The 103,089-nt window shown below is 40.7% G+C and overlaps 2 protein-coding genes, 1 long non-coding RNA gene and 4 pseudogenes across 3 annotated transcripts; 3 read left to right on the plus strand and 4 right to left on the minus strand.

Annotated features, from left to right (window-relative positions):
- Nucleotides 1–866: 866 nt before the first annotated feature.
- On the minus strand, nt 867–65,998 carry LOC100409352 (uncharacterized). Its single transcript, XM_078359597.1, is given in 7 exon segments — nt 867–3,225; nt 3,257–4,250; nt 21,888–21,898; nt 38,918–40,929; nt 56,097–56,192; nt 57,002–57,128; nt 65,853–65,998. Coding segments are annotated over 7 exon segments (3,510 nt in total). The 5' UTR covers nt 65,883–65,998; the 3' UTR covers nt 867–2,985.
- LOC144580950 (uncharacterized) lies at nt 26,500–35,379 on the plus strand. Its single transcript, XR_013531344.1, has 2 exons — nt 26,500–26,667; nt 35,023–35,379. It is a non-coding gene; the product is annotated as an uncharacterized LOC144580950 (long non-coding RNA).
- On the plus strand, nt 45,928–47,014 carry LOC128930471 (heterogeneous nuclear ribonucleoprotein A1 pseudogene; annotated as a pseudogene).
- On the minus strand, nt 48,358–51,522 carry LOC128930472 (H/ACA ribonucleoprotein complex subunit 3 pseudogene; annotated as a pseudogene).
- LOC118150191 (large ribosomal subunit protein eL34 pseudogene) lies at nt 60,626–61,095 on the plus strand (annotated as a pseudogene).
- Nucleotides 65,999–67,515: 1,517 nt separating the features above from the next.
- Nucleotides 67,516–70,366, minus strand: LOC108589448 (small ribosomal subunit protein eS12 pseudogene; annotated as a pseudogene).
- Nucleotides 70,367–81,482: 11,116 nt separating this feature from the next.
- LOC144580943 (uncharacterized) lies at nt 81,483–102,052 on the minus strand. Its single transcript, XM_078362029.1, is given in 5 exon segments — nt 81,483–84,480; nt 84,482–86,003; nt 95,401–95,499; nt 95,995–96,121; nt 101,849–102,052. Coding segments are annotated over 5 exon segments (1,869 nt in total). The 5' UTR covers nt 101,882–102,052; the 3' UTR covers nt 81,483–84,392.
- Between the last annotated feature and the right edge of the window lie 1,037 nt (nt 102,053–103,089).

Below are 103,089 nucleotides of genomic sequence, written 5' to 3' on the forward strand. Positions count from 1 at the left end.
CTTGGCAAAGCGCATGTTCCTCAGGAACTTGGGGTCCACCCCCTTAAGAGACTCGTATCTTTGTGATCGGGGTTTCTTGATACCATTTCTGTGCCATTTTCGGGACTGGTGGTGTGTGGTGTGGTTCTTGGACTTGGCCATGTCTGCACCCAAGCTGCGGTTCCCCAAGAATGAAGTTTTTTTTGATTTTCTTTTTCTTTTCAAATCTTTGTTATCAATTTGGTTAAATAACTTATTTTAAAATGACCTGTGGTATCAAGTGTTTTCAATCTTTGATATTTTACTGAGATTGTCTGTGAAACAAAGTTTCATCAAACTTTCCAAAATCAAATTATAAGTTATGTATTTTTCTGATTAGTTCTTTAAAAAGCTTCCTAAAGTTTAAAAATAACATAATTTTGCTTATTTCTAATGAAAAACTTACACAGAAAACATTGTCGAATATGAAATGGTGTTTGGTTTTCTTTGGGCTGCATTTGTATAAATAAGTGTTCCAAAATTTGGGGGAACTCAAAACTCTTACATGGCTCAGCGAACGTTATCAACAATAATTAAAATTATGTTAAATTTTGTGCGCCACAGAGGTAACAAATTTCCGCGTCTATTGTGTCTTTGACTATGGCTGTCCTAAAACTTTTGGTCATTCACAAACAACTGTTAAATTGTTTTGATCCTCTTTAGAAGGTGGTTTTACAATCAGCTATAAAATTCTAAAGGTGCTCTTGAATGCAAATTTCTGATAACTTCAGAGATTGTGACATCACAGAAAAAAACTCCAGGACTCATGGAGAGCTGAAAAGTTCGTGAATATCAAGCAGAACAAGGATTAACTGCATGCACTGAACTAATAGAAGACTGAAGTAATCTTTTTCTTTCTTTTTTTTTTTTTTTTTTGAGACTGTCTTGCTCTGTCAACAGGCTGGAGTGCAGTGGCATGATGTCAGCTCACTGCAACCTCTGCCTTCCAGGTTCAAGCCATTCTCCTGCCTTGGCCTGCTAAGTACCTGGGACAACAGGTGATTGCCACCATGCCCAGCTAATTTTATGTATTTTTAGTAGAAATAGGGTTTCACCATGTTGGCCAGGATGATCTCAATCTATTGAACTCATGATCCGCCCACCTTAGCCTCCCAAAGTGTAGGGATTACAGGTGTGAGGCACTGCGCCTGGCTATGAATCTGTTTTTTATAAGTAACAGGGCACAATTGGAGAAACTGGTTATTTTACCAGGGGTTTGACTGGCATGGGTTGTTTTTTTTTTTAAAAATCACACTTAATTTATGGAACCACTAATAGCCCCTTGGGAAAACTGAAATCTTGTCTACGCAGTCCCTGTACTCTGACATTTTGTACTTACCCCAGAACTTCTGACCTGTGGTAAGTAAAAATATATCACTTTTAGGCCAGGCGCAGTGGCTCAAGTCTGTAATCCCAGCACTTTGGGAGACCAAGGCGGTGGATCATGAGGTCAAGAGATCGAGATCATCCTGGTCAACAGGGTGAAACCCCGTCTCTATTAAAAATACAAAAAATTACCTGGGCATGGTGGTGCGTGCCTGTAATCCCAGCTACTCAGGAGGCTGAGGCAGGAGAATTGCCTGAACCCAGGTGGCGGAGGTTGCCGTGAGCCGAGATCGCGCCATTGCACTCCAGCCTGGGTAACAAGAGCTAAACTCCGTCTCGGAAAAAAAAAAAAAGTCTTTTTTTTCCTAAGGCAACATTTTGCTCTTGTTTTTTAGGCTGGAGTGCAATGGCACAATCTTGGCTCACTGGAACCTCTGCCTCCTGGATTCAGGCAATTCTCCTGCCTCAGCCTCCTGAGTAGCTGGGATTGCAGGCATGCACCACCATGCCCAGCTGATTTTTTTGTAGAGACAGGGTTTCTCCATGTTAGGCTGCTCTCAAACTCCCAACTTCAGGTAATGACTGCCTCAGTTTCCCAAAGGGTGGGGATTACAGGTGTGAGCCAGTGCTTCTGGCAAGAGATTTTTTTTATTAGGTGGGCATTATTTATGATATTTTCTATAGAAAACTAAAGATATTAAAATGTAAGGTGCATAATGAAAATCTAAGTTGAGTGGCTTTTGGGGTTAAGTTATAATATTGAGTGATGCATGAGGTAGGTGTTCAAACTAATCTTCTGTATTATTAGAAGAAAACATTTTGAATTTTTTTAGAAATTAAATTTGTAGTGTATTTTTGTACTAATTGTACTTTTATATAATAAAATACAGTACATGTTTTAAATTTTAAATTGTGAGGTTAATAGTTTAACTCAACATTTTTAACATGTGAGATACTATAGTACATTCAGTGAAGTGTTATCATACCACAACCTTTAACCTCTCCCACCTTACCAAAGGGTATAGGTAAAAGATGGTAGCAATATGCTATTTAATAACATGATGGATTAACATCTCTAGTGACTTTTTGTGCCAGTGGCTTTCAACTGCAAATAAGTTAAAGAATATTGTTTCTGTAGGTTAAATTTGTATTCTATTTTCAATTATTTAAATGTATTTTAATTTTGACATACTTTAAAAAAATTTATGTGAAGCATGTCACTGGTAATATCATGAATGTTGCATTATATCTGTAGATCATTTTGTGTGATACAAACATTTAATTATTTAAAAAAATTTTTTTAAAGATGGGGTTTCACCATGATGGCCAGGCTGGTCTTTAACTCCTGACCTCAGGTGATACACCCACCTCGGCCTCCCAAAGTGCTAGGATTACAGGTATGAGCCACTGCGCCTGGCAAACATTTAACTATTAATAATGCCAGTCCATGAATGAGTAATATTATTTTATTATGTATTACTTAAGTTCTATCATGACCTTTAGAGTAGAATAGAGAAATTTGAGGTGTTGTCAAAAGCATTGTCACATCTTTCTGTTTTGTAGAGTTTCTGTCCAGTATAAACTATCTCATGTCTTTTAAGAACTGAAGACTAGTTAAAGGCTTTGCCATATTTTTCACACTCAGGATTTCTCTACAGTGTGAGTTTTTTCATGTTTAGTAAGATATGAGTATTGGTTAAAGGCTTTGTCACATTCTTCACATTTGTAGACTTTCTCTCCTATATGAATACTCTTACGTCTAGTAAGGTATGAGGATAGGGTAAAGCTTTTGCCACATTCTTCATATTTGTAGGGTTTCTCTCCAGTATTAATTATTTTATGATTAGTAACATGTGAGGAGTATTTAAAGTCTCTATCCAGTATAAATCATCTTATGTTAACTAAGGGTGGAAAATACATTAAAGGCTTCATCACATTCTTCACATTTGTAGGGTTTTTCTCCAGTACAAATTTTCTTATATATAGTAAGGTGTGAGAACAGGGTAAAGGCTTTGCCACATTCTTCACATTTCTAGGGTTTCTCCCTAGTATGAATTCTCTGATGTGTACTAAGAGTTGAGGACTGGTTAAAGGCTTTGCCACATTCTTTACATTTGTAGGGTTTCTCTCCTGTATGAATTCTCTTATGTCTAGTAAGGTGTGAGGGTACAGTAAAGGCTTTGCCACATTCTTCACATTTGTAGGATTTCTCTCCTGTATGAATTATCTTATGTCTAGTAAGGTGTTCGTGCCGGTTAAACACTTTGCCACATTCTTCACATTTGTAGGGTTTCTCTCCAGTATGAATTCTTTTATGTGTAATAAGGTATGAAGATAGAGTAAAGGCTTTGCCACATTCTTCACATTTGTAGGGTTTCTCTCCAGTATGAATTTTCTTATGATTAGTAAGGTTTAAGGACTGTTTAAAAGCTTTGCCACATTCTTCACATTTGTAAGGTTTCTCTTCAGTATGAATTATCTTATGTTTAGTAAGATATGAGGACCGGTTAAAAGCTTTTTCACATTCTTCACATTTGTAGGGTTTCTCTTCAGTATGAATTTTTTTATGTCTACTAAGAGTTGATGAATGCTTAAAAGCTTTTCCACATTCTTTACATTTGTAAAATTTCTCTGCAGTATGAACTCTCCTGTGTGTATGAAGGGTTGAGACCCGCCAAAAGGCTTTGCCACATTCTTCACATCTGTAGGGTTTCTCTCTTCTATGAATTCTCTTATGTTGAGTAAGGTATGAGGATAGGGTAAAGCCTCTGCCACATTCTTTACATTTGTAGGGTTTCTCTCCAGTATGAAATTTCTTATGATTAGTAAGGTTTGAGGACCGTTTAAAAGCTCTGCCACATTCTTCACATTTGTAGGGTTTGTCTCCAGTATGAATTACCTTATGTCTAAGAGTTGAGGAATCCTTAAAAGCTTTTCCACTTTCTTCACATTGGTAAGGATTTGCTCTTAAATGAATTGGTTTATGTTGACTTAGATGTAAAAGCATACAAAATGATTTACCACATTTTTTACATTTGAAAGGTTTCTTTCCAGTATGTCTTGTCTTATGTCTATTTGAATTTAGCAATTTAAGACAGACTTTCACATATTCATCACATTGAAGTAATTTGCTTCTGTTAGCTGTCAAACACTGGTTTAGTTCATTATAACCTGCTTTGTGCACATTAAACTTCTTCACACTTTTACAGCCTTTTCTTAACTGTAAATCCTTATGTCCACATTTTCCATATTCTCTCAGTACCACTTTTTGAAAAGAATCTTTTATTCCTGGTCTTGGCCAAAGGTCTTGGCCAAAATGAGAACATAGAACAGAAAGAAATATAAATAATAAATTACTCCAGTTACTAGACTCAGATAAATAGACATTATAAATCTAACCTGTAACATCATACACACTACATATGCAAGATAGCGTAGCAAAATACTAACGGCCCTAATTTTTAAGACATATATATGTTACAAAAACATACTAACCAAAATACATCTGAGAATAAATTATAAATGAGTTAAGTGCCCCGTGTCCCACGACGCAAAAAGGAACAAAGAAGAAAAAATAATGTTTGTTACATTTACCCAGCACAGCTCTTTAATTTTCTTTAAGTAAAAAATAAATACAAAATTTCAGACAAGACACATTCTAAGAACATGTTTGAGAGACTTGCAGAATCTCTGACCCAGACAATTGTTCAAAGTATGCCAAGAGAAAGCCATATTATAAAGATTGGGACTGGTAACTTTAATGTTCTAATTTTAATAAAAGACAAAATGTATATAAAATAGGGCAATGTGGTTTCAAGAAAAATATGATTTTCAGAAAAAAATGAAAATTGATGTACATGTTGACTTTAAAAATTGAAAATAAATTGAACAATACTCAATGAGTGAACTGTGAACACAGAGAACCATAAAAAAATCAGAAAACTGGAAATAACAAATATATTTAAAATATTAGAAAAACAGGGTGTGGTGGCTCAAGCCTGTAATCCCAGCACTTTGGGATGCCGAGGCGGGTGGATCATGAGGTCAAGAGATGGAGACCATCCTGGTCAACATGGTAAAACCCCGTCTCTACTAAAAATACAAAACTTAGCTGGGCATGGTGGCGCAGCCTGTAGTCCCAGCTACTCGGGAGGCTGAGGCAGGAGAATTGCCTGAACCCAGGAGGCGGAGGTTGCGGTGAGCCGAGATCGCGCCATTGCACTCCAGCCTGGGTAATAAGAGCGAAACTCCGTCTCAAAAAAAGAAAGAAAAAGAAAAACAGGCCTTGTGTGGTGGCTCACAATTGTAATACCAGCACTTTGGGAGGTCGAGGCGGGCAGATCACGAGGTCAGGGGACAGATCATTCTGGCCAAAATGGTAAAACCCTGTCTCTACTAAAAATACAATAATTAGCCATGTATTGTGGCTGTAATCCCAGCTACTTGGGAGGCTGAGGTAGGAGAGTTGCTTAAACTGGAGAGGCAAAAAGACTGCAGTGAGTCAAGATCATGCCACTGCGCTCCACCCTGGTGTTAGAGCGAGACTTCATCTAAATAAATAAATAAATGAAAAATAAAAACAGAAATTATAGAGGTAAAAATATAAAAAGGAATAACTGAAAAATCTTTTTAAAATGATGCAAAAATGAAGAAGCTCAACAAACAAACTGGGATACAGACAAAAATATTTATATCCAACAGATATGTAAGCACAATTTTAAAAGTCACAGAAAAGAGAATCTCAGGAGCTGCAAGATAAAAGTGATGTGCTGGCTGGGCATGTACCGCATGCATGTAAACCCAGCACAATGGGAGGCCTAGGTGGAAAATCACCTGAGGTCAGTAGTTCAAGGTCAGCCTAACCAAAATGGAGAAGCTCTGTACCTACTAAAAATGCAAACTTAGTTAGATGTGGTGATGTATCCCTGTAATCTTGCAACTCAGGAGGCTGAGGCAGGAAAAAAGCTTGAACCCAAGATGTAGAGGTTGCAGTGAGCCGAAATAGTTCATTGCACTTCAGCCTGGGCAAAAAGAGTAAAACCCTAGCCCTTCCAAAAAATAAAAATAAAAAAATAACTGAAAATCTACAGATACATAGAAAGAAAACAACACACTCATCAGTATGCTCCTGTTCAAAAATTGAAATAATATTTTGAAGATGTTCATAATGCCCAATGTAATGTTTAGATTTAATGCAATGTTTTTTGAAATTTCTCATTCCATATTTGAGGAAATTCAAATAGCAACCTCAAAAGTATATGAAATCTCAAGAGACAATGAAGTACCCAACAGTCTTCAAAAAAAGAAACAATGATAAAGGCATTACAGTTTCTGATTTGAAAACACCTGGCCTGTAATCCCAGCACTTTGGGAGGCTGAGTTGGTGGATCACCTGAGATCGGAAGTTCCAGATGAGCCTGGTGAACATGGTGAAACCCCATCTCTACTAAAAATTCAAAAAAAAAAGTTGGGTGTAGTGGTGGGCACCTGTAATCACAGCTACTCAAGAAGCTTAGGTGCTAAAAACTCTTGAACCTGGGAGGCAGAGATTGCCATAAGCCAGGATCACACCACTGCACTCCAGTTTGGGCAACAGAGCAAGACTCTGTCTTAAAAAATAAATAAATAAACAATTACAAAGCTACAGAATTAAAACAATTTGGGGGCAGTAGACATACAGCTAATTCATAGTTGATTTTGCTCAACACTGTTTTATGTACAGAGCTAAACATTATCATACACAATTATAATATAAACCAAAACAAGAAAACACAATTAACTGGTTTGAGGTGGCATACTCTGAAATATATAACACAAAAATAAAATATTGCAGAACAAAATTAAAGTATGGAATGTAAAACTGACTGGACGGGCACCACCAAGTAAATCAATATATTCATGAAATATTCTTAGAAGCAGAATATAGAGAAATAGTAATACACAGGTAACATGAAGAAAAAAAGACTAAGAACTTCCCAAATTTTGATATAATAAAAAAATTCTAACCAATCATACCTAATTCAAAATTATTTTACTTCAAAAACAAGATAAAAATAAGACCTTCCAAAATAAAAGCTCAGCATATTTATTACAACTAGAACAGTCATAGATTCTCCATATTAAAAAGAGAAATAATAAAATAGTCCACTATGTTGAAAAATAAGTGGTACTAGACAGCATCATAAAACCATATATTTAGCTCTCCATTAAATGTAAATATACAGCCACACATAGAACGTTGTAGTTCATAACGGTGGGTGCACAAAACCTTTAAAGTACAAGGACTAATGACACTATGAAACAACAATGTCAAGTCTGCAAAATAACCAGCTAGCACCCTGAAGACAGGATCAAATTCACACAAACAATATTAACCTGAAATGTAAATGGACTAAATGCCCAGTTAAAAGACACAGAATGGCAAGCTAAATAAAGAGTCAAGACTCATTGCTGTGCTTTATTCAAGAGACCCATCTCACGTGCAAAGACACACATAGGCTCAAACCAAATAGGAGGAAATTTACCAAGCAAATAAAAGCAGAAAAAAAAGCAAGTGTTGTAATCACTGACAAAACAGACTTTAAACCAACAAAGAAAAAAAGAGCTTTATAGGCCAGGTGCAGTGGCTCACGCCTATAATCCCAGCACTTTGGGAGGCCGAGGCGGGTGGATCACTAGGTCAAGAGATCGAGACCATCCTGGTCAACATGGTAAAACGCCGTCTGTACTAAAAATACAAAAATTAGCTGGGCATGGTGGTGCACACCTGTAATCCCAGCTACTTGGGAGGCTGAGGTAGGAGAATTGCTTGAACCCAGGAGGCGGAGGTTGTGGTGAGCCGAGATCCTGCCATTGCACTCCAGCCTGGGTAATAAGAGCGAAACTCTGTCTCAAAAAAAAAAAAAAAAAAAAAAAAGAGCATTATATAATGCTGAAAGAACTAATTCAAGGAGCATCCAAATTACAAAACACATTCTTAGAGACCTACAAAAAGACTTAGACTCCCACACACTAACAGTGAGAGACGTTAACACCTCACTGTCAATAATAGATTATTGAGAAATAAAAGTAACAAGGATATTCAGGACTTCAACTCAGCTCTGGGTCAAGTAGACCTGATAGATATCTGCAGGACTGACTCATCAGCCAAAAACAACACAGTATGTATTCTTCTAAGTGCAACGTGGCACTTACTCTTAAATTGGTTACATAACTGGCAGTAAAACTCTTCTCAGCAAATGCAAAAGAAATGAAGTCCCAACAATCTCTCACAGCACAGTGCAATCAAATTAGAACTCGTGGCTGAGGCTGGGTGTGTGGCTCACGCCTTTAATTCTAGCACTTTGGGAGGCTGAGACAGGTGGATCCTATGGACAGATGATCAAGACCATCCTGGCTAACAAGGTGAAACCAGTGAAAACCCGTTTCTACTAAAAATGCAAAAAATTAGCCAGATGTGGTGGCACATGACTGCAGTCAGCTACTTGGGAGACAGTTCAATTGCCTGAACCCGGGAGGCAGAGGTTGCACTGAGCCATGATCACACCACTGCACTCAGCCTGAATGACAGAGACTCCATCACACACACACATACACACAAAAACTCAAAAAATGGTGCCTCTCACTTGTAGTCTCAGCACTTTGGGAAGCCAAGGGGAGCAGATCATGAGGTCAGGAATTTGAGGACCAGCCCGGCCAACATGATGAAATCCCATCTCTACTAAAAATACATAAATTACCCTGGGCTGGTGGCAGGTGCCTGTAATCCCAGCTATGTGGGAGGCTGAGGCAAAAGAATCATTTGAAACTGGAAGGCAGAGATTGCAATGAGCATAGATCAAGCCACTGCACTCCAGCCTAGGTGAAAGAGCAAAAATTTGTCTCGGAAAACAAACAAACAAACAAAAAACCCCACTCACAACCTAAATGACTTCTAGGTAAATAATAAAGTTAAATCAGAAATCAAGAAAGTCTTTGAAACCAATGAGAATGATAGAAAAGGAGGGACTTCTTAATTCATTCTATGAGGCCATCATCATTCTGATACCAAAACCTAGCAGAGATATTACCAAAAAAAAAAAAAAAAATTAAAGCCAATAGCTCTGATAAACCTAACTTAAGATGGATTATAGACTTAAATATGAAACCCAAAAGTATAAGAACCCTAGAAGAAAATCTAGGCAATATCATTTAAAACACAGGCAAGATCCAAGATTTTATGACGAAAACTTCAAAAGCAATTACAACAAAAGTAAACATTGATAGATGGGGTCTAATTAAACTAAAGAGCTTCTGCACAGTAAAAGAAACTGTCATCAGAGTGAACAAACAACCTACAGGATGAGATAACATTTGTGCAATCTAACCAGCTATCAAAGGTTAATATCCAGAGTTTACAGGAAACTTGAACGCATTTACAAAAATGTAAAGACAATACGACGGTTCCTCAAAGACCTAACACCAGACATACCATTTGATCCAGCAATCTCATTACTAGGTATAAACCCAAAAAATATAAATTATTCCATTATAAAGATACGTGGATGTGTATGTTCACTGCAGCACTATTCACAACAGCAAAGACATAGAATTAATCCAAATGCCCATCAATGATAGACTGGATAAAGAAAATGTGGAACATATCTATGATAAAATACCATGCAGCCATAAAAAAAAATAAAGCTCATGTACTTTGCAGGGACATGGATAAAGCTGGAAATCATTATCCTTAGCAAACTAATGCAGAAACAGAAAACCAAACACCAAATATTCTCACTTATCAGTGGAAGCTGAACAATAAGAACACATGGACATATGAAGGGGAACAACACACACTGGGGCCTGTCGGGAAAGAAGGAGAAAGCATCAGGATAAATTGATAATGCATGCAAGCTTAATACCTAGGTGATGGGTTGATAGGTGCAGTAAACCACCATGGCACACGTTTACCTATAACAAACCTGCATGTCCTGCATGTATACCCCAGAATTTAAAATAAAATAGAATAAAAAATAAACCAATAATTACAATACTGGTAACAGTAACTTCATCTCTTTAAGCAACCATTTTTAAAATGTTAATTAGGCCTGGCGCGGTGGCTCACGCCTATAATCCCAGCACTTTGGGAAGCCGAGGTGGGCGGATCACGAGGTCAAGAGATCAAGACCTCCTGGTCAACATGGTGAAACCCCGTCTCTACTAAAAATACAAAAATTTGCTGGGCATGGTGGCACATGCCTGTAATCCTAGCTACTCAGGAAGCTGAGGCAGGAGAATTGCCTGAACCCAGGAGGCGGAGGTTGCAGTGAGCCGAGATCACGCCATTGTACTCTAGCCTGGGTAACAAGAGCAAAACTCTGTCTCAAAACAAAAAACAAAACATGTTAATGAAACTACTTAATAAAAAAATGTAATCTCAGGACTTTGAGAGGTCAAGGAGGGCTGAACACTTTAACTCAGGAGTTTAAGACCAGACTAGACAACATGGCAAAACCCTGTCTCTACCAAAACAACAACAACAACAAAAACTCGATGGGTGTGATGGCACTTTGTTTTTTTGAGATGCAATCTCATCCTGGTCACTCAGGCTAAAGTGCATTGATATGATCTCAGCTCACTGCAACCTCTGTTTCCTGGGTTCAAGTTATTTTTCTGCCTCATCCTCCCAAGTAGCTGGTAATACAGGTACACGCACTACACCTGGCTAATTTTTGTATTCTTTTTTTTATTTTAATTATTTTTATTTTTTGTTAATCAATGAGAGCTTATAACGTTGCTCAGGTTGGCCTTGAACTCATGGCCTCGCCTCCTCAAGTGCCAGGACAACTGGCCGGAGCCACCTCGGCCCCCAATTTTTGTATTCTTAGTAGAGATGAGGTCTCATCATTTGGCCATCTAGTTTTGAACGTCTGGACCTCAGGGTGATCTGCCCGCCGTAGCCTCCCAAACTGCTGAGGTGACAGGCCTGAGCCACTGTGCCCAGCCCTGGATGACACATATTTGCAACCCAGACACTCAAGAAGCTGAAATGAGATCATGTGAGTTTGGGAGGTTGAGGCTGCAGTGAGCTGTAATCATTCCACTGCAAACCAGCCTGGTTGACACAGTGAGGTCTTTTTTCTTATTTTTAAATGAAGTCTCACCCTGTCACCTAGGCTAGAGTGCAATAGCGCAATCTCAAGTAATGGCAACCTCTGCCTGCTGGGTTCAAGCAACTGTCCTGCCTCAGCCTCTCGAGCAAGTGGAATTACAGAGGTGCATGCCACCATGCCGGCTTATTTTTTGTATCTTTAGTAGAGACAGGGTTTCACCATGTTGGCTAGGCTGCTTTCAAACTCCTGACATCATGATCCACTCACCTCGGCCTCCTAAAGTGCTGGGATTACAGCAAGTGTGAGGTAAAGAAGCCAGGTTCTTTTAATGAACCAGCTCCCATTTGAATTAATGGAGGAAAAACTTTTTAATTACTAAAAAGATGGTGCCAAGGCATTTATACAAAACTTGCCTCCATGACCTAAACACTTCCGACCAGGTTCCACATCCAGCACTGATTTAGGATTACATTGTAGCATCAGGTTTGCAGAACACAGACTTCCAAACCATACCATAGACCAACCAGGCTTCACAGACATGTACAAAACTTTCCACTCAAAAGCCAAAGAATACGCAATATTCTTAGTTGCACCTGATGTATTCTGTTAGGAAATACAGCAAGTCTTATTAAAGAATACCAGCTGGGGGCAGTGGCTAATACCTATAAACATAACAATTTGGAATATGAAAGTGAGGGAATCACTTGGCACCAGAAGTTAGAGTCCAACCTGGATAAGATAGTGAGACCCTGTTGCTACAAATAATTGGAAAATTAGCCAGGCATGGTTGGCCCATGTCTGTAATCTCAGCTACCTAGGAGGCTTAGGTAAAAAGATCATTTGAATCAAGGAGGCTGAGGTTGCAGTGAGCCAAAATGATGCCACTATAGGCCACCCTGAGTGACAAGTTTGATCCTGTCTCAAAATGAAAGCAACATTTGCTACCAAAATCATACACTGTGTGTTTTCTTACCAAAACTGAATAAAACTAAGAATTAAAATAAAAAATAAAAGTGGTAAATCCAACAATAAATAAAACACACAGGCTGAATGTGGTAGCTCACACTTGTAATACTGGCATTTTGGGAGGCTGAGGCAGGAGGACTGCTTGTGCCCAGGAGTTTGAAATTAGCCTGGGCAACATAAAAAAAAACCCTGTGTCAAAAGAAGAGAAAAGAGAAGAGACGAGAAGGAAGGAAAGAAGGGAGGGAGGGAAGGAAGGAAAGGAAGACAGGAGGGAAGGAGGGAAGAAAGGAAAGAAAAAGAAAAAGAAAGGAAGGAAGGAAAAGAAAAGAAAAAACTGAAACACACTCTTCACTTCATCATATTCTTGGTCAGGGGTAAAAAAATTTCATTGTGTTAAAATGTCAGTACAACATACAGTGGTGAACAACTAAAATATCGTCTATAAAAATCACAATAGCATGAAAGGCAGTGGTTCCTGCCTGTAATCCCAGCACATTGGGAGGCTGGGGCAGGCAGATCAGGAGGTCAGAAGTTTGAGACTAGCCTGGTTAACATCTAGAAACCCTGTCTTTAATAATACAAAACTTAGCTGGGTGTGGCGGCAGGAGCCTGTAATCCCAGCTACTTTGGAGGCTGAGAAAGAAGAATCACTTGAAACTGGAAGGTGAAGGTTGCAGTGAGCTGATATCACACCACTGCACTCCAACCTGGGAAAAAGAACAAAACTCCATCTCAAGAAAAAACAAAAACAAAAAACACAGTTTTAATACAGAAATATTGTTTAACCTTTTAAAATTTGATTGTAAGCTATATGTAGCAAAAATCTGTGAAAAAGAACAAAGATACATTATAATTTCTGATTTTAAAACATTAGAAGCTATAGTAACCAAAACAGTGTGATACTGATACAAACTAGAATAAAAGGATAAAAGAACAGAATAGCCCAGAAATGAAGCCTTCTGTAAATCATTACATCTTTCCTAAAGTTGCCATGAGCACACATAGAGAAAAGATAATTTTCTCAAAAAATGTTAAAAACTGTAGTCAACATGAATAAAATAAAGTTGGATCACATCCTTGAACCACATACAAATAATTTTTAAAATACTTAGACATTTAAGAAAACTCTATAAAAAAGACATGATATGAATCTAGGCACCATTTTTTTTTCTTTGAGACAGGGTTTTTCTCTGTCACTCAGGCTGGAGTCCAGTGTCGAGATCTCGGCTTATTGCAACCTCCACCTCCCGGGTTTAAATCATTCCCCTGCCTCAGCCTCCTGAGTAGCTGGGATTATAGGTACCCACCCAGCACCATGCCCGGCTAATTTTTGTATTTCTTATAAAGATGAGGTTTTGCCATGTTGGTCAGGCTGCTCTCAAACTCCTGACCTCAGGTGATCCGCCCGCCTTGGCCTCCCAAAGTTCTCAGATCACAGGTGTGAGCCACCGCGCCCAGCTTCTAGGCACCATTTTCTTAGATATGACATTCAATGCATTAAGAACAAAATAAATAAATAAATATATATACATATATAAAACTACACTATACTTCAAAATTTCTGGACATAAAAAAACTACATTCAATTGAGTGAAAATGCCTTTTAGGAAATAGGTGAAAATATTTGCAAATCACATGTGATATTAGTTAATATTTCCAATATATAAACTTTTAAAACTGAACAATAAAGCTAAATAAATTGATTTAGAAATGAGCAATGCATTGAACAATATTTTATCAAAATAATACAAATAGGCCGGGTATGGTGTCTCACACCTGTAATCCCAGCACTTTGAGAGGCCAAGACAGGCAGATCACAAGGTCAGGAGTTTGAGACCAGCCTGTCCAACATGGTGAAATCTAGTATCTACCTAAAAATACAAAAATTAGCCAGGTAGGCCGGGCACAGTGGCTCACGCCTATAATCCCAGCACTTTGGGAGGCCGAGGCAGGTGGATCACGAGGTCAAGAGATCGAGACCATCCTGGTCAACAACGTAAAACCCTGTCTCTACTAAAAATACAAAAATTAGCTGGGCATGGTGGTACGCACCTGTAGTCCCAGCTACTCGAGAGGCTGAGGCAGGAGAGTTGCTTGAACCCAGGAGCAAAACTCCGTCTCAAAAAAATAAATGAGTGGGCAGGCATAGTGGCTCATGTCTATAAGCCTAGCACTTTGGGAAGCCAAGACAGGTGGATCACCTGAGTTCAAGAGTTCGAGACCAGCCCGGCCAACATGGTGAAATCCCATCTCTGGTAAAAATGCAAAAAACTTAGCTGGTATGATGGTGGGTGCCCGTTATTAGCAAGTTGGGAGGCTAAGGCAGAACAATTGCTTGAACTTGGGAAGTGGAAGGTTAGCCTGTGTAACAAGAGTGAAATTCCAACTTAAAAAAAAGATAACTTTTGTGTTTTAAATATAAGCTATTTGTACACAAAATAAAATGGCTATAACCCAGCTTTAGAAGAAAAGAATAGCCTTATATTGTTAAATTTTTTTTTTTTTTTTGAGACGGAGTTTCGCTGTTGTTACCCAGACTGGAGTGCAATGGCACGATCTCAGCTCACTGCAAACTCCGCCTTCTGGGTTTAAGCAATTTTCCTACCTCAGTATCCTGAGTAGCTGGGACTACAGGCGCACACCACCACACCCAGCTAATTTTTTTGTATTTTTAATAGAGATGGGGTTTCACCTTGTTGACCAGGATGGTCTCAATCTCTCGACCTCGTGATCCACCCACTAGGCCTCCCAAAATGCTGGGATTATAGGCATGAGCCACCGCTCCCGGCCATATTGTTAAATTTTAAAAAATTATATTTTATAAAATATAGTTAGAGACTCTCATATATTAAAGAAATATTTAGCAACAAATTATGTTATCATTTAGATTTACACTGAAGAAGGTGGGAAAAAGTTTTTTTTTTTTCCTGCAGCAAATTTAAATTTTTGAGTATTTCAGTAAACATAGAGTGACTACCAATTATCTAAATTACTTTAGGCATAACATGTAAATTCTGGCATAGTGTCTTAAATGTCTGAACCTAACATTACAGAAAAGTTTTTTTTTTTTTTTTTTGAGACGGAGTTTCACTCTTGTTACCCAGTCTGGAGTGCAATGGCGGGATCTCGGCTCACTGCAACCTCCGCCTCCTGGGTTCAGGCAATTCTCCTGCCTCAGCCTCCTGAGTAACTGGGACTACAGGCATGCGCTACCGTGCTCAGCTAATTTTTTGTATTTTTTAGTAGAGACTGGGTTTCACCATGTTGACCAGGATGGTCTTGATCTCTTGACCTCGTGATCCGACCACCTCGGCCTCCCAAAGTGCTGGGATTATAGGCTTGAGCCACCGCGCCCGGCCTCAGAAAAGTTTGAAGTAGAATATAAAAATGTACAGCCAGAGGAATATCACTAAGATAAAAAAATGAAAAGTGCTCTATTTGCTTCTCTCTCCCACAGCAAGAAAATGCTTCAGCCATTTCTTAAGTAAATGCCTTATGAGAGAGCCAAGCATCACAGTTCAAATCTATAATGATAACTACATGGTACATTGAGTTTGGAGAATTGCTTCAGGCCAGGATTTCAAGACCAGCCTGGGTTATAAAGCAAGACCTTGTCTCCAAAATAAATACCTTTAAGAGAGCTTTGAGATCTAGGGAGGGAGTTGTGAAACTGCTGAAGCCCAAGATTGAGGAGTGTTCCTTTTCAGAGGGCAGGTCCTCACTCACATGGGAAACTACAGGACCCCTGGTCTTGGCTACAGATCAAGAAATGGCACAGTCAACTTGGTCTCACTGAGAATACTGAAGTTACTCTGAAGCCATTCCAAACTCCTCCCAGTTACAGTTTGGGAGAGGCTCTGCCCTTCGAGAGACCTGGAGGAAGATACCCATTTATAGCCATGTGGGCAGGACTACAGACCTTGGTCTTTACTGTGGTCCCTGAAGCAGTTCAATGACTCAGTTCCAGTTCCATGGGTAACAGTCCATGGCCAGTTCTGCCTACCTAAAACCCCACACAGTGACCTGTGGAAATTCTCTCTGGTACTCAGTGAAAGCCATACTCATTCACATCCTGATATAAGGGCCATTTTGTATGGAACTGACTGTAGAAACCTGCCCTAGTGTCTGCTCCACAGATAAAAGTCCTGAAGGATATTTAATCTACCAAAAAAAAAAAATTGAGAATTACAACTACCTAAGCTCTTTGTAACAAGTCAACTAAATGTGGACCCTAGTGCAGACCGAGAGCCTTGTGACCAAGCTACAACCCCACTCCACTACAAACCCAGGGGCATTTCAGAACCCTGGGAACCCAACAAAAGAATACTTTTACTTCCTAAAATAAATTTATGAAAACTTGAGGAGTCGTTTGCTTTTTCAAACTCACAGACACCCATATAAAACTATATTGTGGAGGCTGGGCACAATGGCTCAAGCCTGTAATCCCAACACTTTGGGAGGCCGAGGCGGGTGGATCACGAGGTCAAGAGATCACGACCATCCTGGTCAACATGGTGAAACCCCGTCTCTACTAAAAATACAAAAAATTAGCTGGGCATGGTGGTACATGCCCCTAATCCCAGCTACTCAGGAGGCTGAGGCAGGAGAATTGCCTGAACCCAGGAGGCGGAGGTTTCGGTGAGCCGAGATAGTGCCATTGCACTCCAGCCTGGGTAACAAAAGTGAAACTCCATCTCAAAAAAAAAAATGAACTAGAAATATGTGGCAGAATAATAAATAAATAAAAATTTTTTTAAAGCCATTGAAATTGAAGACAAATAAGGAAAAAGTTGCTGTTTCTGGAATAATCTCATACATAAAAAACCATAGACAGCTAAGCACAGTGGCACACGCCTGTAATCCAAGCACTTTGGGAGGGCAAGGTGGGCAAATCATGAGGTCAAGAGATCGAGAATATCCTGGCCAACATGGTGAAACCTCATCTCTACTAAAAGTACAAAAATTAGCTAGACATGGTGGTGCACATCTGTAGTCCCAGGTACTAGGGAAGGTGAGGGAGAATAGCTAGAACCCAGGAGGCAGAGGTTGCAGTGAGCCAAGATAACGCTATTGCAGTCCAGCCTGCTGATGGACTGAGATTATATCTCAAAAAACAAAAAAATAAAAGATACTACATTGAAATTTGGTGATACTAATAAATACACTCAGTAAATTAACAAAATAAAAAGTCTCTTTTTGGCCGGGCGTGGTGGCTCACACCTATAATCCTAGCACTTTGGGAGGCTGAGGTGGGTGGATCACCTAAGGTCAGGAGTTCAAGACAAGCCTAGCCATCATGGTGAAACCCCATCTTTACTTATTAAAAAAAAAAAAAATCTTTTTTTGTTTTTTGGTGACTGAGTCTCATTCTGTGGCCCAGGCTGGAGTGCAACGGCACAACCTCAGCTCACTGCAACCTCTGCTTTTCTAGTTCAAGCGATTTTCCTGCTTCAGACTCTCTAGTAGCTGGGATTATAGGTGCGGGCCAACACATGTGGCTAAAGTTTTATATTGTCAGTAGGACCATATAAGCCAGACTGGTCTTGAACTCCTGAACTCAAGTGATTCACCTGCCTTGGCCTCCAAAAGTGCTGGGATTACAGGCCTGAGGCACTGTGCCAGTCAAGAAAATAACCCTTTTTAAAATAGAATTAAAGATGGGTGCGGTGGCTCATGCCTGTAATCCCAGCAGTTTGGGAGGCTGAGATGAGCAGATGACGAGGTCAGGAGTTCAAGACCAGATGGCCAACCCCATCTCTATTAAAAATACAAAAATAATAATACTAATAACAAGCCGGGCATGGTCGTGGACACCTATAGTCCCAGCTACTTAGGAGGCTGAGGCAGGAGAATTGCTTGAACCCAGGAGACAGAGGTTGCAGTGAGCCGAGATCATGCCACTGCACTCCAGCCTGGGCAACACGGCAAGACTCTGTCTCAAAAATAAAAATAAAAATAAAAATAAAATGGAATTAAAATAATGAATTTCTAAGAGTTTAACCAAAGAGGCAAAAAAATATTTAGAATGAAAGATATAAATCAATAAAAGATACTGGGTGCAGTGGCTCACACCTGTAATCCCAGCACTTTTAAAGGTTGAGGCAGTGGGATGGTCTGAAGCCAGGAGTTCAAGAACAACGTGGCCTACATGGTGAAACCCTTTATCTACTAAAAATACCAAAAATTAGCTGGGGATGGTGATGGGCGCCTGCAATCCCAGCCACCCACGAGGCTGAGACAGGAGAACCACTTGACCCTGGGAGGCAGAAGTGAGCTAAGATTGTGCCACTGCACTCCAGCCTGGGAAATAAGAGGCAAACTCTGTCTAAAAAACAAACAAAAAAAATCAATAAAAGAAATTAGAGAAGACACAAATTTTAAAATATTTCATATTTACGGATTCAATGAATAAATTTTGTTAAAATACCATGTTCTCTATCCTACAGATTCCAAAAAATTCCTATCAAAATTCCAGTAGCATTTTTTTTGCAATAATAAAAACTACAATTTTAAAATTTACAAAAAACTACAATAAACTTCAAATAGCCAAAGCAATCCTAAGGAAAAAACAAATGCTGTGGGACAACATATGGATTACTTTATAATTTCAAACTATATTTTAAGAATGTAGTAATAAGGCTGGGCACCGTGGCTCACGCCAATAATCCCAGCACTTTGGGAGGCCGAGCGGGTGGATCACGAGGTCAAGAGATCGAGACCATCCTGGTCAACAAGGTGAAACCCCGTCTCTACTAAAAATACAAAAATTAGCTGGGCATGGCGGCGCGCACCTGTAGTCCCAGCTACTCGAGAGGCTGAGGCAGGAGAATTGCTTGAACCCAGCAGGCGGAGGTTGCGGTGAGCCGCGATCTCGCCATTGCACTCCAGCCTGGGTAACAAGAGCAAAACTCCGTCTCAAAAAAAAAGAACAGAGACGACTACTCTCACGCATTTTATACATGATGCAAAAAAGAGAACTAAAAAGATAATTTAACATAAGGTTTCTCAAAATCATGCAGATGTCTGTGTGATACCCCAAAACAATGAAAAAGCGGTCAGATTATGCAGTCTGTTCTATGCCATGAAGAGGACTTTGACTCTTACTGTAAACTTGAAAAAAGATCAGTGAAGGGAAAGTAGACGCCTTTGAAAATTTGAAAGCATAAGAGAGAAGATGGCTCTATGTGAGACCAACAACAACAAAACAAACGCCTGAGGCTTCCCAGAAACTATTTACTTTAGGACGCAGCTTCCCAAATCACATTGTAGGGACTGGCTTTTTTTTTTTTTTTTTTTTTAAATCTTCCAACTTTTCAACTATGTCAACTGTTTTATTCACTCTCACCTACCTGGGGGTTTGGCTACGATACTGTGTCTCTTCATATTCCAGAGATCTTTTCCTTGCTCCAGAAAGGTGATCAGATCTGCCTTAGAGACAGCAATACCTGCTTTATTAAAAATAAATTGCATGAATCTTGCTCACATTCTATAATTATCAATCTAGTATTGTGCTTGGTAAAGAGGATGTCATAGAATATTCTAGAAAATAATCTCAAAATACTATTTAATGACAGAAAGTTCTTAACATTTAGAAAATATTTTAAATTAGTAGGTTCTTAATTTCACTACACAGTACTCATGAGTCAAAAAGTAGTGGTGGCAAGTAATTTTTACATAGGGGCGACAATATTTTATACCACTAAATTTCTGAATTACCACTACTCTAGAGTGAAGGATGCAGACCAGCTCAGGAATGTAAAAAGTTCAGGCCAAAATAAAACATCTTAAAGAATTTTTTTCTACATGAACAATTCCTCAAGATTTTTTAAAAAACAGGAATTAGAAATTCATTTATGGAAAGCATAAATTACCAAAAAGTATTCTACACAAATAGAGAAATGAAACCTTTAGGGCATATAAGAAATTGTGTATTAAATTTATTCTCACCTAAGAAAGTCAGGTTCCTGTAGTTCTCTAACATCACTTGTCTATACAAATCTTGCTGTGCAGCATCCAGGTATTGCCACTCCTCCAGAGAGAATTCTATGGCCACATCCCTAAATGTCAACACTCCCTGAAAAACACACACACATACACATTTACAAGTGTCCATGGGCAGAATTTATTATTTAAGTTAAGGTTAAATGAGAGAGTAAAGAAAATTGTTTCTGACTTAAAGGAATGACTAAAATTATCCAATAATTTTTAATACAAAAATATTCTCTAATGTATTCTTTTTTTTTTTTTTTAAGACGGGGTTTAACCATGTTGGTCAGGCTGGTCTTGAACTCCTGACATCAGGTGATCCGCCTGCCTTGGCCTCCAAAGTGCTTGGATTACAGGCATGAGCCACCACACCTGGCCATGTATTCTCTAACTCTGAGCAAAGAGACTGTTATAACATCCACAACACCAGTGTAAAAAAATAGTTTTATGGGCCGGGCACAGTGGCTCAGGACTGTAATCCCAGCACTTTGGGAGGCCGAGGCGGGTGGATCACGAGGTCAAGAGATCTAGACCATCCTGGTCAACATGGTGAAACCCCGTCTCTACTAAAAATACAAATATTAGATGGGCATGGTGGCACATGCCTGTAGTCCCAGCTACTCGGGAGGCTGAGGCAGGAGAATTGCCCGAACCCAGGAGGCGGAGGTTGTGGTGAGCCGAGATCGTGCCATTGCACTCCAGCCTGGGTAACAAGAGTGAAACTCCGTCTCAAAAAAAAAAAATAGTTTTATGAAGAATAAAGTATAAAACTAAAGGCATAAACACAAACATGTATATTTTTAGTGCTATATTTGAATCACAAAGAGTGAGTCGTGCATACATTTCAGACAGAAAAGACATGTTGAATTAGAAGGCACCTTTTAAGGCCAGGTGAGGTGGTTTACACCTTTAATCCCAGCACTCTGGGGGCTGAGGTCAGAAGTCCAGCCTGGCCAGCATGGTGAAACACTGTCTCTACTAAAAATACAAAAAATTAGTGGGCATGGTGGCAGGCATCTATAGTCCCAGCTGCTTGGGATGTTGAGGCCAGAGAATTGCTTAAACCAAGCAGGTGGAGGTTATAGTGAGCCAAGATCTCACCACTGCATTTCAGCCTGGGCGACAGAGCCAAACTCAATCTTGAAAAAAACAAAAATCAAAAAAACAGCACCTCTTAAATTTTAATGTGTAAATTGAACTGGAGATCTTGGGCAGATTTTTTTTCTTTTAAGATTTGAGTGGGGCATGGTGGCTCATGCCTGTAATCCCAGCACTTTGGAAGGCCAAGGCAGGTAGATCACATGGTCAGGAGTTCCAGACCAGCCTGACCAATATGGTAAAACCCCGTCTGTACTAAAAATACAAAAATTAGCTGGGCGAGGTGGCATGTGCCTGTAATCTCAGCTACTCGGGAGGCTGAGGCAGGAGAATTGCTTAAACCTGGGAGGCGCAGAGGTTGCAGTGAGCCAAGATCACCCCATTGCACTCCGTCCTGGTGACAGAGTGAGACTCTGTCTATAAAATAAAACTCCTTTAAAAGAAAAGATCTGGCCGGACACGGTGGCTCACGCCTGTAATCCCAGCACTTTAGAAGGCCGAGGCGGGTGGATCACGAGGTCAAGAGATTGAGAGCATCCTGGTCAACATGGTGAAACCCCATCTCTACTAGAAATACAAAAAAAATTAGCTGGGCATGGTGGTGCATACCTGTAGTCCCAGCTACTCAGGAGGCTGAGGGAAGAGAATTGCCTGAACCCAGGAGGCGGAGGTTGTGGTGAGCCGAGATCGTGCCATTGCACTCCAGCCTGGGTAACAAGAGCGAAACTCCATCTCAAAAAAAAAAAAAAAAAAAAGCAAAAATTGACAAATGAAACCTACTTAAACTAAATAGCCTTTGCACAGCAAAGGAAAATATTAACAAACTAAGCAATCTACAAGATAATAAAAATTGCAAACTATTTTCTTAGAGTTTTAATATGCATAATTAAGACACTTAAATTTACAAGGAAACAACATACAACCACATTAAAAAGTAGGCAAAAAACGTGAACAGATATTTTTAAAAACACAAATATGTGGCTAGCAAAAATGTTTTTTAAAATGCTCATCACATTAGAGAAATGCAAACAAAACAAAACAAAAAATTACAATGAGATACCATCTCACATCAGTCAGAATGGCTGTTTAAAAATAATTAACAGTATCCAAATCATGGCACCAGGTGGAAAAATATTTAAAAATTAAAAAATTTTTTAAAAACTGAATAACAGGTCAGGCATTGTGGCTCCTGCCTGTAATACCAGCACTTTATGAGGCCAAGGTAGGCGGATCACAAGGTCAGCAGTTCAAGACCACCCTGGTCAAACCCGGTGAAGCCCATCTCTACTCAAAAAACAAACAAACAAACAAACAAACAAACAAAAATATTAGCTGGGCGCAGTGGCTTTCTCCTGTAGTCCCAGCTTCTTGAGAAGCTGAGGCAGAAAAATCGAGTTACCTGGGAGGCAGAGGCTGGGATCTCAGCTGGATCCACTGCTCTCCAGCCTGGGAAAAGAAGCAAGACTCAGTCTTAAAAAAAACAAAAACAGTACCACATAACTGTACCTAACTAGTTACTAAATTTGGTTTTCTTCATCATGCATTTTATAAAAGACTTTCCTTCTAGCCTCTCCCATAGACCACAAACTTAAAACTCGAGCTTTGAATGAAGAAACCACCAAACAGGCTTTGTGTGAGCAACATGGCTGTTTATTCACAGGGGTGCAGGTGAAGCTCCACTGGGTGATCAGTGATAATGGCGATTTGAGATAATGGGGAATGCAGGCGCGAGGTGGGAGGCGACTAGCTGAGGCTGGCAGAACTTCAGACTTTCTGGGTCTCGGCTTGCACGTGGAAGCCTGACACACACTTCAAAACATTGTGCTACAATTGTGCTACAATTCTAGAACCACTCTTTGATTAAATGCTTTAATATTTTTGCTGAGACTCCCATAAATTTTTAATAGGAGAAAATAGTAACTGGGAACCTCATGGAACAAAGCTCTTTCCATTCATGAATCCGCACCCCAAGTCAGGATTCTTCCCTGACGCTCCACCCATGGTCCCTGCACAATCCGGGAGAAACGCGGCGCTGTGGGTGCAAAGCTGCCCACAGAGAGCTCCAGGCCAGGGCAGAGTCATTGAGCAGGGAAGAGACAGGATGCCTGGAGCCGGCTATAGGTACAGCCGCCGTCTTATGGCTGAAGGGGACTGAAGCCGAGCTGGACAAGGACAACTCAGGCCCAGATTGTGGAGCTGACTGCAGGGAGGCCTGAGTCCCACCACAGACACTTCCCACCGGTTCCAACCAACTCCTTTCCTCTCTCGGGATGTCGGACCCAGCATTCTCACCATTTCTAGGCTTCCAGGGAGTCCCGGAGTCTTAGCTGTGGATCTCCCAACGCCTGCTGGTCACGGGGCCACAGAGGCTGGGCTTCTAGGAGCGAAGAACCAGAGGAGTGAAGAGGGGACCTGGAGCTCCGACTGCTGTGAGAGACAAAATGCCCGCCACATCCCTGAAGCTATGCTGTTGGTTCCAGCTGCGTGCCTGATTGGACGGTTCACAGCCCAGCGCTGCTGATTGGATAACGTTTAAAACACCACCCCCTCGGGCCCTGAGTGACAGAAAAGGTGATAAGATTTTGGGGTGAAGAAAGAACGACTGGGCTGCAGTCTTTTCAGGCAGGGCTTCCTCCCTGAGCTGAGCTGGGCCATTCAATCTTGTGTATAAGGTCATATGCATTTGTAAATATTATATTGCATGGCTATACATAAATGAAAAGAATATAATAACAAATGTTTTTAAATTTCAGCCTTTTTTTTTTTTTAATGGCCGGGCACAGTGGCTCACGCCTGTAATCCCAGCACTTTGGGAAGCCGAGGCAGGTGGATCACGAGATCAGGAGTTTAAGACCAGCCTGGCCAAGAGGGTGAAACCCCGTCTCTACTAAAAAACACAAAAATCAGCTGGGCGTGGTGGTACATACCTGTAATCCCAGCTACTCCGGAGTCTGTGGCAGAAAATTGCTTGAACCTGGGAGTAGGAGGTTGCAGTGAGCCAAGACGCTCCAACCTGGGCAAAAGAGCGAAACTTCGTTTCAAAATACATACATAAATTAATTAATTAAATAAAAATAAAATGTTACCTTTTTTACCTTCCTAGCTGTTAAAACGTGTGTGCTGAATGAACACACACCCTCAATAGGCTTTGTGTGAGCAACATGGCTGTTTATTCACCTGGGTTCAGGCGGGCTGGGGCCAAAAAGGGTATCAGCAGAGGACGCTGGGATAGGAGTTGGTTTTATAAGTTGGGGCAAGTGGTCAGTTAAAAGTGGTAATCTATTTTAGGGAGGCGAAGGGCGTCACGGAATGCATGGTCACAAGGGTAGGGGTCATCTCTTACAAACAGGCATGTTCATAAAGGTGGGGGGTATCGGTTGCAAGCAGAGGGGAAGGTGCGGTAAATTACATAGTTACAGGGGTGGGAGTCTTGAGAAACCCAATGTCCAGGGGGAAAATTCCGCAAGGCAGAGCAGGAATAATGGTTGCAGGTTGCAGGTTCCAGGTTGCAGGGGAAGAGCAATTAGTTGAGGCAGGCACAAGTTGTTTCACTTCTTCCTATGGCCACACAGTTACTTGTGGTTACCTCAGACTTTCTGGCTTCTGGGGACCATCCAGAGGTGTATGTGTGGGTCACCAAGTTTATAATAGCCAGGCTTGAACTGGAGGCCTACCACCGGCTTATGGTTCTTTGAACAGGCAGCCTGGGATTTTAAAAAGGAGGTAATCCTCTGAAATAAAATGTGAGCTACATGTGAGTTTTAAATTTTCTAGTAGCCAAACTTTAAAAAGAAACAAAGGGCTGGGTGCGGTGGCTCACGCCTGTAATCCCAGCACTTTGGGAGGCTGAGGTGGGCGGATCACCTGAGGTCAGGAGTTTGAGATCAGCCTGACCAATATGGTGAAACCCCATCTTTTTTTTTTTTTTTTTTTTTTTTTTGAGACGGAGTTTCGCTGTTGTTACCCAGACTGGAGTGCAATGGCACGATCTTGGCTCACCGCAACCTCTGCCTTCTGGGTTCAAGCAATTCTCCTGCCTCAGACTCCCAAGTAGCTGGGACTACAGGCGTGCACCACTATGCCCAGCTAATTTTTTGTATTTTTAGTAGAGACGGGGTTTCACCATGTTGACCAGGGTGGTCTCGATTTCTTGACCATGTGATCCGCCCACCTCAGCCTCCCAAAGTGCTGATTACAGGCCAGAGCCACCATGCCAAGCCTACATGAGTAAGTTATTTAGTGGTGATCTGTGAGATTTTGGTGCACTCATCAGTGGAGCATTACGCACTGCACCATATTTGTAGTCTTTTATCCCTCACCCCTTCCCACTCTTTCCTCCAAATCCCCAAAGTCCACTGTATCATTTTTATGCCTTTGCATACTCATAGCTTAGCCCCCACACATCAGAACATACCATGTTTGGTTTTCTATTCCTGAGATAATTCCTGAGAGTAATAGTCCCCAATCTCAACCAGGTCACTGCAAATGCTGTTCATTCATTATTTTATGGCTGCATAGTATTCTAGCATATATATATGTTTGTGTGTGTGTATCCCACGGTTTCTTTATCTACTTGTTGATTGATGGGTGTTTGAGTTGCTTCCATGATTTTGCTATTGTGAATTGTGCCACTATAAACGTGTGTGCAAATATCTTTTTCCAATAATGATTTATTTTGCGGTGGGATGGCTGGATCAAATGGTAGTTCTACTTTAAGTTCTTTAAGGAATCTCCTCACTGTTTTCCATAGTGACTTTTCTACTTTACGTTTCCACCAGCAGTGTAGAAGTGCTCGCTGTTCACCCACCCCGGGGAGAAAGCCCTTCCTGAAAATTACTAGAGCCAAGAGCCTGTCACTCACGCCTTAGTCAGTGCAATGTCTGGTCCCATCTTCTGTCACTCAAGGCCTGAGGGTGCGGATTCTGGAGCTGTATCCATTCAGGGCGCTGGGGAGGAAACTGTCCAATCAGGTTCACAGTCAGATAGCAAGGGGCGGCTCCCAGTACCTGGCGGGGCCTTTGTTTCTTGCTTCAGTCAGAACTCCGGGTTGGTTCTTTACTACCCTGTGTCCTCTTTCTCGGAGGTCTCGGTGATTCTGCCACAGCCTCAGCCTCCATCGCTCTGTGACTTGACGGTGTTTGAAGATTCATGGACTCCAGGACATTCCTGAAGCCCAGCAATGGTGAGCGTGCGGGGCAGGGCGTCGTCCAGAGACTGGGGAGACCTCTTCGGAACCGGCTGTAAATGGCGGTGGCGGGACGGAGTCTGTGAGCCCGTTCCCCGTAGCTCAGTCCCGTCTCCTCTGATGCAGGGACCTGGGCGTCCTGTCCCGTTTCAGCACAGCGGCTTTAGCCCCATCCTGTGGTGCTCTCTGCGCAGCACTGCACCCGCAGCCCCGCATCTTCCCCAGGTTGTGAGGTGATGAGGGGAAGGTCACCAGGGAAAGACGCTGACTGGGTGTGCAGGGCTCCTGCGTAGAACAAGCTGTGGTCTGTGGGGTCCCCAGTCCTTACTTTACCCTGTTCGGAAATAAACTGAAGCAACATTAAAACATTAAAGAATTAGTATGGGCATGCACGGTGGTTCACTCCTGTAATCACAGCATTTAGGGAGACCGAGAGGGGTGTATCACGAGGTCAGGAGTTCAAGACCAGCCTGACCAACGTGGTGAAACCGCGTCTCTACTAAAAATACAAACATTGACGGGGCGCGGTGGCTCACACCTGTAATCCCAGCATTTTGGGAGGCCGAGGCGGGCGGATTTGCCTGAGGTCAGGAGTTTCAGACCAGCCTGACCAACGTGGAGAAACCTCGTCTCCACTAAAAATACCAAAAAAAGAAAATTAGCCGGACGTGGTGGCCCACTTCTGTAATCTCAGCTACTTGGGTTACTAGGGCAGAAGAATCGCTTGAACCCGTGGGGCAGAGGCTGCGGTGAGCCAAGATCGCGCCACTGTGCTCCAGCCTGCTTGATAGCAATACGCCGTCTCAGAAAAAAAAAAAAAAAAAAAAGTCATAATATGTACAAACAGTGATTAACCAATGGGACACTTCCTGGAAATGGTTTATGGGTTTGTTTGGTTTTGTTTTGAGAGGCAGTTTCGCTCTTGTTGCCCAGGCTGGACTGCAATGGTGTGATCTCGGCTCACCGCAACCTTCGCCTCCGGGGTTCAAGTGATTCTTCAGCCTCACCCGCTGGAGTAGCTGTGATTACAGACCTGCACCAGCATGCCGGCTAATTTTGTATTCTTAGTAGAGACTGTGTTTCTCCATGTTGGTTAGGCTGGTCTCGAACACCGAACCCCAGCTGATCCGCCACTTCAGCCTCTCAAAAGTGTGGGGATTACAAGCGAGAGCCACCACGACTGACTGACTGTGATTTTGGGGCTACCAGAGGGTCTTGAAGAAAAGGCTGCCATAGGGCATGTGAGGAAGCAAAGCAAATTAAATAAGTGGTCGTGTACAGTCAGGTAGTTACTTCCTTTGCCCTGTCCAGGAGAACATTTTTTGATATGTAATCAGATTAATTGGAGTTTTATGGTTGATTAAGCCTGAATTTTGCCTTCTCTTAAGGTGGTAACTTACAAAAAAGACATTTGAGCTAAATTTTATTGTTGCTATTGTATAGGAACCTAGACCACCAGCGTCACTTCAGTGGAATTACCTGCTATTTAATTATTTTAACATTAATCAGAGGCACTGGTGTCCCCCTGCATTTTCCAAATGTGTGGCAAACAGGGTATCAAATCCACTCTCTGTTCTGTTCTGTCTTGCCAGGATTTGCCAGGCTTCTAGTAAAATCTATTTTTTTTTATCTTTTTTTGAGACCCAGTCTTTCTCTGTCACCCAAGCTGGGGTGGATTAGCGCAATCTCAGCTCACTGCAACCTCTGCCCCCCAGATTCAAGTGATTCTCATGCCTCAGACTCCTGAGTAGCTGGGACTACAGGTGTGTGCCACCACCCCTGGCTTGTTTTTTGTATTTTCATTAGAGATGGAGTTTCACCTTGTTAGCCAGGATGGTCTCAATCTCCTGACCTTGTGATCTGGCCGCCTCGGCCTTCCAAAGTGCTGGGATTACAGTCGTGAGCCACTGTGCCCAGCTGCAATAAAATCTTAAATTCCCAATTTCTTTCCAGCATTCCCCGAAGCCAACTTCTCCCCTTCAATTCACAACACTATCAACTGTTTTTGTCCTTTATTGTACCTTTCAGAAACAGTATTTTAATTAATCAACTTTTCACAGAGCAATGGATGACACTTTTAAAAATACTTGATTTCACCGGGTGCTGTGGCTTATGCCTATAATCCCAGCACTTTGGGAGGCCAAGGCAGGTGGATCATGAGGTCAAGAGATCGAGACCATCTTGGTCAACAAGGTGAAACCCCGTCTCTACTAAAAATACAAAAATTAGCTGGGCATGGTGGTGCGTGCCTGTAGTCCCAGCTGCTCGGGAGGCTGAGGCAGGAGAATTGCTTGAACCCAGGAGGCGGAGGTTGCGGTGAGCCAAGATCATGCCATTGCACTCCAGCCTGGGTAACAACAGCGAAACTCTGTCTCAAAAAAAAAAAAAAAAAACAACTTGATTTCTGTTTGTAAATACTTTACATGAGAGAAAAGTAAAAAATAGTCCCTTTAAATTCCACTGTCAAAAATCTTCCTGCTTTTTTTTCTTTTATTTTCCATAGGCACAAATATGCCTTACCAGGACATATTTGAATTGAGGTTTTCCTTTGGAAACTTGATGGGGCCATGTGTGCTCAGGCACACTCTGGTCGTTTTTTAGTCTTGAGTTCTGGAACTGTCTTTAGTATTTCTGTTTTTTGGGGTGACAGTCTCACTGTGTCAACCAGGCTGGAGTGCAGTGGTGCGATCTCGGCTCAATGCAATATCCACCTCCTGAGTTCAAGCAATTATCTGCCTCAGCCTCCTCCAGAGTAGCTGGGATTACAGGCACCCACCACCACACCCAGCTAATATTTTTTGTATTTTTAGTAGAGATGGGGTTTCTCCATGTTGGTCAGGCTGGTCTGAAACTCCTGAACTCAGGTGATCTGCCTGCTTCAGCCTCCCAAAATGCTGGGATTGCAGATGTGAGCCACCACACCCAGCCTGTAGTTTATTTTCCTTTATTATTTTTTTGAAATGGCATCTTCATCTGTCGTCCGGGCAGGAGTGCAGTGATGTTATCTTGGCTCACTGCAAACTCGACTTAAAAGAGTCCTTTCTGGCCGGGCGCGGTGGCTCAAGCCTGTAATCCCAGCACTTTGGGAGGTCGAGGCGGGTGGATCACGAGGTCAAGAGATCGAGACCATCCTGGTCAACATGGCGAAACCCCGTCTCTACTAAACATACAAAAATTAGCTGGGCATGGTGGCGCGTGCCTGTATTCCCAGCTACTCAGGAGGCTGAGGCAGGAGAATTGCCTGAATCCAGGAGGCGGAAGTTGCAGTGAGCCGAGATCGCGCCATTGCACTCCAGCCTGGGTAATAAGAGCGAAACTCCGTCTCAAAAAAAAATAAATAAATAAAGAGTCCTTTCTATCTTCTGAACCAATCAAATGACAACTAGTTTTAAAAAATAAATGTAGGGGCTGGGCGCGGTGGCTCAAGCCTGTAATTCCAGCACTTTGGAAGGCCGAGGCGGGTGGATCACGAGGTCAAGAGATCGAGACCTTCCTGGTCAACATGGTGAAACCCCGTCTCTACTAAAAATACAAAAACTTAGCTGGGCACGGTGGCGCGTGCCTGTAATCCCAGCTACTCAGGATGCTGAGGCAGGAGAATTGCCTGAACCCAGGAGGCGGAGGTTGCGGTGAGCCGAGATTGCGCCATTGCACTCCAGCCTGGGTAACAAGAATGAAACTCTGTCTCAAAAATAAATAAATAAATAAATAAAATAAATTAAAATAAATTTAGGCTGGGTGCGGTGGCTCACGCCTATAATCTCAGCACTTTGGGAGGCCGAGGCGGGTGGATCACGAGGTCAAGAGATCGAGACCATCCTGGTCAACAAGGTGAAACCCCGTCTCTACTAAAAATACAAAAATTAGCTGGGCATGATGGTGCGCACCTGCAGTCCCAGCTACTCAGGAGGCTGAGGCAGGAGAATTACTTGAACCCAGGAGGTGGAGGTTGCGGTGAGCCGAGATCGTGCCATTGCACTCCAGTCTGGGTAACAACAGCGAAACTCTGTCTCAAAAAAATAAATTTATTGCTGAGGCAGCCCTTCATAGAAAGCTGCAGAAACAGGCCCTGGGGACCAAATAGTACTCTTGAGAACCTCCTGAAAGTGGTCACCTCAGCCTTTTATAACCGAGATAGGAAGGCCCAGGAGAGAGGCAGGAAACACAAGAAAAGGCAGAGGCTTTAGTCTTACCATACAAGCCCACAAACTCCAGAATCCTTGAGGTGCACCTGTTAACTGCTCTACATGTGGTAAGCCAGGGCTTTATAGGAAGGATGGCCCAGGCAGCATGAGGAAGCCACGTTGATCCTGTCCAATCTGCATTGGAAACCACTGGAATGAGGACTGTCCTGGGGATGCTGGTCACAAGGTACAAGGCTAATCTCCCAAATGACTCAGCAGGACTGACAGGCCTCAGGGCTCCTCTCCCTGGCTCTGGTAGTCCAGACAACCATTATCAACCAAGCTTTGGGTGATTCTGGAAATCGAAGGGAGAAAAGTGGACATCCTCCTGGACACTAGGGCTGGCCTTCTGGGTTCAAGTGATTCTTCTGCTTCAGCCTCCTCAGTAGCTGGGACCATAAGCACACACCACCATGCTGGCTAATTTTGTATTTTCAGTAGGGACAGGGTTTTACCATATTGGCCAGCTGGTCTCAAACTCCTGACCTTGTGATTCTCCCAACTCAGCCTCCCAAATTGCTTGGATTACAGGCGTGAGCCACAGCGCCTTGAAGGATGGACTATTTTAAAAGATGTAGCGTAAATTGTGTTTATGCATTTTCTATTAATCTGTATTTGTTTTGTTTCGTTTTGTGTTCTGAGATGGAGCCTTGCTCTGTTTCCCAGGTTGGAGTACAATGGCGTGATTTCAGTTCTCTGCAACCTCTGCTTCCTGGGTTCAAGCAATTCTCCTGCCTCAATTTTCTAAGTAGCTGGGATTACTCCTCACCTTAGGTGATCCACCCACCTCGGCCTCCCAAAGCACAGGGATTACACGTGTGAGCAACCAAGCATGGCCTAACATATATTTGTTGTTATGAATACTTATCTGTGAAAGAAAAAGAAATCTCAGGACCCCAAAATCACTAAGCCAATGGAAAAGTCAAGGTGGAAATTGTCACGCAAGCCTGTCTCCCATTTTATTTCTAAATAAGATAGCTGCAAATATAAAAAACTACATACTTCCAGGCATGGTGGCTCACACCTGTAATCGCAGCACTTTCAGAGGCTGAGGTGGGTGGATCATTTGAGTTCTGGAATTTGAGACCAGCCTGACCAACACAGTGAAATCCCATCTCTACTAAAAGTACTAAAAAATTAGCTGGGCATGGTGGCACATGCCTGTAGTCCCATCTACTTGGGAGTCTGACACAGGAGAATCTTGATTCTTAAATATACTTGAGTATACTCAGGAATCGCTTGGTGGAGGTTGCAGTGAGCTGAGATTACTCCAATGCACTCCAGCCTGAGCAACAGAGTAATACTCCGTCTCAAAAGAGTAATACTCCGTCTCAAAAACACAACAAAATGAAAAAAAAAAATTGTATATACCTTTCTCACAATTTGCTTGCCAAGAAATTTCTTGTGAACAAAGAACAGACAGAACTCAAAATCATCCTTCTGAGGCTCACCTAAGACAAATGCAGATCTGATAGCTTTTTTACCCTATTGTTAATGTAAGAATGCAGATTCACTGGGCCAAAGTACATTCTGTATTCAGTGGAAGGCTAATCAAAGGCTCAAAAGAATGAAACCTTTTGGCTCTTACCTACTTATAACCTGAAAGCCCCCACCTCTAGTTGTCCTGCTTACTGGATCAAACCAACATTCATCTTACACATATTGATTGATGTCTCATGTCTGCCTAAGATGTATAAAAGTAACCTTGGGCACATGTCTTCAGGACCTCCTGGGACTGTGTCACATGCCTATCCTTTACATTGGCAGAATAAACTTTCAGTATTAATCAAGACCTGTCTCATATACCTTTTGGGTTACACAGTCAAGGTCCTACTAGCTAGTGAATCCCTGATTGAAGCACCACCATTACAGGTACTCTTGTTTTTGTTTTTTTGAGATGGAGTTTTGCTTTTGTTGCCCAGGTTGGAGTGCAACGTCGTGATCTCAGCTCACTGCAACCTCTGCCTCCTGAGGTTCAAGTGATTCTCCTGCCTAAGCCTCCCGAGTAGCTGGGATTATAGGCATGCATCACCATGACTGGCCAATTTTGTATTTTTAGTAGAAACGGGGTTTCTTTATGTTGGGCTCGAACTCCCGACCTCAGGTGATCCGCCCACCTCGGCCTCCCAAAGTGCTCAGATTACAGGAGTGAGCCACCGCGAATGGCCAGGACTTTATTATTTTTTTTTAAATAACAAGTGTTTTATTTTGATATCGGGTAGGCTGGGGTGTACCTGAGACAGTAGCACTAAGCTTTTGGGAGTTGTGAGATATACCAAGCAGCAGCTTCCAGCCAGTCTAGACTGTGACTGTTTAAAATTCTTTTTCTTTTTTCAAGATGGAGTTTTATTTTTATCACCCAGACTGGAATGCAGTGGCACAATCTCCGCTGACTGTAACCTCTGCCTCCTGGGTTCAAGTGATTCCCTTGTCTTAGCCTTCCAAGTAGCTGGGATTACAGGTGCCTGCCATCAGGCCTGGCTAATTTTTTTTTTTTTTTTATAGAGACGGGGTTTCACCATGTTGACCTGGATGGTCTCGATCTCTTAACCTCGTGATCCACCCGCCTCGGCCTCCCAAAGTGCTGGGATTACAGGCTTGAGCCACCGCACCCGGCCTGGCCTGGCTAATTTTTTTTTCTATCTTTATTAGAAACAGGGTTTCACCATGTTGGCCAGGCTTGTTTCGAACTCCTGGCCTCAAGTGATCTGCCTGCCTTGGCCTCCCAAAGTGCTGCGATTACAAGCATGAGCCACCGTGTCCAGCCTGTTTAAAATTCTTTAGAGTAGTATGAAGAGAGGAATAAACAGTTTCTGAATGCTAACAATGGCTGTTAGTACATTCTAGGGTAGTACAAGGTGGTCAGGCTGTGGTTCTTGGTTTTTCTGTGGCTCCTCTTTCAGTGGCTGGTGGAGTGGTTTTATTGGTTCTGTGATACAGTATGAATGTCTGTAAGGGCAGTTAAGCACAGGGTGGAAAAGGAGGTAGAAGCCAGGGCTGTGGAGGTACCTCCGGGTATTATTTTTGCTTAGCAAATATATATATATACATATATACATACATATATATATATATATATATATTATTATTTGAGATGGAGTCACTCTATCACCAGGCTGGAGTATGGTAGCACGATCTTGGCTCACTGCAACCTCCCCCTCCCAGGTTCAAGTGATTCTCCTGCCTCAGCCTCCCTCATAGCTGAGACTACAGGTGCACGCCACCACGCCCAGCTAATGTTTGTATTTTTAGTAGATACGGAGTTTCGCCATGTTGGCCAGGATGGTCTCCATCTCCTGACCTTGTGATCTGCCCACATCAGCCTCCCAAAATGCAGGGATTAAAGGTGTCATCCACAATACCCAGTCCACAATTTTTATTTGAATTTGTTTCTTGTTAATGATTTATGTGTTTTGAGCAAGGCAAAGATGAGAAAAGTAGCTCAGATAAGTCTCAGCTCTTTGAAGTCTGATCAATTTATCAAGCCTAGAGATGAGAGTATGAGACTTCTATCTCACTCCACATCTGTGCCCAGGGGCAATTGTTTAAAGATATTTTGTTGGCCGAGCGAGGTGGCTCAAGTCTGTAATCCCAGCCCTTTGGGAGGCCGAGGCAGGTGGATCACAAGGTCAAGAGATCGAGACCATCCTGGTCAACATGGTGAAACCCCGTCTCTACTAAAAATACAAAAAATTAGCTGGGCATGATGGCACGTGCCTGTAATCCCAGCTACTCAGGAGGCTGAGGCAGGAGAATTGCCTGAACCCAGGAGGCGGAGGTTGCGGTGAGCCGAGATCGTGCCATTGCACTCCAGCCTGGGTAACAAGAGCAAAACTCCGTCTCAAAAAAAAGAAAAGATATTTTGTTTCTGACTAGATGTCTCACTCATTTCTTTTTTCCTAAAATGTGTAAAACAAAGAAATGTATATCCAATTTAAAAAAAAGAAATATATATCTAATCAATACCAAATCAATTTACCAAGAATTTTAATGTCAATTCTTGGCAAACAAATTAGAAACTGCCTTGCCTTGTTTCAAAGACCAGCCTGTAATGGTTACTACTTGGAATATATATTCTGGGTAACTTAAATCTAGTATTTGCTGGCCATCCTTAATATCTGACCTTAAATAAATTTCTTTTAGAGTCTAACCTTTTTGATTATTTTAGGTTACGTGGGGTCTTGCCTGAAGTACACTCCTAGATGAAAATAGTCCAACCATGAGCCACCTTCTCATCAGATGAGAGAAAATTAAAGCTATTAAACTCCTCAAGGCCCAGTGACTATCACAGAAGAGGTGGACATGTAAGACTGTAATAACTGATGCAAGACCAGAATGGGGGCTCCTGTGTAAGATTAATGAGGTCTTCTTGAAGCACTGACTCCTTAATAAAGGTTCTAAAATGCTTATATAAGTTATATCTTATGGTCAAAATTAGAATTTTATAGATTGTTTATAACATTTTGAAAAACAAATTTAATTAGCTTCATGCTGTTTTATTAAAGATTATTGTTTGGCAAATTAAGTCTTCTCTCCCAAAGAATGTTTTTTTTTCCCCCTTTGGAAATCTTTAAGTTATCACTTTGGTTAAATAAATGACTTATTTAAAAATGACCTGTAGGCTGGGCATAGTGGGTCACGCCTGTAATCCAAGCACTTTGGAGGCCAAGGGGGGGGCGGATCACCTGAGGTCGGGAGTTCAAGACCAGCCTGACCAACATGGTGAAACCCTGTCTTATTTATAAAAAAAAAAAAAAAAATGACCTGTAATATCAAGTGTTTTCAACCTTTGCTATCTGACTGAGAGTCTTTCTGTGAAACAAAGTTCCTTCAAACTTTCCAAAATCAAATTATGTTATATATTTCTCACCTAATTAGTTCTTTAAAATATTGTTTCCTAAAGTGTAAAGATGACATAATTATGCTTATTTCTTTTCTTTTCTTTTTTTTTTTTTTTTTTGAGATGGCGTTTCGCTCGTTACCCAGGCTGGAGTGCAATGGCGCAATCTCGACTCACCACAACCTCCGCCTCCTGGGTTCAGGCAATTCTCCTGCCTCAGCCTCCTGAGTAGCTGGGATTACAGGCATGCGCCACCATGCCCAGCTAATTTTTTGTATTTTTAGTAGAGACGGGGTTTCACCATGTTGACCAGGATGGTCTCGATGTCTTGACCTCGTGATCCACCTGTGTTGGCCTCCCACAGTGCTGGGATTATAGGCTTGAGCCACTGCGCCCAGCAATTATGCTTATTTCTTATAAAAAAAAAACATACAAAAAGCATCATATATGTAATAGTGTTTGCTTTTCTTTGGGCTGTGTTTGTATAAATACATTATTGGTACATGTTCCAAAATTTGGGGGAACGCTTTTTATTTTTTTAAAGATGGGGTTTCATTCACCATGTTGGCCGGGCTGGTCTTGAACTCCGGACCTCAAGTGATCCTCCCACCTCGGCCTCCCAAAGTGCTGGGATTACAGGCATAAGCCACCACACCCAGCTGGGGGAACTCTTATAACTCTTATATGACTTAATATACATTATCAGCAATCATTGTAATTTTTATGTTAAATTATTGTGTGCCACAGAGGTAACAAATTTCCTTAATTCTGTCTTTGACTATGGCTGTCCTAAAACTTTTTGTCATTCATAGACAATTGTATTGTTTTGGTTCTCTTTAGAAGGTGGTTTTATAATCAGCTGTAAAACTCGAACAGGTACTCTTGAATGCAAGTTTCTGATAACTTTGGAGATTGTGAAATCAGAGTAGAGAAAAAAATTTCAGGACTTGTGGAGAGTTGAAAAGTTCATGAATATCAAGCAGAACAAGGATTAACTGCATCTACTGAAATAATATAAAATTGAAATAATTTTTTTTTTTTTGAGACGAAGTCTCGATCTGTCAACAGGCTAGAGTGCAATGGCATGAGATCAGCTCACTGAAACCTCTGCCTTCCGGGTTCAAGCAATCCTCCTGCCTTGGCATCCTGAGTACCTGGGACTAGAGGTGGGTGCCACCACGCCCAGCTAATTTTATGTATTTTGAGTAGAGATGGAGTTTCACCATGTTGGCCAGGATGGTCTTGATCTATTGAACTAATGATCCGCCCACCTCAGCCTCCCAAAGTGTTGGGATTACAGGCATGAACCACTGCGCCTGGCCAATAATCTGGTTTTTATAAGTAACAGGGCACAATTGGAGAAACTGGTTATTTTACCAAGGTTTTGACTGGCATGGTGTTGTTTCTTAAAAAAATCAAACTTGATTTATGGAGTCAATGATAGTCCCTTGGGAAAACTGAAATCTTGCCTACATAGTCCCTGTCCTATGACATTTTGTACTTATCAGGATTTCTGACCTGTGGTAAGTAAAAAATAACACTTTCTGAAAAATTCAGGAGCTCCAGGTTTATCTTGAATTCTCAAGAGGAGAGAAATTCACCCAACTCAGGTTGGTACAATTATACAAATCCATGGCTGGGCTTGGCTTTTAAATACTTTTTTTTTTCTACCTGTGCTTCCTGAGTTCAAGAGATTCTCCTGCCTCAGCCTTCCAGGTAGCTGGGATTACAGGCATGCGCCATCATCCTTGGCTAATTTTTTTGTAGAGGCAGTGTTTCTCCATGTTGGTCAGGCTGCTCTCAAACTCCTGACCTCAGGCGATCTGCTTGCCTCGGTCTTCCAAAGTGCTGGGATTACAGGTGTGAGCCAGTGACTCCATCAAGAGATTGTTTTTTATTAGTTGGGCATGATTTATGATCTTTTCTATAGAAAACTAAAGATAGTAAAATGTAAGGTACATAATGAAAATCTAAGTTGAGAGGCTTTTTGGGGTTAGATTATAATATAGAGTGAAACAAGAGGTAGGTGTTCAGACTAATCTGCATTATGAGAAGAAAACATGTTGAAGTATTTTACAAATCAAATTGGTATTGTATTTCTGTACTAATTCTACTTTTATATATTATATAAATTTGTATACATAAAAATTTTATAAAATATTAAATTTTATAACATGTATTTTATGATAAAAATATAAAATTTGGCTGGGCACGGTGGCTCAAGCCTGTAATCCCAGCACTTTGGGAGGCCGAGGCGGGTGGATCATGAGGTCAAGAGATCGAGACCATCCTGGTCAACATGGTGAAACCCCGTCTCTACTAAAAATACAAAAAATTAGCTGGGCATGGTGGCACGTGCCTGTAATCCCAGCTACTCAGGAGGCTGAGGCAGGAGAATTGCCTGAACCCAGGAGGCGGAGGTTGCAGTGAGCCGAGATTGCGCCATTGCACTCCAGCCTGGGTAACAAGAGCTGAAACTCCGTCTAAATATATATGTATATAATTTGATAAAATATAATATTTGAACCTCTGGTTATATAAAATTTTATATAATTTACAAAATTATATAAAATTATAAAAATATGTAAAATTATATACAGATGCAGTACTTTTAAAACATTTTAGATTGTGAAATTAATAGTGCAATTGAACATTTAAAAATGTTAAATAGTATTTTACATGCAGTGAGGTGTTATTATGCCACAAACTATCCTCTTCCACTTTACTCAAGGGTGTAGGTAAAAGATGGTAACAATATGCTATTTAGCAGCATAATGGCTGAATATCTCTAGTGATTTTTTTGTGTCAGTAGCCTTCAACTGCAAATAAGTTAAAGAATATTGTTTCTGTAGGATAAATTTTTATTCCGTTTTCAATCATTTAAATTTATTTTAATTTTGACATACTTTTAAAAAATTTCTAAGAAGCATGTCACTGGTAATGTCATAGAGGTTGCATTATATCTGTAGATCATTTTGTGTAATACAAATATTTAACTATTAAAATGCCAGTTCATGAATGAGTAATAATATTTCATTATGTATTACTTAATTTCTATCACATCCTTTAGAGTTGAATGTATTGTTGTTATAACCTTTATGAAATCTCACCAACATGATTTCTTTTATGGTTGGAAAAGTTTGAGGTGTGGTCAAAAGCATTGTCATGTTTCTGCTTTGTAGAGTTTCTCTCCAGTATGAATTATCTCATGTCTTTTAAGAACTGAGGATTAGTTAAAGGCTTTGCCATATTTTTGACACTCATAGGGTTTCTTTACAGTGCGAATTTTCTTATGTTTAGTAAGATATGAGTACTGGTTAAAAGCTTTGTCACATTCATCACATTTGTAGAGTTTTTCTCCTGTATGAATACTCTTAGGTCTAGTAAGGTATGAGGATAGGATAAAGCTTTTGCCACATTCTTCACATTTGTAGGGTTTCTCTCCAGTATGAGTTATTTTATGATTAGTAAGGTGTGAGGACTGTTTAAAATCTTTGCCACATTCTTCACATTTATAGGGTCTCTGTCCAGTATGAATTATCTTATGTTTACTAAGGGTTGAGAATACATTAAAGGCTTTGTCACATTCTTTACATTTGTAGGGTTTCTCTCCTGTATGAATTCTCTTGTGTCTAGTAAGGTATGAGGATAGGGTAAAGCCTTTGCCACATTCTTCACATATGTGGGGTTTCTCCCCTGTATGAATTCTCTTATGTCTAGTAAGGTGTGCATGCCGGTTAAAAGCTTTGCCACATTCTTCACATTTGTAGGGTTTCTCTCCAGTATGAATTCTCTTATGTGCAGTAAGGTATGAAGATAGGGTAAAGGCTTTGCCACATTCTTCACATTTGTAGGGTTTCTCTCCTGTATGAAATTTCTTATGATTAGTGAGATTTAATGACTGTTTAAAAGCTTTCCCACATTCTTCACATTTATAAGGTTTCTCTTCAGTATGAATTATCTTATGTTTAGTAAGGTGTGAGGACCGATTAAAAGCTCTTCCACATTCTTCACATTTGTAGAATTTCTCTCCAGTATGAATTTTTTTATGTCTACTAAGAGTTGAGGAATCCTTAAAAGCTTTTCCACATTCTTTACATTTGTAAAATTTCTCTGCAGTATGAACTCTCCTGTGTGTACGAAGGGCTGAGACCCAGGAAAAGGTTTTGCCACATTCTTCACATTTGTAGGGTTTCTCTCCTGTATGCATTATTTTATGTCTATTAAGAGTTGAGGAATCCTTAAAAGCTTTTCCACATTCTTCACATTTGTAAAATTTCTCCGCAGTATGAACTCTCTTATGTGTATGAAGGGCTGAGACCCAGGAAAAGGCTTTGCCACATTCTTCACATTTATAGGGTTTCTCTCCTGTATGAATTATCTTATGTCTAGTAAGGTATGAGGATAGGATAAAGCCTTTGCCACATTCTTCACATTTATAGGGTTTTTCTTTAGTATGAATTATCTTATGTGTAGTAAGGGTTGAGAATACACTAACGGCTTTGCCACATTCTTCACGTTTGTAGGGTTTCTCTCCAATATAAAATTTCTTATGATTAATAAGGTTTAAGGACTGTTTAAAAGCTTTGCCATATTCTTCACATTTGTAAGGTTTCACTCCAGTATGAATTATCTTATGTTTACTAAGGTTTGAGGACTGGTTAAAAGCTTTTCCACATTGTTCACATTTGTAGAGTTTCTCTCCAGTATGAATTATCTTATGTCTACTAAGAGTTGAGGAATTCTTAAAAGCTTTTCCACATTCCTCACATTTGTAGAGTTTCTCTCCAGTATGAATTATCCTGTGTCTACTAAGACTTGAGAAATGCTTGAAACCTTTTCCACATTCTTCACATTGGTAAGAATTCTCTCTAATATGAATTCTTTTATGTTGACTTAGGTGTAAAAGCATACAAAATGATTTGCCACATTTTTTACATTTGAAAGGTTTCTTTCCAATATGTCTTGTCTTATGTCTATTTGAATTTAGCAATTTAAGAAAGACTTTCACATATTCATCACATTGAAATATTTTGCTTCTGTTAGCTGTCAAACACTGGTTTAGTTCATTATAACCTGCTTTGTGCACATTAAACTTCTTCACACTTTTACAGCCTTTTCTTAACTGTAAATCCTTATGTCCACATTTTTCATATTCTCTCAGTACCACTTTTTGAAAAGAATCTTTTATTCCTGGTCTTGGCCAAAGGTCTTGGCCAAAATGAGAACACAGAACTGAAAGAAATAAAAATAACAAATTACTTCACTTATAGGCTGAGATAAATATACATTATAAATCTAACCTGTAACATCATACAAACTACGTAAGTAAGATAGCATAGCAAAACATACTAACCAAAATACATCTGAGTAGAAATTATAAATGAATTGTTTCAAGTGCCCCAGGTGAGCAAAGTGCAAAAGGCACATAGAAGAAGAAGAAGAAAAGAAACAATTTGTTATATTTACCCAGCACAGCTCTTTTTAATTTTTTTTTTTTTTGAGACGGAGTTTCACTCTTGTTGCGATCTCGGCTCACCGCAACCTCCGCCTCCTGGGTTCAGGTAATTCTCCTGCCTCAGCCTCCTGAGTAGCTGGGATTACAGGCACACAACCATGCCCAGCTAATTTTTTGTATCTTTAGTAGAGACGGGGTTTCACCATGTTGACCAGGATGGTCTCGATCTCTTGACCTCGTGATCCACCCGCCTCGGCCTCCCAAAGTGCTGGGATTACAGGCGTGAGCCACTGCGCCCGGCATAATTTTTTTTAAGTAAAATATAAACACAAAATTTCAGACAAGACACATTCTAAGAACAGGTTTGAGAGACTCTTAGAATCTCTGACCCAGACAATTGTTCAAAGTATGTGAGGAGAAAGCCATATTACAAAGATTGGGACAGGTTAACTTTAATGTTCACATTTTAATAAAAGATTAAAATGTATATAAGAAAGGGCAATGTGGTTTCGAGAAAAATATAAAATTTTCAGAAAGAAATAAAAATTGATGTATATGTTAATTTTAAAAATTAAAAATAAATTAATAGTGAGTGAACTGTGAACACAGAGAACTATACAAAATCAAAAATGTGTAAATAACAAAAATATTCAAAATATTAAAAAAAAAAAAAACAGCCCAGGTGTGGTGGCTCACACCTGTAATCTCAGCACTTTGGGAGGTCAAGGTGGGCCGATCACAAGGTCAGGAGATTGAGATCATTTTGCCCAACATGGTGAAACACCTTCTCTACTAAAAATACAAAAATTAGCTGAGTATTGTGGCAGGTGCCTATAATCACAGCTACTTGGGAGGCTTAGGTAGGAGAATTGCTTGAACCAGAAAGGCAGAGATTACAGTGAGCCAAGATCACACCACTGCATTCCAGCCTGGTAACAGATTGAGACTTCATCTAAAAAAAAAAAAACAAAAAACAGAAATTAACTATTTTAAAAGTCACAGAAAAGAGAATCTTAGAAGCTGTGAGATAAAAGTGATGTGTTGGCTGGGAGTATACCTTGTACATGTAAACCCAGCACATTGGGAGGTTGAGGCAGAGTATCACCTAAGGTTGCTAATTTAAGAACAGCCTAACCAACATGGAGAAACTCTGTACCTACTAAAAATACAAACTTATTTAGGCTCTAACTAAGTTTGTATGTGGTGGTGTATCCCTGTAATCCCACCAACTCAGAAAGCTGAGGCAGAAGAAACACTTGAACCTGAGATGCAGAGGTTTTGGTGAGCTGAAATTGTTCCCATTGCACTGCAGCCTGATCAAGAAGAGTGAAACCCCACCCCCACCAAAACAAATGAAAAAAAAAAAAAAAAACTAAAAATGTACCAATACATAGACATAAAACACACTCATCAGCATGCTCTTGTTAAAGGGTTGAAATAATATCTTGAAGATGTTCATAATGTTCAATGTAATGTACAGAATAAATACAATGTTTTTCAAAATTTCTCATTCCATTTTTGAGGAAATAAAAGTAGCAACCTCACAAGTTTATGAAATCTCAAGAGACAATGAAGTACCCAACAGTCTTCAAAAGAAAAAACAATGATAAAGGCATTACAGTTTCTGATTTGAAAACACGTTACAGGACGTTTTTGAGAGAGGGGGCTAAAAAAGAAAAAACATTACAGGCCAGGCATAGTGGTGCATGCTTGTAATCCCAGCACTTTGTGAGGGTGAGGTGGGTGGATCACCTTAGGTCAGAGGTGAACATGGTGAAACCCCATCTCTACTAAAAATTCAAAAAAATTAGTTAGGTGTAGTGGTAGGCACCTGTAATCACAGCTACTGAAGACCTGAGGCACAAAAATAGCTTGAACCTGGGAGGCGAGGTTGCCATAAGCTGAGATCATACCACTGCACTCCAGCCTGGGCAACACAGCAAGACTCTGTCTTAAAAAAAAAAAAATTACAAAGCTACAGAGTTAAAACAATTTGGGGCAGTAGACATGACTAATTCATAGTTGATTTTGCTCAAGACTGTCTTAAATTGTACAGAATTAAACATTGTCATACACAATTATAATATAAACCAAACCAAGAAAACAGTTAACTGGTTTGAGGTGGCATACCTTGAAATATATAACTCAAAAAATATAATATTGCAGAACAAAATTAAAATATGGAATGTAAAACTTACTGGACACCATCAAGTAGATCAATATATTCATGACAGGAATCTTAGAAGCAGAATATAGAGAAAAAGTAATACACACGTAACATGAAGACAGAAAGACTGAGAACTTCCCAAATTTTGATGTAATAAGAAAAATTCTAACCAGTAATACCTACTTCAAAATTATTTTACTTCGAAAACAAGATAAAAATAAGGATCTTCCAAAATAGAAGCTCAGGATATTTATTACAACTGGCACAGTCTTATATGAAATGTTACATAGTAGTCAGACACAGTAGCTCATACCTGTAAATCTATAGCTTTAGGAAGCCAAGGCAGTCAGAGCACTTGAGACAAGGAGTTCAAAAACAGCCTGAGAAACATAGACTCTGTATATTAAACAGAATAGTCCATTATGTTGAAAAATAAGTGGTGCTGGACAGCATCATCAAGCCATATATAAATATAATGCTCTCTATGAAATGTAAATATATAGACACACATAGAATGTTTTACTACCATAATGATGGTGCATAAAACCCTTAAAATACAAAGACTAATGACACTATGAAACAACAACATCAAGTCTGCAAAATAACCAGCTAGCACCATGAAGAGAGGATCAAATTCACACAAAACAATATTAACCTTAAATGTAAATGGGCTAAATGCCCAATTAAATGACATAACGACAAGGTAAAGGGTCAAGACTCATTGGTGTGCTGTATTCAAGAGACCCATCTCACATGCAAAGACACACATAGGCTCAAATTAAAGAATAGGAAGAAAATGTACCAAGCAAATAAAAGCAGAAAAAAAAGCAAGGGTTGCAATCACTGACAAAACAGACTTTAAATCAACAAAGAAAAAAAGACAAGAGCATTATGTAATGCTAAAAGAATCAATTCAAGGAGAATCCAGATTAAAAAACACATTCTTAGAGACCTACAAAAAGTCTTAGACTCTCACACCATAACAATGAGATTTAACACCTCATTGCCAATAATAGACAGATTATTGAGAAATAAAAGTAACAAGGATATTCAGGACTTCAACTCAGCTCTGGGTCAAGTGGACCTGATAGACATCTACAGGACTCTTCAGCCAAAAACAACACAGTACGTATTCTTCTAAGTGCCACACTTATTCTTAAATCAGTCACGTAATTGGAAGTAAAACACTTCTCAGCAAATGCAAAAGAACTAAAATCACAACAATCTCTCACAGCACAGTGCAATCAAACTAGAACTTATAGCTGAGGCCAGGTTTTGTGGCTGAGGCCTTTAATCCTAGCACTTTGGGAGGTTGAAGCAGGTGGATCCTGAGGTCAGGAGATCCAGACCATCCTGGGTAACACAGTGAAACCGGTGAAACCCAGTCTCTACGAAAAATACAAAAAATTAGCCCAGTGTGGTGGTACATGCCTGTAGCCTGCTACTTGTGAGGCTGAGGCACTTGAATTGTTTGAACCTGGGAAGCAGAGGTTGCACTGAGTCAAGATCATACCACTGCACTCCAGCCTGGTGACAGACTGAGACTCTGTCTCCAAAAAAAAAAATCCTCATGTTTTGGCACAGTGGCTCATGCCTATAATCTCAGCACTTTGGGAGGCTGAGGCAGACAGATCATGAGGTCAGGAGTTCAAGCACCGGCATAGCCAACATGATGAAACCCTGTCTCTACTAAAAATACACAAATTACCCTGGGCTGGTGGCAGGTGCCTGTAATCCCAGCTACTTGGGAGGCTGAGGCAAAAGAATAGCTTGAAACTGGAAGGCAGAAGTTGCAATGAGCCTAGATCGAGCCACTGCATTCCAGCCTAGGTGAAAGAGCAAAAGTCTGTCTAAAAAAAAAAAAAACAACTCACAACCACATAGAATCTGAACAACCTGCTCCTGAATGACTGTGGTAAATAATGACATTAAATCAGAAATCACAAAAGTCTTTGAAATCAATGAGAATGATAGAAAAGGAGGGACTTCTTAATTTATTCTATGAGGCCAGCATCATTCTGATATGAAAACCTAGCAGAGATATTACAAAAAAAGAAAACTTAGAGCCAATAACTCTGATAAACATTCATGCAGAAATTCAACTCAAGATGGCTTATAGACTTAAATGTGAAACCCAAAAGTATAAGAACCCTAGAAGAAACTCTAGGCAATACCATTCAAAACACAGCAAGGACTAAGATTTTATGATGAAAACTTCAAAAGCAATTGCAACAAAAGCAAACATTAATAAATGGGATCTAATTAAAGAGCTTCTGCACAGTAAAAGAATCTGTCATCAGAGTGAACAGAAAACCTACAGGATGAGACAACATTTTTGCAATCTAACCTGCAGTGGTTAATTTCCAGAGTCTACAGAAAACTTGAACACATTTAGAAAAATAAAACAATCCCATTAAAAAATGGACAAAGAGTATGAATCAGACACTTCTCAAAAGAAGACATTTATGTGGTCAATAAACATGAAAAAAAGCTCAATACTGGTGATCATTAGAGAAATGCAAATCAAAAGCAAAATGAGATACCATCGCTTTCTGCCCGTGAATGCCGCCAAAGCAGCATCGTTAAAGTCTCTCTTCTCCCTGCGATCATGTCTAAGTCAGAGTCTCCTAAAGAGCTGGAACAGCTGAGGAAGTTCTTCATTGGAGGGTTGAGCTTTGAAACAACCGATAAGAGGCTGAGTAGCCATTCTGAGCAATGGGGAACACTCACGGACTGTGTGGTAATGAGAGATCCAAACACCAAGCACTCCAGGGGCTTTGGGTTTATCACATATGCAGCTGTGGAGGAGGTGGATGCAGCCATGAATGCAAGGCCACACAAAGTGGATGGAAGAGTTGTGGAACCAAAGAGAGCTGTCTCAAGATTCTCAAAGACCAGGTACCCACTTACTGTGAAAAAAATATTCGTTGGTGGCATTAAAGAAGACACTGAAGAACATCACCTAAGAGATTATTTTGAACAGTATGGAAAAATTGAAGTGATTGAAATCATGATGGACAGAGGCAGTGGCAAGAATAGGGGCTTTGCCTTTGTAACCTTTGACGACCATGACTCCGTGGATAAGATTGTCATTCAGAAATCCCATACTGTGAATGGCCACAACTGTGAAGTTAGGAAAGCCCTGTCAAAGCAAGAGACGGCTAGTGCTTCATCCAGCCAATGAGGTCGAAGTGGTTCTGGAAACTTTGGTGGTGGTCGTGGAGGTGGTTTTGGTCGGGGAGGAAACTTCAGTGGTCGTGGTGGCAGCCGTGGTGGTGGTGGATATGGTGGCAGTGGGGATGGCTATAATGGATTTGGTAATGATGGTGGTTATGGAGGAGGCGGCCCTGGTTACTCTGGAGGAAGCAGAGGCTATGGAAGTGGTGGACAGGGTTACGGAAACCAGGGCAGTGGCTATGGCGGGAGTGGCAGCTATGACAGATAACAACGGAGGCGGAGGCGGCTTTGGCGGTGGTAGTGGAGGCAATTTTGGAGTTACAATGATTTTGTACAATGATTTTGGCAGATACAACAATCAGTCTTCAAATTTTGGACCCATGAAGGGAGGAGACTTTGGAGGCAGAAGCTCTAGCCCCTATGGTGGTGGCGGCCAATACTTTGCCAAAGCACGAAACCAAGGTGGCTGTGGCGGTTCCAGTAGCAGCAGCAGCTATGGCAGTGGCAGAAGATTTTAATTAGGAAACAAAGCTTGGCAGGAGAGGAGAGCCAGAGAAGTGACAGGGAAGCTACAGGTTACAACAGATTTGTGAACTCAGCCAAGCACAGTGGTGGCAGGGCCTAGCTGCTACAAAGAAGACATGATTTAGACAAATACTCGTGTATGGGCAAAAAACTCGAGGACTGTATTTGTGACTAATTGTATAACAGGTTATTTTAGTTTCTGTTCTGTGGAAAGTGTAAAGCATTCCAATAAAGGGTTTTAATGTAGATATTTTCTTTTTCTTTTTTTTTTTTTGCACCCATGCTGTTGATTGCTAAATGTAATAGTCTGATCGTGACACTGAATAAATGTCTTTTTTTTTTTTTAAAAAAAAAGAATGAGATACCATCTCACACCAGTCAGAATGGTGACTATTAAAAACCAAGAACAACAGATGCTGGGGATGCTGTGGAGACACACAAATGCTATTACACTGTTTGTGGAAATGTGAAGACACTATGACAGTTCCTCAAAGACCTAAAACCAGACATGCCATTTGACCCAGCAATCTCATTACTAGGTATAAACCCAAAAATAAATAATTCCATTAAAAAGATACATGGATGTGTATGTTCAGTAAGCACTATTCATGATAGCAAAGACATGGAATTAATCCAAATGCTCATCAATGACAGACTAGAAAAGAAAATGTGGAATATATATACCATAGGATACTATGCAGCCATAAAAAAAATAAAGCTCATGTACTTTCAGGGTATGGATAAAGCTGTAAACCATTATTTTTAGCAAACTAATGTAAGAACAGAAAACCAAACATAAAATGTTCTCACTTGTCAGTAGAAGCTGAACAGTAAGAACAAATGGACATATGAAGGGGAGCAACACACACTGGGGCCTATTGGGAAAGAGGGAGAGAGCATCAGGATAATTAGCTAATGCATGCAGGGCTTAATACCTAGGTGATGGGTTGATAGGTGCAGTAAACCACCATGGCACACGTCTACCTATAAAAAGTCTGCATGTCCTGCATATATATCCCAGAATGTAAAATAAGATAGAATTTTTAAAACAATAATATCAATACTCATAATAGTAATTTCATTTCTTTTTTTTGAGACGGAGTTTCGCTGTTGTTACCCAGACTGGAGTGCAATGGCACAATCTCGGCTCACCGCAACCTCTGCCTCCTGGGTTCAGGCAATTCTCCTGCCTCAGCCTCCTGAGTAGCTGGGATTACAGGCACGCACCACCATGCCCAGCTAATTTTTGTATTTTTAGTAGAGATGGGGTTTCACCATGTTGACCAGGATGGTCTCGATCTCTTGACCTCGTGATCCACCCGCCTCGGCCTCCCAAAGTGCTGAGATTACAGGTGTGAGCCACCGTGCCTGGCCTAATTTCATTTCTTTAAGCAACCATTTTTAAAAATGTTAATTAAACTACTTAATACAAAAAATGTAATCTCAAAACTTTGGGAGGTCAAGGGTAGCTTGACCTCAGGAGTTTAACTCAGGAGTTTAAGACCAGACTGGACAACATGGCAAAACCCTGTCTCTACAAAAAAATAACAAAACAACTCATTGGGCCTGCTAACACTTTTTTTTTTTTTTTGACTTACAGCCTGTCTCATTCTGGTCACTCAGGCTGGAGTGCATTGGTATGATCTCGGCTCACTACAACCTCTGCCTCCTGTTCTCCTGCCTCATCCTCCCGAGTAGCTGGGATTACAGGCATATACCACTACACCTGGCTAATTTTTGTATTTTCAGTAGAGTCGTCGCACCATGTGGCTAGGCTGGTCTTGAATGTCTGACCTCAGGGTTATCCGCCTACCTTAGTCTCCCAAACTACTAGGGTTACAGGCCTGAGCCAATGCACCTGGCCCATGATGATACATTTGTAACCCAGATACTCAAGAAACTGAAATGAGATCATGTGAGTTTGGGAGGTTGACGCTGCAGTGAGCCATGATTATTCCACTGCAAACCAGCCTGGTTGCCACAGTGAGGTTTTTGTTTTATTTTTAATTTTTTTCTTTCAAATCATTTTATCTTTAATAATCTTGCAGTAATTTAAAATATGAGTAAAAAAGTCAAACATGCTTCCTTTACAGGTGATGCCAGGCTCATACAAGCATCATCAATTGCCATGATAAGACTAGATGCCAAAGAGTATGGCTGGTAAAACGCATCTGGGCTCACGGGTTGAAGAGTTTGGTTATGGAGTCTCTGAGGGGTAAGAGGCAGCAGAAGAGACCTAAATTTAAGGGACTTTCAGAGGACAGGGTGCAGTTGCTGGGTCATGAGCATCTTGAAGCATTTTTTGATGGTAATTTGGTGTTGGGAGTATTTATCATCTGGGGAGAACCAAGTAGGATGGAAGCAGGTCTGTTGTCACATCAGGTCAAATTTCTTCAGCATATAGACCTGATCTCTCTCCTCATTGAGGTAATACTGGAGAAACATGATCACTCTTGTGGTGACCTCACACCTGTAATCCCAGCACTTTGGCTGTTTTATTTTTTTATTTTTATTTTTTTTTGAGATGGAGTTTCACTCTTGTTACCCGGGCTGGAGTGCAATGGCACAATCTCGGCTCACTGCAACCTCCGCCTCCTGGGTTCAGGCAATTCTCCTGCCTCAGACTCATGAGTAGCTGGGATTACAGGCACGCGCCACCGTGCCCAGCTTATTTTTTGTATTTTTAGTAGAGACGGGGTTTCGCCATGTTGACCAGGATGGTCTCAATCTCTTGACCTCGTGATCCACCCACCTCGGCCTCCCAAAGTGCTGGAATTACAGGTGTGAGCCACTGCGCTTGGCTGTCTGTTTTATTTTTAAATGAAGTCTTGTCCTATCACCTAGGCTGGAGTGTAATGGTGCAATCTCAGGTCACCACAACCTCTGCCTCCTGCAAGGGTTCAAGCAATTGTCCTGCCTCAGCCTCTTGAGAAAGTGGAATTACACAGGTGCATGCCCCCACGTCGGCTTATTTTTTGTATTTTCAGTAGAGATGAGGTTTCACCATGTTGGCCAGGCTGATCTCAAACTCCTGACATCATGATCCACCCACCTCGGCCTCCTAAAGTGCTGGGATTACAGCAAGTGTGAGGTGAAGAAGCCAGTTTCTTTTAATGAACCAGTTCTCATTTGAATTAATGGAGTGAAAACTTTCTGATTACCAAAAAGATGGTGCCAAGGCATTTATGCGGAACTTGCCTCCATGACCTAAACACTTCCCAGCAGGTTCCACATCCAACACTTAGGATTACATTATAGCATCAGGTTTGTAGAATATGGATATCCAAACCATACCATAGACCAACTAGTTTTTTTTTTTTTTAGACCAACTTAACAGACATGTAGAAAACTTTCCAGTCAAAGGTCAAAGAATACACAATATTCCTAGTTGCACCTGATGTATTCTGTTAGGAAATATAGCAAGTTTTATTGAAGAATACCAGCTGAGAGCCAGGTGCAGTGGCTCATGCCTATAATCCCAGCACTTGGAAGGCCAAGGCAGGAGTTCGTGATCAACCTGACCAACACGGAGAAACCCTGTACTAAAAATACAAAATCAGTTGGGCATGGTGGCGTGGGCCTGTAATCTCAACTACTTGGGAGGCTTAGGCAGGAGAATCACTTGAACCTGGAAGGCAAATGTTGCGGTGAGCTGAGATCATGCCATTATATTCCAGCCTGGACAACAAGAACGAAACTCCTTCTCAAAAATAAAAAATATAATAATAAAATAGAATACCAGCTGAGGATAGTGGCTAATACCTATAATCATAACAATTTGGAAGATGAAAGTGACGGAATCACTTGGCACAAGAAGTTTGAGACCAGCCTGGATAACATAGTGAGACCCTGTCCCTACAAATAATAAATTAGCCAGGCATGGGTGTGCATGTCTCTAGTCTCAGCTACCTCGGAGGCTTAGGTAAAAAGATCATTAAATCAAGGAGGCTAAGGTTGCAGTGAGCAAAAATTATGTATGACAGTATACTCCACCCAGGGAGTATACTGGCATAATTTTGAGACAGGATCAGACAAATTTGATGCTGTCTACAAATGATAACAACAAATACATTTAACACCAAAATCATACACTGTATGTTTTCTTACCAAACCTGAATAAAACTAGGAATTAAAAGCAAAACTGGCAAATTCAAGAATAAATAAAAATAAAACACACAGGCTGAGTGCAATGGCTCACACCTGTAATACTGGCATTTTGGGAGGCTGAGGCAGGAGAAATGCTTGAGCCCAGGAGATTGAAATTAGCCTGGCAATATAGAAAAACCCTGTCTCTTAAAAAAAGAAAGAAAACTGAAACACACGCTTCATCATATTCTTGCTAAAGGGTCAAAAAATTTAATTGTGTTAAAATGTCAGCACAACCTACAGTGGTGAACAACTTAAATATCATCTATAAAAATCACAATAGTGCCAAATGCAGTGGCTCCCATCTGTAATCCCAGCACATTGGAGGCTGAGGAGGACAGATCATGAGGTCAGGAGTTTAGACTAGCCTGGTTAAAACCGTGAAACCCTATCTTTACTGATACAAAAATTAGCCAAGTGTGGTGGCAGGCACCTGTAATTCCAGCTACTTGGGAGGCTGAGGGAGGAGAATCACTTGAAACCAGAAGGTGAAGGTTGCAGTGAGCCAAGGTCACACCACTGCTCTCCAACCTCGGCAAAAGAACAAAACTCGGTCTAGAAAAAAAAGTTACAATACCACAGTTTTATTACAGAAATATTGTTAAATGTTTTAAAATTTTATTGTAAATGATACCTAGCAAAACATCCATGAAAAAGAACAGAGACATTATACTTTGATTTTAAAACATATTAAAATCTATAGTAACCAAAACAGTGTGATACTGATACAAATGAAGATAAAAGGATGAAAGAACAGAATAGAGAACCCAGAAATGAAGCCTTCTGTATATGATTACATGATCTTTCCTAAGTTGTCATGAGCACATAATGGAGAAAATATATTTTTTCAAAACATGTGGAAAACTGAAATCAACATTAATAAAGTTGGATTGTTTCCTTGAACCAAATACAAATAATTTAAAAAATACTTAGACATTAAAAAAAGCATCTTAGAAAAAATATTTTAAAAAGACAAGTTATGGGTCTAGGCACCATTTTCTTTTTCTTTTTTTGAGACAGGGTTTTGCTCTGTCACCCCGGCTCTAGTCCAGTGTCGTGATCCTTGGCTCACTGCAACCTCCACCTTCCAGGTTTAAGTGATTCCCCTGCCTCACCTCCTAAGTAGCTGGGATTACAGGCACCCACCACCATGCCCGGCTAATTTCTATAATTTTTGTAGAGGCAGGGTTTTCCCATGTTGGCCAGACAGGTCTCAAACTCCTAAACTCAGGTGATCCACCCGCTTTAGCCTCCAGAAGTGCTGGGATTACATGCGTGAGCCACTGCACCCAGCCTCTAGGCAACATTTGCTTAGATAGTGACGTTCAGTGCATGAAGAACAAAGGAAACAACAGAAAAATGTAACTACACTATACTCCAAAATTTCTGCACATTAAAATATATATATATATTCAATTGAGTGAAAATGCCTTCTAGGAAATAGGTGAAAATATTTGCAAATCACATATGATAGGAGTTAATATTAAGAATATATCACCTTTTTAAACTGAACAATAAAGCTAAATAAATTGATTTAGAAATGAGGAATGCATTGAACAATATTTTATCAAAAAAAATACACAAATAGGCGGGGCATGGTATTTCCCGCCTGTAATCCCAGCACTTTGGGAGGCCAAGACAGGCAGATCGCAAGATCAGGAGTTCGAAACCAGCCTGTCCAACATGGTGAAATCCCATCTCTACCTAACGATACAAAAATTAGCCAGGTGTGAAGGTGCCCAACTATAGTCCTAACTACCTTGATGGCTGAGACAGAAGAATTGCTTAAACCTGAGAGGTAGAGGTTGCAGTGAGCTGAGATCACATCACTGCATTCCTGCCTGGGCAAAACAGTGAGACTCCATCTTAAAAAAAAAAAATATACAGGCCGGGTGCGGTGGCTCACGCCTGTAATCCCAGCACTTTGGGAGGCCGAGGCTGGTGGATCACGAGGTCAAGAGATCGAGACCATCCTGGTCAACATGATGAAAACCCATCTCTACTAAAAATACAAAAAATTAGCTGGGCACGGTGGCGCGTGCCTATAGTCCCAGCTACTCGGGAGGCTGAGGCAGGAGAATTGCCTGAACCCAGTAGGCGGAGGTTGCAGTGAGCCGAGATCGCACCATTGCACTCCAGCCTGGGTAACGAGCGAAACTCCATCTCAAAAAAACAAAAACAAAGATGCAGCCATTATATTAAAATGTTATGTTTCTCAAATAATTAAGATGGAGTTATCATCAAATACAGCCATTTATTAATCTATAGTCCAAATATGCAGTGCAAGACCTGGAAGACATTTAAACATGCATATTTATTGTACTCATATTCACAAAAGCCAAAAGGCTGAAGCAATTCAGATGTCTCTTGATTTATAAACACATCAAAAATGTAACATATACATACAATGGAATATTCAGTATTAAAATCTTGTCATATTTTAATATAAACTTTGCAAATATTATGTCACCTATATAAGCCAGCAACAAAGTGATCAATACTGTATGATCTCACTTAGATATCTTAGGTAATCACACTTATAAAAACAGACACTGGCCGGGCGCGGTGGCTCAAGCCTGTAATCCCAGCACTTTGGGAGGCCGAGGCGGGTGGATCACGAGGTCAAGAGATCGAGACCATTCTGGTCAACATGGTGAAACCCCGTCTCTACTAATGATACAAAAAATTAGCTGGGCATGGTGGCACGTGCCTGTAATCCCAGCTACTCAGGAGGCTGAGACAGGAGAATTGCCTGAACCCAGGAGGCGGAGGCTGCGGTGAGCCGAGATCGCGCCATTGCACTCCAGCCTGGGTAGGTAATAAGAGCGAAACTCGGTCTCAAAAAAAAAAAAAAAAAAAAAAAAAAAAAAAAAACAGACACTAGAAGAGTGTTTGTAAAGGGCTGGGGAGAGAGCAAATGGATTGTTGTTGCTTAATGGATACTGGGTTTTAGTTTCACAAGACGTAAAATTTTTAGAAGTCTTTTGCATAACAATGTGAATATATTTAACATGCCTGAAATTTAAACCTTCTTTTTGAGACAGAGTCTCACTCTGTCACCCGAGCTGAAGTGACGTGGAACAATTAAGGCTCACTTCAGCCTCAAACTTCTAGGCTTAAGTAATCCTCCCCTCTCAATCTCCCAAGTAGCTGGAACCACAGGTGCACACCACAATGCCTGTCTATTTAAAAAAAAAAAAATTATAAAGAAGAAATCTTCATATGTTGCCCAAGCTGGTCTTAAACTTTGGGCTCAAGTGATCTTCCTGTCTTGGCCTCTAAAATTTCTGAAACTACAGATGTGAGCCACCCACATGTCTGGCCCTGAAATGTATACTTAAATAGATTTAAGATATGAAATTTTAAATGTTATGTGTTCTTAACAACAATTAATTTTCTAAAGGAAAAACTGGGAAAAATATAGAATTATAAATCTTTTTAAACATTACCTTGAAATCACAGAAGTGTTTATCTTACACAAAGGAAATACATATTCAATGAAAATATATATATTCAGTGAAAATAAGAAATGGTGGAAATATTTCCATGACTACTTGCTTATACAAGACAAAACCACTGAAAATCACCCAAGAAAAAATATATACAAGACAAGCCATAACCAATATTGAGATCGTATTTATAGATTAACACACTTATATAATATGACTGTGATAGACATATAGCTGATTTATCTTTTAATTAAACCTCACATTGACTTAAAGTGTAGAAACAGGATTGCAAATTGACTAAAATTAAAACACATAAGAAAAAACAAGAAACACAATAAGCCAATGTTAAGAAACCTACACTAAAAAAACCACTAATATGAAACTGCGCAACAATAAAACACATATGTACTCATAATATCTGGTATGCAACATTAATGTACCGTTAAACAATATGTCTAACTACAGCATTTGACTGTAACTGTGTACTCATGAAAGGCAGGTATTTTGAATCATTGGCATGTACTATGTGGCAGTAAAATTTTAGAGAGTATGCAGTGTACTTAAAATATTCTGATGAGAAACTTTTAATAAATTAGCACTAAAAAGAAATGAGTGGCCAGGCGCAGTGGCTCATGTCTGTAAGCCTCACACTTTGGGAGTCCAAGACAGGTAGATCACCTGAGGTTAGGAGTTTGAGACCAGCCTGGCCAACATGGTGAAACCCTGTCTCCAGTAAAAATACAAAAAAATTAGCTGGGTATGATGTTGGGTGCCTGTAATCACAGGTACTTGGGAAGCTGAGGCAGAAGAATTGCTTGAACTTGGGAGGCAGAAGGTTAGCCTGGGCAACAAGAGTGAAACTCTAATTCAAAAAAAAAAGTGATGGATCATCTGAGGTCAGGAGTTTGAGAATGACCTGACCAACATGGAGAAACCTTGTCTATTAAAATACAAAATTAGCTGGGCATCATGGCACATGCCTGTAATCCCAGCTACTTGGGAGGCTGAGGCAGGAGAATCACTTGAACCTGGGAGGCAAAGTTAACGGTGAGCTGAGATCACACCACTGCACTCCAGCCTGGGTGACAAAGCAAGACTCCATGTCAAAAAACAAACAAACAAGCAAATAAAAAAACAAAAAAAAAAGCCAATAGAACAGAGATCACTACTCACACACATTTTATACATGATGCAAAAAGAGAACTCATATGCCATGAAGAGGACTTTGGCTCTCACTGTAAACTTGAAGGAAGATCAATGAAGGAAAAGTAGACTCCTTTGAGAATTTGAAAGCATAAGAGAGAAGATGGCCCTATGTGAGAAAACAACAAGAAAACAAACAAACACCTCAGGCTTCCCAGAAACTATTTGCTTTGGAACACAGCTTCCCAAATCACACTGTAGGGACTGGATTTTCTGTTCTTTTTTTTAATCTTCCAACCTTTCAACTATGTCAACTGTTTTATTCACTCTCACCTACCTGGGGGTGTGGCTGCCATACTGTGTCTCTTCACATTCCAGGGATCTTTTTCTTGCTGCAGACAGGTGATCAAATCTGCCTTAGAGACAGCAATACCTGCTTTATTAAAAATAAATTACATGAATCTTACTCATATGCTCAAATTATCAATCTAGTATCATGCTTAGTAAAGAGGATGTCATAGAATAGTCTAGAAAATTAATCCCAAAATACTATTAATGACAGAAAATTCTTAACATTTAGAAAATATTTTAAATTAGTAGGTTCTTAATTTTACTACCTGGTACTCATGAGTCAAAAATTAGTGGTGGAAAGTAGAATTTTACATAGGGGCAACAATATTTTATACCACTAAATTTCTGAAATTGCCACTACTCTAGAGTGAAGGATACGGACTAACTCAGGAATGTAAAAAGTTCAGGCCAGGCCGGGCACGGTGGCTCATGCCTCTAATCCCAGCACTTTGGGAGGCCGAGGTGGGTGGATCATGAGGTCAAGAGATCAAGACCATCCTGGTCAACGAGGTGAAACCCCGTCTCTACTAAAAATACAAAAAATTAGCTGGGCATAGTGGCACGTGCCTATAATCCCCAGCTACTCAGGATGCTGAGGCAGGAGAATTGCCTGAACCCAGGAGGTGGAGGTTGCAATAAGCCGAGATCGTGCCATTGCATTCCAGTCTGGGTAACAACAGCAAAACTCTGTCTCAAAAAAAAAAAAAAAAAAGTTCAGGCCAAAATAAAACATTTAAGTTGTTTCTACATGGACAATTCCTCAAGATTGTTTGAAAACAGGAATAAGAAATTCATTTATGGAAAGCATAAATTATCAAAAATTATTTTAGAAAAACAGAGAAATGAAACCTTTAGGATATATAAGGAATTGTGTATTAAAGTTATTCTCACCTAAGAAAGCCAGGTTTGCATAGTTCTCTAACATCACTTTTCTATACAAATCTTGCTGAGCAGTGTCCAGGCATTGCCACTCCTCCAGAGAGAATTCTATGGCCACATCCCTAAATGTCAACGACCCCTGAAAAACACACACACACATACACACATACACATTTACAAGTGTTCATGGGTGGAATTTATTAAGTTAAGGTTAAATGAGAGAATAAAGAAAATTGGTTCTGACTTACAGAAATGACTAAAATTATCCAACCATTTTTAACACAGAAACATTATCTAATTTATTCTCTAACTCTGAGAAGAGAATGGTATAAGATCCACAACACCAGTATATATAATACTTTTATGAATAATAAAGTATAAAACTAAAGGCATAAGCACAAACATGTACATTTTTAGTGTTATATTTGCATCACAAAGACAAAAAACATGTTGAATTAGAAGGCACCTTTTATGGCAGGGTGAGGTGGCTCAGACCTGTAATCCCAGCACTTTGGGGGCCAAGGCGGGCAGATCACAAGGTCAGGAGTTTGAGTCCAGCCTGGTCAGCATGGTGAAACCCTGTCTCTACTAAAAATAACAAAAAATTAGCAGGCATGGTGGCAGGCATCTATAGTCCCAGCTACTCAGGCAGCAGTGAGCCAAGATTGTGCTACTGCACTCCAGCCTGGGCGACAGAGCAAGACTCAATCTCAAAAAAAAAAAAAAAAAAAAAAAAAAAGGCACCTCTTACATTTTAATGTGTAAATTAAACTAGAGATCTTGTGCAGATTTTTTTTTCAGAAGGTCTAAAATAAAGTCCAAGTTTCTGAATTTCTTTTTTTCTTTTCCAGTTCCTAAACTCTTTTATTCAATTGTATATAAATTTCTGAATTTCTAACAAGCTCACTAGTAACGCCAATGTGTTTGGCACAAAAAGAGTAATTTCCCAAACATCCAGTAAGTGGAAACAAACATCCTGTGTTTTACCCAGTTATTCTGACCTGTAAACAGGGAGACTTCATTCTCCAAAGACAGAGATATGGGGGGAAAAAAAAAAAAGAAAGAAAAGAAAGAAAGAAAGAAAAGAAAGAAAGAAAGAAAGAAAGAAAAGAAAAGAAAGAAGACAGCTGCCAGATTAAATGTGATGGTTTATGCGCAGCTCTTTTTTAGCTACATAAATAAACTTAATAATGAGGAGAAATACAAGTAACTCTATAGTGAGATATATATTTTAGAGAGCTCTTTAAGTAAATTTTATTTTATTTTTTCTTTTTTTTGAGACAGAGTCTGGCTCTGTCACCAGGTGTCAGGCTGGAGTGCAGTGGCACAATCTCAGCTCACTGCAACCTCTGCCTCCTGGGTTCAAGCAATTCTCCTGCCTCAGCCTCCCGAGTAGCTGGGACTACAGGCATGTGTCACCATGCCCAGCTAATTTTTTGTAGTTTTTAGTAGAGACAGGGTTTCACCATGTTGGCCAGTATGGTCTCAATCTCTTGACCTTGTGATCCACCCACCTCAGCCTCCCAAAGTGCTGAGATTATAGGCGTGAGCCACCACGCCCGGCAACTAAGTAAATTTTAAAACCAACTGCACTAGGACATTTTTTTTTTTTGGTGCTATGACTCAGATACAAACCAAGGTTATTGCGGGCACAGGACAGTGTTTTATGATGTGCTGATGTACGGTGAAGAAAGCATCACTGCTGAGATATTGCCCCTCAAAAAGAAAATTATAGTCTGAATTTAACCATACAGAAAAATCAGTTTTATGCAGCATTCAAGATGCAGATATCTTCTATGTTCTGTAATTTTTAATAACAATTTAAAGTAGTCTTTATCACCCTAGAGAGCAGGTATCTCCCAATAATTTTTGTTTCAGAGCTTTTGTAATAACCGAGCGAGTTAGAAGGAATGCACCATTCACTGAGTTCCAAATTAAGAGTCCTTTTTATTAGCTGTATTAGCCAGACCTCGGCTAATGCTCAAAGTTCTCCTGGCCCCAAGGAAGGGGCTTGATTATCTTTTATACCTTGATTTAGGAAGGGGAGTGGGAGCCTAGCTGAGGCAGAATTTTACTGAAGCAGAACTAGCAAGTTAGATAAGAAGCAGGTAACCAGGGGACAGGAGGTTCCCAGGATTGTTGGTTGCTAAGGGTATTTCCATACAATCACTCAGGGGGATAGCAGGGGGAACTTTCCATACAGTCAATTACCAAGGAAGGGATTCACAATAGCAGACAGACTTGGGAAGCAAGGTGTGGTTACAATGGTTACAGGTGCTGTGAACCACTTTTAACCCTTCAAAGCTCTGAGTGCAGCATGTGACCCAGTAATGCACCTGAGGGGCCTTGGCAGAGAGGGAGAGGCTTGAGAGAGCTTGTCAGGTTTGCAGCTAAGATGGAGTCAGTTAGGCTAACCCAGGTTAGGTTATTACACTTTCAGGGTAATAAATGCCATCCTGTCTAAATAAGCATTTTCTTAATCCTCTTCCACATAGAGCTAATGAATGAAACCTCAACATTACATGTTGTCCATCTTTACTAAGGACCCCAGCTTTCCCCCAATAGGAATCTCGAGTACACACATCTTCCCATGTTCAACAGCAACAAAGGAAACATTTTTAATACTGCAGATAATAAATGCATGATGAGAATTCTGCATGGCATATAAAAAGCCATGATTTAGAAAGTGCAGAGATGGCTCTGTGATTAAGGAGATAAATATTTAGCAAACACCCTTGACTGTCAATGGAATTTTTAAAATTAGTTAAAACAATTCATTAGAACAAAAGAAACACAAGTAGAGAAGTAAAGGTTTGTGGCAACTAAACGCTTGGCACTCCAGGATGCAGAGTGTACACAGCTCTTCATCTGACACGTTTAGCTAAAACAAACAAACAAAAAAAAACAATTCTTTCTCTTTCACCATTTTTGCAAATTCTTTTTCAGATGATGTTCTCTGGAGTAGATACACCAGGATCCTCAGAACATTCCTTTAAAGTGACAGCACCGCTTGTTTACCTGCTAGCCTCATACCCACAGATAAAAGAACTAAGACCTGCAGAAAAGCCCACCCATTTCTGTTCTATATAACAGAAGACTTTCAGGAACGAGCTGCTCCATTAATATAAAAATAGGTGTCTCTATTTCTGTCTTCAGGAATCCACGCCTGCCAAAAATACCAGCAAGTTCTGCTACAGTAATGGAAATACAGGTCACACTGACCTCTCCCTATCAAAACCAAACAGAATAGATCCTGTGACCAAATGTAAAGGTGAAACTTCACTCTCATGAATGTATCTTGAACCCTTCATACTTAATTCTGGTCTCACCTCAGAGTCACATGAAACACAATTAAAACAACATAAATACTTTCACCTAGAAAAATAAACAACCCATGGAAAGGTACAAGTAAAGAGATTTCTGCAAATTGGCCACGTAATCCTAATGAGAAGCCTGGGCTGATAACCACTTAGCTAAGCATTGCCTCTCAAACTTTAATGAGCTCAAAAATCACTTAGTAATGTTGGTCCCACTCTATGTAATGTGATTCTGGAGGTTTGTAAAGGGTCCATGGATGGCTGTTTCAAAGAATTCCCCTGTCAATGCTGATGTGCTCCCCCTGGGTGAGGTGTTAGCATTAGTTAGAGAAAGCAGGCACAGCACAGAGTCCCTTACACTCTTTTCACACCACAAATAATTCTGGTACAAATAAAGACAAGCTACATTCACTCTTTAGGAGACGTTATCTACAGGTACTCAAAATGGTCCAGCATTTCACATACCAATGCAGGCTTCCCTACAATACAGCCTCTAACGAAACTAGGCTGTCCTGAACCCCGGTAAAAGAATTGTTTACCTTTATACCAACCAAAGCACCAAAATTTGAATGTGGTGCATGCCCCGGCAGACTTCGAGGGGTTCATGCCATAAGACCAAAAGTTCTTATGAGATTGTCCAAAACAAAGAAACATGTCAGCAGAGCCTATGGTGGTTCCATGTGTGCTAAATGTGTTTGTGACAGGATCAAGCATGCTTTCCTTACTGAGGAGCAGAAAATCATCATGAAGGTGTTGAAGGTGCAAGAACAGAGTCAGAAAGCTAAATAAAAAATGAAACTTTTTTGAGTAATAAAAATGAAAAGGAGGCCGGGCATGGTGGCTCAAGCCTGTAATCCCAGCACTTTGGGAGGCCGAGGCGGGTGGATCACAAGGTCAAGAGATCGAGACCATCCTGGTCAACATGGTGAAACCCCGTCTCTACTAAAAATACAAAAAATTAGCTGGGCATGGTGACGCGTGCCTGTAATCCCAGCTACTCAGGAGGCTGAGGCAGGAGAATTGCCTGAACCCAGGAGGCGGAGGTTGCGGTGAGCCGAGATCGTGCCATTGCACTCCAGCCTGGGTAACTCCGTCTCAAAAAAAAAAAAAAAAAAAAAAGAAAAGGTTTTTGTTTGTTTAAGATGGCGTCTCACTCTGTCCCCAGGCTGGAGTGCAATGGCATGATCTTGGCTCACTGCAACCTCCACTTCCTGGGTTCAGGTGATTCTCCTGCCTCAGCCTCTCGAGTAGCTGGGACTACAGCCATGTGCCATCATGCCCAGCTAATTTTAGTATTTTTAATAGAGATGGGGTTTCACCATGTTGGCCAGGATGGTACTGATCTCTTGATCTCGTGATCCACAAGCCTCAACCTCCCAAAGTGCTGGGATTACAGGTGTGAGCCACCACGCCTGGCCTAAAAATAAAAGATTTTTATAAAAAGACAAAAAAATCTCCATTCTAAAGTTTCATATTCTTTGCTGGCTCCTTAAAATTTATAGGAAAAACAGAAGGCAGCAATATAAATAACTAAAAGCTAAATATAGACAGATGAAGATCTACAGATAAAGAAATATAAACATAGAAAAAATGTAATATAGTTTAGAGAAAATTTTGTGTTTATATTTACTTGTTTGTGACTTGTGGAGTGACTCCTAGATCTGCAGGAATAGAAACCAAGTTGCTAAACAATGTTTCTGTAAGCATTGGTTTTACTACAAAATTTAAAAACTAAGATCTTGAAATGTATACTTCATTTTTCTTATGTATCTGTTTTTGGGTTTCAGGATATTGTGAGCACCAGCTCTAGAAAGTCAGCACAGTTTACCAGCCAAAACTTGAATCTTTATACATCAGTTTTGTAAGGAAAGTCTCCAGAGTGGGGCCAGACCTAAATAAGGCCTCCAAAAAGGGTGAATCTGATCAGAACTGAGGCAGGGAGAATTTGTTGTCTCTGGGGTATTTCCAGTTCTGTTTTTCCTAAGCTTATCTAAAAACTTAAATTTCAGAGTTTATGTAACTTTAATCTATTTTTTTGCCACTGCTTTGTCAGTTTTATAACATGTACTAATAAGCAATTTAAATCAATCTTTTAAAGTTTTCATTTTCTAGGATAATTTTAGAAGATAAATATGTATTTTTAGAAAAGTAAAAAAAAAAAAACTCTTCCATCCACAAATATCCCTTCAGATAATAACATCAGAAATCACAACAATACTTAAAAAAAAAAGTGGACCGAGTTTTTTATTTGTTTGTTTGGCACACATCTATTCATTGTACCAACCACATGATGTTTAATTCAATCATGTATCCAGTTGCTAGTCTAGACTAAAAGTTTGTGGATAGTAGGGACCATGACTGCTTCATCTATTCTTTGAATGACCATATGTAATGGAAGCAATTAGTTTATCTGTTTGAGTCACCAGACCTCCTCTTTGTCTTTCACCCAAGTACCAGGAAACTTCAGAAACTCTCATCTGGGTACCAACCAAAGTTAGCTCTTGTATCACGGAGAAGACAACACAGGATGACTCCTTTCTCTTACACTGATACAGAAGCAGAATTAATCATTCTTGTCAGCCTGACATAATTCTGCCCTGGACATCTTCAAATGTCTTAAAGACAGCTAGCTGGTTGTGAGAGGATTCCCTGTAACCTAGGGCTGATGGTCGAATGATAACCCACGCTGGAGAAACTCAGGCTGATTCTAAATAGAAAATGGAACTGCCTTGGTGGAGCTCCAGAAGCTGGATCACCTATCCTGATTTTCTAGCTTTTGGGTAAGAAGAAGGACAAGAATATTCTATTCCAATATCATAATTTAAAGGTAGATATAGTTGTGGTCATGGTCCTGAATACTTTGTGGCCTTGATCTTTCAGTCTTAAGATGCTTGTTTACAATTACAGATTCTGTCATCAGCTTCTATTTACACCTGGAGCCTCTCACATAACTGTAGCAGTCACTACACAAGATCTGAAAAGCTTAAAGAGCCGCATTCTCAAAGCGGGGGCTTTAAAATTTCTGTGTTGAGGGCCTGGCACCATTGCTCACGCCTGTAATCCCAGCACTTTGGAGGCTGAGGTGGGTCAGCTATCTGATTTCTGACAAAGCTGATGTAAAGAATGTGAAAAGAACTCCCTACTTAAGAAATGGTGCTGGAACAACTAGTTAGAACTATGTAGAAAATTAAAACTGGTCCCCTTCCTTATACCATATGTAAAAATCAACTCAAGATGAATTAAAGACTTAAATGCAAAACGTATGATTAAAAAAAAAACTGGAAGATAAATAACCTAGAAAATACCATTCTAAGCATAGAAACTAGCAAAGATTTCATGATGAAGATACCAAAAGCAATTGCAGCAAAAGCAAAAATTGACAAATGGAACCAAATTAAACTAAAGAGCTATCTGATTTCTGACAAAGCTGATGTAAAGGAAAATATTAACAGACTAAACAGACAATCAACAAAAATTTTTTTAAAGTTGCAAACTATTTTCTTACAGAGGTTTAATATTCAGAATTAAGACACTTAAATAACTTTACAAGAAAGCAACATACCATCGTATTAAAAAAGTGGGCAAAAAACATGAACAGATGTTTTTGAAAATACAAATATGTAGCTAGCAAAAAAATTTTTTTTTTTTTTGAGACAGAGTTTCACTCTTATTACCCAGGCTGGAGTGCAATGGCACGATCTCGGCTCACCACAACATCCGCCTCCTGGGTTCAAGCAATTCTCCTTCCTCAGCCTCCCGAGTAGCTGGGACTACAGGTTGCGCCACCATGCCCAGCTAAGGTTTTGTATTTTTAGTAGAGATGGGGTTTCACCATGTTGACCAGGATGGTTTCGATCTCTTGACCTAGTGATCCACCCGCCTCGGCCTCCCAAAGTGCTGAGAATATAGGCGTGAGCCACCGCGCCCGGTCTACAAAAATATTTTTTAAAATTCTCATCACATTAGAGAAATGCAAACAAAACAAAACAAAAAACTACAGTGAGATACCATCTCACACCAGTCAGAATGGCTATTATTAAATAGCGAAGTATCCTAGTCACGGCACCAGAAAGAAAAAAAAAGAAAAAAGTGAATAACAGGTCCTGCATGGTGGCTTATGCCTGTAATCCCAGCACTTTGAGAGGCCGAGGCAGGCAGATCACATGGTCAGCAGTTCGAGACCACCCTGGTCTACAGTGGTGAAACCCTGTCTGTACTAAAAAAAAAAAAAATTAGTCAGGTGCAGTGGCTCATGCCTGTAGTCCCAACTACACTTGGGAAGCTGTTGGGGAAAACAGCAAAGGAGAAAGGACTTACAGAGTGCCTACATAAATTGGTTATGAGTAACACATAAACAAGGAACAACAAACTGCAGAAGACTGCAGGAGGCCTCTGAGGAGGAAGGCCTCTCCATGCCTCATCTTCCAGTGCAGGGTGACCTCGGCTCTGTTACCATAAACATTGTGCTCAAGGATGTAAAACCCCTTCGTAGCACTATGATGTAGCCAGACTTGTAGGCTCCTTGTAAGGCCAGCATTCCATCAGCTGTACATAGATAATAAGCTAAAGATAACCACATGTTCTCGTTTTGCGAAACTCCCAAACTGCCACAGTTATCAATCCTTAGGATGACACACCAGTTCTGCTCACTGATTCCCTCCACCATCACTCCACCCCTACCCTATAGATCATAGTGATTGTAATCAATAAATGGTGTGGATGATCAGAGCTCGGGACCTCTGCTGTTTCCTCCAAGTTAATAAAGTGATGTCCCCATGCTCCCACTTTTTCTCTTAATCTTATTTTCATTCCTTCATCACCACCTAACTTGGGGTACCCATGGGTGATGTAGGGCTGGCTTCCTACAGAAAGCCCAGGCAGAAAAATTGCGTGATCCGAGATCACGCCACTGCACTCCAGCCTAGGTGAAGGAGCAAGACTCAGTCTCAAAAAAAAAAAAAAAAAAAAAAAAAAAAAACCACTAACTGTATCTAACCAATTACTAAATTTGGTTTTCTTCATCATGCATTTTATAAAAGACTTGCCTTCAAGCCTCTATTATAGACCACAAACTACAAACCATAGCTGGTGCTCTACAATTCTAGAACCACTCTTTGATTAAATTCTTTAATATTTTTGCAGAGACTCCCATATATTTGTAATAGGAGAAGATAGGAACTGGGAACCCCATGGAACAACTCTGTTCCCATTCATGTACCCGCAGGCCAAGTAGGATTCCCCTGACGACCCTCCCGTGGTCTCTGCACAGTCTGGGAGAGGAGCCGCTTCGGGTGCAAAGCTGCCCAGAAAGTGCTTCAGGCCAGGGCACAGTCAGGGCGCAGAGAAGAGACAGGACATCCGGGGCCGGCTGTTGGCGCAGCCACCACCTTATGGTTGAAGGGGACTGAGGCTGAGCTGGGCAAGGAAAACTCAGGCACAGATTGTGGAGCTGACTGTGGGAAGGCCTGAGTCCCGCCACAACCACTTCCCACCCGTTCCAACCAATCCCTTCCCCTCTCTGGAGATGTGAGACCCAGCACTCTCACCATTTCTAGGCTTCCAGGGGATCCCGGCATCTTAGCTGTGGATCTCCCAATGCCTGCAGGTGACGGGACCACAGAGGCTGGGTTTCTAGGAGCGGAGAACCAGAGGAGTGAAGACCGGACCTGGAGCTCCGGCTGCTGTGAGAGACAAAGGGCCCGCCACATCCCGGAAGCTGTCTGTCACTCCAGCTGCCTACCTGATTGGACTGTTCACAGCCAAGCGTCGCTGATTGGATAACGTTTAAAACCCCACCCTCTCAGGCCCTGAGTGACAGAAGATGTGATCAGATGGCGGACTGAAGAGTGACAGCTTAGGCTGCTGTCTGTTCAGGCAGGGCTTCCTCCCTTAACTGAGCTAGGCCCACCACAGAGCGTATTTGCATTCAACCTTGTGTATAAGGTCATATGCATTTGTAAATAGTATATCATATGGCTATACATAAATGAAAAGAATATAATAACAAATGTTTTACATTTTCAGCTTTTTTTTTTCCCGTGGCCAGGCACCATTGCTCACACCTGTAATCCCAGCTCTTGGGGAGGCAGGGGCAGGTGGATCACGAGGTCAGCATGGCCAGGATGGTGAAACCCCATCTCTACTAAAAAATACGAAAATTAGCCGGGCATGGTGGCATATGCCTGTAATCTCAGCTACTCAGGAGGCTGAGGTAGAAAATTGCTTGAACCCGGGAGTAGGAGGTTGCCTTAAGAAACCTAATGTCCAGGGAGGAAATTCTGCAAGGCTGAGCAGGAACAATGGTTGCAGATTGCATGTTACAGGGGGAAAGCAGTTAGTTGAGGCAGGAAAATGTTTCACTTCTTTCTATAGTCACATGATTACTTGTGGTTACCTCAAACTTTCTGGCTTCTGGGGACCATCCAAAGGTGTATGTGTGGGTCACCAAGGTTATAATGGCCAGGCTTGGACTCGGAGGCCTACCGTTGGCTTATGGTTCTTTGAACAGGCAGCCTGAGATTTTAAAAAGGAGGGAATCATCTGACATAAAATGTGAGCTACATGTAAATTTTGAATTTTCTAGTAGCCAAACTTTAAAATGAAACAAGGGGCCAGGTGTGGTGGCTCATGCCTGCAATCACAGCACTTTGGAAGGCCTAGGCGGGTGGATTACGAGGTCAGGAGTTTGAGACCAGCCTGGCTAACATGGTGAAACCCCGTCTCTACTAAAAATACAAAAGTTAGCCAGACACGGTGGCAGGCCTCTGTAATCCCAGCTACTCAGGAGGCTGAGGCGGGAGAATTGCTTGAACCCGAGAGGCAGATATTGCAGTGAGCAGAGATTGTACTGCTATACTGCAGCCTGGGCAAACAGAGCAAGACTCCCTCTCAAAGAAAAAAAAAGAAGAAAAAAAAGAAAACAGGGGGCCAGCACCATGGCTAACGCCTGTAATCCCAGGACTTTAGGCAACTAAGGTGGGCAGATCAAGAAGTCAAGAGATTGAGACCATGTTGATCAACATGGTGACATCTCTACTGAAAAAATACAAAAATAAGCTTGGCATGGTGGCGCACACCTCTATTCTTAGCTCCTGGAGAGGCTGAGGCAGGAGAATTGCTTGAACCTGGTAGGCAGAGGTTGCAGTGAGCCAAGATTATGCCGCTGCACTCCAGCTTGGCTACAGAGTAAACTCCATCTCAAAAGCAAACAAACAAAAACTAACAAGAAACAGGTTGAATTCATTGTAACAATGTAATTAGCCTCATATATCCAAATATTATCATTTTAATGTGTAAGGAATATGTAATTATTAATTAAGTATATAAGTATTTGCAGTATTTTTTTGAGACAGAATTTTGTTCTGTTTGCCTAGGCTGCAGTGCAATGGAAAGATCTCGGTTCACCACAACCTCTGCCTCCAGGGTTCAAGTGATTCTCCTGCCTTAGCCTCCCATGTACCTGGGATTACAGGTGACCGCCACCAAGCGCAGCTAATTTTTTATATTTTTTAGAAGCGGGAGTTTCATCATGTTGGCAGACTGTTCTCGAATTCCTGACCTAGGGTGACCCACCATCCTCAGCCTCCCAAAGTACTGGCAGGTGTGAGGCACTGTGCCTCACCTGTGGCTCACATTTTATTTCAAAGGATTGCCTCCTTTTTAAAATCTCAGGCTGCCTGCTCAAAGGACCAGAAGCCAGGAAGGTCATAAAATTTAAAATTTTAGAATAATGGTTATTCTATTCTTTTATTTTGTGAATAGCCATATAGCATGTTATTTACAAGTGCATATGACCTTATACACAAGGTTAAAGGCAAACACCCTCTGGGGTGGGCTTGGAGCAACCCAGGGAGGAAGCTCTGCCTAATAAGGCTGCAGCCTAGGCTGTCACTCTTCATTCAACCCAGTGCTGATCACATCTGTCACTCAGGACCTAAAGGGGTGGGTCTTACACATTATCCTGTAAGGGACTCTGAGCTGGGATAGTTCAGACACGCAGCTGGAGGGGATAGGTGGCTTCCGGGTTTTGCAGGGCCTTTGTCTCTCGATGCAGCCTGAACTCCAGGTCTCATCTTCACTGCTCTGTGTCCTCTGCCCCTAGAGGCCCAGCCTCCGTGGCCCTGTGACCTGCAGGTATTTGGAGATCCACAGCTAAGATGCCAGGAATCCCTGGAAGTCTAGACATAGTGAGAGTGCCCAGTCAGACATCCTGAAAGAGGGGAAGGGGCTGGCTGGAACCAGTGGGAAGTGGCTGTGGTGGGATTCAGGACTCCCTGCAGTCAGCTCCACAATCTGCTCCCCTAATTCTCCGTGCCCAGCTCAGCCATAGTCCCTTTCAATCATAAGACTGCAGCTGTGCTGACAGCAGGGATCCTGGGCATCCTGTCTCTTCACTGAGTAGTGACTATGCCTTGTCCTGGAGCCCTCTCTGGGCAGCTCTGCATCCTCAGTGCCGAGTCTCTCCCAGATTGTGCAGGGATCATTGGAGGGTCCTCAGGGGAGAATCCTGACTTGGTGTGTGGGTTTACGAATAGGAAGAGCTTTGGTCTGTGAGGTTCACAGTTTTTATTTTCTCCTATTAAAAATCTGAGGCTGCCGGGCGCGGTGGCTCACGCCTATAATCCCAGCACTTTGGGAGGCTGAGGCGGGTGGATCACGAGGTCAAGAGCTCGAGAACATCCTGGTCAACAAGGTGAAACCCCGTCTCTACTAAAAATACAAAAATTAGCTGGGCGTGGTGGTGCGTGCCTGTAGTCCCAGCTACTCAGGAGGCTGAGGCAGGAGAATTGCTTGAACCCAGGAGGCGGAGGTTGCGGTGAGCTGAGATTGTGCAGTTGCATTCCAGTCTGGGTAACAACAGCAAAACTCCATTTAAAAAAAAAAAAGCCTGGCCCAGGTGAGATGGTGCAAGAACTTGCAAAGTAAAATGCACCTGGGACATAATGTAGTGTCTCCTGAGAGAGTGGTTATTGAGCATTTAAGGTGAGCAGAATGGGGTGGGTGAATATCTCAAGTGATTGGATGGCCCAACTTGACAAATGAATCAGATGCATCTGTTTCCTAATTAGCTTGACCACTCCCTGGATTTGTCACCTTGAAAAAATTTGTTGATTTTCTTTGCCTTTCATTATTTAACTGTAACTTGCATTTCATTAGGACTTGAAAGGTAAGAAAATATTAACAAAGGGCATAAAACAGGTAGGTTTCAGAAAAAAATTAACATCTAATCATGTCTTATTTGTGAGAAATTCTCATTTTCCTTTTTTTTCTTTCTCTTTTTGGAGATGGAGTCTCTTTCTGTCACCCAGGCTGGAGTGCAGTGGCACGATCTCAGCTCAGGGCAACCTTTGCCTCCTGAGTTCAAGCAATTCTCCTGCCTCAGCCTGTGAAGTAGCTGGGACTGCAGGCTCACGCCACCATGCTCAGCTAATTTTTCGTATTTTAGTAGAGACAGGGTTTTGCCGTGTTGCCCGGGCTGGTCTTGAACTCCTGAGCTCAGGCAATCTGCCTAGTTCAGCATCCCAAAGTGCTAGGATTACAGGAGTGAGTCACTGTACACGACCACTTTTTTCTTTCTTAGATAGAGTACGTTTAGAAATTTTCTCAGCTGTATATTTTTGTGAATATATATATAGTGTGTGTGTGTGAGCCACGGATTTATTTCTTCATTTCTTGCACTTGAAATACTCTCCGATATCATCCTTGGCCTGAGACTCCTTGCGATAGTCCTTAACTACTACACAACTGCAACTAACCCTTTACGAGGTTTCCCCTCTCCATCAGTTTTACAAAGTCTTACCCATCCCCCTGGTTTCTTGTTGTCATCAACCTTAATTCGGTTGATTTGGTGCTCAACACAAAGGGCCTCCACCAACTTGACAGACATAGACTCGTTACAGTTGGATGTAAGCACACAAAGATGGGCTTGGCACTTGTCTAAGGCTTTGACAGGTTTGTGAATTCCACGTGCTAGGCCATGGTGGATGAGGGCGGTCTTCAGCACCTCTTGTAAAGCAGTATTAATGTTTATTACATCTCCAGCAGCAATGATTGTTTTTGGTCATGGCAGTGGGTTATGGGTAAAGCCAAATCTTGAACGCACCCGAGCTTCTGCCTCCGCATTACTTGACAATGGCAGCATATATATTTTAAATGAAATCTCTCTCTTGTCGCCCAGACTGGAGTGCAATCGCATGATCTCAGCTCACTGCAACCTCTCCCTCCCGGGTTCAAGCAATTATCCTGCCTCACTTTCTCGAGTAGTTGGAATTGCGGGTGGGCACACCATCATGCCCAACTAATTTTTGTATTTATAGTAGAGAACAGGTTTTTGCCGTGTTGGCCAGGCTCTTCTCGAATTCCTGATCTCAAACGATTTACCTCCCTTGGCCTCCCAACGTGCTGGGATTACAGGTGTGAGCCGCCAGGCCCAGTCTATGATATTTTATACATATATTTTATATCTATATATTTTTAAGCGTAATTATATATATATATATATATATGAAATATGTAGTGCATATGACCTTAAACACAAGGTTAAGGCAAACACCCTCTGTCTCTCTCTGGAACCCAGGCTGGAGTGCAGTGGCGCAATCTTGGCTTACTGCAAACTTCACTTCCCACATTCAAGCAATTCTGCCTCAATCTCTCAAGTAGCTCGGATTACACGCGCACAGCACCACACCTGGCTAATTTTTGTATATTTAGTAGAAGCAGGGTTTCACCATGCTGGTCAGGCTGTTCTTGAACTCCTGACCTTGTGTTCCGTCCACCTCAGCCTCCCAAAGTGCTGATTACAGGCAGGTGCAACCATGCCAAGCCTACATGAGTAAGTTCTTTAGTGGTGATCTGTGAGATTTTGGTGCACTCATCAGTGGAGCATTACGCACTGCACCATATTTGTAGTCTTTTATCCCTCACCCCTTCCCACTCTTTCCTCCAAGTCCCCAAAGTCCACTGTATCATTTTTATGCCTTTGCATACTCATAGCTTAGCCCCCACACATCAGAACGTACCATGTTTGGTTTTCTATTCCAGAGATAATTACTGAGAGTAATAGTCCCCAGTCTCATCCAGGTCACTGCAAATGCTGTTCATTCATTATTTTATGGCTGCGTACTATTCCAGCATATATATATGTGAGTGTGTGTGTGTGTGTGTGTGTGTGTGTGTATACCACAGTTTCTTTATCTACTCATTGATCGATGGGCATTTGAGTTGGTTCCACGATTTTGCTATTGTGAATTGTGCCAGTATAACTATGCATGTACAAGTATCTTTTTCCAATAATGATTTAACCCTAACCCTAACCCAGTAGTGGGATTGCTGGATGAAATACTGGTTCTACTTTTAGTTCTTTAACGAATCTCCACACTGTTTTGCACAGAGACTTTTTTAGCTTACATTCCCATCAGCAGTGTAAAAGTGCTCCCTGTTCACCACATCCATGCCAACATCTACTAATTTTTTACTTTTTGATCCTGTCCTTTCTTGCAGGAGTAAGATGGTTTCGCATGGTGGTTTTAATTAGCATTTCCATTACTGCTGTTGACTATTTTAAAAATAGATTTGTTGGCCATTTGTATATCTTCTTTTGAGAATTATATATTTATATAATTAGTCCAGTTTTTGATGTGATCGTTTGTTTCGGACTGATTTGAGTTTCTTATAGACTCTGGATATTAGTTCTTTGTCAGATGTCTAGAATGTGAAGATTTTTTCCCACTCTGTGAGTTGCCTGTTTACTCTGCTGACTGTTCCTTTTGCTATGCAAAAAGTCTTTTTTTTTTTTTTTAGACAGAGTCTCTCCTTGTCACCCAGTCTGAAGTGCGATGGCGCGATCTCGGCTCACCGCCACCTCTGCCTCCTGGGTTCAAGTGATTCTCCTGCTTCAGCCTCCTGAGTAGCTGAGATTACAGGCATGTGCGACCACACTGGCTAATTTTGTATTTTTGGTTGGGACGAGATTTCTCCACGTTGGTCAGTCTTGTCCGGAAATCCTGACCTCAGGAGATCTACTGCCTTGGCCTTTCAAAGTGCTGGGATTACAGATGTGAGCCATGGTGCCCAGCCTGTTTTTTGATATTTTTCATATTTTTTATTGTTTTCCTCATTTTTTCTCATCTTCAGTAGTTGTCTGTGTTCTTGTTTCACTCATTGTGTAGTATTTAATTTATTTTAAGGTTAAAAAAATTATACCTCTTTATATTGTTTTTTGTTGTAGTTTTGTTGTTGTTTTTGATTTGGAGTTTCACTCTTGTTGCCCAGGCTGGAGTGCAATGGTGCGATCTCAGCTCACCACAACTTTTGCCTCCTTGGTTCAGGCGAGTCTCCTGCCTCAGCCTCCCAAGTAGCTGGGATTACAGGCCTGTGCCACCATGGCCGGCTAATTTTGTAATTTTAGTAGAGACGGGTTTCTCCTTCTTGGTCAGGCTGGTCTCAAACTCCCAACCTCAGGTGATCTGGCCACCTCGGCCTCTCAAAGTGTGATAAATGTGTCAAAGTCTCTCATAAATATTCAAATTAAAAGCCAGTATCACCCTAATGCCCAAATTAGGAAATGACATAGCAACAACAACCCAAAAAAATACAGACCAATATTCCTTATAAACATACATGCAATCCTGGAGACGGCGGCCGGAGTGAGCCAAGATTGTGCCATTGCACTCAAGCCTAGCGACAAAGTGAGACTCCCTCTCAAAACAACAACAGTAAAAAAAGCTGAAATTTTAAAACATGTTATTATTTTCATTTGTGTATAGCCATATAATATATATTTGCAAATGCATATAACCTTATTTATACACAAGGTTGAATGCAAATACCCTCTTGAGTAGGCCTGGCTCAGGCCTCCTGGCTCAGCTCCGGGAGGAAGCCCTGCCTGAAAAGACTGCAGCCTAGGCTGTCACTCTTTCTTGATTCAGCCCAGCACCTAACCACATCTTCTGTCACTCAGGGTCTGAGGGGGTGGGATTGTAAACGTTATCCAATGAACGACTTGCTGGGAACTGTCCAATCAGACACGTAGCTGGAGCGAACAGGCGGGATTCCGGGACGTGGCGGGTTTTTTGTCTCTCGCTGCAGCTGGAGCTCTAGATTTTCTCTTTGGTGCTCTGTGTTCTCTGCTTCAAGAGGCCCAGCGTCTGTGGCCCTGTGACCTGCAGGTATTTGGGATCCACAGCTAAGACGCGGGACCCGCTGGAAGCCTAGAAATGGTGAGAGTGCCGGGTGCGTCAGACCGAGAGAGGGGAAGCGCTTGGTTGGAACCCGTGGGAAGCGGCTGTGGTAGGATTCAGACCTCTCCCGCGGTCGGCTCCACAATTTGCGCCCAGTTCTCCTGACGCAGCTCGGCCTCAGTGTCCTTCAGCCACAAGATGGCGGCTGCACTGACAGCAGGGCCCCGGGCGTCCTGTCTCTTCTCTCCCAGTGACTGTGCCCTGGTCTGGAGCCCTCTTTGAGCAGCTTTGCACCCGCAGCCGCGTCTCTCTCAGATTGTGCAGGGATCACGGGAGGGTCGTCAGGGGAGAATCCTGACTTGGGGTGTGAGTTCATGAATGGGAACAGCTTTGGTCCGTGGGGTACCCAGTTCCTATTTTCTCCTATTAAAAATTTATGGGAGCCACTGCAGAAATATTAAAGAATTTAATCAAACGGTGGTTCTAGAACTGTAGCGCACCCAGCTATAGTTTGTAGTTTGTGGTCTATGGGAGAGGCTTGAAGCAAAGTCTTTATAAAATGCATGATGAAGAAAACCAAATTAGTAATTGGTTAGGTGCGGCTGCGTGGTATCCTAATTTGTACATTAAAGGTGAAAATTTCCTGGTTATGTAATCGAGCTTAAGTGGCAGATTATAGTTGCTGAAGCCTAAATTTTGTTTCTCTGAATGTAGTAATTAAAAATAATGCGCCTGAGTTACTTTGCTGTTGTTGTGTGTGTGTTTTGTTTTTTGAGAGGGAGTCTCACCCTGTCGCCCAGGCTGGAGTGTAATGGCGCTAGGCTCACTGCAAGCTCTACCTCCTGGGTTCAAATGATTGTCCTGACTCAGCCACTGCAAAAAAGAGTTTATTAAAGGCCCAGTTAGTTTTTTCTGGAGAGTCTCCCTTGCACATGTCCCAGGCTGCTCACTCCAGTCATGGAAGAAGCCTTTCTGCTGAGAGAAGCTGCAGAACCCCGGAAAGCCACAGGCAGATGCAGTTAAGGTCAGACAAAAGGGAACTGGGAGGATCTTACTGACAATGAGGTTGTTATTGCTTTAAGACAGTTTCTATGCAAAGATGGCGGCACCGCGGTTGCTGGAGTCAGACCTGCCAAGTGCCGTGACACTTCTAAAAAATCTCCAGGAGCAAGTGATGGCTGTAACTGCACAGGTACAATCACTGACAAAAAAAGTTCAAGCTGGTGCCTATCCTACAGAAAAGGGTCTCAGCTTCTTGGAAGTGAAAGACCAGCTGCTGCTCATGTACCTTATGGATTTGACCCACCTCATTCATCAGAGAGATGCAAATCAAAACCACATTGAGATACCATCTCACGCCAGTTAGAATGGCGATCATTAAAAAATCTGGAGACAACAGATGCTGGAGAGGATGAGGAGAAAAAGGAACACTTTTACACTATTGGTGGGAGTGTAAATTAGTTCAACCATTGTGGAAGACAGTGTGGCAATTCCTCAAGGCCTTAGAAATAGAAATTCCATTTAACCCAGCAATCCCATTATTGGGTATATATCCAAAGGACTATAAATGGTTCTACTATAAGGACACATGCACACGAATGTTCATTGCAGCACTGTTTACAATAGCAAAGACCTGGAATCAACCCAAATGCCCATTGATGATAGACTGGATTGGGAAAATGTGGCACATATACACCATGGAATATTATGCAGCAATCAGAAATGATGAGTTTCTGTTGTTTGTAGGAACATGGATGAATCTGGAGAACATCATTCTCAGCAAACTGACACAAGAACAGAAAATGAAATACCGCATATTCTCACTTATAGGCGGGTGATGAAAAATGAGAACACATGGACACAGGGAGGGGAGTACTAAACACTGGGGTCTATTGGGAAGAAAAGGGGAGGGCCAGCGGGGATGGGGGAGCTGGGAAGGGATAGCCTGGGGAGAAATGCCAAATGTGGGTGAAGGGGAGAAAGGAAGCAAAACACACTGCCATGTGTGTACCTATGCAACTGTCTTGCATGTTCTGCACATGTACCCCAAAACCTAAAATGCAATAAAAAATTAAAAAAAAAAAAAAAAAAAAAAGACAGTTTCTAGGCCGGGTGCAGTGGCTCACGCCTGTAGTCCCAGCACTTTGGGAGGCCAAGGCTGGTGGATCACAAGGTCAAGAGATCGAGACCATCCTGGTCAACATGGTGAAACCCCGTCTCTACTAATAATACAAAAAATTAGCTGGGCATAGTGGTGCACGCCTGTAATCCCAGCTACTCAGGAGACTGAGGCAGGAGAATTGCCGGAACCCAGGAGGTGGAGGTTGCCGTGAGCCGAGATCACGCCATTGCACTCCAGCCTGGGTAACAAGAGCGAAACTCCATCTCAAAAAAAGAAGTTTCTAGACTTTGTAATATATAACAAAGTTAGAGTTCTGTTAAAAATTTGAATTCAGAGCCAGGTGCAGTGGCTCATGCCTGTAATTGTAATATTTTCTATCCATAGCATAAAATGGTTTTCCATTTGTTTGTGTCATCTGACTTCTCTAAGCAGTATTTTGTCAGTCTTGTCATAGAAAGCTTTTGCCTCTCTGGTTTGCTGTATTCCTAGATATTCTTTTCTTTTCGTGGCAATTTTTTAGTTAAATAAATTTGACTCTGAAGTATTTATTTTCTTAAAAATAGCTGTGGTAGCCAGCGCAGTGGCTCACGCCTCTAATCCCAGCACTTTGGGAGGTGAGCTAGGTGGATCATGAGGTCAAGAGTTTTTTGTTTTGTTTTTTGTTTTTTTGAGACGGAGTTTCACTCCTGTTACCCAGGCTGGAGTGCAATGGCGCAATCTTGGCTCACCACAACCTCCGCCTTCTGGGTTCAGGCAATTCTCCTGCCTCAGCCTCCTGAGTAGCTGGAACTACAGGCACGTGCCAGCATGCCCAGCTAATTTTTTGTATTTTTAGTAGAGATGGGGTTTCACCTTGTTGACCAGGATGGTCTCCATCTGTTGACCTCATGATCCACCCGTCTCAGCCTCCCAAAGTGCTGGGATTATAGGCCTGAGCCACTGCGCCCACCCTAGTTGGTATGTTTTTTATTACTAATTCAATTTCATTATATATTTTATATATTTTTACCCTGCTCAAGAGTTGTTTCTTCCTGGTTCAATCTTGGAGAGTTGTGTGTCTCCAGGACATATTTTCTCCAAATTCTCTAGTTTGCAGGCATAGTGATGTTCATAGCAGTCTCTGATGATTTTTTGTATGTAGAATTAGTTTTGATTTCACATCTCTAACTTAAATAGATGCAGAGTGCAAAAAGAAAAAAATGCACAAAAGAAGTTTGAAAAAATTTAACATTCCCTTATGATAAATCTCTGAAAAAATTAGGTATAAAGCAAATGCACTTCATCCAATAAGTGCCACATATAACCAAAAAATGCTCACTGTACTCAACAGGGATATGTTACTAGCTTTTACTCTTAAGAGCCAGAATGAAGTAAGGATACCGCGCCCGGCCAACAAATTAAACTTTCAAAATATAAAAGCACCATCAAAAAGTCATACCATTTCTATACATTAATAACTATCTTCAGATCTTGCACGGCGGCTCACACCTGTGATACCAGCACTTTGGAAGGCTGAGGTGGGCAGATCATGAGGTTAGGAGTTCAAGACCAGCCTGGCCAATAGGGTAAAATCCCATAACTTCTAAAAGTACAAAAATTAGCTGAGTCGGTGGCAGGCAGCTGTAGTCCCATGTACTCCGGATCTGAGGCATAAGAATTTATTTTTAACCCGGGTGGAGGAGGTTACAGTGAGCTGAGATAGCACTAATGCACTGCAGCCTGGGTGACAGTGAGACTCAGTCTCAAAAGAAAAAAAAGACAATAAAAAACAAAAAACAAAAAGCTCTCTCCAAATGAAATTAAAAAACAATTTCATTTACAATAACTATAGTTTGATATAAATTTAACCAAAATTTAAAATTTATATCATTTTATTAAATTTAACTTTATATTCTACTGTAAAGAACATTATAGAAATTTAAAATACATAAATGGAATAATATCCATGAACTGGCATTATTAATAAATATTTGTATTACACAAAATTTCCTATAGGTTTAATGCAACCTCTATCAAAATACCAGTGACATATTTCATAGAAATTCTTAAAAAGTATATCTAAAATTCATATGGTACCACAAAAGACCCTGAATAGCCAAAGCAATCAAGACAAAAGAAGTGGAGGTATCACCCTACCTGAGTTTGAAATGTACTATAAAGCTATGGTAACCAAAACACTATGGTACTTGAATAAACAGAGAAACCTAGGTCCATGGAGCAGAAGAAAAAAAGAGCAGAAATATATCCATGTATTTATAGCTAACTGATTTTAAATATAGGTGACTTTTTTTTCTTTGAGATGGAGTTTCGTTGTTGTTACCCAGACTGGAGTGCAATGGCATGATCTCGGCCCACCGCAACCTCTACCTCCTGAGTTCAAGCAATTCTCCTGCCTCATCCTCCTGAGTAGCTGGGATTACAGGCACGAACCACCTTGCCCAGCTAATTCTTTTTGTATTTTTAGTAGTGACATGGTTTCACCTTGTTGACCAGGATGGTCTCGATCTCTTGACCTTGTGATCCACCCACCTCGGCCTCCCAAAGTGCTGGGATTATAGGCATGAGCCACCGTGCCCGTCCAAGGTGACTTTTTAAAAGGGAAAGAACAGTATCTTCATTAAATGATGTTAAGAAAACTTTATAGTCACATGCAGACAAAAAAAAAAAAATGAGACCCTCTTCTCACACCATATGTAAAAATAAACTGAAATTAAATTAGCGGCTTTAAGGCCTGAAACTCTGAAACTATTATCAAAAAAAATACACTGAATGCCCTATAACATTGGTCTGGGCAGCAAGTATTTTGATTTAACGTAAATATCCCAGGACACAAAGAATAAATAAGTCACATCACTTCAAATTAAAAAGCTGCTGTGCAGAATCTGATACAATCAACAGAAGGTAACAACTAAAAAAAATGACGAAAATATTTGCAAATTATACATGTGACAAGGTGTTGATATCAAAAATATATTAACAATTAAAAAACTAATAACTACTAAAAATAAGCAAGTAGCTGAAATAAGTATTTTTCAGGAAAAGACATACATCTGTCCAATGGATATATTTGAAAATGCTCAATGTCAATTATTATCACAAAAAGGTAAGCCAAAATATAAAAACTATGAGATATCAACTCATTCCTGTTAGAATGACTCATTAAAAAGAAAAAAGTGTTGGTAAAAATGTGAAGTAAAGGGAATCCTTGCAGAGTTTGGTGTTTTGTTTTTTTTTTTTTTTTGAGACGGAGTTTCGCTCTTGTCACCCAGGCTGGAGTGCAATGGCGCGATCTCGGCTCACCGCAACCTCCGCCTCCTGGGTTCAGGCAATTCTCCTGCCTCAGCCTCCTGAGTAGCTGGGATTACAGGCACGCGCCACCGTGCCCAGCCAATTTTTTTTGTATTTTTAGTAGAGAGGGGGTTTCACCATGTTGACCAGGATGGTCTTGATCTCTTGACCTCGTGATCCACCCGCCTCGGCCTCCCAAAGTGCTGGGATTACAGGCGTGAGCCACCGTGCCCAGCCAACAGAGTTTGGTTTTAATGTAAATGAGGACAGCCATTATGAAAAAATGAAATAGAGATTTCCAAAAAAACTTAACTACCATGTAATACAGCAATTGCACTACTGGATATATATACAAAACAAATAATATCAGAATGAAGAAACGTTTGCACTTCTGTTGTTTGCAGCACTTTTCACAATAGTCAAAATACAGAATAAACAGTTCAACATCCAATAAGTAAATGAAGACAAGGTGGTAGGTATACACAATGGAATACTATTTATTATTTTGTTTGTTTGTTTGAGACAGAGTCTCTCTCTGTGACCAGGCGCCAGGCTGAAGTGCAGTGGTGCGATCTTGGCTGACTGCAACCTCCACCTCCTGGGTTCAAGCAATTCTCCTGCCTCAGCCTCCTGAAGTAGCTGGGACCACGTGTCAAGGTATTTAGAATGGAGGGTTGAAAAAATGTCTGTCAAATAATACATAATTACAGTCGAATAGGACAAATAATTTTAAGAGATTTACTGTACAACATGGTGACTACAGTTCATAATGTATTTGGATTTTTGAAAAACAAGACAATGTCACATGATCTCACCAAAAAATGTTAACTATGTAAAAGTATTAGTTACTTTCTCTGAGATGAAGTTACAAACTAACTGCAGCAGGAATCTTTGCGAATCATTATGGAGAATCTATTACAGAGCAAAACCTGTAAGGTATGTTTGCTACCTTTATATATAAAAACATCCTCATGACTTGCTGAGTGCGGTGACTCAAGCCTATAATCCCAGAACTTTAGGAGGCAGAGGCGGGTGGATCACCTGAGGCCAGGAGTTCAAGACCATCCTGGCCAACATGGTCAAACCCCATCTCTACTAAAAAAAAAAAAAAAAAATTACCTGGGCGTGATGATGCGTGCCTGTCATGACACATGCCTGTAATCCCAGCTACTTGGGAGGCTGAGGCTGAGGCTGAGAATCACTTGAACCCGAGAGATGGAGGTTGCAGTCAGCCAATCATGCCACTGCACCATTGCACTCCAGCCTGGGCAACACAGCCGGACTCTGTCTCAAAAAAAAAAAAGGAAAAGAAAAATCCTTAAATGACTTATGAAGCCTCTCTAGTACTTAGCTGAACAAATTAACTCAATAGATAAAAATACTTATGTCAATTATAATAAGTGAAAGGAACAATCACTAAAGAAAAGAAAGCTTATATATTGTTCTCCCATTAAAAGAACAAAATGGAGTGCACCAACTCAATAAAGTGTAACAATACATTAATTTTGGAATTAACATCTAAAAATTATTTTGAGTGTACTAAATTTTCTTTTTTGGGGGGACGGAATTTCGCTCGTTACCTAGGCTGGAGTGCAATGGCGCGATCTCTGCTCACCGCAACCTCCGCCTCCTGGGTTCAGGCAATTCTCCTGCCTCAGCCTCCTGAGTAGCTGGGATTACAGGCATGCTGCACCATGCCCAGCTAATTTTTTGTATTTTTAGTAGAGACGGGGTTTCACCATGTTGACCAGGATGGTCTCGATCTGTTGACCTTGTGATCCACCCGCCTCGGCCTCCCACCGCGCCCGGTCGAGTGTACCAAATTTTATAAAAATTCTTGAATGGGTGCGGTGGGTCACGCCTGTAATCCCAGCACTTTGGGAGGCAGAGGCGGGTGGCTCACGAGGTCAAGAGATCGAGACCATCCTGGCCAACATGGTGAAAACCCGTCTCTACTTAAAAAAATCCAAAAATTAGCTGGGTATAGTGGCGTGCGTATATAGCCCCAGCTATTTGGGAGGCTGAGGCAGGAGAATTGCATGAACCCAGGAGGTGGAGGTTGCAGTGACCCAAGATCGCGCCACTGCACTCCAGCCTGGTGCCTGGCGACAGAGCAAGACTGTCTCAAAAAAAAAAATAAATAAATAAATAAATAAAAATAAAAATTCTTACAATCACAGACCAGTTCACATAATGAATACTTCATAAAATATAAAACAAACAAAAAATATGTAAGAACAAAAAAAGTAGGGGTCTAGCATGAATACTAGGCAAGTAAATACAGAGAATTTGCATGTGAAGATTCAGAACTGTAAGTCATGGATTTTGCAGTAAGAAATTCAATACAAAGCAGAAAGTATATATTTGCTTTCAGCATTTTTTTTAGATTTTAAAATTTTATAGTAGTCACCTTAATTTTTTTCCCCATATTACCCTTTTCAAACTCATACTCATATAAACGCACTCCATAATTTTCTTACACCTAAGGTTTGTCTTTACACTAATATATATTTAACTCTATGTAAGTCAAAAGTAAAAGTCTGTATGTTTTTGCAGGCAGACAGGCCACACGTTCAAAGAAAAATATATAAAATTTGAAAAAACATTTATTAAGAATCTAAAAATGAATTATATCATACTTGTCTATAATTTTTATGACCATAAAAATAACCCTGTAGTAAATAAAAATTGTACCTGTAAAAAATTTTTTTAAGCATAGAATTGGATTGTTTGTAAAACAAAAGATAAATGCTAGCACTGAAGGATGCCTCACTTAATGCTGATATGACTATTACATATTCTACTCCTGTATTAAAATAAGGCATATATCACATAAATGTGTACTCATATTATGTACCCACCAGGATTAAAATAGATTTAAATGATTAAAAACAGAATAAAAATTTAACCTGGTCGGACATGGTAGCTCATGCCTATAATCCAAGCACTTTGGAGTCCAAGGCAGGCGGATCACCTGAGGTCGGGAGTTCAAGACCAGCCTGACCAACATGGTGAAACCCCATCTTAAAAAAAAAAACATTTAACCTACAGAAATAATATTCTTTATTTGCAGTTGAAAGCCACTGGCAAAAAAAAATTACTAGAGACATTAATCCATTATGTATATTGTTATGATCTTTTACCTATACCCTTGGATAAGGTGGAAGAGGCTAAAGTTTGTGGCATAATAATGCTTCATTGAATGCACAATGGTGTTTAACATGTAAAAATTTTGAATTAAAGTATTAACTTTATTAATCTAAAATTTTTTAATGTACTGCATTTCATTATATAAAAGTACAGTTAATATACTACTAATTTAATTTTAAACACGTTGTCTTCATATGACAATGCACAATATTACTCTGAACATCTCCGTCATGCATCACTCAATATTATGTTAACCTTTAAGAGCCTCTCCACTGAGATTTTCATCAGGCATTTTACATTTTAATGTCTTTACTTTTGTATAGAAAAGATCATAAATAATGCCCACCTAATAAAAAAGAACTTCTTGTCTAGAGGCCCAGGTGGGTGGATTACAAGGTCAGGAGTTTGAGACCAGCTTGACCAACATGGTAAAACCGCATCTCTATTAAAAATGCAAAAATTGGTTGGGTGTGGTGGCAGGTGCCTGTAATCCCAGCTACTTGGGAGACTGAGACAGGAAAATTGCCTGAATCCAGGGGATAGAGGTTGCAGTGAGCTCAGTCGTGCCACTGCACTCCAGCAAGACTCTGTCTTAAAAAAAAAAAAAGCCAGATGCAGTGGCTCACACCTGTAATTCCAGCACTTTGGGAAGCCGAGGTGGGTGGATCACAAGGTCAGGAGTTCAAGATCAGTCTGGCCAAACAGTGAAACCCCATCTCTACTAAAAATACAAAAATTAGCTGGGTGTCATGGTGCACATCTGTGATCCCAGCAACTCAGAGGCTGAGGCAAGAGAATCACTTGAACTCAGAGGCAGAGGATGATGCAGTGAACCGAGATTGCGCCACTGCACTCCAGCCTGGGAGAATGAGCAAAACTCCCTCTCAAAAGAAAAAAAACAAACCAAAACAAAAAAGAATGTCTCCTATCTTTGATGCAACAATTGATCCATGCTTTCATGTGTGAGTCCAATAGAAATGAAGAAACAGGGAATAATTTCAGGATTGAATGACATTATTATTTACTTCTCAAAAAATATGTAATATATTTTAAGAAATATACTTTGAATGTAATAATAACTGCAAAAAAAACTTCTGATTCTCTTAAAGTTATATACAAATAATTTTTCTACCAACTTTAGTTTTAGATTTTCTATACTCAGCACTCTGATTTAGGATATCTGATGTGTCAGTGCCTTATATATTTTTATCATAAGTACTCTGATATTTGCATAGACTTATGTATTAATTTAACTTTTACTGCATCTGCATAAATATCCTCTAGTATAAACTGTTATTTTCTAAGATGTAGGTTTTGAAAAAGTGTTTTTCCAAATCTATTACATCTGCACAACTTTTCTTCAATATAAATCCCCTGATGCAGAACAAAGTTTGAGCAACTACTTCAGAGTTTTCCTCTAGAACAAAATGTCTATAATAAGATCTATGATACCGGTAAAGAGGTATAACTCTCTTTATATTTGTAATGTTCATCTTCAAAATAAATACTCTTCACTATGAAAGCTTGTATTTTCTGAAAAATCTTGACAGAAATTGCACTTATAATCCTTTTATTAAGTACGAATTCTCTGGTGTTAAGAGGTGAGCATGTGGTGTGAGATGTGAGCAAGTAAGACGTAAGTAAGATATGAAAATGGATGATTTTCCAGTCTTTATATAATTTATCTCAAGTATAAAGGCTTTCTTGTACAATAAGGTGTGAGCATTGGTTACAAGTTTTGCCACATTGTTCAAACGTGTAGGCCTTTTTTATAGTATAAATTATCTTACCTAAATCAAGTGTGACAACCATTTAAAGGCCTTGTCTCATTCTTCAGATTTCTAGGATTTCTCACCACGATAATTTCTTTTATAGTTAGAAAAGTTTGAGGTGTTGTCAAAAGCATTGTCAAGTATTTCAGGTTTGTAAAGTTTCTTTTCAGTATAAATTATTTTATGTCTGTTAAGAATTGAGGGCTGGCCGGGTGCAGTGGCTCATGCCTGTAATCCTAGCACTTTGGGAGGCCGAGGCGGGTGGATCACCAGGTCAAGAGATCGAGACCATCTTGGCCAACATGGTGAAACCCTGTCTCTACCAAAAATACAAAAATTATCTGGGCGTGGTGGTGAGCGCCTGTAGTCCCAGCTACTCAGGAGGCTAAGGCAGGAGAATTGCCTCAACCCAGGAGGTTTAGGTTGTGGTGAGCCGAGATCACACCATTGGACTCCAGCCTGGGTAACAAGAGCAAAATTCCGTCTCAAAAAAAAAAAAAAAAAAAAAAGAATTGAGGGCTTATTAAAGGCTTTGCCAAGTTTTTCATACTTGTAGGATTTCTGTACAGTATAAATTTAATACTTAGTAAGACTTGAGAAATGGTTAAAAGCTTTGTCACATTCTTTACATTTGTAGAGTTCCTCTCGAGTATGAATTATTTTGTTTAATAAGGTTCAAGGTCTGGTTAAACGTATTGCCACATTCTTCATAGTTGTAAGGTTTCTTTCCAGTATGAATTTTCCTATGTTTAGTAAGAGTTGAGGATTGGTTAAAGGCTTTACCACATTCCTCACATTTGTAAGGTTTCTCTCCAGTATGAATTATCTTATGTTTAGTAAGGTTTGAGGACCGATTAAAAGCTTTGCCACATTCTTCACATTTGTAAGGTTTCTCTCCAGTATGAATTATCTTATGTTTAGTAAGGTTTGAAGACCGATTAAAAGCTTTACCACAGTCTTCACATTTGTAGGGTTTCCCTTGAGTGTGAATTTTCTTATGTGTAGTAAGGATTGAGGACCGATTAAAAGCTTTGCCACAGTCTTCACATTTGTAGGGTTTACCTCGAGTGTGAATTTTCTTATGTGTAGTAAGGATTGAGGACCGATTAAAAGCTTTACCACATTCTTCACATTTGTAAGGTTTCTCTCCAGTATGAATTATCTTATGCTTAATAAGGTTTGAGGACCGATTAAAAGCTTTGCCACAGACTTCACATTTGTAGGGTCTCTCTCCAGTGTGAATTCCCTTATGTTTAGTAAGGTTTGAGGACCGATTAAAAGCTTTGCCACATTCATCACATTTGTAAGGTTTCTCTCCGGTATGAATCATCTTATGTGTGGTAAGGTTTGAAGACTCATTAAAGGCTTTGCCACATTCTTCACATTTGTAGGGTCTCTCTCCAGTATGAATTCTTTTATGATTAGTAAGGGTTGAGGACCAGTTAAAGCCCTTGCCACATTCTTCACATTTGTAAGGTTTCTCTCCAGTATGAATTATCCTATGTGCAGTAAGTAGTGGGGACTGGTTAAATGCTTTGCCACATTCTTCACATTTGTAGGGTTTCTCTCCAGTATGAATCATCTTATGTGTAGTAAGGTTTGAAGGCTCATTAAAGGCTTTGCCACATTCTTCACATTTGTAGGGTTTCTCTCCAGTATGAATTCTTTTATGTGTAATAAGGGTTGTGGAAAATTTAAAAGCTTTGCCACATTCTTTGCATTTGAAGGGTTTCTCTTCAATATGAATTCTCTTGTCTCTAGTAAAGGTTGAGAACCACTTGGAGCTTTTGCCATGTTCTTCACATTGGTACAAATTCTCCCCAGTATGAACTCTTTGATGTTGACTTAGGTGTAAAAGCATGCAAAACGATTTGTCACATTTTTCACATTGGAAAGGTTTCTTTTTAGTCTGTCTTATCTTATGTCTATTTAAATTAAAAAATTTATGAAAGACTTTCGCATATTGATCACATTGAAATACTTTGCTCCGGGTAGTTGTGAAACACTGGCTGAATTCATTATAACCTTCTTTGTGCACCTTACATTCATCCACCACACTTTCACAGCCTTTTCTTAACTGTAAATTCTCATGTCCACATTTTCCGTATCTTCTCAGTATCACTTGTTGAAAAGAATCTTTTATGTCTTGATCTGGCCAAAGGTATTTGGGAAAATAAGAACACATAGCTGAAAGAAATAAAAACAACAAATTGTTAAACTTACTATGCTTAGATAAACATACTTTACAAATTGAACCTATATTATAAAGGTAGCTGAGGACTGTAATCCCAGCACTTTTGGAGGCCAAGGCAGGCATATCACCTGAGGTCAGGAATTTGAGACCATCCTGACCAACATGGAGAAACCCTGTCTCTACTAAAAATACAAACTTAGCTGGGTGTAGTGGTGCATGCCTGTAGTCCCAGCTACTAGGGAGGCTGAGGCAGGAGAATCACTTCAACATGGGAGGCTGAGGTTGTGGTGAGCCAAGATCATGCCATTGTACTCCAGCCTGGGCAACAAGAGCAAAACTCTGTCTCAAAAAAAAAAAAAATTCTGAGGCCCAGGGCAGTGGCTCACGTCTATAATCCCAGCACTTTGGGAGGACGAGGGGGGTGGATCACAAGGTCAAGAGTTTGAGACCATCCGGGTCAACATGGTGAAACCACATCTCTACTAAAAATACAAAAATTAGCTGGACATGGTGGCGCGCACCTGTAGTCCGAGCTACTAGGGAGGCTCAGGCAGGAGAATTGTTTGAATCCCGAGTTCATACTGGGGAGAATTTGTACCAATGTGAGGCTCAGGCAGGAGCCAGAGGTTGTGGTGGGCCGAGATCGAGCCATTGCACTCCAGCCTGGGTAACAAGAGCAAAACTCTGTCTCAAAGAAAAAAAAAAATTCTGAAACAAAAAATGTTGAAATAAAGAGGCTCAACAAACAAACTAGGATACACACAAAGATGTTTATAACAAACATATATATAAGAACAATTTCAAAAGTCACAGAAAAGAGAATGGAGCTGCAAGATAAAAATGATGTGTCACTTACAAGCATAGTCCTATGAGATAGGTGTGAACTGTCAACAAAAACTGTGCCAGCCACAAAGAAACTGTGCGATATAGTTAACATCCTGAAGAAAATAGCTATCAAGTGAGAATAATACCATCAGCATATCTATCCTGCCAAATAATTTTATAAAAAGACCTTAAAACATAACCAAATTTTGAAAAGTTATGTTGCAATTCATATGCCCTAAATATAAAGAGAGCTGAAAACAGTTGCTTTTACTGAAAATAACATGATTCAACAAAACAACACATAATTGTATAAAATGCCTTATTTTCTGGGAAGAAAATGGACATATACAAAAATGGAATTTCTTAGCATTATAATAATGGTGCAAAAACATTTTTAGTTATTCTCTAAAATTTGAAAGGTAAAAGCATATAAATCATTATAAACATTTATTAATGAATATACAACATGATATATATAATTAGCAACATCAATGACAAATTTGAGGGCAGATATGAGAAAAAAATTTTTGGATGCAGCTGAAGTTCATTTTCACCAGATTGAAATAGATTTTTGTATCTTTTAGAGGCTTTGTGTAATCCCCAAGGTACCACCAAGAATATGTCTGCATAGATACACAACACAAAATAAAAAAGTGAAAGCATATCAAGATAAGTATAAAAAAGACACAAAGACAGAAAAAGAGAATGAAGAACAAAGATACAAGAAGCAAATAAAACAAAATAACAATACTAAGTTTTCATAAGTGAAGAAATGTAAAATTATTCTCATACAAGCAAATGCTGAAGGAATACATCACCACCAGGCCTGCCTTGCTAGAGCTCTACAAAGAAGCACGAAATATGGGAAGAAAAAACCATTACCAGTCATTGCAAAAACACACTGACGTACCAAATCAATGACACTATAAAACAACTACATCAACAACTCTTCAAAATAAGCAGCTAGCACCATTTGGACAGAATCAAAACCACACATAACAATATTAGCCTTAAATGGTATAGACTGAATGCCTCAATTGAAACAGAAGGGCAAGCTGGATACAGTTACGATACAGTTACTCATTCTATAAAACCAGCATTGTCCTGCTATCAAAACCTGGCAGAAATTAAAAAAAATAAACAAACTTCAAGCCAATATCCCTGATAAACATCAATGCAAAAATTCTCAATAAAATACTAGCAAACTGAATCCAGCAGCACATCGAAAAGCTTATCCACCACAATCGAGTTAGCTTTATTCCCAGGATGCAAGGCTGGGTCAACATACAAAAATTGACAAACCTAATTCATCACATAAACAGATCTAAAGACAAAAATCACATGATTATCTCAATAGATGCAGGCCGGGCATGGTGGCTCAAGCATGTAATCCCAGCACTTTGGGAGGCTGAGGCAGATGGATCACGAGGTCAAGAGATCGAGACCAACCAGGTCAACATGGTGAAACCCCATCTCTACTAAAAATATGGAAAAAAAAAAGAATTAGCTGGGCATGGTGGCACGTGCCTGTAATCCCAGCTAATCAGGAGGCTGAGGCAGGAGAATTGCCTGAACCCAGGAGGTGGAGGCTGCAGTGAGCTGAGATCGTGCCATTGCACCCCAGCTTGGGTAGCTAAGTGAGACTCCATTGCCAAAAAAAAAAAAGATAGATGCAGAAAAGGCCTTTGACCAAATTCAACATCCCTTCATGTTAAAAACTCTCAATAAGCTAGGTATTCATGGAACATACCTCAAAATAATAGGAACTATCTATGACAAATCCACAGCCAGTAGCATACTAAAAGGGAAAAAGCTGAAAGCATTCCCCTTGAAAACTGGCACCAGACAAGGATGCCCTCTCAGCACTCCTATTTAACATAGTATTGAGTTCTGGCAGGGAAATTAGGCAAGAGAAATAAGTGATATTCAAATAGGAAGTCAAACTGTCTCTGCAGACGACAGGATCCTAGATCTAGAAAGCCCCCCTGTCTCAGCCCAAAACCTTCTTCATCTAATAAGCAACTTCAGGAAAGTACTGAGATACAAAATCAGTGTGCAAAAAACACAAGCATTGCAATAGGCCAACAATAAACAAGCAGAGAGCCAAACTACAAAGAAACTCTCATTCACAATTGCTACAAAGAGAATAAAGTACCCAGGAGTACAGCTAACAAGGGAAGCGAACGACCTCTTCAAGGAGAACTGCAAACCACTGTGCAAGAGGATCAGAGAGGACCCAAATAAAAAAGACAGAAAGAATCAATATTGTAGAGATGGCCATACTGCTCAAAGTAATTTATAGATTCAATGCTATTCAGACTAAACTACCATTAACATTCTTCACAGAATTAGAAAAAAACTATTTTAAAATTCATATGAAACCCCAAAAGATCCCATATAGCCAAGAGAATCCTAAGCAAAAAGAACAAAGCTGAAGGCATCATGATATCCAACCTAAAAGTGTCCTACAAGACTGTAGTAACCAAAGCTGCCTGAAACTGTTATAAAAACAGACACGGAGACCAATGGAACAGAATACAGAACTCAGAAATAAGATTCCGTATCTACAACCATCTGATCTTTGAAAAACCTGACAAAAACAAGCAATGGGAAAAGGATTCCCTTTTAATAAATGGTACTGGGAGAACTGGCTAGCCATATGTAGAAGGTTGAAACTGGACCCCTTTCTTCCGTCTATACAAAAATTAACTAAAGATGAATTGAAGACTTAAATGTGAAACTCAAAACTACAAGAATCCTAGAGGAAAATCTAGGCAGTACCATTCAGAACATAGGCATAGGCAAAGATTTTATGATGAAAGCAATTGCAACAGAAACAAACATTGACAAATGGGATCTAATTAAAGAGCTTCTGCACAGCAAAAGAAATTATCATCAGAATGAACAGACAATCTACAGAATGGAAGCACATTTTTGCACTCTATCCATCTGACAAAGGTTAACATCCAGAGTCTACAAAGAACTTAAACAAATCTACAAGAATAAAACAACCCCATTGGAAAGCGAGCAAAGAACAAGAATAAACACTTCTCAAAAGAAGACATTTATGTGGCCAAAATCATGAAAAAACATTCAACATTAGTGATCATTAAAGAAATGCAAATCAGGCCAGGTGCAGTGGCTCAAGCCTGTAATCCTGAGGTGGGCCGATCATGAGGTCAAGAGATCGAGACCATCCTGGCCAACATGGTGAAACCCTGTCTCTACTAAAAACACACAAAAAAAATGAGCTGGGCGTTTTGGCGTGTGCCTGTAGTCCCAGCTACCTGGGAGGCTGAGGCAGGAGAATTACTTGAACCCGGAGGCGGAGGCTGCAGTGAGCCGAGATCACGCCACTACATTCCAGCCTGGCACCTGGCAACAGAGCAAGACTCTGTCACAAAAAAGAAAAAAAAGAAAGAAATGCACATCAGAATCACAATGAGATACCATCTCACGCTAGTCAGAATGGTGATTATTAAAAAGTCAAGAAACGGGCTGGGCGCGGTGGCTCAAGCCTGTAATCCCAGCACTTTGGGAGGCCGAGGCCGGTGGATCACGAGGTCAACAGATCGAGACCATCCTGGTCAACATGGTGAAATCCCGTCTCAACTCAAAATACAAAAAATTAGCTGGGCATGGTGGCGCGTGCCTGTAATCCCAGCTACTCAGGAGGCTGAGGCAGGAGGATTGCCTGAACCCAGAAGGCGGAGGTTGCGGTGAGCCGAGATCGCACCATTGCACTCCAGCCTGGGTAACAAGAGCGAAACTCCTTGAGAAAAAAAAAAAAAAAAAAAAGTCAAGAAACAACAATGTTGGGGAGGCTATGGAGAAGCAGACGTGCTTTTACACTTTTGGTGGGAATATAAATTAATTCAACCATTGTGAAAGCCAGCATGGTGACTCCTCAAGATCTAGAACCAGGTATACTACTGGACCCAACAATCCCATTAGTGGACATATACCAAAAGAATATAAATCATTCTATTATACAGATACACAAATGTGTATCTTCATTGCAGCAAAATTCACAATAGCAAAGACATGGAATCAACTCAAGTGCCCATCTACAATGGACTGGATAAAGAAAATGTGGTGCTGGGCATGGTGGCTCATGCCTGTAATCCCAGCACTTTGGGAGGCTGAGGTGGGTGGATCACGAGGTCAGGAGTTCAAGACCAGCCTTACCAACAAGGTGAAACCCCATCTCTATTAAAAATGCAAAAACTGGCCGGGCATGGTGGCTCACGCCTGTAATCCCAGCACTTTGTGAGGTCGAGGCAGGTGGATCACGAGGTAAAGAGATAAAGACCATCCTGGCCAACATGGTGAAAGCCCATCTCTACTAAAAATACAAAAATTAGCTGGGCGTGCTGGCATATACCTGTAGTCCCAGCTACTCAGGAGGCTGAGGCAGGAGAATTGCTTGAACCCAGGAGGGGGAGGTTGCAGTGAGCCGAGATCGTGCCACTGTACTCCAGCCTGGTGCCTAGCAACAGAGTGAGACTCTGTCTAAAAAAAAAAAAAAAAATGCAAAAATTAGCCAGGCATCGTGGCATGTACCTGTAATCCCAGCTACTCAGGAGGCTAAGGCAGGAAACTCACTTGAACCCAGGAAGCAGAGATGGCAGTAAGCCAAGTTCATACCACTGCACTCCAGCCTGGGTGACAGAGTGAGACTCCACCTCAAATATAAAAATAAAAAAAAAAAAATAAAAGGTGCTCTACTTGATTATCCTCTTTACAGCAAAACAACTTTTCAGTAATCCCTGAAAAAAATGCCTTCATGAGAGAGCCAGGCATCATGGCTCACATCTGTAATGACAACTATGGGGCACACTCAGGTTGGAGAATTTCTCCAGGCCAGGATTTCAAGACCAGCCCAGGCAATACACAAGACCCCATCTCCAAAGTAAGTGCTGTTAAGAGACCTTTGAGATTTACAGAGGGAATTGTGAAATTCTGCTAAAGCCCAAAATTGAGGAGTGTTTTTTTCAGAGGACAGGACCTCATTCAGGTGGGAAACTACCTGATCTTGGCTACAGAACAAGAAATGGCCCAACCAACTTGGTCCCACTGAGAATTCTGAAGTTAACCCTGTAATTATTACAACCGCCTCCCTGTTACAGTTTGAGAGAGGTCCTGCCCTACCAGAGATGTGGAGGAAGATACCCATTTACAGCCACACAGTTTTTACTGTGGCCCCTCAAGCAGTTCAGTAACTCAGTTCCAGATCTCTGAGCCAAACTTCATTACCACTTTTGCCTAAACAGAAATTCACACAGTGACTTGAAACCACTCTGTGTACTCACTCAGTGAAAGCCATACCCATTCACCTGCTGATGTAACGGCCATTATATATGGACCCAACCGCAGAAACCTGTCCTACAGATCAAAGTCCTGAAGGATAAAATCTGTCCAAAAATAAAATGGAAATTACAACTACCCAAACCCTTTGTAACAAGCCACCTAAAGGTGGACCCTAGTGCAGACGCAGCAGCCTGTGACCAAGCTACAAACCCTCCACTACAAACCCAGAGGGCATCCCATCACTCTAGGCACACAACAGAAAATGATCTTTGCCTCCTGAAACCAGTTTATAAAATCGTAAGGAGTTGTTGCTCCTTCAAATTCACAGACACCAATATGAAAACATATTGTGCCCACCGTCAATGCTTCTATTTTAATGTGGAACTGAAAGTGTGTGGCACAAGAATTACTCAAAAACATTTTTAAAAAGCCATTGGAATTGAAAAGAAATAAGTAAAAATTGCTGTTGTGGATTATATGATCTTATATATAAAAAACCATAAACAATATATTAAAATTTGTCTAAACTAATAAATACAGTCAGTAACTTAAAGTATAAAATTAACACAGAAGTTATGATTCCATACACTTAACACAAAATATCTGATACAATAAAGAAAACAATCTCATTTATAATAGCATTAAAATAATAAATTTCTGAGAACAAATTTAACCAACAAGATGAACAATCTTTGCGATGAAATATATAAGACTTTTTTTTGAGACTGAGTTTCGCTCTTGTTACCCAGGGTGGAGTGCAATGGCATGATCTCGGCTCACCACAACCTCTGCCTCCTGGGTTCAGGCAATTCTCCTGCCTCAGTCTCCTGAGTAGCTGGGATTACAGGCACGTGCCACCATGCCCAGCTACTTTTTGTATTTTTAGTAGAGACCGGGTTTCACCATGTTGACCAAGATGTCTTGATCTCTTGACCTTATGAGCCACCGTCCTCGGCCTCCCAAAGTGCTGGGATTATAGGCTTGAGCCACTGAGCCTGGCCAGAAATATATAAGATATTAATGAAAAAAATTAGAGAAGACAAAAATAAATTTAAAAATATTTTATGCTGGCTGAGTGTGATGGCTCACACCTGTAATCCCAGCACTTTGGGAGGCTGACGCAGGTGGATCATGAAGTCGGGAGACAGAGACCATCCTTGACAACATGGTGAAACCCTGTCTGTACTAAAAATACAAAAATTAGCCAGGCATGGTGACACATGCCTATCATCCCTGCTACTTGGGAGGCTGAGGTAGGATACTCACTTTAACTCGAGAAATGGAGGTTGCAGTAAGCCAAGATCACACCATTGCACTGAAACCTGAGTGACACAGTGAGAATATGTCTCAAATAAAAAAAATTATGCCTATGGATTGAAAGAATAAATATTACCGGGTGTGGTGGCTCACTCCTGTAATCTCAGCCCTTTTGGAGGCTGACGCTGGCATATCACCTGAGGTCATGAGTTCCAGACCAGCACAACCAACAGAAGAAACCGTCTCTAGTAAAAATACAAAATTAGCCAGGAGTGGTGGTGCATGCCTGTAATCCCAGCTATTCGTGAGGCTGAGGCAGGAGAATCGCTTGAACCCAGGAGATGGAAGTTGCGGTGACCTGTATTGTACCATTGCACTACAGCCTGCGAAATAAGTGAAACTCCATCTCAAACAAAAACAAACAAAAAACAACAAAAAAGGAAGAATAAATATTGTTAAAGTGTCACATTATAAGTATTCTACACATTCAATAAACTTCCTGTCCAAATTCCACTGGCATTTTTTTCATGGTAATAGAAAATACAATTCTAAAATTTACAAGAAACTACAATAAACTTAAATAGCCAAAGCATTCTTGAGAAAAAAGAACAAAGCAGAGGAACATCATAATTCACCATTATTTATTTATTTTTTGTTTTATTTTATTTTTTTGTGACGACGTTTTGCTCTTTTTGCCCAGGCTAGAGGGCAATGGCACCATCTTGGCTCACTGCAACCTCTGCCCTCCAGGTTCAAGAGATTCTCCTGCCTCAGCCTTGCAATTAGCTGGGACTACAGGCACGCCACCACACCTGGATAATTTTTGCATTTTTAGTAGAGACGGGGTTTCACCTTGTTAATCAGAACCACCTCCTTGGCCTCCCAAAGTGCTAGGATCACAAGCATAAGCCACCATGCCCAGCATAATTTTCAATTCCAAACTATATTTTAAGACTATAGTAATATAGTTGGCTTGGCACGGTGGCTCACACCTGTAATCCCAGCGCTTTGGGAGGCTGAGGCGGGTGGATCATGAGGTCAAGAGATCGAGACCATCCTGGCCAACATGCTGAAACTGTCTCTACTAAATACAAAAAAAAATTAGCCAGGCATGGTGGCACATGCATGTAATCCCAGCTACCTGGGAGGCAGAGACAGGAGAATCATTTGAACCCAGGAGGCAGAGGTTGCGGTGAGCAGAGAATGCGCCATTGCACTCCAGCCTGGGCAACAAGAACGAGAACCTTCGCTTCAAAAAAAAAACAAAAAAGGCCAGGTGCAGTGGCTCATGAGTATAATTCTAGCACTTTGGGAGGCCGAGGCGAGGGGATCACGAGGTCAAGAGCTTGAGACCATCCTGGTCAACATGGTGAAACTCCGTCTCTAATAAAAAAGTACAAAAATTAGTTGGGCCCGGTGGTAAATGCCTGTAGTACAAGCTACTCCGGAGGCTGAGGCAGAAAAATTGCTTGAACCTAGGAGGCGGAGGTTACTGTGAGCCGAGATCGCGCCACTGCACTCCAGTCTGGGTAACAACAGTGAAACTCTATCTCAAAAAAAAAAAAAGGCTATAATAATACAAACAGAATGGAATCTGCAGAAAAATTAACAAAGACGCCTCTAATGCTACAGAAATCACTACTCTCACACATTCCAGACATGAAGCAAAAAGAGAACTAATAGTTTAACATAGAGGTTTTCAAAATTATGCAAATATTTGTGTGTCCCCCAAAAACAATTAAAAAGCAGTCAGATTGTACGGTCTCTACTATGCCATGAAGAGAACTTTAAGTAGAATTTTTAGAGAATTTAAAAGCATAAGACAAAAGATGCCTCCACGTGAGAGAAAAATTTAAGAAAATACTCAGGCTTCCCAAAAACTATTTGCTTTTCAACATACCTTCCCAAATCCAGTTGTAAGAACTGCTTTTTTTTTTTTTTTTTTTTTAACCTTTGGACCTCTCATCTGTGATGTCTATTGTATTCACTTTCACCTACCGTTGGGTCTGGCCACCATCTCATGTCTCTTCACGTTACAGGGCTCTTTCCCTTGCACCAGACAGGTGATCGGGTTTTCCTTACAGACAGTAATACCTGCTTCATTAAAAATAAATAACATGTATCATTCTTCTATTCTCTAATTACTAACCTAGTACTGTGCTCAGTAAAAAGTATGTAATAGAATATTCCAGAAAATTAATCCCCAAATACTAATTAATGAGAGACATCTCTAAATATTTTAAATTTGTAAGTCCTTAATTTTACTACCTAGTACTTATGAATTAAAAATTGATGGCGGTAAATAGAGTTTAAAATATGGGCAATGATATTTTATGCCACTAAATTTCAGGAATTACCATTAATCTAGAGTAAAGGATACAGGGCAGCTGAGGAATGTGGAAAGTTCAGGTCAAGATCAAACATGTTGAATAAATTCTTTTCTACATAAACAAATTCATCAAGATTTTCTTAAAAAAAAAATCAGAAAGTCATTTATACAAAGCATAAATTACCAAAATTAAAAATTCTACAGAAAAAGAGACATGAAACTTTTAGGATATATTAATAATTGTGTAATAAAGTTATTCTCACCCAAGAAGACCAGGTTTCTGTAGTTCTCTAACATCACATTTCTATACAAATCCTGCTGAGCAGGGTTCAGGCATTGCCACTCCTCCAGAGAGAATTCTATGGCCACATCCCTAAATGTCAGTGTCTCCTGAAAAACACACAGACACACATATATTTAACAAGTGGCCATGGGAAGAATTTCTTATTTGAGTTAAGGTGAAATGACAGCGTAAAGACAATTGGTTCTGACTTACAAAAATAACAAATTATCCAATAATTTTCAACGCAGAAATATTTTCTAATGTATTCTCTTCCCTTGAGGGCAGAGGAAGGCATAAGATACACATCACCAGTGCCTATCTGATAGTCTTCTGGATGATAAACTGTGGGTGGGAGACCCCTTAAGTATGAGGAAGGAGTCAGAAGCCTCAACCTGTTCCCATATAAATAATGAAGAAGAAAATAACTAGAGATATAACTATAGTGGTTATTCCTAGGTGATCTTAGTTATTCAGAGGTTATCTTAGTTATTCATAGGTAACCATCAAGATATATATACATATACTCAGCATAATCTTTTACTAAAGCCTCTGAGGTCGAAGTATGAATCTAAGGTGACAGTGTGAAAGAAGTGACCAGAAAACACTGTTAAATGTGAAATAATGTTTCACTATTATTGAACTATGTTGTGTAAATATGTTATTGGTATGTGTTCCAAAACTATGGAAAACTCCTATAATTCTAATATGACTAAGTGTACAACATTAATAATCACAATTGTTACATAAAATTATTGTATGCCACAGAGCTAACCAAACTTCATTTTCAATCATTTTTTTTTACTGTGACTACACTAAGACTTTACTATCCAATCGTCTTCTGTTGATCCTCTTCAAAAGATGATTTATTCTTAAGACTTTCACATATTTTGTTGTTTGTTTTTTGTATTTTTGAGGAGTCGTCTCACTCTTTCACCCAGGCTGGAGTGAAGTGGCATAATCTCAGCTCACTGCAACCTCTGCCACCCAGGTTCAAGCGATTATCCTGCCTCAGCCACTTAAAAAGCTGGGATTACAGGCACCCGCCACCACACCCAGCTAATTTTTGTGTTTTTACTAGAGATGAAATTTTGCCATTTTGGCCAGGCTGGTCTCAAACTCCTGACCTCAAGTAATCCATCCACCTGGCTCACCCTCCCAAAGTGCTAGGATTAGAGGCATGAGCTACTGCATCTGTCCGACAGATATTCTTAAATGAAAGCTTATGATAACTTTAGGAATTGTGGCATTAGAAGAGAGAATAAATTTTAGTATTTGGGAAGTGAAATGTTCATGACTATCAAACAGAATAGGAATTAACTGAAGGGACTGAATTAATAGAAGACTGAGTAATATTTTTGACTTTGCATAAAATGTCACTGATCCTTTGGTTTTTCACACTCAAGAAACTCTGGGCCAGGTGCGGTGGCTCACGCCTGTAATTCCAGCACTTTGGGAGGCTGAGGCAGATGGGTCACCTGAGGTCGAAAGTTCGAAACCAACCTGACCAACATGGAGAAACCCTGTCTCTAATAAAAGTACAAAATTACCCAGGCGTGGTGGCACATGCCTGTATTCTCAGCTACTGGGGAGGCTGAGAAAGGAGAATTGCATGCACCCAGGAGGCAAAGGTTGCGGTGAGCTGAGATCGCATCATTGCACTCTAGCCTAGGCAACAAGAGCAAAACTCCATCTCAAAAAAAAAAAAGAAAGAAAAACTGAATAGTTAGGCAAAAATATCATCACCCCTATTCAGCATGAAATAGTTACAGAAAACGGATCTTCATCCCTCTACAATCCTTAGGACTAACGGTGCCCTTGTAGAAAAAAAAAAGAGGCGGGAGATGTCAGAGGTAGACGGAACCAGAGCAAATCTATTTTGAATAGGGGCTGGGTAAAACAGGGCTGAGATTACTGGACTGCATTCCTGGAGAGTTAGGCATTCTAGGTAATAGGATAGGATAAAATGTCAGCACGAGATACAAGTCGTAAAGACCTTGCAGATAAAACAGTTTGCAGTAAGGAAGTCAAATAACATCCACCAAATCCAAGCTGTAACAAGAGTGACCTCTGGTCGCCCTCACTGCTACACTGCTCCCAGTGTCATAACAGTTTACAAATGCAATGGAAACATCAGGAACTTACCCTATGTGGTCTAAAATTGGGAGGCATAAATAATCCACCCCTTGTTTAACATATAATCAAGAAATAAAGAGAAAAATGTGCAACCAGCATCCCTCGGGGCTGCTCTGCCTATGGAGTAAGCCATTCTTTTCTTTCTTTTCTTTCTTAATTTTTTTTTTTTACTGTACTGTATGGACTCACCCTGAATTTTTTCTTGAGCGAAATCCAAGAATCCTCTTGTGGGGCTTGAATTGGAAGCTCTTTTCAATAAGAACTCTGCACATTTTCTTCTTTTTCCCATTAAAAGAATCAGCTGAATTTGTCTCCAGCCGTCTAAATAAAATTTTTCACAGGCTCCAGAACTTTGAACTATTCTCAGTCTGAGTCAACATACAACCTCATTTTATATCTCTTCTAAGAGCATGATGACTTCACAATAAAATATTCTCTGATCTAAAAATCTGATTTTTCACCCTTCATTTGCCATTCCACTCCCACCTTCTCTCTAATCTTGTTTGCTGCTCCCTAGAAAAGAAAGCCCCTGTCTGTCTAAACTTTGCCATCCTTTCTTTTGTGTAAGACCCTCTCAGTCCCCTTTCATCTTAACCTTAACTGCATTTAGCAGTAAGTCTTCTTCCATAACTGGGATGCGCAGGCTGAGACATCTGCAGAAAAGGCATGCCAGAAGAAAAACTAACGTTGCTTTTAAAAACTTTTCGCAAGCTCAATATTAGCCTTAGCTCTTAGTCACTGGGCTCAAGATTTAATTTCCATGTTAGTTACTCACTTGGTTTTTGAAACTACATGTTTGAAAAATTCAGCAAAATTACTCAAACACAGTGTTCATGTAAGGGAAGGATATTTTAAGCTACTTATATTTTATACATAAACAAGAAAAGCAGAAGTGTCTATTCCTATCAGATAATATATAAATTACTTTTATTGAAAATCATGTAGTAAACAATTAGTCATATAGGAACACTTCTAAATGGTACCAAATTACATCTTATAAAACTCAGAAATCAAGATAAGACGTGAACAGAGATATTCACTCTCAGAAATTTACCCTCCTAAATGAATCTATGTAACTCACCAATTATCTACCACATTTCTCATGAAAATGTATTAATTGGCCGGGCGTGGTGGCTCATGCCTGTAATCCTAGCACTTTGGGAGGCCCAGGCAGGCAGATCATCCCAGGTCAGGAGATCAAGAGCAGCTTAGCCAACATGGTGAAACCCCATCTTTACTTAAAAAATACAAAAATTCGCTGGGTGTGGTGGTATGTGCCTGTAATCCCAGCTACTCAGGAGACTGAGGCAGTAGAATCACTTAAACCTGGGAGGAGTAGGTTACAGGGAGCTGAGATCTTGCCACTGGACTCCACTATGGGCAACAAGAGTCAAACTCTGTCTCAAAAAAAAAAAAAAAAAAATATGGCCGGGCGCAGTGGCCCACGCCTATAAACCCAGCACTTTGGGAGGCCGAGGCGGGTGGCTCACAATGTCATGAGATCGAGACCATCCTGGTCAACAAGGTGAAACCTGAAAATACATAAATTAGCTGGGCATGGTGGTGTGCGCCTGTAGTCCCAGCTACTCAGGAGGCTGAGGCAGGAGAATTGCTTGAACCCAGGAGGCGGAGGCTGCAGTGAGCTGGGATCGGGTCATTGTACTCCAGCCTGGGTAACAACAGCGAAACTCTGCCTCAAAAAAAATAATAATACTAATAAAATAAAATAAAATTATACCTTTCAAGCCCTACTAATGTAATGCAATTTACATCTGAAAAACTGAGATCAAAATAAGTAATATTTTTCAACGTGACAAACCAGGCAGTGCTGATTAAAAACAGATGTGTCTGACTTATGTTTTAAGTCACGCCATTCAATCACTTGAGAACCACCCATTCAGGAGACGCTGCATCATGCCCCAGTGACTGCCCAAAGGGCATTTGACTTTGCAGGTTCTGACACCATCTCTCTGGAGTCACTTTTTGTTTGGTCTTCTGGGACACTATTTTGTCTGTGACAAATTTTGGGCTTTTTAACACTTTTTCTTTCACTATATTTCTTTCATTATCTTTCTCCACCCTTAGAGAATACAGGGGGCAGAGATTATTTCTGTGTTTTCCCCTCAGTACCAGCATCTGACTGGCTGACCAGCAATGTGTGTCCAAGAAATAAAAGCTGGGTTTGGTGTAGACAATTTTAATGCCTCAGGGGTTACGTTTTGAAAAAAAAGAGTACACCAGAAGATTCCTCGGAGCCCCAGGGCATCCACTTGCTTCTTTGAGAGGAAACATTTTATACCTCAGGTCGTCCTATGGGAGAAAATAACCCAGAAGCTGATAGACCCTAGGCACTTTAGCTGACATAACCATGGTGGATATCTTGGTTTATCCCAGACGGTACTGAAACCCAGGACCAGAAAAAAACTAAAGGGTGGCTGAGGACACATCACCTCATAGAGATTCCAAAGGATAACCTGGACCCCAAACATTCTAACGAGATCTCTGTGCCTAGAGAGGATGTAAGGAGAAGAGGCACAAAGAGCTTTTACAATACAGCGTCAGGGGGATTATTCTTTGCTTTCTTCTCATGGGCAATATTTACAAACAGATACAAATCTTTTTAAAACTGTCATTTAATGCTTTGCAAAAATAATTAATTAAACATGATATAGAAAAGTACACTAGATAAATAGCTGATGCTGTAAATTACGGAGGACAAGCTGACATTTGGGAATGCCAGATGAAACTGGAAATTCACTATCTTACTGCGAGCCAGAGTGAGGCTGCAGAAATGAGGGACAGAGGTTAGACTTAAGACACTGATTAGGACACAGGTGAAAAATGCAGCAGAAAATCAGTTTCCCCTGGAGTTTGAAAATAATTAAATGTCAATTAGACCGAGGTGTCTCTTGTCCCTGGATTCGTACTTAAAAAAAAAATCTAACTGAGGGGCATTTTTTAGTAAATAACTACACTGAGAGAAAATTCAGCCTTAACTATAAACTGCCAATTAACCTCTGATTACATAACCAAGAAATGTTCACCTTTATTGCACAAATGAAGAAACTCCATAACTGTACCTAACCAGTTAGTGAATTTGGTTTTCTTCATCATGCAGTTTATTTATTTGTATTTTTATTTCTGATGAATTCACAGAAACAGGCTTCAGAAGGTGGGCATCATGCAGTTTATAACGCTCTTTCCTTCAAGCCCCGTCCATGAACCACAAATGACAAACCACAGCAGGTGCTTGACAACTGTTGAATCACTCTTCGATTAAATTATTTAATGTTTTTAGGGTGACTCCCATACATTTTTAGCAGAAGAAAAGAGCTGGGAACCCCACGGACTAAAGCTCTTCACACTCATGGAACCCGCACCCGGAGTCAGGATTCTCCCCCTGACGACCCTCCTGTGGTCCCTGCACAATCGGAGACGCGACGCTACGGGTGAAGAGCCGCCCAGGGATGGCTCCAGACCAGAGCACAGTCACTGGGCAGGGAAGAGGCAGTACACCGGGCCCGGCTGTAAGCGCAGCCGCCATCTTATGGCTGAAGGGGACTGAGGCCGAGCTGGGCAAGAACTCCGGGCGCAGACTGTGGAGCTGACTGCGGGGAGCCCTGAGTCCCCCCACAGCCACTTCCCAACGGTTCCAACCAGCCCCTTCCCCTGTCTCGGGAGGTTCGACCCGGCACTCTCACCATTTCTAGGGCTCCAGGGGGTCCCGGCGTCATAGCTGTGGAACTCCCAATACCTTCAGGTCGCAGAGCCACAGAGGCTGGGACTCTAGGAGCAGAAGACACAGAAAAGTGAAGATGAGACCCGGAGCTCCTGCAGCGGGAAACAAAGGCCGCGCCACATTCCGGAAACCTTCCGGTCCGCTCCAGCTGCGTGCGCGATTGGACGGTTCCCAGCCCAGCGTCGCTGATTGAATAACGTTTAAAACCCCACCCTCTCAGGCCCTGAGTGACAGAAGATGTGATCAGACGCTGGACTGAGTGAAGAAAAAGTGACAGACAGCCTAGGCTGCAGCCTTTTCGGGCAGGGCTTCCTTCCTGAGCTGAGCCTGGCCCACCACAGAGTATTAAATGCCTTTACACTGGTGTGTCAAGTCGTATGCATTTACAAATAATATTTTACGTGGCTCTTTACAAATAGAAAGAATATAAGAACAATTATTTTTAAATTTCACATTTTATGACCTTCCCGGTTTCTGGTGTTTGAGCAGGAAGGCCGAGATTTTAGAAAGGAGGCAATCCTCTGAAATAAAATGTGAGCCGCACGTGAATGTTAAACTTTGTAGTATCCAAAATTTAAAAAGAAAGAACAGGCCGGGCGCGGTGTCTGAGCCTATAATCCCAGCACTCTGGCAGGCTGCTGAGGTCCGCGGATTACTAGGTCGAGGGATCAAGACCATCCTGGCCAACACGGTGAAACCCCGTCTCTATTTTCTTTTTTAATATATTTTTTAAAAAAGAAAGAGAAAGAAAGAACAGGTTGAATTGATTGTAACAATTTAGTTAACCCAGTATGTCCATAATATTATTTTAATGTGTAATATGTACTTATTAATAAAGTATATGAATATTTGGAAGTAAATATTTGAAACTAACTCTGTATTTTACCTTTCTAGCACATCGCAGTTCGAAACAGCCTGGCTCATTTTTGTATTTTTAGTAGACAAAGTGCTAGAATTACAGGCGCCAGTCATCACGCCCGGCCATTTAAAGGTTTTTGATGTGGGTATTTTGTGCTATAAATTTCCCACTTAACGCTGCTTTAGCTGCATTCCAGAGGCTCTGGTACATTGCATCTTTTTTCTTATTGGATTCAAAGACTTTGTTGATTTCTGACTTAATTTTTTTTTAACAGTCTCTGGAGTGCGATGGCATGATCTCAACTCACTGCAACCTCCGCCTCCCAGGTTCAAGTGGTTCTCCTG

This window comes from Callithrix jacchus, chromosome 22 (genome assembly GCF_049354715.1).
Source record: "Callithrix jacchus isolate 240 chromosome 22, calJac240_pri, whole genome shotgun sequence".
NCBI lineage: Eukaryota > Metazoa > Chordata > Mammalia > Primates > Cebidae > Callithrix > Callithrix jacchus.